Source organism: Micropterus salmoides, unplaced genomic scaffold, assembly GCF_014851395.1.
Source record: "Micropterus salmoides isolate LMB-PRFRI ecotype aquatic unplaced genomic scaffold, ASM1485139v1 Ms_hic_scaffold_16, whole genome shotgun sequence".
In the NCBI taxonomy this organism is placed as follows: Eukaryota; Metazoa; Chordata; class Actinopteri; order Centrarchiformes; family Centrarchidae; genus Micropterus; species Micropterus salmoides.
In genome coordinates this window covers 13,486,384-13,628,568 of record NW_024040707.1, presented here as the reverse complement: position 1 = coordinate 13,628,568, position 142,185 = coordinate 13,486,384, and the positions used below count along the sequence as shown (strand labels likewise).

Genomic DNA, 142,185 nt, shown 5'->3' with positions numbered 1-142,185 from the left:
CACTTTTGTATGAACGTGTGCTGAAAGTAAAAGCGTGTGTGTGGGTGTGTGTGTGCAAGTGCAAGTTAGGAAGAGAGAAAGTAACAATTGCAGCGCTGGTTTTGGGTCGGCAGCCGGGGGAGACTGTCTAACCGTGATGAAGTGCCTTGGATCTACATCGTCTTCCCAGGAAGTGTTTTCCAGGTCACAGCAAATAAATCTCACAGGCGGGCATTTATCTTAATGGACACCCCTGTTCTCCTTCTGTCAGGCTGCAAACCATACCATATGGCTGCAGTCCAGAGGGAAGACTTCATCACACTGCTGCTTAGTCGCACCCATAGATAGGCCATACTCATTAAGTCGACTCGGCACATTTAGAGACAATCACACACAGTCAAGGACCGGAGCGGGAGATACAGACACTGTTTAGTAACCAGAGAGGTGCCTGAAGAAGCAGAAGGAAGAGCTGTGGTAGAAAGATGAAGTGTTGACTAGATGGGTCACTCGAGACAAGAGGTGGTGGTGCAGATTAGGGAGGGCGCAGCGGGGCTGTAATGCAGTTCAGGTGAAACCCTGCAGAGAAATAACTGTTTCTCCCCTTCTGTCATCAGGCCACCAACACAACCAGGCCGAACATAGAGGAGGGGATCACTCTCTTTGCCACTCTTCTCAATAACAAACACTTCCTGATCACGTTTGTCCACGCCTTGGAACAGCAGAAGGACTTTGCTATACGAGACAGGTAAATGCATCAACTGAAATACGTTTGGCAGAAACAGCACAGATTTACAAGATTTAATTGCACTAAATCCTGAGTAACCATTGTCGGACGAATTCACTTAAGTGATAATTTTTTGAAGCAGCAGCTGTGGCATTGCATTGGATTGTGAGGTGTTTTTAAAGCAGCTTCATTTCTATATTTTTTATTAACAGCTCATGTAAAAGGTGTTGCTTGTAGAAACAAACGTTCAGAGAAATATCGCATGAATCTGCAATTCCCCTCACCGCTACAGAGAGTTTTACCATCTTTCAGCTCATTGCTTTGGTTTTACAGCCCACAACTTAGCAGTTTTGTGTCATGCAACAGACAGACAAAGTTAGCAACTAGTTGATGAACACAGTTAAGTAAATATCTGCTAAAAACTCAGATATATATCACAGGAATTGCTGGATATCAAAACAGAGAAGTGGCCAAAAACCAGCTCGTGCAGATTTAATGTTTTAAGTCCTCTATAATAATTGTTATAACAATAAGTGTAAATGAAGTGGACAAAATATTTGTAACACATTTCAAGACAACGGAAGCACAAACTACAGCGTCATCACTTATATAGTGGTTGTTCCAGCTCTGCAAATACTTGGTCATTTATCTATGTAGCTGTTTTGGTCCTGATGGGCTAAAACTAGCCAGTCATTGTGGAGAATTGTGAAGATTCCAGAGGCAAGACCACATCACTGTCTCAGCTCAGCGTCAGCACTTACTGACTAATGTGGCCCCTCTCTCCCGGATTAAAGGGGCTTTGTTAGGGAAATCCCCCGCTCCTCTGGACTTACTCACCCAGACACTCCCTGCATTAGATCAGGCCCCTTGGCTCTGTGGTCACAGGTACTACTGTGTGGTCAGGATGAAACCTTGTTGTTGTTTGTGTAATGAAGTTATTTTTAAATCTCCACTGACCACACACTGACGGGGCATGTTTGCATGCGCATGTTTTTGCTCATCTGTCTTCCCTGCTAATGTGTTTTCTCACCCTTCAGATGCAGCCTGGCGTCTCTGCTCACCATTGCCCTTCATGGTAAACTAGAGTACTACACCAGTATCATGAAAGATCTGCTGGTGGACCTAATTGATGCTTCGGCTTCCAAGAACCCCAAACTGATGCTGCGCCGCACTGAGTCTGTTGTGGAGAAAATGCTGACTAACTGGATGTCCATCTGCATGTACAGCTACCTCAAGGTGAGGACAGAAAAGAAAGAGGCTCAGTAAAGTTATAAGGCAGGCTTGATTATAAAGAATTGCAACACCTGTGATGTTTGACTCCACCTGTGTGCTACGTTCTGCAGGAAACAGTGGGTGAGCCCTTCTTCCTTCTGCTGTGTGCAATCAAGCAGCAGATCAACAAGGGCTCCATAGACGCCATCACAGGGAAGGCCCGCTACACGCTCAATGAGGAGTGGCTGCTCCGCGAGAATGTCGAGGCCAAGCCACAGGTCTGATACCTCACACACTCTCCTTTCATCTGTCACACCTTTTGTATTGCTTTTTAGAAATCAATATCAAATCAAGTTGTGAAAGTTTCAATCATGCTAAAATACCAAACGTACACATTTTGAAATGCATTTCTCTCTATTTGTTTTTTGCAGAACATCAACGTGTCCTTCCAGGGCTGTGGCATGGACTCACTGTCTGTCAGGGTCATGAATACAGACACAATTGGCCAGGTGAAGGAAAAAATCCTAGAGGTCTTTTATAAAAACCTGCCATTCTCCCAGTGGCCCCGAGCAGAGGATGTAGACCTGGGTAAGAGTACATTTTCTCTGATTATTTTCATCCTTTCCCCTTCCCAACCCTCCGAGATATAGTAATCTCCTTTGCAAAAGGTCAATTCTTCTCATGAAGCTCGACTAACCTGAGGCTGCAATATAATAAATGACAGAATGCATCGAGGACAGTGTACAGTCATAATCACAAAGAGTTATTGCTTTCAAAAGCTGCGGAGCCTGCAGAGCTGATTTGATTAATGGCCCAAGAATATTTCCACAGGTCGTGACACAGAGAGTTAGAGCACGGCAGCCCTCTGCCTCGCATATTCTTTGCCAAATTTACGATGAAATTGTCTAATATCACTTTATCCTTTCTCTTCCTATTGCCTCTCTTTCTCTCTCTCTCTCTCTCTCTCTTTCTCTCTCTCACTTTTCCCCTCCAGAATGGTTTGACTCTGGCAGCAACAGTAAGCTCCTGCAGGACTTGGATAACTCCTCAGTGATGGAAGATGGCAGGAAGAAACTCAACACAGTCTTCCATTACCAGGTGTGTGTGTGTGTGTGTGTGTGTGTGTGTGTGTGTGTGTGTGTGTGTCCGACCACTGTGGTAGGTGTTGTACCTGTATATCCATGATATTGTAACAGCAACAGCGGGGATGTTGAACGTGAGAAGTCCTTATAAATGGTGTCACTGGCTGTCCAGGTGCGTCCTTTATACTGTGGTTACTGACTTTAGACATAGAATATACAGTGTGTTTATGTTATTATTACAGTTATTAGGTAACGGTTTTAGATAAAAGTATCTAGATCCTTTACTTACGTAAAAATACAAATAACATACTGTAAAGTCCTGCATTGAAAATGTTACTAAAGTAAAATTATTAAAATTACAGTACAAAGCTCAAAATTATTACAAACAAATTAAAATAATTGAAAGGAAAAGCAGCAAATCTTCACATTTGTGAAGCTGGAACCATGAAATGTTTATACATGAAAAATGTCTTTAAAGTTGTTGCCACTTAATTTCAATATTAATCTAATAATCGTGTCAGCGGTACTTGGATAGAATGTTGGGTAGTTTAATCTGTAACAAAACATATATTAGTAAGTCTTCATATGTTTTGTGTGTAAAAAATTTAATTTGTAAACTTATTAGTAACTAAAGCTGTCAGATAAATGTAGTGAAGTAAAAAGCACAATATCTTCCTTTGAGATATAGTGGAGTAGAAGTAGAAAGTGGCATTAAAAGAAAATGCTCAAGTAAAGTACAACCTCAAATTTGTACTTAAGTACAGTACTTCAGTAAATGTACTTAATTACTGTCCGCCAGTGAGTAAATAGTAATGTCTAACAACTGTTAGTGAACAGAAAATTATGTTATTTCAAAGTAGTTACTGGTTAATCAGCAGTTAACTATGATAACGTACACAATTTAGCAGATTAATGTTAGAAACAAACTCCTGCACACACGTCATTCTGCACAGTGAAGGTCAAACATTCAACTGAACTAACAATAAGCGAAACAAATCTTTGAGTGGAGGTGGACTTTAATGACTTATAAGTTGTGTTAACTGTTAAAGACAAAGTCATTAATAATGGAAGTTTAAAGTTATTAGCCATGTTTGAGACCTAAATACTTGGCTGAGTTCTTGTAAACAATGAACTAATGACATGACAAGTTATTTTTAAAACTCCTGTGTGCCAGTGTTTAAATTATTTGTTGACTAAATGATTAAAGTCCCGCTCCGCATAGTAACGTGTTGTACATGTTGCTACGTCACTTAGTTTGACCTCCGCTGTGCAGAATGACGTATGTGAAGAGTTTGTTTCACACACTGTTCTGTTGAAGGGGGAAAGTTTCTCTGTCATTGCCTTAAAAACTGAGCTTTTATGGAGGCGTAAAACATGATGTCTAGATTGGAAGCCTTTCTTTACCCAGTGTGTAACACAACACAAGTGTGATGTGGAAACTTAAAACATTCAGTGCACATACGCTCACAATGAATTTCACATTAAAGTCTTGTATCCAGCACTATTTCCATATTCATTGAAGAAGTAGAGTTTAGATGTCATTGTAAGAATTTGTGAATGTTTTATCTTTTTTTTTTTATTGTAGTATTATGACGTGAGCCTTTAAGAAGTTGTATCTGATATGTATGGTGCTTAGTCATTCATTTAAGCACTCATGTGTTTTATAGATACTTTTAAAAAAATATATATATAAAATTACCAACACACAGGTGAAATGTCATGCCTGGTGTCCCGTTAAGAATTTTTCTTTAGGTGTATGTGTGTTTGCTTATGTCCGCGTTCATTTGTACGCAAGTAAACAGTCGTTCAGTGACCCCCAACCTTTGACCATTTACCTGTACTTGTTAAGTGCTCTGTTTAGTTTTTGCTGAGCCATGGGGACAGAGCTGTGAAAGCAGCGAGCTGCAGCTTGTACTAACAGTCTGGGTTCACTGGCCAGGCTGTTCAATCCATTTCACCACAGGTTGACTTTAATGAGCCCAGCCAGGCTCCCGCAGACTTGCCACCACTCTAGATGCACACAAGAATGACATGCACGCACACACACACACACACACACACAAACATATTCACCTCTCAACACCGCACTTCCCTCGAGGGCATGCTTAATGATGCTGTTCTGGTGCACCTCAGCTCACCCCTGACCCCGTGCCCTCTGTCCCCTCTCGTCTTTGCTCCCTCCCTCCTCCTTCGTCTTCTCTCCCTTCACAGATCCCAGAGGGTGCGTCGCTGGCTATGAGCATGAAAGACAAGAGAGACAACACCCTGGGGAGAGGTACGTCGCCTTCAAACGCACCCGCTCCCCGTCACACACACACTCACCCGCACATGGATAAATACACTCACTCACTCGATCACAGGCAGCAGCACATGCTTAGTTGATCACGAGAACACGATACGCTCATGTAAACACGCATGAAATCGCACACCCTCCCATCCCCATATGACACTGCGGACACCTAAACACACTCGCACCTAATAAATCCCAACACACACTCTCCTGCTTCGCACAGGAGTTGCGCTGCCGCTTCATTCTGAGCTATTTTTTCCTGTGTTATAAATGTATTCCATTAGCGAGTGTCAGCTTGTGGGGAAAAATGTGACACAAGTTGGCCCATTGTCAGCCCGGAATATATAATGACTGCTGCCTGTTGACAGATGAGTTTATATACAGCCTTTAATGGGCTTGTCCGATTTTTTGTCTTGGGCCTACCTTACATAATCAGTACCAGACCAGAGCTCAGTTCTGTTCAAGCTCTGTCCATCAAAGCCTCTCCTCTCATTCATACGGGGCCAAAAATAGGCTTATGTGGACCAAACCTGGCTCTGGCTTCAAAGCGTCAAGGGGGTGTTATGAGCCTGTAGTGCTCCCTGGCTAATAAAAAACACTGTCCTGCCTGCCTGTGATCAGTGTTGAGGGTCTGGACTGAGGCCCGCTGGGCAGGAGCATCCATGGCAGAGCTGTAATGAGAACACACTATACTGTGTATGTGTGTGTGTGTGTGTGTGTGTGTGTGTGTGTGTGTGTGTGTATCTGCACAAATGCCTGTCTTTGTTTTTGCTGGAGTGTTTGGAGAGTATTTATTTGTGTCTGCTTCGAGTTTTTACTTGGACATGCGTCTCTACATGTATTTGAGTATTCATACGTGTTCATGCATGCGGATGAGTGTGTTTGTGTTTAGGTCTATATATATAAACCAGCAAGGTTTAATTCTCTTTCCCAGCTTTGGCCCAGCATTACCATCTCATTACACCGGCTCCAGAGCCAATCACAGACTCTGTGTGTCTGTCTCCCCTAATCTCTCTTTCTTTTCTCTCTCCCTTCACTCGTAATCTTTCTCTTTCATTCTCTCAGACAGCTCCCCTCCCCTACCGGCCCACAGTCCACCTTAATCACTTTCTTCTCTCGCATGTACTTTATCTCGCTTGCTCTCCTGTCAATCTCGGGAGTGTTTTTTTTTTCCTCCCTTCTATCTGTCACACTCCTCTGTGCTCCCTCCCCCTGTCTCCTCTCATTCTCTCAGGTCTCCACCTTGCTGATTGCACATTGTTTCATGCCGTATGTTTCTTTTTCTCCTTAGTTAAAGATCTGGATACAGAGAAGTACGTCCACTTGGTGAGTATCTCCTCATAGGTAATCAGAATGTTTCTATAAGTGCACTCTGAGCTTGTTACTAGAGCTTTCTCCTGTGTGTGCCACTGTTAGTCAGCCCCGAGCAGGCCTGACGACAGAGAGAATGGGGGTGAATGGAGGTGAAAAGGAAAGCTGCTGAGAGGACATGACAGCACTAATGCTGCTTAAGCTCTTTTATAAACGTCAGCCAAGATATGGGCCCTTTGACTTTAGAATAATGAGTTCCTTGGAACACAATTTGCCGGGTGAATAGTTAGTTTTACAGGACAGTTCTATAGTCCTTTTTTGACACAAGTAGGTGGATTTTGACTGCTTCTTTCTTTCCCTTACCCCTATTTAGACCTGTATGAGCAAGTCAGAGATATGATCCTGTACACAGCAACCAGAGAAAACCATGAGAATTTCCCAACTGCCATCACCTCCTCACTTCTGCATATTATTTACTGCTTCAGAATACCCTCATGTGGTTTCTGGATCATGTGTCTAATGCAAGAAACAGAAAATTCCCCTCTGACAGCTGAGACAGTAAAGCATTCATTTAGCTACTTATGCGGGGGTTTATTACGTCAACTTGTGAGTGGTATGTTCATCTTTGGCCCCTGCTTTTCCAGGTCCTACCTCATGATGAGCTAAATGAGAACAAGAGGTCACACAGGCAGAGCCACCGGAAGAAGGTCCTGCCTGAAATCTACCTGACACGCCTGCTGTCCACCAAGGTGAACACAAGAAACTGTTTGTTGAAACTACAAAGAGACTTAAGTTACAGCTTGATATCTGAGTCATCTTTCTATTTCTTGTTTTCATGGCCCATATTAGCCTCAGGAGCCGCGTCAAAATACCCACATTCCATGAAACGTTGTCTCTGTGCATGTACGAGCCGCCTTTTTTCTTTTCCTATACAGGGAACTCTTCAGAAGTTCTTGGATGACCTCTTTCAAGCCATCCTCAGCATCCCTCCGGACCGCCCCCCACTGGCTGTCAAATACTTCTTTGACTTCCTGGAGGAGCAGGCTGACAAACGGGGCATCACAGATCCAGACACGCTGCACATCTGGAAAACCAACAGGTCTCACGACTAAACTCTGTTAATGAAAGTCCCCCTTTGGTCACCTCACTGTGCAAGTGCAAGGCTTTAAATGCTACTCTTTCATTGTCCGTGCAGTTTACCTCTGCGTTTCTGGGTGAACATCTTGAAGAATCCTCAGTTTGTGTTTGACATTGATAAGACGGATCACATGGACGCCTGTCTGTCTGTCATTGCCCAGGCCTTCATAGATGCCTGCTCCATTTCTGACCTGCAGCTTGGCAAGGTGAGACTATATGTATCTATCTATCTGTCTAAAAAGGGGATTATTTTCAAGCAAGTTCTGGAGTTTTAATGATTGTTGTTTTTTCCATGATTTCTAACTGATTCGTCTAATTTACACAATTTATGGATGTTTATTTGTGATGGATTTCGGAGGCTATGATGAATAATTATGATATTAAAGCGTAAGTCACACTGAAACGAAAAAAAATCTATATCACAAATGTACAAATTTCGATACACCTGTCCCTTGCCTTATGTCTCTCTCTCCACACCCCTCTCACAAACCTCTGATTTATCCTACCATACCTATGAATCTAATTAAATACCTGAATAAATAAAGGTGATCTATCTATTTATCAATCTATCTAACGCGCACACACTTACACACACATGTACACCTCCTGAGTCCCCTTGTGAAAACTTATCCCTAAGCCTTCAGACTGTCAGCTCCATCTACCTCTCCTCATGTTATTTCAGCCAAGTCGGCTGATCCAAGGTCATGAGCACCAGGGATCTCTTTTTGTTCTGTGCGGAAGTGCATGCGCGCGCGTGTGTGTGTCTGTGTTCAGGCGTGTTTGTCTGTTTGTCTGTCTGCCTTCTGTGTGTGTGTGTGTGTGTGTGTGTGTGTGTGTGTGTGTGCTTGCATGTCAATGTCCTCAGTGCTCACAAATCCGTCTCATCCCTCAGACACCGTGACCCTGAGCACGCTCTGCTTCCTGTCTCTCTCTGACTGGCTTCCTCCCTGGAGGGAGCCGAGGACTCATCAAATGATGCTCCTCTTTCACTGAGGAACAGTCTGATTTATATACTTCAGTTCATTGCCAAAGAGCCAGTGCACTCACGGCAGCAATATTCACATGTACATGCAAGTAGGTACATACCTAAGGATGCAAAGACACATGTAAAACTTCCAGCGATGAGACTTTCTGGACAGAGTTTGTCGCAGCCTCCTCATTAGCATCTCGCATCTGGCTTTGCACGTATTGTGGAGTCACCGAGTTCAAGGATGTGGCCACGTTTTCTCCCGTAGTTCAAGGAGACTGGCATGACACACCTCTACATTTTCCTGGAGTGAATACAGTTGCTTATTTGTGTGCTCGAGTGTGTGCGATGGCCTCGGGACAGAGCAGTGAAGGGTACGGGGTCTGGATTAGCAGGAACATAGCAGGGGTGAGAGAGAGATGGGTAGGAAACCAAGCAACGCTCACTGTTTCCACAGAAACCCTCTTATCTGGCGAGATGCAGAGATGGAGGGCCACAGGGTCACAGGGGGGTTACCAGGCAGATGGGCGAACAGCAGGAAGTGACCTTGTGGACAGGAAGAGAGAGGGTTCCCTATCAGAAGGAGCAGTGGCCTCTCCTCTCCCTCAGCACCTTTAAAATACACAAACAGGCACGCACATGCAAACAAACACATATATTAGGTGACACAAATAACTCATGACAAATATTAAGGTGCGCTGTAAGCACATTCACTGATGCTGAAAGCTGAGGCTGGCCGCCTCTTTTTCCCTGTCCTACTTTCTCTCTGTCCCTTTCTCTCTCCCGCGCGCGCGCACACACATGCACAGCTCATAAAGACCCACACACAGACTCGCTCGCAACAGTAGTCACCACTAAAACCAGAGGATGCCCACAACCTCTTAGCCCCGTTACTTTTCTTCCCGCTTGAATAAGCACCAGTGTGAGAGCCTGAAGTGACTGTGGAGAGAGTGGCAGAGGTATGAGGGAGTATTGTTTAGACTGGAATGTTCCTTCTCTGGCTCTGAGTTTTTGAGTCTGTTGTTGTGTGAAAAGGAAACGGTTCCCTCCCCCCATTGTCTCACATTAGGCTGGTTTAGATTGGGTCAACAGCAAATAACATCAAGTCCAACTGAACAGCTCCTTATTAGGACATGCGCTCCCAATTGCAGACATAACATACACATCTTTTTATGAAAGACTAAGGTCCAGTGCTAAATTATTAATTAACCCTCAGAAGGCCATTAAAAGTTGAAGTTATGCCATATATGGAGCCTTGCAGTGGTTTAGGCTGGCATGCGAGTTGTTTGCCAGTAGTTTTTTGGTATGCTCCATACCCGCTGAGCTCTGCATCCTCGCTACTACATTGTTTTCAGCCTCCTCCTGTTTTAGCATGTAGTTGTACATATATTTTGAACATGTGTGGTGAGTTCAGGGACAGTCTGTGTCAAGCTTGCTCCGATTTCTTCCATGAGCAGAGCCACACTGACAAACTAAAAAGCAAATTGCTGCAATAAATGGTTAAAACATTGTATCCTGATTGAAATGTGTGTTGTCGTTTTTTTCAGGACTCCCCTACCAACAAGCTGCTGTATGCCAAGGAGATCCCTGAGTACAAGAAGAGAGTGCAGGGCTACTACCAGCAGATACAGGAAATGGCACCTCTCAGCGAGCAGGAAATGAACGCTCACCTGGCTGAGGAGTCACGGGTGAGTAAAGTGTTCAGAAAGTCCGTGTGTGTTAGTCATCTGGCTCCAGAGAAGCCTGCCACGTACATGCAAGTTTTTATTGCGGAACTGAATCTAATGTAACGGTCTGTTGTCCATCCTGTAGAAATACAGAAATGAATTCAACACCAACCTGGCCTTGACAGAAATCTACAAATACGCCAAGAGATACAGAAATCAGGTAAGAGAGGAGAGATTCTTTCATTATTTCTCTTGTCTTTCTGATCTCAGATCAGGATTAGATATGTTAGTCATGTTTAAACTGGCCCCGTTTCTGCAGCCACAACACTTCAGACAACCACTTTTGCCTCTTTAAGTTTCAGATAGCAGACTGGTATCAGAGCGTGACGTATCAGCATGGAAGATCATGTGCATTTTGAGAGATATGCCACACTGTCCATAGTCTTGGATACTCAAATATTTGCACTAAGTAACTCTTCTTTCGGAGCAGAAATAATCAGATGTGAACTATCTTTACAGTAGCAGTCGACATTTAATGTGTCCAATCCTCCCTTCCAGCACACATATGCCTTTCACTTCGAGTAAACAACGTGCTGTTTACCTTCTCTTTATCCACCGCCCCTATCTGCTAAATGACACTGTTAAGTTGCTGCTTCGTATCTCCTGTTTCTCTTTGAACTAGCCCTCTTCGAGCCCCGCTGTCCTCCCCCATGTTTCCTTACTGCTGTGACTATTCTCAAGAAAGGCTTAGTCAGTGGTGACTGTGCCTTAATGGAGCACCCTCGTGATAATACCATTTAGCTGCTTTCCTCATGCTACTGTACTGACGTGGGCCAGGGGCTTATAGAGTCTGATTCACAGAGCTCTGTGAATGGCCCCTGATTGCCTATTCTCTCGCCCCAGCTCAGTTCACTCTGCCTGGTAGCACACTGCCGCTAAGAGCCCATAAATCCTACTGACACGGTGACGACTATTGGGCACGAATAACACAGCAGATGTGGGTTTTGTAAATATGTGAAGAGCAAAGGCTTTTGTGGTGTGGAGGCATGGAGGCTGGAGAAGAGGCAAAAGCACTTCAGTTGTTCCTCTGCTGCTCTCCCTCTCCCTCAACTTTCTATGTCCAGGCAGGTGGCTGCCCCCCCCCCCACACACACACACACACAGACAAGTGCATGAACGCTCGACAGCCGCTGAAAGTCATCTTTGTTGTGTTTTTCCTTTCTCCCTCGGTCAGGTGGTGAGCGCTCTGGAGTCTAACCCCACGGCACGTCGCACTCAGCTGCACCACAAATTCGAGCAGGTCATTGCCCTTGTGGAGGACAACATCTACGAGTGCTGCAGTGAAGCCTGATCCTGCCAGTGTCTTTTCTACTAGCCACCTCTTTCTCCTGCTGACAGCTGCCTTTCTCCTGCCTACATAGTTACTTGGGAATGTCGGCCCCTACGGAGTAAGCCTTCAGAAGTGTCATTATTAATACCACAGGAAGAAGCGTGAAATGTGGCAGAGCAAAGGACTTAAAGACTTAAACCTGCCTGTCAAGCGTCGTGCATTTGCAAGGTGTTCCTCCTCTGATCTGGGAATGTCAAGCACATTTCCCCAAATCTTTCCCCTATGACACGGACAGAATTCCAGTCTGGCTCAGCTATGCTTTTGAGGGAAGGTGTAGGAGCTTGGTGATGAGGCTTTTTTTTCTGGATGTCTTTACAGTTACTGGGACCTACAATAAGCCCTGGTGGCAATCTTAACGCACTGAACCCTTTTCTTAAGGGAACGAGCCAATGATGCACTGTACTGTATTATAATTGTCCATAGCAATATTTATAGATGTGTTATAATGCTTTCACGTGGCCTGTTCACCAGGATGAGTCGGAATGACTGCGATAAACTCCTCCCATCTCCTAAAAGCCTGCAATGTTCTCAGGTGTGATTGGTGAAGATGGCTGACACGCACCCATCGGTGCTTTGAACAATACGTCCCAGTGCTTTGCGGGTTGATGATGGGTTGAGGAGGAGTGGAGAGAGGAATATAAATGACAGAAATTTATGAAATCAGCTGTAATGTAGTTCACTGGGAAGAGCTGCATCATTATAGAAGTGTTGATCAGTGTGGTTGTAAATGAATGAATTTCATGGTGGATTCTGACCAATTTCAAAGAGGGAAATTTGCATTTATGAGAAAAAGTGAGCTCAATATAATCTGAAGAGAGACTGTATTTGTGATGCCAAATGACTTGTCAGAGTTTGTGAAATAAATTACAGTATTTAGGATTTGATGATGTGTCTAATGATGACAGTGTTTTTTGTACCAAGGCTCAAAGTTCTTCACTTCTAAATGCATGACAGCATAGCAAAATTATAACAACATTTGAGAGCCATTCACATCTGGTCTGCCACCCAAAAGCCCGCAAACTAGCATCTGGAACCTCTCAGAAAGCCTTGTAAAAGTTCTCATGAAAAAACGAGTCAGGGAAAAGTCGTGCAGACATTTAGCTTTGTTTTTATTGCAGGACACAGAACAACTTCCACAACATCCTAGCATTTACACAATGAACAAAATAATGTCTCTTCAGTACACACACTGACATTCATTCAAACACATAAACACCCCCCCCCACACACACACACACACACACACACACACCCTCCCCCCCACACACACACACACACTCTCTTGCAGGAGGCGCCTTCTCCCTGCAGAGGCTCTTTTCAGGTCCATCTGTTTACACTCATGTCTCGCTGGCCAAAAGCAAACCTACAACCTCAGCTTCACCATGAAGACGACAGCAGAAACAGAGAGACCAGAGGACATCCCTGTCCGATGCCTTATAAACTCATCTGAAATATCTAAACAAATTTAATAACTATTTTCACCTAAGAATTCATAAACTGGATTGTTTAAAGCGCATTTGGGGAACATGTAGCTGCAACAATTACTTAAACTAGAGCTGAGGAGGATGAAATTATGCGGTGTGGTGAATTAGATTTTCACCTATTATGTGTGTTTTGGGAAGTGGGGAGCTTGGAATGGGTTCAGTTGGATCGTCACACAGACAACACCCCCTTGGTGCCGGGTTAAACTCTGTGAGGCCAGCTGAACTCTTTCCATAATTAAAATGGATTGAAAATACACATGGTGGTTCTTGATGATGTCAGTCCCACCAAAAACGTGTGGTTGTGCCGCTGCAGTGGAGACACATGGAGAGGTAAGTCAAGAGGATTGGCCAATAGAACGTAGTGCTGCTTGGCAGTGTTGGGTCCCTAGGTGTGCAGGGACAGATGGGACATTGAGGGGAGAGGAGGGGGTACAGGTCAAGCGGGGGCCACCTGGCTGGAGGAGACAGATGAAGTCTGAGTTTTGGAGATGGCAGTGGCGGCCTCATCGTCCTCAAACGGGTTTTTTCCACAGCACACCGTGGTGATCATGCAGTTTCTGAACTGGAGGACATAAAGGAGGAGAACATCAGAATCACAGTAATGATAAAAACTTCACTAAATAAAAGGGACAATACATTAATGTAAAAATACTCCATTACAAGTAAACGTACAGCAGCATTATCAGCTAAATGTAAAATAAGATAAGCTATAAATAAAATAAAATAAGATATGGCTAAATAGAAAAAAGAATACATAATACAGAGTATATCAAATAAAAATAAGAACAGAAATAAAAATATAAACTACATAAGAGTAATTCAAGTTGAAACAACAAGGCATATATATATTGTTATATATGACATTAGACTGTTGATAATGCTGCAAGAATGCCATAAATAGCATTTAGCTGTTGTAGCTGGATGAGGTGGAGCTAGTTTATACAGTTTGATAGTTCAGGTAACTGGTTCCCAACCTAGAGGTTAGGTACTTTCCTATGGGTCACAAGATACACAAATTTGTGTGTGTGTGTATATATATATATATATATAAAATATATATAAATATATATATATTTATTTATTTATTTATTTAGATAAAGTGTGCCTTGAACAGTTAATTTATATTAAAGCAGTTTATTTCAGAGGCATTTGTGTTATGCGTTCTTCACTGAAATGTTCTTGAAATCCCCCCCCCAACAGCAATCATTTAATCAAATGCTCTGACAAAAAAATGAAAAAATAAAATAAAATAAAATCCGGTGTCTATGGCTGTCACAGGACCTGTAATAAGGAAGGGATAGGGAGGTATTTTTTCGCCGGATACTTTCAATATCTAGGAATAACTCATAGACATCTGAAATGTGACATGTGGCCCCAACACTGCTTTTATTATACTAGGTTACAACCCAAAAAGTTCAGGAGCCACTGATTAAATGTTTAACAAGGCATTTTGATTTATAAGCTTATTATACTTTTTTTTTCTCAAGTGACTGCAGCTGTCAGATAATATGTAGTTTAGTAAAAAGAACGTTTGCTTGTAAAATGTAGTGGATTGGAAGTATAAAGTAGCATAAAATGGAAATACTAAAGAAAAGTACCTCAAAATTGTACACAGTACAGTATTCAAGAAAATGCACTTTCCACCACTGCCTTGCCTACATCCACACAAAATAACCAAACCAGGATTTTTGCTTCACCTACCTGTCTGTTTAGCAGAATGTAGATGACTGGGTTGTACAGAGCGGCACTCTTGGCGAAGAAGGCCGGGGCAGTCATGAATACTGGCCCAAACTCAGCTCCCTGATTTGCAAAGATGTACCAAGCCACGGAGGCATAGGGCACCCAGCACACCAGGAAAGAGATCACCATGACAATAACCATACGTGTCACCTCTCTCTCTGCTCTCTGGGTGGATTCAGACTCCTGCTGCAGGGCCGCAGCCTGAGCACAGATAGACACACAGACAGATGCACATTGTTAATTTAATGAATATCCAAATGTAAAATTGAAAAACGCAGGATAAGACTACCAAACTGACTGACGGGTCTCTTGATAAATGGACTAACACTAGTAAACAGTTAAATCTACACTAAGTTACTCATGTTTTCTCTTGCTGTTGAATGTTTCTTTACACCTGTAATGGTTTCAAGTTTCAAGGTTTCAACTGAAACTTGTTTTTCAATATTAAGTCAAACTTTCCAATTATACAAGCAAATGTATCTGTGATGTATGTGTCTAATTACAGATTGAGCTTTTAAGAATAGAAAGGCAGGTGGATTATCAGATTTTAACCTGAGATAACATTGCCTTTTAAATTGATATTGCAAACTTGTCAGCAAATAGTTGCTCATTAACATATCCAACAGTTACAGAACAACATTATCATTCATTTGGACACATGTTTCTGGCAATTTGGTGAATGTAAGTCCAATATTCTATAATATACTATTTATATATTATTTTGGTCTCCTCTAGCCCCAGTTTGTGCCTTTCATGTATTAACATCAGCCGTTACCGCTGTATGCTAATACATGAGCGCCACAAACTGGGGCTAGGTTGCCACCAACTCCTGAGGGAAATAGTTTAGCTGCTAAATTCTCCACGTTCTCCATGTTCACTAACTTTGTCTACTGGTTGGTGCACGCAGATATGAGAGTGGTGAGAGTGAACCAAAAGAGTAAATTTGCAGCTCGGGTCAGACAGATAATGAGCTGAAACTCGCTACAAAGTTCCCTAAAGCTGATGGGAGCTGCAGATTCAGGGGATAATTCTCTGTAGGTTCATCACTACGAGCAACCTTTTCACATTGTCACATTTTTATATAAATATAAATTATAGCCGCTTTAATTAAGAATTAAAGCATTCTTTTTTAACTATTTATGACTGCTAATACATTATCAATGTTGCTAAACTATTATTAATGAGGGCATCAGAATGCAGGCAGACTGCCCTCCAGCTGGAAGACCTCGATATAAGCTGCTATGTTGGCAATGATCTGCCCTCCTGAAGTGTCCTTGAGCCATTAAATCTCTCACATCTCCAGAGATGGTGCTCTGTGATACTGCTAACCTCCCTGTGGAGGGGGGAAAGGTAAAAAAAAAAAAAAAAAATTGAGTTTCTCTACAGGGATAAACAAGGTATCACATCTGTGTTATTAATATTGCATCTGACAGTGGTTTTCTTACCGCTCGCACAGTGCAGAGCAGGCGACTGTAGCAGAAGAAAATGATGACGAGGGGGATAGAGAAATGGAGGACAAACATATAGATGACAAATGAGGTGTTGTTGATCTCAGGCTTGGGAGTGTAGTAGTCAATCCCACAGGAACACTGCATGCCCTCTGGGATGTACCTGCATCCAGACAAATAATAATAATCTAGAATAATAAGAATTTCCATCAACACCGTCACACACAGTATTTGATACTACATATGTGTCTTTGAGTAAGTGTGCTGCAAGTAAATAAAGATAATCTCTAAGGCGCTTTAATGTACAAATGATCAGTACAGTATTTGTATGGTTCTAAAGCCTGGCCAGCACAGTTTAGACACTGAAACATACAGTACCGTGACCATCCACACAAAGGGGGAGCAGCACAGGACAGGGCCATGATCCATGTGAATGCCAGCCCAGCAAGGGCATGTTTCTCCCCAAAGCGGAAGTTGGTCATTGGCTTGCAGACCACAATGTAACGCTCAACAGCCAAAACCACCAGAGACCAGAGAGCAATCTCTCCTGGGACATAGAATAAAGCAGGCATACATTTTAAAGCACACAGCACACTTTTACTTGATATCAAACACTTGTAATTGTGCAGACTGTTTTTTAGATTTCAAGTATTCACACTGTCTAAATTTTCTCAAAAATGTATGTGTTTTAAAATAATTTCCTTTACCAAAGTGACACACACAAGGGGACAATGTCTGTATTAATCAAAATATGAATGAAAGCACTGAACACACAAGATAAATGTATAAACAATTTCACACCCCCATCTCTTACCTCCTAAGGTGGCGAAGAATCCCTCAATGTTGCAGCCAGTGACCCCTAACATAAAGTATCCATGCAGGGCTGTGTAGAGGGTGACCGTGAAGCCCCCAACGACCATGAAGAGGTCGGCCACCGCCAGGTTGAGCAGGACGTAGTTCAGAGGGGTCCTCAGCTTTTTGTGTTTGACGGTGACATGGAGGGTGAGAAAGTTGATAGGGAAGGCAGTGATGATGAGGAACATCATGTACGCGGCCACAAGAGAGTACTTCCAGGGCTCAGCTAGGTAGTACTGGGGGTACTCAAACGGGCTGCGAACCAACCCAGTCTTGTTAGACATAGGGACATAAAAGTTGGGTCCTTCTGTGCCATTCATGGTTGCAGTCGTTGATGGGTTGTTTTTTTTTTATTCCTCCGAGACTTTGACACAGGATAACAGCCTGTGCCACTTGTCAGAATAAAATACTGTGAGGGAGTCTTGTCGTGCAGCTGCGGTACAAATGGGGGAGAAAGGACGACTGCAGGGATGGATCTTGTGGAAGGAAAATGTGCTCTGCAACCCCCCTGAAGTGATGCGGCACCTTTTAAAAGGCCGCCCGGATTAGGGATGTGCATGGTGCAAAGTGTTAGCAGAGATGGTATTAAGACACTCAATCTCAGTCCCCCTCTTTCACACACACACACACACACACACACACACACACACACACACACACACACACACACACACACACACACACACACACACACACACACACACACACACACACACACACACAATTACAGGAGAAATCTTCACAAGAAATAGCTATGCGGTATGTTGAGCATTTTCAAGGTGAGAGGTTACAGCCATGGCTAGCCAAACCCCATCATTACGGTCTTGTGCATCAATGCATCATTACAATGAGATGGGAGTCGAGAGTGGGAGGGAAGGCAGAGTGAGGGAACCAGTCTATTATGGACAAACTAAAAATGACATTTCCTGAGCAATCCAACTTATTTGCATCCGTGAACGCCTAATCCCTAACCACTGCATAATGCAGAAGTGTAATCAGAATCAGTGGGGCATACCATTCGTAGCATTCCCTCTCACTCCAGCACTCTTTTTCTCAGACACAAATCCTAAAGTTCAATCTGCAAGAGTATAAAGTTCATATTACTCAAGATGTCTTTGTAACAGCACTAGGAAAACCCACTGTCATAGAAAATACCAAACTATTTTATTGAAAGGCTTGTTTCTCTTCTGTGACAATATAAAAATACATTATAATGACTAAACAACAGATGACATGTCCCATACTGTTGCAAAACATACAGTCCATCTTCAGTATATAAGCAAGTGGAATGCACTTGTTGGCAATAATAATATTCTCTACATAACAAATAGATTTATACTATTAGATTAAAATAGTGTTTTTTTTTAAAATACATTTGTTATTCTAGGGATGTTTTTACACCCATGTTCCCTTTAACATGATAATGTAATCAGTGACAGATTAAGGTAATCTGATCCTAATAATCCAATTGGGTTGATTGGCTGATGGTGCACTTTCTTTACACAATAATGACCAACACACAAACACTACAGGTATTACTTCAGTCAGTCATCCTTGAAAGGATAAAGGGCTGCTCGCGAGGATTTTTTTAACAGATTCATTAAACTGACAGATTTAAACAAAAATCAACAAACACATTAGCTTGAGTACAAAAACTGAAATGTTTTAAATAGCTGCTCCATTTTGAAGTAGATCAGTTTGGTTCATCGATGGGCCTGCGACAGTAAGGACAGCAGTTGTGCTGAAGCACCAGGAGCTCATAATCCTCACTGTGAAACATCTACGAGGAAATACAAAGAAAGGAAGCCCAGAATAAACAGATCTGAAGAGAAATGTTATCTATAGAAGACGAGCAACGTGACAGAAAAAACAAATCATCTAAAACAGTGTTAGTTAAAGAGACAAGTGAAAGAAAGAAAGACAGATCAATTTTAGGTTATAGGAGCCATTTAGCTTTTAAATGCTGTACCTTGAAGCAGGTGGGGCACATGGTGATGCTCACGTCAGGCAGCAGGGAGCGGAAGTATTCCCAGTTGAGCGGCCTGGGCCAGCGTTTGATCAGGACGTCCCTCCTGCTCATTGAGCGCAGCACCAAGCGACTCACCTTGACTGGGACGAAGTTCGAGCCCCCCTGCTGTTTGGACACACACATGAACACATCCACATTCTATTATGGACCCCATCCTTTCACCCTCTCCAGCTGGTTTGCCCAGTTGGTGGAATATTAATTGCCCTCCTCTCCTCTGTCCTTTTTCCTACCTCGAAGCTCATTTTGGCTGTAAATGGATCTTCCTCTGCATCGTCCAAACCATCATCCATCCTCAAAGCCTGTATATCTGATTGTTTTTAATTAAGAACAAATAGCTGGAGCAATGCATACATTTCAACATCTTGTTTTAATTGTTATGCATGTTTTCTGTTAAATATTTTCACAACAAGGAAAAAATACCAGACGTTTCTAAAAATGAGAATCTTCAAAATGCCAATCAGTCATGCCTGTCAGACACATCGTGGGTCCCGAGGAACAGAACAGACGTCAGTGCCCTTGAGTGCCTTCCGGCTAATGCAGGTTAATCCCTGCAGTAGGGCTGTGGCTACAGCTCTCGGAGGGTTAGTGTCATTAAGATGAGACAGGGGAGCCTTGCTAACCCTATTAGCTCAAGAGCTAATATGACTTAGCTCTGACAGCTTACCCACCAGCACAAAATCGAGGCCAGTGCAGACTAAACAGCTTCTTAGCACTGTCACATGGCGGAGGGGAGTCACGTGCTTCATTTCGTGGAGAAGTGCAGCGTGTTAGGGCAGGGATGCAGACTCTCAGGTCGAGCAGAGTGAGGAGTTAATAATTCATACATAGCATGTGGATCATCTGTTATTCTATGTGTGTGTGTTTGTATATATGTGCAATTGCATAGTGTATATGACCATAGGATACCACCATTGTCCATATTGTGCCAGCGTGCATCCATCTGTTCCGTTTGAGGAACTTCTAGGTCAATCAGAGACACAGCCTCTTCATCACTGATGCCCTCTTCCAGGTAGAACTGCACCAGAGGCAACACCTCTGTACACAAGGCTACATTAAAAAAAAATGAAGTCCACACTGTGCAATTACTGCGCACAACATATTTGTGTGTCACTCACCATACGATGAAGCGGAGTAGATGAAAGGCTGCCTGCAGTTGATGCACACGCTCCCCTGGTTGTTCAGCAGGGGGTTGTTGGTGGAGCAGCGGTAGCACATCATGCCCTCAATCAAGTCCTGCAGTAATCACATGGAAGTTTAACCTACACATTTAAGAATACAGGGCAGGGACAACTGCTCTACTATTCAGAGAGTATTGATGGACAGTATTTAAGTTATAGATACCATCCAACACGTTAAAACACACCTCGCTGTCGTGGAAGGGCAAGGAGCGAATGGTGAGGCTGCCCAGTTCTATGGACTCCTGGAAGCGAGAGGGAATGTGCAGCTCCTGGAGCTTCTCGTAGGAATACCTCGCAAGTTTATAGGCACCCAGTTTTCGACTCTGCTTAGCCAATGAATACAAGGTGTTACTGATAAAGAGGTCAAGGAAAACTAATGTAAGAGGAACAGTTGAAAGTCTAAATATAGTTTCGCTGGGATACTGATTTCTAGATGTCTGTTTCAAAACTTGTTATTTTTTATGTGGAAAAAGATACACTTGCGTGCATTTATAAATAGGTATGATGGCACATTTCCTCATTTCTCTTAATGAGTGGAACAACAGCCGTGCTGAGCCAGTAGCTTTGGGTAAATGCCTCGAAGGTAAGGTACCTCAGTAAGTTTGTTAGTGGGCTTGTGTATGTGCTTATATCGGCCTGTGTGGCTGATTTTGTGTTTGACTTCAGGAAATTGTTGCTTATTTGTATTTATATGGAGACAGATTGTTAAGAGAGTAGCTCTGAGAGTGGCAATGACAGGTCAACGAGTTGCAGCTGCAAAAGCTCTACGCCGACACTCCTCCATCAACTAAAACTTAACACCACTCCCCCTCCTTTCCTCTCCACTTTTCTCCCCTCCCACTCACCCAGTTCTGCTCCACGGCTGGGACTGTTGATAAATGCGTGTCCTTCTATTGTGTAGGTTGTTTAGTGCAGCTTTTCTGTGACATTGTGCTCAATTGTTCAAACCAAGTCAGACGCAGCCCGGCTGAGTCTATAAATCTAAGTTCAAAGTTTCTGGAACACCTCGCTTTGGCCACAGAGGAGCCCAGCTGCTCAGCCTGATTTCCTCTTCAAAGGCTGGACTTTCCTTCCTCATCCTCTGCCTCCGTTGTGCATGACCACGTGGATTTGTCTGTGTTGCTGCGGATGTGGGTGGCTTTGTGTGTATTTTTTCAAATTAAAGCGCATTGTTTAATGCGTTTATGTATGTTCACGTACATACGTCAGTAATCAAAGCATTTGTTTAGATAACGGAGAATGCGCCTCTTGCTGGCATCGTCTCCTCCTCCCCATCATCACCCCTTTTCTCTCTCTCTCTTAGTAGCAGCATGGTTTCCGCAGTGGCGCCAACTCTTTCGTTTTCTCTCTCCTTCTATCTCTTTTCCACTACTTTATTATCACAGTCTCTGCCAGTCCTGATTTCAGATTGGCATGTTTGTTCTTGAGAGTTTTCCAGAGAGGAAGGGCCCCAAAATACTTTCTAAAAATCTATTCTAAAAATATTTGCTTGATACCTTAAAGTTAGGTCTATTTTTACAAATAGAAGGATACACTTTAGAAATGCCTGGTGGTATGTCCTTGGTGAGGTTGTTCAGGAGGAACCTGCAGATGTTGAAGAGCGTCTCTGGCATGTGGGAACTGAAGGGCTCATCCTGAAGATAAGTTGAAAATGAGACAGGTGAAGGGATTATAAAATTAGAGAAATCTCTGATAACATTTTGCAGATTTTACTTCTTTTTTTTTTTTTTAAAGCTCCATCTCTCCTACTCCATTCTTAATTTTTTTTATTTCATCTTCTAACCAGGTCTAAAATCAGCCTAAGCCTTCACAGTGTCTTATCCCACCTCACAATGCCTTGAAAGGGAGAGTTTGCTACAGCAATCATTACCAGCACTTTATCCCAAAAGTTGATAGTTCAAATCTATAGTGCCTGCCCATGAGAGTTAAAGTGAGATATAGAGCTTTTCCTGCTCTGCTCTGGATCACAGAGATGCCTCGCAATTGCAAAGGTGTGACCACAGCCAAGCAGAAAGCTGAAACAACAAACTGTGAACGCTGACACAAGCCAGGTCACCCATAGAGTGCTCATAACCAGGACTTGCTTGTTTTTAAGTAGGCTGGGGACTTGGAGAGGACCACGGATGGTAGTGTGTTACCATAGTGATGGGGGTCTTAGAGGTTGCAGGAAGTCAACCATTTTGACTGCTGCATAAAGGCCATATCTATCACTACTAGCCGTTACGTGTAGCATGTCCACCTGACATTTTCTGTCAGTCAACTTAGAACATTTGCAAAAAGAAATCTAATGATGGCGGTTCCTGAGTAGTTCAAGTTGATTAATTCCACTTCAGTGGTCTCCACCTGAAATCCTCAACTCTCTATTGTTCACTTTACCGAACAACCTCTGTGCGTATCTTAATTTCTCCTTCACCCCGAGTCTCTTGTTTTTGAATTGACATAATCTTGCAAAGCCAGACTTCCCTCTAGTCAAGCTCACAGAAGTCTGAAGAAATTTGATTACAAAGGTTGATTAGAAAGTGGGCAGAAATGCAGAGGGGCTGTCAGAATACTTCAAGTAAAAAAATAAGTGAATATGTTTGTACCCAAACAGAAATCTAACCATTTGGCAGGTTCTGTTTACAGGGCTTTCATAGGCCAATCATATGCCTGCCTTATGATTTCAAAGACCTGCTCCTGCTCTTGTCTGGTCCAGCTATGAAAGATTAGGGTTGACAAAGTAGTATGTTCTCACCGTGTAGCGCTGAATGGAGCGATAGACATGGTAGAGCTCAGCAAGATGCTGAAAACGCTCAAACTTCTTCAGCATTTCATCCCTCTGGTCTTCACTTTCTGATTCCGACAAACACAGACATAGCAGAAGGGATGATCAGAAACCAATAAATGCATCAACCTTCACAGCAAAAACAATCGTAGTTCTTTCCAGTGCAGAGAAGATGGGTCTCACCTCTGGCGATGTCTAGACACTGCATAGACAGCATCCAGTAATAGTACCCTGCGTCGTTGAACCTGTTCTCCACCACTGCATTGTGGGTAAGCTGCTCCAGGACCTTCACAGCCTCGTTCTGTCGCCCGGCCTTGTGAAATGCTAAATAGTGAAAGACACAAAATGGTGAAAACTATCCAGTCTTAAGACAATGCTGGATTCATAATTTCAATCCAAGACATCTTTCTTTTTTATTTATTTCTGGATGACATCCTTGGTGCGAAGTTGGCATTGTTGTGTACATTATTATTATTATTTAAACTAGTCAAATATTAAGACAACTTTTTTGTTCTTTTAATGAAGTTTCCATTTGAGCAGGAAGTGCTCTTTGTTTTGACTGTTCAGCAGTGGTGCGTCTAGTGTCCTGTTTGGCAAAGGGTTGTAACAGGAAAGTGCTAGCAGACACTGTTAGGAACAGCATAACTTTCATGAACTGGCTTTGGGTTGAATCTCTATTATTATATCAGTAAGAGAGAGTACAAAAGATGAAAATGGAAAATTAGATAAGATTAATTTTATACAAATGTTTAGATGTATAACTAACATAAGCTCTATTCTTCATGTTCCTATCAGAGGGTAATTAGAAGCAGCTTTAGAGTCGACCCCACCATTGACCCGGCCCCTGCAACCACAGCAGGGGTCAGGACATATTAGTGGCAAATATTCATGAGTCTACCTAACTGGATAGAAACCACATTCAGCTGCTTTTGGTTAATGTTAGAAAGCGCCCCCCCCACCCCCCCACCCCCCCACAGAAACACAAAACACAAAACACAAAACACAAAACACAAATTAACAAAGATGCAGAGTACAGCAGCCCTTTTAAAATTTTTCTGGTCAAAGCTCCCAAACAAACAAATACACTTTACTATGTGCTATAATGCTAAATAAAAATAACAAGGCCATCTTTAGGACAATTATATTCCCAGCACTCAATATTTTTTCAACGTTGTGTATAGTAGAACTCATGTCAGTCAAGTTTATAGCTTGATATTGATGCAACTTCACTGACTGCTTTACATTTACAGGAGCGAAGTACCTTTATCAATCAACTAGAAGAGTGATCCAGAGTTGCAAGGATTGGAATTAATGAAACTCGGAAACATAGCAACTGATATACATCGCAAAGATATCTTCAAACTAAAGACATGAGAAATGTGAAAAAAAAACAGAAAAGAAAAGGTTTTTGTGGATGGTAAAAATGCTGCAGACCCACTAGAAACTCTTGATAGACCCCTGCAGGCCCAGAAACCCATTTTGGAAACACCTGAGCTACACTTGAAGGCCTCAAAATATCTACCCAACCAATTCAGTCTTCAGTGTCTATTTCAAAAGCTGTCATTGATAAGCATTAGTACAGTGGACAGGGGACAAGCCTGAATCTCAGACTCAATTGCAATCACTAGTAACGCAATACCGCCACACGGCCTGACTAAAATACACACAATCAGCAAAATGCATGACCATAAGCAAGCTCCAATACAATCACGCCTGTTCAGTCATGTATACAAGCCTGTATGCCTGTCGAGACAGGCAGAGGAAGATTATGTAGGAGAGGAAATATGCCTGCTGAGATCATAATTATAAATCTATGAGCTGATTATAACTATGGTTACAGTTGGTAATCATCATCAGAGCCGCTTGTAGTACTGGTGATTAGAGGCATGCATGCATGTCGTTCAGTTAACAGGCAGCCTGGCTCTGTTCTGCTCTGCTCTGCTCCAGCAAAGAGGATCATGTTTTACAGTGGATACATAGAATCTTAAGGAAGTAGAGAAAAATGTCTGCATCCAGAGCTGGCCAGGCTTTATCACTTCCATTTGTAAACATTGGCTGTTGATGTAGACTTTAATGTTCACTGAAGTAACATACATTTAAAAAAAGAATGAATACATCAGGGCAACCTATACAGGCACACTCCAGGTGAAGGTGTAGCCCTGGTGGTGACGCAAACTCACCTTTTTGCGCCTCTTCAAAGCGATCGTTCTCAGCCAGCCACTGGGCATAAGGCACGTAGACATCATTTTTGAACTGGGGGTGCTTCTCCACCAGTGAGAAGGCCTGAGAAATGGACAGCAAATGGAGAGCACAGAAGAGAGACGTAATACAGTATATGTATTCCCAGTCCCACAGATTGTAACATTTAGGGGGGGGCGTCAGACTACGGCTGAGCTGCAGTTTCTGTCAAAACATTGCAACAGCATTATTAATTAGTTTAGAACAGAGAAAAGTGTACGAGCTAAGTTGATTTCACACTCAATTAGAACTACAACTGCAGATCTTCCACTGTTTGAATGACAGAATATAAAGATCTCATGTAGTGCCCTGTGGACACATATTTGCCTGTCACAGTGACTGATTAATCTAAATGTCCTGTGGCAAAACCTGAGCCAAGAAACACACACCAGTCATCCTATACAGTAAAAGAGAGACAGGGAATGTGTGTGTGTCCCAGGCCTGTGAGCCCAAAGTCATTTAAAGAAATACTTTGTTTTAGAAAAGAGCGGGTGCAGTGAATAGCATCCATATGGTCCGTGCTAACAGTTCTGCCGACCTCTGCTTCCCTTCCACTGCTCTTTCTTTTCTCCTCTCTGATGATTAAATGCATATCCAGGAAGACGTCCTCAGACACAACAGAACCATGTGATCATGATTTAATGGTCTGTTTTTTAGCATGCAAATCACCAATGTGCATCTCTGTAACACCTTTAACTCAATTAAAGAGTGGAGATGGATTAAAGAAATTCTATATTTTCTTCTTGTGTGAGCAGCACAAGCCACCCTGATGGAGGAATTTGATTGGAAGCAGAATAGAGCTTTAAGATGATACTCTTTCACTGCTGTTTGTGCTTCTCACTCTCTAATCACCATGTGGGCATGGATTCAGAGAAATCCAAAGCTGGGTGATTAGCTCTTGAGTGTGCGTGTGGTTTAAGTTTGTCAGTTTTTAGGGAAATTAGGCAGATGTATTGTATTATTGTTTGCATTCAGCTGTGGTAACTTTAACAAATACAATATACCATGAACAATAAGTGATTTATGGTATGGGTTTCTGAGTACTAAAGCAGCTTATTTAGTCCTACACAGTCCTATGTGGCTCACATTATATTTATGTGATTGTCTAAGGACACTATATATAAGCCATGATGAACAGAGCAGGTGTGCCTCCTGTGTGCATAAGTGTGTCAGACCTCTTCCCAGTGCCGGGTTTCCACATGCAGCTGCACTAGAGCCTGCAAGTCTCCCATCTTAGAATAAGTCTCTGAGGCATAGCCGTGGTGCTTCAACCTCTTGAAGTAGAGCGCACACTTTGCCAGCGGTTCGCGCTCAGCCTTATCCAACTTACGAGCAATGTCGATCAGCCTGAATGAGAGAAGAGAGGGATGAGCACACACAGAGAGGGCGGGCGCATATAAACCCTTACATGGGGATTCATCGTATCAAGCTATGCTCATGACCCCCAAAAAGAATATGAACCAGTCAGGATCATTAATTCAGGTTAAAGAGCCCTGACTCTGTTCAGCTGCAATGTTTGTAGTCCTGACCCACTGGTAGCAACATAGGAGGCTTACAGCATGCAGACAATAGGTCAAATAGAGTCAGTGGGGAGTTCTGATATGACCAGTAGACACTGGCTTATCAGTTTGCCTGGTTTTCAACAACACGCACTCACACCCCACATTCCCACTACACACGTATGAGCAAAAGCTAATGGAAAGGTAATCATTCTGTAAGCACTTTCTAAGCTCTCATAGCTTTATACATTTCAAATATACCATTTAATACTGAACCGAATGTGTTCTGAGTATTTATTATTTTATTGCTTCCTTGCATTAGCCCTCCAGACATGTTTTAAAACAATTTGGGTCTGCTATGGTTTTTGCAGAAAAATGTTTTGGTGACCTAGTTAAACATTCTTTAAATCTACTATTTCCCTCATTCTAAAATGTGGAAATCTCTGATTATATAAATATTTTTCTTGTCAAAACCTTAACTAGTGGACACAAAATGTGTTCTACATAACTTAAAAAGTCCAATCTCACTGCATGTGCGATGAAGGCTTAAAGTTTCCACATCCCACTTGTGTAAGTTGCATACTGGACAATGATTGCCATCCAAATTCGTTGTGATGTCACAAAATCCCTCTCGTCCGTATATGTCTTAAACTCAAGAACTTTGCCCCTTCAGCAGATGAATGTGAAAACAACCTTCTAGTGTTAAATTCTGCACATGCAGAGCACAGTGAGGGTCATTTATTTAAGTGATGCATATCTATGACTGGAGGGGGACTTAAAACTTCAAACGCATCTTGATGGCTTAGTTGGCTTAGTGTGTATCTGTATCATATTCAACACTGGGGTTCAGGGTTTTAATTTGGCCCTTTGTATGTTGCCCACTCACTGTCTGAAGATATCTTTACTCCCTAAACAAAATTATTGTGAGAGTATGGAGTTCCTACAATAACTGAGAGTGCATACTTCTAAACATATTAACTTGACGTTACTGTCTTTTGTTCACTTATGAACAAGAAAATGTACCTATATGTACTGTATATATTCAGAGAAGTATTTTGGATGACAAAGACAGACATAGATTTGGGAAAAACATGCACACATATCTAAAAAGGTGGTTTAAACTTGTTAAACAGGAATAACAGTGTAGACTGATCTAGAATTTTTCATACAGTGACTGACACCTACATGTCTGCCCAGCAGTGTTCGCCTATAATGTCTATGGCTTTGAGATGTTCTCCTGCTGACAGGTACATCTCCGCTGCTGCCCGGGGCTCCTTGCTGCTCTTAGCCCAGTCCGCCTGCTTGGTCATCAGGATCCGAGAGCTCTTAGGGTCTGTCGCTCCAACAAAGTCCTGCGAGAAAGACACACGGAGTGTTTTCACAATGCAAATCTGGATGGGGACCAAGAGGAGTCCGGTTCAGAGAGCCAGATCCATGTGGGTCAAGGCCGAGACAGGAGGAAGAGAGTCACACAAACAGCAGGCGGCTAGAAGGCCTTTCCCTCCGGTGTCCATCCTACCTAAAACAAACAGCCTCTAGGTCCAGATGGCTACACAGCCACATAAATATACATCAGCCACATCAAACACACATACAATCTGATACAGACGCACACACAAATATACATGAACAAGTCATGGCTGTGTCATCTACTCCAGCAATGTGAATGTAATGCTGATGATCAAAGTGTCCCCCCACTTGTAGGCATAATAAAGCATGAGTTTGTCTCAATTCCAACTGACCTTCTCATCAAAGTATTCACGTAAAAGCAGGCTCGCCTTATTTCTCTTCATTTGTGCTCCATTTCCAGCTATAACTATTTGTGCAAGTTACCCTTTTGTTGTACATTGATATGTGTGCAAAAGCACGGTGTGTGTGTGTATACTGATCAGATGATATATGTGGAGATTCCGGTGATGTATGAGGAGATGAAAGACAGACGGTAAAGGGTGGAGGGGGGGTGTTTGAACACAGTGCAGGCCCCAACTTGGCATTACTGCACATGATGAAGAAAAACATATGTTCTACACCCCTAAAACATGCAGTGCTTTTGCAGGTAAAGGTCCATTTCCATACAAAGTTATGTTGTACATGCGTATCGTCGATTAATTATTTAATCACCTTGGCGTACTCAAACATGCGCAGGTCAGTATACATGCTCAGGGCTCTGGATTCGTGGCCGGTGCGTTTGTAAAGCTTGGCTGCCTCATGGAATTTCCCCTGGTAGGCATAGACGTCTGCCAGGAACAGCTCATTGTCGTTCTCACCCCGCTTCTTCCTCTCCTGCAAATCAGTCAACACAAACACGGCATGTGTGCAGAGATTAACACTCACAGGCATGTACACACACACACACACACACACACACACACACACACACACACACACACACACACACACACACACACACACACACACACACACACACACACACACACACACACACACACACACACACACACACACACACACACACACACACACACACACTGCATATGTGTTCACGCATGCAATGAGTCAAACAACACAGAACATACTAAAAACATTTGGCTTCCTGGATGCATTCAGCCTCAATTTGAACCTACGCTAGAGTCTTAAGCCATCGGTAAACATTTTTTTCATTTCAATGAGAAAAGTACACTTCCAAAGTCGGTCATTTCCCCTTTTCAAAAGGCAGAAAAGCAGAAACTTTCTCCTGGCACTAGCCAAGTTGAAAAAGACATTCCTCTGCATGTATATTGTCAAGCAATGTGTGTGCTTTGCTTTGTGCATATATTTACTTGTATGTACATGTGGATTGGACGCAATAAGGTCACTGAGGATACAGGTTCCTCCCTTGTTCGACGGTTTTTAAGAGTAGCCATTAAAAGTATGATGACCATAACAGCTGTGATTGGCCCAGTCTCTCCTATGCTCCTATGTCTTAACTAACTTTGATGAATGACAATTTTGAACGGGGCAGAAATCAGCAAACTCAGAAGAATAGGTATTACCTCGATGCTGTTGATGAGCTCCAGGTAGCGCAGGTCTCTGATTCTAATGAAGGCCTGAAAATGGGAAAAGATGAGAAATCATTTAGTGGATGGCCTCTCTGAACGTGATGTTTTGTGTTTCCTTTTGCAATACCAGCTTCTTAAAAATCCTATCCTAAAGATATAATTTTAACATTGTTTGCGTTTGTATTTGGCTGCCTGGATTAAGTACATGATGTAAACTGGTGGTGATTGCAGATGATATGAAACCTAAGAGTAAGACAAAGCTACTGTCACCACATTTGGAGGAGTAACTGCGATTTGTACATTTTTATGAAATTAGCAAAATAATCAGACTGTTGTGTGTGTGTCTAACTGGCCTTCTTGGCTGTGTCAAAGTCAAGTCCCTCAAGGGCCTCTGTGGCTAAATCCCTCCAGTCACTGTCGGTCACACCAAGGCAGGCGATCTGGTAGGCCTCCTTAAACATCTTCCTCTCCAGGTACTGGTACATGGGCGCTGACTGGGCAGACCAACAAAATCAAAAAGCATTACAAACATTACATTGTGCAAACAGCTGCAAATAAAATCCATATATAAGAAGAGGACCACCAATTATATCTTTATTACATTCTTGTCTTAATAACTGATTTTAATAACTGATTTTTGTTTTTGTAGTACAAATACTGTGATATTTAAGTTGTACCGCCCATGGGCAATTTTGTGCTATCATTTCTACATTATGACCACGTGGGACACAGTCATTACCTCTAGGTAAATGACTAGGACCAGTTGACATGCTACACACCTGAGGCACCTCCACAGCAGACATGGAGTAGACGTGAAGACAGAAGATCTTAGAGCCATTGTAGCCGACCATAAAGCCTTGCATCTTCTGCTGGTGCACAGGAAAGTTGCTAGCCTTGATATTGAGGTAGCCGTTGCCAGAGAAGCACAGCATGTCCTCGCACTGGGTGTTCCAGGCCACACTGTTAGCATTTGGCTCCTACAGAGAGAGCATAAGATAGGGGGTACATAAAGGAGGGCAGCTGGAAAATAAGGTCTTGAGGTGACTGTGGAACACAGATGAGGCAGGAGTACAGGAGTAAAATGTCAGACATACAAAATATACATTCACTTAAGTATTATATTCCATCCCACTGCATCACTGAAATGTGTTTTAAAATCCGCTGAGTTAGGTTCTTCTACCATACCCTTAACCCTAACCCACTGCCTGCTGACCTGAAAAAGCAATTCTTTACTGTTGATGTCATAGACCAGGAGAGTGTTGTGCTCATCCACCACGGCCAGTTTATTGCGGGAAGCGCTCATGTCCAGGCAGCGCACCGACGTTGACAGCTTCAGCAGTGTGATGGGAAACGGATTGTCAACAAATATCTTCAGGATCTACATCACAGAAGTCCAGCATCACAACATCAGTACATTGCAATACAGCATCAACACGAATGCTAGTTAAATCCAGTTATATACATAAAAATGCATTTATCATATACAATAAATGTCGATGTCAACAGTAAACTCACAGCTCCATTCTTTAACCCTACTAGCAGGCCCTCTCTGCCTGGCGGACCACCAATCACTTTGATGTAGCGAATTAGAGACTCCATCACCCATTCCTTTTCCCTGACACTGGTGAAGGACATGCACTGCAGCCTCTTTTCCTGCACAAGAGCATCATGGGAAAGGTGAGACCACAGTTACATATAACACATGAAACAGCGACTGGTTCAGCTGGACCAAATGTTCCTGTTTTTTATTATTTCACACTATGTTAAAAACAGAGTAAAAGTTTTTTTAAAAAGTGATTAAAAAGATGAGAGAAAGTTTGCAGCCCTGATCTCCTCAGACAGTTCATTCCACAGTCTCTGAAGTACAAAGGCTCAATCACCTTTCAGTATAAATCAGGACCTAGGAACAACCGGGAGTGACGCATCTGAGGACCTCAGGGAGCTGGAATGGACATAAGGCACTAAAGGATCTGCTAAATAACTTGGGCCTAAGCCTCTCAGGGCTTTGTAGTTAATCAATAGTAACTTGAAGGCAAGTGGTAGCCAGTGTGGAGAAGCCAGGTTGCTTAGTCAGAGTCAAAGGTTTTGATGAGCTGGAGACAGGAGAGGGATTTTTTTTTTTTTTACTTTTTCCAAGAGAGCAGGGAATTAGAGTAATCTAACTGACTAGTTATAAAGGCATGATTCCAGATTTTTGGCAGAGAGAGATGGTCTGATCCTTGAAATGTTTCTGAGAGGATGAAAGCAGGATTGAAGCATTGATTTAACATGTTTGTCTAAGCTGAGGTTTTGATCAAAAATGACACCAAGATTTCTGCAATGCTGAGTTATTGAATGGGACAGTGAACCGAGACTGTTTGATACATGCGTATTTGATTTTTGACCTACGATAATTATCTCTGTCAACATTTAGCTGCAGGAAATTGTGACAAATTGTGACTTGTGGGTGAAGTAAGTTTAGTAGGTTGACAGTGCTCTGATTTGCAGGGTCACTGCACTCAGAGTTCTTAATCTCACCCTTTACATTATTTAAACATACTTATAGATGTCTAACAAATCTTAACACACTGTTCTTGTAAACACTGCAAAGTGTGGCTCAACGTCAGAAAGCAGTGCTATAAAGATAATCAATGATTTGATTTGATGTAGACATATACATATGCCCATATGTGCACAGCCCATTTATATGGTCTAAAAGCTGTCTGAGGCATGAAACATGAACATGCCTGTTAGAGAGATCTGAAGCACCTCTGTCACAGACAGATTTAAAGAGAAATAACCTCAGTGGCTGCTCCTCCTCCCTACCAGCCTCTGTCAAACACATACAACAGAGAGACAAGAGGCAGAAAGGAACCCCCGAGGGACACCCACTGGTTCAGCAGACTGTGGTCCTTCCCCTTCATTCAACTGTCTTACTTTATCCAGTTTGAAGAGGGTTGAGAAGAGGAGAGAGACAGAGCCTGCAGAGCACATGGACAGCTGGGGCCTTTTGCAAACAAGACAGAAACATCTGGGAAACCAGCAATTTCATGAAATTATTTTCTCTGGGCTGTTTGGGCTAGTGTTGAATGGAACACTGATTCACTCTGCTTCCATCATGTTAATAGTGCTCAAACGTCTATATGGCCTCTGTCAAGTGTGCATTAGTCTAATTTACAAAGAAGAAGAATGGCACTGCAGGTCATAAGAGTTTAGTCTGAGAAGCATGACTGAAGGAAAACTGTTTGTCTTATTATATGAGGAGTGTTTTGGATGCTTTTTTTTTATGAGCATTACGCGGCACAATAACTATGGAACTCTGTCTCTTCTGACCTGACACAGGATGATATGCTGGGAGCAGACCACCAGCAAGTTGCATTCAAACTTCCTGCAAATTTTCTCCTTGATGCGGTAGTGCATGTCTGAGGAGTCATCTGAATAGAGCTCATAGATGAGGATCTTCTCGGGCAGCTGGATAGCAAGGCGGTTTCTGTAGATGGCGATCTTCTTCACCAGTTCCCGACACTTGATCCTCACTAGGGAAAGAAGGAAATGAAGGGAGAGAGTGGGCATGTGAGAAGGGTGAGGAAAGATGAATTATCACGCATCCTGTTGAATGGGTCTTCTCAGGGCAGGTTGTTACAATCCCAGCTATTGCTGTCATGCCGCTCTTCTCTTTATGTGTTTTTGATAAAAATGGGCTGACACCTTTCCTTTATAAAAACAGATTCCAGACTGCCAACACATTACAAAATAGTAATCTTGTTGATTTAAAAAGTACAGTATATTCCTATTAATGTTTAAAGTTCAGTCATTTGGAGTGGCATCACAATAGGTCCTCTATGAAACTCAATATCCTGTTGCTAAAGCAGAAGTGCACCTTTTTGTTCAGTGATGAGGTGCTGGACAATGACATCAGTCATGCTGTCTCTATAAGCATAGCGATCCTTGTAGAGGCCGTGAACTGTGCTGAAGATAAGTTGGTAGCATGCAATGGTCCCATCCTGGCAGCCCAACACCTAGATAAGAGATAACAATGTAGCAGTGCATCCTATTAACACCTCTAAGAAAAGACTGTGAGAGTGGGAAAATGTTCCTGTTGTTAAAGCATCTACACAGTAGAACTGAGAGAATTTGCCAGCAACCAATTCTCTCTTGTATGCCTCATCACTTTCAGCTAAATATGGCAAAAGGAAAAGCTGCTAAGGTGTTAGTGTAAAATAAAATGACTTGTGTATCTGTGTAGTCGCTGTGCTATCAAATCAACAAAATGAATCAAATGGAGACTGGTACAGGAGTGACTTTTATCAGTGTTTTGCATTACATTTCCCTGCTTTTTCTCTCACACACTATTATTTAAGGGTAGGTCTAACTTCTCTAGATATATGGCTGCACAAGCTGTGCTGACCCACCACAAAGTTGGAGTCAGGCTTAACCCGGCACGTCCACACCCAGGCATTCTGCTCTCCAATGGCACCTAGCTGCACACCATCTTTAGTGTAGAGGGAGGCCTGTTTATCAGAGCCGCCCATGACAATATATTCGCCCTTGGTGAAGTAGCTGACGCAACAAGGGTCATAGGTAAGAGTCCTGTCTTTTCCAATCTGAGGGAGACAAAGAGAGAAATCGACATAAAAAAAAAAAGAATAAAACAAGTATTTCTGATATTTATTGCCCATGGGCCTGGGCCAACACTTTCTAATGTCTGGGCTGAAACACATCAAAGTTCATAGTACATTCAACCATCCCTCTGAGTGAAAAGATAGGCAAAAGCGTTTCTCCGGTTTAAAAAGCCTCTATTGTATTAGTGTTCAAAGTCCATTTGCACAACATCATATTAGTTTCCCGACTCTGTGCATCTGTTTCTCTTCACTCTGGAAAAAAGCTGCCCGACAATCCATAGTTATTTTCTTTTATTGCAAACAATTCCTGGTGCTGTAATCAAACCAGGGTGTTCACTTAAATAGATAAATAGGCTGACGACAATATATAAGCCCAAGGCCTAACGGCAGAGTAATGAACAGCGCATATTTGTCTATGATTACAGTACTGCCCACAGGGAATTTAGGAGGAAGGAGGGACAGCGAGGGGGCCATTAAGGCATAGCAGGATCACTTCCAATGTACTGTTATTGTTTCAATGGACCCTGACAGTCTGATTATAACAGGAAACACAGGTCTTAAACTCAGTATTTGCAATACCATATATTTTGGACAGATAAACAGACTCAAGTAATACCTTATTGCTATAGCAAGTGACAGCACATTCGGTGAGATTATAGTGTTTCGAAGTATTATTAGTCTTCTGGTATTTCCCACTGCCTACATTCAGTCACCTTTATGCCCTTTTAAACAGTTTGAGGTGGCAGAGGAGAAAGGTTTGATTTATTAGAACATACTGCATGAGAAAGACTCAGTAAATATGTATGTATGTATGTATGTATGTATGTATGTACATAACATGTAAACTGCAAAGTCACTGTTGGTTGTACTTGGGCATACTATATGGTAATTTGGGATTCAGTATTTTCGTTACATAGACCTGTGATATTGCTTACCTGCTTTCCACTGAGCTGATAGAAGGACAGCTTCTGACCCCAGTCTGCCACAGCCAGAATGTCATTGTGTTCATCCCTGTGAAAATACAAAAAAATACTTTCCTGTCAATATACTGTACTGACAGGACTTAGGTTGTTTAGGTGATGATAACAGTGATAATGAAAGCAGAGAGGCCACCTAGAGGACGTTTGTTAAAGCCCTTTCCTCCAACAATGAAACGCTTATAGCTTGACTATATTTTGGTGCTCAACAATTGTAATTGCAAGTCAGGACAGAGGATTGTATCTATTTTTGTTTTACTTTATTATTGTCATATACAGTAAACCTAATGCATTGCATCTATTCATCTAAGTGTGCAAGACACTGGATCCCTGCAGCTCAAGAGAAACTATTCCCTGGCAGACCTCCGTGTATTAACCAATCCTATTCAAGAAAGCAACTCAATGATAATAAATCTGGTGTGTCTTATCTTTGTCCCTCCTCTTGCAAATTTGTATCTTCCAGACTGCCCTTTTCTTTCCAATAACCTATTCTGTCATCCTGTGCAGTGGCTAGAGCTGACCTCCTGGCTTTGGCGGTAGGGGGCATCATAGAGCAGAGACAGCTGCTCCAGGGTATCAATCCTCTCCCTCAAAAAACAGTTCCACCACTGACTGGTTGACCACCGCCACCTGCTGGTCCCACATAAGCTATTCATTTTAAATGCAATGAACTCTCATTCGCACATCAGTGCTTGTGCCCACGTGTCTGGTGTGTGTGCAAGAGTGAGGTATTAAAATGTAATAAATTGGTGAAGATAAGATACCATTTTATTTTTTCTACAATCTTGTGCTGCAATAATTAATAAAGACTAACTTAGAGGGGTTCCAGGCTATGGACCAGATAGGAGATGAGGAGCCTCCTGGACGCTCTATCTTGACCTTCTCCTCTCCATTCTTGTTCCGAATGCTCACCACTCCATTCATCATGCCAAGGGCAAGGTACTGGCCATCGTTTGTCCACCTTCAATCAAAAAAACCCGTCAACATGTGTCACATTACAGTGTGTCAATGTTGTAGACAGTTATAACTACAGACATCACTTACCCACAACATGTTATTTTGCTGCTCACTTTGTGTTTGTTCACAGATTTTTGCTCTGGGGACCACAGACCTGAAAATGCAAAGGTTACAAAGATATCCAGTGCCGCATCTCTCCTTCTAAAGTATTTATAGGTTCATAGAATAGTAATAAAGTCCATAATAGACTCAAACTCATGGTGCACTCACCAAAGTCACCAGAAGAGCAGGAGGCAAGTTGGTGAGTGACAGGGTTGTAGGCAACACATTGGATAGAGTCATTGTGACTACAGAAAAAAACAGAAAAGTCGTGAAGATATACACACTGCAGAGGATGCCTTTATACTAAAGTAATGAGCAAAAGTCACACTTACGTATATTTTAAAATACCCTCCAGTTTTGACGTCCAGATTATGATGCTTTTGTCTGCTGACCCTGAGGCAAACCTTTTACCTGCAGAAGAATGCATTAGTTAGTAAGATAACAATGATGACTGATACAGGAAAATGTAGTTTACAAATGGAAAGACAGCTGAGTACCATCTTTAGCATAGGCCACACAGTATACTATGTCTTTGTGTCCTTTTAAAGGCTGGATAATAGATCCATCTGCTGTGTCATAAACCTACAAAAAAAACACAATAAATTAAATGTAAAAATAATGTACGTAAACTTTAAAGTGACTTGGTCAAAGAAAACAAGAATGCCTTACCAGGACACGAAGTCCTGCAGCAATGATGAGCTGGCTGCCATCTGGCTTGAAGGCAAGGTCATAAACACTGAAAAAGAGAATAGTGAAATGGTTACTGAATTAAATGACTGATTAATCAATAAACAACATTTTTTAATGATCCGTTCATTGTGAAAGTAATTTATTAAAGAAATATGCCAAACATTCATTGCTTCTCAAATTTGAGGATTTGCTGTTTTTGGTAGATGCTTTTATAACTGTAAAAGCAGCAGAGCAATAGAAAGCATGCTGACAGGAAACATCACCAACTGGCATGGGATGTGCATGGCCCAGGACAGGAGGGCTCTGCAGCGGGTGATTAAAACTGCTCAGAAGATCATTGATACACATCTACCGAGCATCGGTGATATTGGTGAAGTGCCTGCACAGAGCCCAAAGGATACTAAAGGACAGTATCCTATCCACCCAGCCAAAGCCTGTTCACCCTGTTGCCATCTGGCAAGAGATACAGAAGTATCTGCTGTTGCACTGCCAGACTGCAGAGCAGCTTCTTCCACCCAGGCTATGAGACTCTTAAAGTCAAGTTCATCCTCGGCACATGTAAAAAAAATTTATTTCTGTATATTATTTTATATTTTTTGTACAAAACGGTATCTGAATTTACAACCCTGTTGTAATATGACAAATAAATGTACTTTGTACCTTTTAGCATAAGAAAAATAAAATCCTAGTATTACATATCCACTTTCTTATTTTTTTCCCGAACATTCAGCCTAAAAGTAAAAGCAGAAAGTAAGTCTGAGAGCTCCGGAAAAACCCAACCAGTAAGATGACCATAATTACTGACATGATATTTTTTAACAATAAAAAATAAAATACGTCTACTATACGATAACGTTAGTTGTAGCTCTATCAATAACGTAACTTAAATACTTTGTCAAAACTATAAAACATTCACCGATAAAGCAAATAAAGTTATGTATTGATGTGTAATCTCGGATTGACGAGGAATAAATACATAACTTACTAGCTTCTTAAATGAAAATGTCAGTCACAACAAGCAATGATTTGTAACGTTAGCCATGACAGTTAGCTAGCTAAACATTAACGTTAGCTCCGACCTAACGTGCTACAACAGAAATGTGACATGCTTCACTGTTGACGGGACAAGCAGTTTAAATGGCATCTTAGATGCAAGAAATATACACCAGCTTTAGTATCGCTATCATTTATGAACGTTAATAGAATTACTGTGGAGCAAACGCTAGCTAAGGTAACTTAGCTGGCTAACACTAGTTTACATAGCAACCACCGTTGCTAACCCCCTAGCGTTACGTTCCAGTATCGGAACCAGGTTGACAACGGAAACCTAAACATCCAGACACTCACCATTGTTCACGAATTGTTTCTTTCCATGCTAGAACGGCTCTCATTTCCACCTGTTTTAAAAGCTAATCGGACAGATGGGTTTTTTATCAACAGGTTGTTGTTGCTTGTTCTGTCGTTTTTTCATACTAAGCTCTGTTTTCATGATTCTGTCGTACTGCGCAGACTCGGATCTGCTGGCTACTTCCTGCGTGCTTGGTGCTTCCACTCCGGTGTTGACATCAGAAAGTACTCGGGGGGGACGAGCACAGACATCAATCCCTACAATTGTCTTACGCGCCTGTAAGGAAGGAATGATTTAACCAGTCTTCGTGTATGTTATGCAAACCTTTGATTAAGTCTAGTTAAGTTATATTAACACGTTTGTGCTTTTCTGCTTATTACGTTACCGTCTGCTGTTCAATATCACCCATAATGTGACACTTGCCTACTTTATGCGATACTGTACAATGGAGAGATGTCATGTATGTATTGTAAATTGTAGATAAAGATGCCACAGACCAGGAATGGCTGCTGATGTGGGAGTAAAAGGTCAGCTGCTGGAAAATGATTTCAGGGCTGACACCACCACTTCAGATTCCACAACTGTCTTAACCGGGCTCAGGAATAACAACACCCATCTCAAAATGCACTCTGCTAGCTGTGATATCCAGCTGGAGACCAGTGGAGACATAAATAACCAAAGTCGCAAGGAGGATGTTTCCTGTCACACTTCCACAATGCCCCCTGGCTGGATCAGAGAGGTGAGGCAGAGGAAAGCGGGCAAGACAGCAGGCAAACTGGACATCTACATTACAAGGTGACTCAGTGTAATCATCTCTGTATGTAATCATACTATGTAATCATCATGACTAAAGTGCATTGCAGATTCAGTTAGATCAGTGTCTAATTGATCTTTCTGTTGTTTAAGTCCACAAGGGCGGAAGTTCCGGTCAAGAGCATCCCTGCACACATTCCTCCTAAAAGATGGAGAAGGGATCTTAGACATAAACCTTTTCGATTTCACTGCATCCAAAGGCGACGTCGTCACAGTTCCCTCCCAAGTGAAACAGAGCAGAAGAAAGAAAAAACATGCAGCTGGACAGCAGGAGCAAACAACAGAAACTGTACTGGATTCACCACTAACCAAGGGGATCACACGTGTATTAGAAGTGTGTAGTGACAAAATTGATGACAAACCTTCAACCACAGTGGATGGCGTCAAACTGCAGAAGAGCCCTCAGAGGGTGGGTCTGCTGAGAGAGAAGCTACTCAGACTGGCTCCTTCCAGTAACCAACAAAACTATTTTATTGTTCACAAGGAAGATCAGGCAGCAGACTCGCAGCCTTCTCACACGACTCTGAATGTTGAAGCTGCCACCGAGAGTGCGAACGAAAGTGAAGATGAACGAGGTGAAGATGAGATACAGATTCACGGCGAAGGTGACAACGAGCCTAATTCTGAACTGGATGCTAATGCTGACGGTCACTGGGATGTGGAAGAGGTGTTGTTACCTGACATCACTGGTGGGAGCTGCACACCAGTGAGCAATTCCCAGAATAGTAAGTATGACATATGCTGTCAGACAGCTTTGTTAGTCTACTGTTTTTTAAAAACTTTTTAATTTTGATTTTGGCATATTATACAGTGCAGTACAATTTCACAGTTGTCAGATTTTCTTCATCCAGTTTAAGCTAATCATATTTTTCAAGTTATAAATACATAACAAATCAAAGAAGCCAATTAGGCTATATTAAGTAACACAAAGAACCTAAAAAAATAGGCTTGATGAGCCTTAGTGCATATGTGATTTGTTCCATTAAATAGAGTTCCTATGGTTTTTGAATCCACACACTATATGCAGCAGGATCAGGTTTCAAGTAGTAACTTAAATAGTAACAAGCAGTGTATTTCTTTAAGGGCATCAAACACATAAATGATTATTTAGTGGTGGAGAGATATGGGGTTTTCAATTGCTGATGCCAATATCAAAGCAAAGAAAAGTCATGTATAATTCTCAGAATTTTTCCATTCAGAGACAATCTAATATATATGGTCATCTTAGCCAGCAACATGTTGTTTTAGGTGGAATTTTATTAATTAATGAAATAGAAGAATATATTAAACAAAAACAAAAAGTCTATGAAAAATCAAAAAACAAACGTGACTAGTGACTAGTTTAAGCAAGAGCTGGGACCAGTTTGTCAGAAGTGACATCATTCAACTGAATTATTTTCTACAGTATAACAATATATCCTTTATTTGTAAGGTGTTTGGGTTCATGCATAGAAATATTTGACATGTTTATAGTTTACTTATATACCCTGATTTCTAATTTGCAAATCTATATGTGTATTATGTGTCATAAGAAATGTGTTCTATGGTTTATATACATAAATGTTCCATGTCTGCCTAGAGTCCAAGAGCATGGAGGACAAACGAAAAACCAGCCCTTATTTCAGCAGGAAACCCCTCCAGGATGGTAAAGTTAAAATGGTTAATTTAATACAAGAAGCAGAGAAAGCCTGTGTGTGTGTATATTAAGTATACCTCAACATTTATGAAATTGAGTGTGGCTTAATGACACATATACACTGTCTGTACACAGGCCTTAGCCCACCCAGGAGGAAAGCCTTCAAGAAGTGGACACCCCCTCGCTCTCCCTACAACCTCGTACAGGAGACACTTTTCCACGACCCCTGGAAGCTCCTGGTGGCCACCATTTTTCTGAATAAAACCAGTGGTAAGATCTAACATACACATACACACATTGCATTGTAACAGTATTGTACCAATAAGTGCTTAAGACTAGCATTACTTTCTTTCTTTTTTCCCCCTTTTTTATACACTACTCCAGGCAAGATGGCCATACCAGTACTGTGGCAGTTCTTTGAGCGTTACCCATCTGCAGAGGTGACCCGTGAGGCTGACTGGAAGCCCATGTCCGAACTTATGAAGCCACTTGGCCTGTATGAGCTTAGAGCCAAAATACTCATCCGCTTCTCAGGTAAATGTGCTTGTCCACTGTACCTGATTATAGGACTATAGTATCCACTTTTGTGTACCTGCAGTATGTTTGTGCACAGCATTATTGCAGTGTTAATGTGTGGTCACTATAGATTTGTTTGGTTTTAGAATCAGTGGGCAGAAAAATTTCCCAATGTATTTTCTTCTGTGTAGATGAATATCTGACTAAACAGTGGCGTTACCCCATCGAGCTGCATGGTATTGGGAAGTATGGCAACGACTCCTACAGGATCTTCTGTGTGGGAGAATGGAGACAGGTGAGTGTAATCCCAACTCTTTTACTTTCAGTGGATTGCATCCATTTTGTAATGATAATTAATGCCAAATCTGATATTTTATTGGTATTTTTGATATCAAAGGTGACACCTGAAGATCACATGTTAAACAAATACCACGCCTGGCTGTGGGAGAATCATGAAACGCTCGTAATCTGAAACACAAAGTATGAGGAACTGAAAGGAAGGCCAGTTGTAGCACGGACGTAAAATCAGTCAAATCACAAAAACACTGCAGTTTCATCTAACAATGTTAGTATTTTAATGAACTTGCAATGTTAAACCTGAATTGTTTTAAAATTAAACAGTGACATTCTGAACATATCATTGTTAGCCTTTCTGTAAAATGTTTGACTGAATGTGTAATAAAATGTTTTAAGTGGTTTAAAAGTTTAAATGATTCATGAGTGCATCATTCAGTCAATCTTCTGGTGTGGAGTGGTTTTCTTGTGTCATTAGACCTCTGACTGTATCTGGTTAGTCCATTGTCACAGGCTAATAATCTTTCCTTTTGAGTGCACAGATGCATGACCCTACACTCCACGCAGCAGCTTTCTTTTGGTAAGGGGGCGTAACGTGATTCCCAAGGCAACTGTTGCCACCGCACAACACTGGGCGAATGCATAGGCATGTCATGGTTTAATCTCTAACTAGCACCAGGACATTAATTACCTATATTAACATTTGGAGTTGTGTTATGATTTTCTGTCAATAGAATAGCAACTTTAAGAATTAGATAAATAGTGCAGGATTTCAACACTTTGGAAAGTTTCATTCCACACAACGGCTGGACTTCTCTGGTGGGCATACAGAACTACAGAATGAAACTACGTAAGAAGACAGTTTTGTTATCTCTGTGTGTTTTATATTTTTGGTGTTACTAGCAAACATGTTAAACATGACCATCCACTTCAGAGCTGGTATGTACCCAAGTACATTTCCTCACACACTCATTAAGTGGTTGATGTCAGTAGTGTTGGTGATCCAGCAGCTGTCAAAGTCAGTCTTCCATGCCAAAGTAAAACAATAAAATAAATAAATACAGTGTAGTAACTTTTCATTTCAAATCCTATTTTCATGCATTATTACTAAAAAAGAATCATCCAATAAGTAAGGAGGTAAAAAGTAATTCTGTGAACATAAATAACCAGTGGTTCAAAAGGGAAATATCCCAGAGTTTCGCTGAGCTTTCTTTTTTGGGGTGATTATTCCTAAAATTCCCTTATCCGACCCATGCCCAACCTCACACAAACAAAACTTCCGTACCATTCAGAAAACCAAGTCAGTTCACACAACGGCTGGACTTCTCTGGTGGGCATACAGAACTACAGAATGAAACTACGTAAGAAGACAGTTTTGTTATCTCTGTGTGTTTTATATTTTTGGTGTTACTAGCAAACATGTTAAACATGTGCTGTGATTCTATTTATCTGTATTACCGCAGCAGCCATCTCTATACCTTCCACATCAGTGTGTATTGCTCAAGATACAACTCCTGTCCGGCAGAGTCGCAGCCTGGTGGTCACTCCCATGACATTTCCCATCATCTCAGACTCCGCTCGGCTGTGGACAAGCAATCAGGTGAGCAAAGATTACCTGACACTTCTTTTGCTGTCTGACTGTTCTCCTGTCTCTTAAGAAGATGCTTTGAGGTATAAAAAAACAAATACCTACATAAATTATTATTTTTTATTTATTTATTAATATTAATATTATTTTTTTTTGATATTTGTATTATTACCACTACCATTATTATTATTTTACATCTCTATGTGGAACTTGCATTGTGCTACTGTGTGTTCTCTTTCCTCCTGCTCTCTCTCAACCCAACCGGTTGAGGCAGTTGGCTCAGTCTAGTTTCTGCTTGAGTTTTTTTTTCCTGTTAAAGGGGAATTTCATTGAATAAATCTGCTCCCTAGAGTATTCCAAGACTGAACCCTTTGCATCCACCTTTGGTCCATAAACGCACCGTCAGTCTGGAGACGCCAGCTGTTCACCACCATAACCACCAGAGGACACTTATCTTGCAAAGGAGAGAGTATTACAGGTAAGAGCATTTGACCAATGCCTCGCTGTAACAGATTTTATTTATTGAGAATTACTGTTACATTGTCGTCTTTGGAGGTCAAAGTCTCTGACTTGTAGTTGGTTGACTTGTTAGGTATCATCAAGTGTGGCGAAAACCCTTTTATGGAACCAGCAGTGAGAGAGAAGAGTACAGGTAAAATTATGAATGCTTTCACTTCACCTCCTGTACTGATGAGTCTTTCCTCCTAAATGGGGCTTGCATTACATACATTGTATGTACACTTCTTAACGTTCATTGGTGTCAAAGAAAAGTTGTTCTCTTTCCTGTAGGAAAGAACTCCGAGAGCAGTTGAAGAGACAAATACAGGAGAAATGTGTAGCACTGAAGCTGCAGCTGGCCAGTAAAGTGAAGGAAGCAGATTATTTACGAGAAGTGGACCGCCTTGCCCTGTCCAGTGAAAGAGAGCAAAGGATCCAGCACAGCAAAGCAATGACATCTTACAGAGACGAGAACAAGAGGGTACAGTCCCACCTATACATTATGTATCCACTGCTAATGCTTTTGTGGTTAAGGCCCTTATGGTTGTGTCCTGAAAATGCTTAAACATGCTGGCTGCTCTCAGGTTACAACAATTTAGGGAGTGTTTGAGGTGTTTCACTTGTCTCTGCTGTGTGTGTGTGTGTGTGCAGCTAATGGAGCAGTCCTGGAGGGACAGAGCACTAACACGCTCTCAGGAGGCCCTGAAGGAGAGAGAGCTACTGTGCCTCAACCCCATTAACTGGAGTGGAACACTGAAATAGGTTGAACCTTAACACCCAGAGTAAAAACCTCAGACTCAGGCTGAAACTGAAAAGGGAACCAAATTAAGCTCTTTATCTTTCTTCTGAATACATATGAATGCTGATTTATTTTCAATCTTGGGGGGGGGGGGTTCCATGGAATCTCCTTCCTCATCAAAAGCTGGTGCCTGCTTTACCCACAATGTAACTCAACCACATTTGAGTATGTTAGGCTAGTAGCAGCTATTACAGCCACCCCCCCACCCCAGATTTGTTTATTTACAAACTTGAAGTCTTCAGCCCCAAACATTAAAAAATAAAAATCCGGTTTCATGCAGTTCCCTCTACAGCTTTATACAACTTTTTCCACATATGAAGTAGTACACCCCCAAGACCTGCAGAAAGATCAGAAAAATCAGTGGAGTTACCCTTTAAGGGTTTATCCAGGTCACCAGTAATTTATGATGCAACATTGTACACAATTGTAGAAACAAATTTTCCACATGTTGTTTATGTAAAGAGCAGAGGAAACTTGACAAAATGAAATTTAAAAGAATCTAATGAAAAACATGAAGAGTGACAGACTTTTTTTTATTGTAAACATCTATAATGAATGACTCTGGTTTTCCTAGAGTGGAAAGTTGTCCACAAAGATAAATGAGATGGACGGGTATGAAGTGATGCTACAGTGGCTTTCCTACATGATGCTACTATATCTGCTGCTAGAATTACAATTGAACAGAAACTGCACACAAAAATATGCAAAGGAAATTTCAAGAGCAAAATATGATAAACATCTTCCCAATAAATATTGCTTCAAAATAAATTAAAAGGCAACAAAAAATGGCTTTGACCATCCACTTCAGAGCTGGTATGTACCCAAGTACATTTCCTCACACACTCATTAAGTGGTTGATGTCAGTAGTGTTGGTGATCCAGCAGCTGTCAAAGTCAGTCTTCCATGCCAAAGTAAAACAATAAAATAAATAAATACAGTGTAGTAACTTTTCATTTCAAATCCTATTTTCATGCATTATTACTAAAAAAGAATCATCCAATAAGTAAGGAGGTAAAAAGTAATTCTGTGAACATAAATAACCAGTGGTTCAAAAGGGAAATATCCCAGAGTTTCGCTGAGCTTTCTTTTTTGGGGTGATTATTCCTAAAATTCCCTTATCCGACCCATGCCCAACCTCACACAAACAAAACTTCCGTACCATTCAGTCTATGGGAAAACCTCTGCTTTGTAGCACTGAAATAATGAAAAATATGGACACGGTAATTGGAGATTTTGATTGTGTGGAAGAAAATGACATCATTTCATGAGCGACATCAAAAAAAATGGAAATGAGACATCCAAATGCATAATAGATTTTAACAATCAGTAGTGGTCTTCATGTCACCCTTGTTCCCAACAAAGTTGAGGTAGGTGATTAAGTTCAGTTCCTTTATATCAGTGCAGTGTTGCTTTGTTATTCCTCTTCAAGATTCTTGGCTTCAAAGCCTTCAAGTTCTCTTTTCCTGCGCTATCCTATCCATATACATAAATGAACCCAAGCCCTTTAAAGTAACTCCCCCTATCCCAAATGAGTCCCTGAAAGGCTAGCATTGTAGGGATAGTTTCCTGCCCCCAGTTGAGTCTTATTCACCTTAACTGGCTGGTATTCCAAGGTCCTTTCTCAAATTGTGGCCCCAGTCTAGCGTCCCTTCAGAAATCCATCCAGCATGTAGTCTCCCTTTTCGGTCAGCCAGTATCCGGCCATAGCAGCCACACCTCCAATGAAAATAGCGGTGAAAACCATGTCACCCTTAGCAGCGAGTGTAGCTAGGGCACAGATTACAACGCCAAAAAACATCTGCTGCAGTACAAGGACCTCGTCGTCTGTCATGTCGTCGAACAGCCCCTTCTCTGGGCCAGCTGAGGAGGTAGAGGGAAAGAAACTTAGCCAACAGATCTGAGAAGCTTCCAACTCTATCTATGTCTGCATATTTACTGCTACGACTACTTACCAGGAGGCTTGTTCTCAACACAGATGCTATCTCTTCTAATGAATCCATCAGCACAGTCACAGTGGAAGGAGCCCTCTTCGTTGATACAGGCCTCATTGAGTCCGGGGCACGCTATGGCACGTTCACTACATTCATCTACATCTGTGTGAAGAAGCAAAGAAAAACAGTCTAACAAGAAATCAGGAAAAGGTACAGAGGCATAAAGATTCAGTAAATAAGATGTATGTCCTTACCGAGACACTTTGCTCCTTTCAATCTGTAGCCACGTGAGCATTTCTTACAGCGGGCAGGACCACTACCCATGCAGCCCACACATGCCTGGTCACAGCCTGGATACAACAAAAGCACAGTGGTCAGCATTACATAACTTAACTTGGCAGTAAGCATTATATATTGTCCAAATAACTATGAATTTGTCATAAATTAGAAAAATATTTTTGTTGCTACAAATGAAGTTTACAATAACCATCAAACTAGAGCTGTGACAACAAAAAATTAGCTGGAAACTATTTTGTTTATCATTTTTCAAGCAGAAATGCCAAATATTCCCTGGTTCTAGCTTCTTAAATGTGAAGATTTGCTCCTTTTCTTTGTCATACATGACTATAAACTGAATTTCTTTGGGTTTTGGATTGTTGATCAAATAAAACAAGCAAATTGAATACAAATTCCTTAAGCTATGGGAAATTTGAACAGCATTTTCACTATTTTATGCCATTTTATAGGCAATAATCTGTAGATGTTTTAATGATAAAAAAACTATTCAAATATAGTGATGAGAGAGTAGATTTTTTAATTACACCAATTTTGTAAATGAATATAAAAACCTGCCCCTTCTCACAAAAATAATAATAATAAAAAAGAAAAATTGCAGCTGCAAAAAATCTACAAATCCTACTGCAATCATACTTGTATGCTTTCATTAGGCACAATACAGTACACTGACACCAGTAACTTAAACAGTAACTACACAAGAGCGCATACCTCTGCATTCATATGATCCCTCTGTGTTGTGACAGTAGGTGTTAGATGGACAACGAGCCAGCTCTGTACCACACTCGTCAATGTCTAAGAGACATACAAGGGCAGTCAGTCAACACACATTCAGAAAACTGGCACAGCTTCAGTGAAATTTTAATACATGACTTCTAAAGCCAAACTCACCCACACACTTGTTGTCATGAAGGATCCAGCCGGGTTTGCAGTCAAGACATTTGTAGTCCTGTGGCCCTGAGCATTTCTTGCATGAGTGGTAGCAAGCTACAAAAAGATGAAAGACGAGGAGACAGTGGGTCCATTTTAGATGACCTCAAACAGAATGAAACACATGTAGAGGGTTGAAACCGTGTGATTCTGGGGCACCTGCACAGGCTCCTGTGCTGTCGTTAGCGCTTTTCTCTCTGTAGTAGCCATCAGCACAGCTCTGGCACAGACGGCCGGAGTATCCGGGATCACAGACACACTCTCCATCTCCCAGGCGAGTCCCCTCCCCTTCACAGCGGCCAAGACCTCCACATACACCACCAGGGCCAGAGGGACACTCTGTATTGGATAAATGCTATAAGTGGTACTCTGGAACTCTTAAAAACCAAGGCTCTGAATTAGCATGGTGATTTATACATCTTTATAAGGTCTAAATCATTCTTCACATTGTAAAACCAAGGATAAATAAGGTTTGGCATAGTAAGATTTTCTATACGGATCAAGAAGCTGTTTAATGCTTTATGGATTTTCACACCTTTGCAGTCAGGCCCGAAGCGTCCAGGTAGACAGCAGAGTCTCAGCTCCTCTATGCACAGCCACTCAAAAAGGTCTGGTGCCTCCTGCTGCCTATAAGGCACATACATCATATCAAATCATGGAGTTAAAACAAGGGTAGTGCTGTGGGTGTTTGTGTCCTCCTCTCCAGGTTACGCCTTTCCTTCTCATTGCCTGAGTTGTGGATCGTACCTGACTCCATTCATAATCAAGACTTAAAAGCCTGGGGGAGAGCTGCTGACAGCAGCATATGTACTGTGTGTTATCTACACTCAAGCTTACTGTTATATACACCATGACTGGTGGGTACTTCCTTCTTAGAATAAAGGGTGGGAACCTTTGATCTTAGTTTGATTTTAATTTAACTTTAGTTATTTAACTTAGTTTCTGTTACAGGTGCACTGGCCACAGGTGAGTATCCAGCTGGGTTGCTCTTCAATCAGGGACCCTTTGATCATTTTACCTTTTTTATTTTGGGGTAATTGTGGGGGGATAAAGTTTCCAGACAGGGGTAGGCATTTCTGGGCTTAATAGGCATGGTAATACATCGTAACAAAACACAACTAATCACACAGCTAGTAATAGCAATACTGTCTCAATTTAAAAGACAAATGATTAAAACTAATTTACTTACAGGGTATCCAAAGACTACTTAAGAGATTAGAACAATAAGGACACTCATAAATTAAATCCTGAATGAGGATATTCTTAATTTGTTTTCCCATGAATTTTTTTCACAGAGATCACATTTACCTGTGGAACCACCATGTCTCCACTTGGTCCTCTATCTGCTCCAGCAGCTGGTTACATTCAAAATCTGATTTCTCACAAGCAGCGTCTACTATCTCTAGGAGACGAGTCTCACTGAAACAAGATGCCAGCAATTAGAGATGCATAATAAAAATAGAATAACAGAACAGATGCTGCCCCCCCACCCACCAAAAAAAATAGTGAAGCCTTGCTCTGGTCCATTGAGAGGACTCACTCTTCACTGCCCTCAGTGGACTGTTACATTTAAAATAGACTGTCTTATGTAATCACTCACACATTACAAAGTCTGATTTTTGGCATTTGTGAAGTACTGACTGCCTGCACACTGAAGTAAATAAATGAGAAAATTGCAATTTCCAAGTGTAGGTGTGATTCCAGTTATCTTACCTGTGTGCATACTTAGCCAGCTTTTGTTCTTCCCAGGCAGTGTTGCCTCCCCCAAAGTTCTTGTTGGATGTTTTCTCTAAGCCCTAAAAAGAAGAAGTGGAAAGTTCAGGACTCAGGAATACTAAAAAAAAAAAAAAAAGTGGTCCAAAGGCGACAAGTACCTTAATGAAACTCTCTGCGAGTTTCCGGCAGGTCTGGCATGGCGAAGTCTGGACTCTCACCACAGAGAGCTCCGAGAGAAGCACCAGGGCAGGCAGGAACAGCCAAGCCCACAACATGATCCTTCAGAAAACACACACAAAACCCATAAATGTATGACAAATGTTCGGGTTCACATACTTCTCATGGATCATCAAATAAAGTTATACTTTCAGAAAAGATTTACTGATCATATTTCCCTAAAGACCCAGATATAACTTGTACCAACTGGATGCTATGTACTGTTATTGTTTGTAGAACATAGACTGTATAGAGGGTGGACAAAACAATGATAACATATGTACAACATAAAACAATGCCATACTACTAATGTTACTTTTGTGAAGCATAATGTCTGATATTTATTGGGACAGCATTACATTATACTGCTGTCCTGTTATTTAGTTCACCATCTGTGACATCAAAAGTTATTATTTTCATAGTTTGTAGTTATTTTCATAATTTGGGTGAAATTTAGATAGATTATTTTGTTTACATACAATACAATCCTCAAGTAGCTCAGGTCTCCAAATGTTATTACACTCATTCAGTCTTCTTAGAAATGCTTAGCCTGGATGCTCTTCTTCCTCTGTTAGCTTAGCTAGCACAGCATCAGCACCACACAAAATTAGCCAACTAGCAGCTGGCAAAAGGTTTAGCTGCTAGCCTAAGCAAACGTTGCCTATCAGTAACGTTAGTCTGCTAATCTGCCCGGTGTATCTTCAAAGCCTATCGGACTCGGCGAAAGCGTCCTCCTGGCAATATGTAACATTAGACACCTGCTAAGTAATCGTTATTGCAGTTACTCTGAAATCAGATAGCCGAACAGCTTTTATCAGTCATTCTGGTTTTACCTTATTGCAGAGCCACCGCGTCCGTTGCACCACTGATGACTGTCTGTTTTCCTGCTGGTTCACACAATGCAGGAAGGGCTTCACATTCTGGAGAGCCACTTTTAATGACTCGAGTGTGGCATTTTAGTTGGTAAGCCAATGCAATGGCCAGCTAGCTGAATGACTGAGTTAGCTAGCTAACGCTGGTAGCGCTCATATGGCACAGGTTCGTGTAGCTCAAGGCTGCGCTGGGATGAATCAATGAGCAGCTTCCAGTTGCTTCTCTGTTTTCCAGCTGAGCCACACAGGATATGGCACCGCCCAAACCCGCTGGGATTTAATTCATCAACCAATCCCTCAACAGCCAATATTACACAGACGGGCCCATATGTCGGTGATGTCATCATATCGAGATTACAGACGCATCATGCTTATCAACTAATTTAAATAATGTCGCAGCGCATGCTTGTCCATGATGACAGTTTATATAAATTTGCATGCATTTTAACGACCGACATTTAGAAACAATTCAAAATATCTGCAATCACTAATTAAAACTGATTTTAATGATGAGCCTAATTCAGAGTATGATAAAATGAATGTTTACCTACTTTTCAGTACCTATGACAGACACATTGTCCCGCACAGATGAACAAAACGTGAACTTGCTGAAATACCCCATAGCAGGATTTAGCATATGATTATTATTATACATTTTAACGACCTACTTTTAATTAATAGACATAAGGTATCCACAATCACTGATTAAACTGAATTCAGAATAGGTATGTGCTCAAATTCAGTTCTATTTTTCAAAACCAAGGCACATTGTCCAACACAGATCATTAAACAAAATATGTGGACTTGCTGAAATACCCCATAGCTGGTGGGATTCCCTGAAAGCAATCTACTACAACAACTCAGCCATTTTTGCTTCTTCTTTTTTTGCCTCCTGCTGCTGTATAGTGCCACAATTCATTTTGGGATCTCAGGAATTAATTTTATCTCAAACACTTTTCTGCATGTTAAACACATGTAAACAAATCTTTTGCTCTGCAAGCACACATTTTATGACATGTTTGCAATGGATACTGACACATACTGTTCAGATTCTTTATTCATCCCCACTTTGAGAAAAAAAAACACAGTATAAAACAATTCACCATGCCTGGAAAAAACAAGTGAGTATAGGCTACTTGTGCAAACATACAGAAGGGAAATTGCTTGTTTTTATATGGTATTTTTTTCATGTCCGTTAGGGATTTCACATGCAATATATGTACATGCAGAATGTCAAAGTCATAGTAAATACGTCTAATACACACTGTCTTGGTTTAAAACTGAGTAACGGCTTAAATAAACAATGTACTAGTGTCAGGACAAAACAATGGAAAAATATGCTTTATTGATATTCGTGTTTTGCATTGTAGTGTAATTTTACTAAAGGCATTTTGTTGCACCCTATTTGTGATCAAACTGTGTATCAATTGATGTATTTTTCTTCTTGAATTTACTTTTTAGAAGTAGTGTGAGGTATTAATGTGCACATTTATTTCTCTGGAGCAGCAAGGTCTGAAGCTGTAACAACCCAGTTTTTACATGAAAAAGAAACAACTGTTTTCGCTGCCAGAAACATAAAACACTTCACCCTCTTTAACAGCCACTTGAACTCATATGTTTTAGATGAGCAAATGCAAAAGCTGCAGACTGATTTTCATATATCTGAACATCTCCCAGAGAATCACTTCAACTTCTTATTGGCGGCTCATCCCAAAACCAAAGCATACACTCCTGCTCTCAGACCCAGTCCATTTCCTTGATCTTGGGGTTTGTGTCAGGGCTGCAGGGAGGCGTAAGAAGACATGGCTGCAAGGGCACTGTTTCTCCAGAGTCTTCGCCTCCCACCCCAACACAACTCTGGGTTACTCCTGCAAGGCGCAGTACAGAAGTCCCCGCTGTGAACCCTGACAGCCCTCGTGCCAGAGCTCGGGATGCCATTCTGAGCCCCCCTGCTCTTTTCCTTCTTGCTGACGCTGTAGCCATTTGCCGAGCCCCAGCCAGTTCAGTCAGAAAACCCAGGCTTTGGGAGGGGAGGCTGTAGACGTGAAGGCCGCGGAAAAGTTCTGGCAGAGGCCGGAAACCACCTGGAGGCTCAGGTGGAAGTGATTCAAACTGCACTAACAGAAACCGCTCACCAGCGCGGCCCTGTAAATAGTCTGCTAGAACACAGCTCAATGAAGCTGTAAACACATCTGCACAGGGAGAAGAGGCAATGTAGCTTCCTCCTGCCTCCTTTTTCGTCATGTCTCTAGGAGTGTTTTTCTCGCAACTTTGAGCTCCCCATTCTTCCGCCCTTATCCAGGCAGCCTGGGTTAGGACTAGTACCACTTTGCCGCCCTGCTTTTGCAGTCTGTTTAGTCTTGAGTGGAGCCAAGGCACAGGGCCCAGTATGCTGAGCTCAGCCTGGCTCCACAGGTCTAGAGACACGCTGAAGCCCAGGGCTTGGAGGGATGTGCCCAGGTGATTCATCAGCTCTGGCAAGGCCAGGTCGTCACCAGGTGGGTACAGCAACACCACATGACCACCACCCACAGCACCTGAAACAGAGGAAGATTAAAACCTTTTACAAAGTTTGAAGGAATAGTTTTACATTTTGAGAAATATGCCTGTTATATGCCTGAGAGTTGGACAAGAGGATTGATACCACACTCGTATCTGTCTATTAAATACAAAGCTACAGCTAGGAGAGAGCTTAGTTTAGTTGTATCTAGTTTGTTTAATATATGTAGAAACAAAATATAAAAATGACAATGCTCAGGGCGGTTATGTGCCAAATTATTTTTTGGCTGGGGGCAGTAACTTCAGTCTTTGCTGGTTTCTGTTCACTGTTCAGAGGCGGATTTTGCTTTTATTGGACCAGGTTAGAACCAGGTTAGCTGTTTCCTCCTGTATCCAGTCTTTGTTCAAAACAAAGCTAACTGGTTGCTGGTTGCAGATCATATTTCAACAGACAGATATGAGGGTTGTATCAACCTTCTCATATAACTCTCCACCAGAATTCGCCAAAATGTCAAACTGTTCAAACTATGAGATAGGATAAGAGGAGATACATTTTTCCTGCAGATAAGATGAAAAAAGATAGATAGACGAGAATTCAGAAAACAAAGGGTAATACGTTCAAGTGAAAATTTAAACACACAAACATGAATATTCATACATCATGCATGTACGAATAAAAGTATAAAAATGTAAACAGTGTAAAGGGCGATGTAGAAAATAGTGGTTGCCCAGTGATGGTGCAGTGGATAAGACGCATGCCTTTGGTGTGAGAGACCCAGATTCCATCCCCCACTGTGACACATCCACCAGTGTGTCCCTGAGTAAGACACTTAAACCCTCATTGCTCCAAAGTCGTGCAACCTCTGATATATATAGCAAATGTAAGTCGCTTTGGGTAAAAGCATCAGCTAAATGAATAAATGTAAATGTAGGAAACATATGGTCAGGCTTTCTTATACCTTTAACATCATCTTCTTTTAGCCATCTCCACACATGGCCTAAAAGGAAAACAGAAGTACATTAAAGTATTTTGCTAAAGCACTTTTAATATTCAATGACCATCAAATCGAAAACTGACCTTTTAGGACCCCTTGTACAAAATAGGCTCCCAGTACAGCCAAACACATCAGTAGGAGTCCGATGACAAGTGGCAGGCTCCATCTCAATCGAGATTCTGGAAAATAAATAGAGAGCAGAGCTGTCTTTAAAAAAGCATTTGAAAGAAGTTTAATAGACACTGCTAATGTTCCAAGTTTACAGTGAATTAACTTTATTAATTTCTAAATTTAGCTTTTTTCTGTTGCTAAGAGTTAAACATTAAACACACTTTATCTGGGTTTGGACAATAATTAATATTCTTACTTGCAAATGGACACAGGGGCTCCGAGTATGACTCCATCCCATGTATCTTTATCTAAGAAATGAATGAAAATATGTATAAATGAGTTAAGGCTAGTACAGTATGTACTATAGGAGGAAGTGAAACATGTTTACAATGTATAAGATTATATGTAACATATCAGGACAAAGACGAAAAATCACCTGAACACAAAGCAGAGGATGTGACGACACAGTGAACTCTCCTGTTTTCTGAAAAGTAACCTAAGAAATAAATTAATAAATTAAGTGAAGATTCAACATTAAACTTAGCGTGCCACAAATGATCTTGAGAGTTTACACTGAAACATTACATCTAAGGTCGTCTTATTATTCTGTCTGAATTCATGGATGTTTTTTCATAATTTTACTTTTTAAAGGAACATGTATAACTTAAGCTATACATTATTTTGCCGATTCAGATTAAAATTGCAAAATTTAATCAACAAAAAATTAAAGTGTATTGTTATAGGTTAAGATAAGACTTAATTGATCCCCTGAGGGATATTTACAAGGTAGCCAGCAGATGATGTTAATCTTTTGTGTTTTCAATAAAACACAGTATTTCTAGTTTACTTAAGTAACATCTGAGTCCGCCACTTCCTATAGGTTGTTTTCTCAGTTTGATGTTCTCACCCTGCAGCTCATGGTAGTAATGCTTTACAATGCTTTTTTCCTTAAATATGCATGTGAGCATAAAATGAATTTTTAAAAAAGCTTAAAAAAAAAAGAAGCACGACAGTGCTCGTCACTGTCACTTTTTACTCAGCTTTCCAATCACAGTAGAGGAGGGGCGGGACAAATACCACACTGTAGTAATGGTTACTTTCCTGGAACCGGGCTTCAACGAAACGCGAATTTAATCCATGCAACGCCCTCCTCGCGGGGGCCAGCGCAAGTACACTACTCTCTGTTGACATTTTTATATCCAGTAAAGTTAGGTAGAACTACTTGCATCAAATGTATTATAGCAACCAAAGCAGTCGGAAAAGACGCTGCCCCTCAAAACGCCCGCTGGCAAAAAACGCTTTGGTGGACACGGGCCCTTGAGGGTTAGGTCCATGGTTGCAGTTAATGCCACAATGTAAAATTACGCAACTGTAAGTAAGTCATGCATTCAAAATGTTATTTAGGTATTATATTATTGGATTATTGTTACTGATACATAAACGCATACACAGCATTTTAATATTGCCTCTAGTCGAGTTGGCGTTTAACTGATCAATATTCTGTAGGGTAGTTTAATCTATAGCTGTCAGATAAATGTAATGGGGGATACTAAAATCCAGTGGAGAACACAGTAATTTTTTAATACTTAAATAAATGTGAAGTACTTCAAAATTCTACTTAGGATGTGACAGCTTTCAAAAAAAGCAAAGTTGTATTTGATTTTTTTACCCAATGTCCGTTGCGTGTTGAACTCCAGCCAGAGTTGTGCAGTTTCTGCCTGGAGCCTGATACCTCTTCACACTCAGCTCCTATCAGGTCTTTCTTGCACAGCCACACCTCTGCCTCCAGGCTACAGGGGGCAGTCACATTCCAGCTCAGCCTTGTGCCACCCTCCCTCATCTGAGACTCCACCATAGACACAGAAACGTTGTGCTGCATTCTTTCCAATGCATCTGGGAAAAAAACAAACAAAAAACCCCATTGCTAAGCTGTGAAATAATTTACCATGCAAATGTATCTTACTTTCAGGTTGGCATCAGTAAACTCCCTTTACCTTTTTGGTTTTTGAAGGGGCATGATTCTCGTCGGATCTTCTTTTTCTGCCACCGCATCTGGAAAAACAAAAGATTATAACATTTTTCGAACTTCCAAAGAATGTTTGTAGCTGTCTTTTTCTTGTCAGTAACAATGAACAAGTGAGCTACCTGGAAGCACAGGCATGGTGCAACAAAGTTTGATGAAATTTCCATTTCTCTCTTGCCTTTGGGCTGCAAAGGTAAAAAAAAAAAAAAAAAAAGTTTAAAAGAAATATATAAACAGAAAATAGTGATTTTCGACTAAGAGTGCAGATTGATATGAATATTTTAGCCGTGACTGACCCATGTAAGTTGCCCTCCAGACGTTTCATTCCAAACCATCAAGCACATGGGTTCATCTTGTCTGACGTCAGTGTTTTCCAGTTGAAGGAGGACCACATTTTTCTCATAATCAGTCACAGCTCGGAGTCTGGGAGCTGAGACAGGGGACACATCAATCATCATCAGCTCTAATTCAGCTATGTCACACAAGTATGTGAAACAGTTTTAGCTGGCACTGCCTCTTGCATGCTCATCAGCATGTACACAAATACATGCTAGTCTAGACAAAGAACATTTGGAAGCAGAGCATGCTTAACTATTTTATTACATGTTATCATAGCACATTTGACAACAAATATTATTTTAAAACACCTCTTACCATCACAGTACTTTTCAGCCCCCATTGGGTTGATGTAGCAAACTGAAAGAAAGAGGGAGGAGTGGATGTTCAGTGTCATTAGTAGTTAGCATTGCAGCGTGTCTTGCTTACAATACACCACTTAAACTCACCTTCATTTAAAGATGGGATTGTGATATTTTGAAAGAGGTCTGTCGCATCTGAATGTCTGTAGACGCTGACCTTAACAAGACTGCCAAACGTCACTTTCTTCTCTGTCAACCGCAGCTGCATTTGTAAGGAAACATATGCATATTGTAAACTTTGTATAAACCACTCAGCAACAACGAACACACTAAAACAAACATCTTTTGGAAACTAGTTTTTGAGCAATTGAATAAGTAGGAGTGAAGGACAGCAAGAGACTGGCAGTGGCAGAAGAAGTATCCAGATGACAATGTAAAAATACTACCATTACAAGTAAACATCCCACAAGCACTATAATCAAAAAGTACTCGCTATATGTTAAAAAATCTGCCATGTGACTGACAATCTATCATATTAGTTTCTCTGTTGTAGCTTGTCAAGGGGGAGAGTTTATTTTAGATACAGTCAGAAGTAATTTTGTCCCAACCTCTGGGAGGGGCCCCTTTTAGGAGTCACAAGATAGATCTGGAAGGGTGCCACGGCCTTTTTTTTTGGAATCCCAAAAAGTAACCAGTAACTAGTTACTATGTCTTTCAAGTAAATGTAGGGGAGTACAATATTTTTGTTTGATGTTGTTCATTTTTAGAATGATCAGTGGAAGCTATATAAAGCCTGATTCACTTCAGATTGTTTGTTATTATTTTACATCTCTTTTTGGAACTTGCACTACTGTATGTAGTGTATGTAACAAAAATACCAACTGCATGAGGTAATCCTTTCACACCTGCCCAATATTAGCTACCTTGTGTGTGTGTGGTCGAGACGCTTGATCTAAACCGGAATAGCTTGGCTTAAAGAAGAGTGTCTTGCAAAATTCAACGGAGCCTGGGGAGCTGAAATACACTTTCACCTTCAAAACTGTAACACAGAGAGTAGAGAAAAAGACAAAGAAGAGTCAACTGTGTGATTAGAATGAAAAAGTACTCTATAGAGTAAAATGTATATGACTCTTTGTGTGCTTAGGGTTGAGCATATGGTTCTATACTGTACCTTCTGGCTCAGGACGCCCAAACTGACCACTTCCCTCTGCCATTTGATTTGTGACAAACAAGTCATCATTATCGTGTTCACCAGACTCCTCAGAAACATCCTCTGCCTTATCCACTTCTGCAATGACACATGCAATGTGATTACAGACAGTAAATACTAGAGCAGGGAACACAATGTTTTAAAACCACATGAGCCATCTGTAAGACAAGTCCGACAACTGAGAGAATGTAGCTACTTAAGAAATGATTTGATAATAATAACAGCGCCAACAAAAGATTCAGAAGCGCATGATGCGGTTAGGTGTGTCACCCTAGCTGGCAATATTAAAGACATAAGATTTATAACAATCTTTACCTTGGACTGTGATAATGATTTGCAGGCAGGGTTCACAGTCGTGTGCCGCTGAACAGCAGAGAATCGCTTTAAGCTGCAAATGTGTAACGTTCACTGTATCATCTATATCGGGCAGGGGACGACATTCTGTTGAAGAAAGAAGAGGGTTTCTGCTTTAGACAAACTTCAGGCTTATTCTAGCAGGAGGCTATAAACATGATATCAGATGCACCTGTGTTGATCGTGTTGCTCCCTGAGCTCACGAGGCAGTCCTTTAAACCCTGTCGAAAGAAAGGTTGTGGATGAGAATTAAATGTTGAATAATTCCATAATGAAACACACCTCTTGAGTACAGTAGGTGTCAACAGTGGGGAAAGAGGTATTCAGATCATTTACATGGACTACAACAAGTAAAAGGTCCTATAATATTAAAAGTAAAATGGCTTATTATCCAGGGCAAGGATTCATTCTTTAAAAATCATTCTATTTCAGTTAAAAGGAGGAGCTTTTAGAAGATATTCAAAATTGGCTAAATGAACAAATTTATAAAAATGCATGATCAAAATGGAAGTTTGACATAAGTATGGTAGGGGTGTGTCTGTTACTTAAGTTGCCAAATACTTTGTGTATTGTAAGATATGCGGTTGTAATCAGCTGTTGCTGATGGGTGGTTTCAAAGTCTTCATATAAAAGAATTGGAAACTACAGACAAGTGACAAATTAAAAGAAAAAAATGTATCTTGTATTAGTGGTCGACTGATATGTGTTTTTCAGTGGCTGATGCCGATGTGGATTTTAGAGAGAATGCTTATATCAAAACAAAGAAAAGTCATATATAATGCCATTATTCCATGCAGAGTATACAATCTGATATACGTGGTTATCATCTTAGCCAGTAACATGTTGTTTTAGGTGGATTTTTTATTAATTAATGAAATATAAAAATACATTGGGATATGCTGTAGATTTCAGGACATGACTGTTGTTTAAGTGAGAGTGGTACAATTAGTCAGAAGTGACGTCATTCAACTGCATTATTCTCTCAATATAACTTTTATACTTAACCCCTGTGTTGGGGTAGGATTACACATTAGGCTACTAGTTACTTTTTTTTAAAGTAATGCCTTACTTTACTAGATTACTCACTGCTGAAAGTAACTAGTTACACTACTAGTTACATTATATTTGGATTACTGCATAACACCACCTGCTATACACAATAACAATGTAAAGTTACACCTGATAAATGCTCAGATCAACACAAATCCTTATTGTAATGAGGAAATACACATGATCTCTCTTTTATACTCTTTAATACTACAAAGCTGACAACAAGTTGTGAACCTCAGCCCAACATTTGTCAAGAGAAGAACAAGGCTACAGTAGGCTACTATAATGCTTAAAACTTTATTTGGACATTTCATTGGAAACATTTATTTTTAAATGAAGACTGTGATTCTTACTGCTGAATCATAAATAGCTGCAAGCATGCAGGCCTGACTGTGAAAGTATCAGGCATAGGTCTTATAATAATAATAATAATAATAATTAGGCTACTATCATCATCATCATATATAGCCATTTTGCTACAGTTAAGCTTAACACAACAACTGTGGTTGTGTTTGCGACCTGAGAGGGAATCATTTAGAAAGTTGCGTGGCGCTGCGGGGAGCCCCCAGCTGCAGTAGTGCATGGATCATGCGTAATATTCATCCAGCCAGAGGGAATGATCGCGAACCGTTCACAGCGCGTCGGTCGTACTAGCGACACAACCCTACCAGAGAGGGAGCGGGGCGGTGGAGCGTACAGAGCCAGGAGATCGCGGAGCTACCGGTGTTATGCGGAGTTTTGCCTGCCTACCAAGAATTGCATGCACCTCCAAATAGGCTACTGCTTTTAAACGATATAGGCCTAATATTCTTTGTGGGGTCCATCAATGGTGTTAAATGATACGATGTAGGCCTATATATTTTATGAACGTTTAGAATGTTTAATATTTTAATACACTTAATAGAAGTAGCCTATCATTCCTTGACATTCAGTAAATAGGCTATAGGCTATGTGGATGAGCACAGCAAAGTGTCTGAAAAGGACCTAAAGAGGGAAAATCATCATTTATTTATTCAAAATGAAGAGGTGTGTCTGATTCGCCTAATGTAGTGGCCTACTACAATTCGGCATTGGTTTGGAGTCCATGAATCACATGACATGGAAGCTATTGAAATAAATGATGATTTTCACATAACACGGTTTTAACAATTGTAATTTATTGATGGTCCCTAAGCTGACCCCCGGTGGTTAAAAGCGAGCTATCGGAGGGGGCTAACCGCACTTATACTGCCGACACTGGGTGAACTGAGTAAGAAGCCGTCACCGGATCCTGGGTGAATGTCTGTGGAATATCCAACTTAAAACTTCACCGCGGTCGTTAGATTCGTCTAACCATATCTAGTAAAGTAATTCAGGGAGTAAAGTGACATCTGCATTCAGATCTACTGTAAGGGGGCAACATCTATTGCTCTCTTCCTCTTTCAAACTGTCAAAAAAAAAACTTCACACATAGATTTATGGTTCTTTGTAATGTTTAATCTTTCCTTTTCTAAAGTTTTGATTGTCGGTGTGTACATGAATTTGATTTGTATTCCATATTACACATACTGACCTTTCCTCTGAAACAAAATTCTGAGGAAATTCATGCCACAACAACCCTCTTTGAAAAAAGAGCAGTGGAGTAAGGTGTCATGCTCTGGCACAACAGTAAATAAGTAATGGACATTAAACTCTGATCTCTCTTTCTGTCTGTCCTGTCTGTCCTAATACAAAAACCTGAAGCCTGCAAACTGAATTGTGCCATGTATCAATTGGCTAGACAATAAAAAAGTTAACACACATCATTTAAGTCCAAACAAAATTTATAATGTAAAACCGGATCTAGAACTAAATTATATCCAGAACTAAATTATAAACAACTTATAACAGGTTTTTAATTTGGCTGTTGTTTTGTATCATAAATAAAATCTAATCTTTTTAGTTTAGTTTCCTAATTTATTTTTCATCTTTTTAAATTTTTCTTTTTTACTTTTCTTTATTCTATTTATTCATTCTTATTTCTTTTATTTTCTTAGTTTATCTTACCTAGTAATTTTGCAAAGCAGACTCTTTTATTACTGTATTTTCGTTACATGGTTATTCTGGTTGGCTATTTTAACAGTATGAACCACATTGAATTGTTATTTTGCAGGAAAGGTGCCATGCAAATAAAGTCTGATAGATAGATAGATAGATAGATAGATAGATAGATAGAGGACACCTTTAACAATATAAGAGAAGGTGTTTTTGTTAGCCTAGTACCAATAATTTCGTATGTTATTAAGAAACTAGAGGATTATCATGGTGACTTTCTTACCTCAGTACAGGTGATTTCAGGTGCGTCTTTCTCAATCATTTGTAGCGCTCTCGCGGACATTAACAGCCAGAAGCGCAGCAGTGACAACAGAGGACTACATGAAACCGGACGGTGAGTGAGGGCCATTTCTGTGAGAGCGTCTCTGCGCCTGTCACAGGGTGCCTCTCTCCGGCATACGTTTCCTGTTCTACGGCTAGACTCTCCTCACCCGTAAAACAAAGCTCGAAAGTCAGTTATCCCTCTCACCATGCACGGCATGACAGTGGTAAGGCAGTGACTACGTCTTGTCCCACACCGGCCAACTGTTGTGAGTTAAATTAAACCTCCTGTGCTTTTATTCCACAAGTCCTTCCCGATTATTGACAGTTCGGGCATTGGGCGTGTCGCAGCTCTCAGGAGGCGAAAACGTCATGTGCACAACAAGTATGTGCTTGCTATGATGCAGTTGGTAATAAACAACCAAAGGTAGGCATGCCTGCTTGGTAGCATGCTTGACGATTCAGATTGTTGTCAGATGTGACAACGTTAATCAAACCAGGTAAAATATCTACAGGTGCTGGTCATATAATTAGAATATCATCAAAAAGTTGATTTATTTCACTAATTCCATTAAAAAAGTGAAACTTGTATAATGTATACATTCATTCCACACAGACTGATATATTTCAAGTGTTCATTCCTTTTTATTGTGATGATTATAACTGACAACTAATGAAAACCCCAAAATCAGTATCTCAGAATATTAGAATATTGTGAAAAGGTTCAATATTGCAGACACCTGGTGCCACTCTAATCAGCTAATTAACTCAAAACACCTGCAAAGGCCTTTAAATGGTCTCTCAGTCTAGTTCTGTAGGCTACACAATCATGGGGAAGACTACTGACTTGACAGCTGTCCAAAAGATGACCACTGACACCTTGCACGAGGAGGGCAGGACACAAAAGGTCATTGCTAAAGAGGCTGGCTGTTCACAGAGCTCTGTGTCCAAACACATTCATAGAGAGGTGAAGGGAAGGAAAAGATGTGGTAGAAAAAAGTGTACAAGCAATAGAGATAACCGCACCCTGGAGAGGATTGTGAAACAAAACCCATTCAAAAATGTGGGGGAGATTCACAAAGAGTGGACTGCAGCTGGAGTCAGTGCTTCAAGAACCACCACGCACAGACGTATGCAAGACATGGGTTTCAGCTGTCGCATTCCTTATGTCAAGCCAGTCTTGAACAAGACACAGCGTCAGAAGTGTCTAGCCTGGGATAAAGACAAAAAGGTCTGGACTGCTGCTGAGTGGTCCAAAGTTATGTTCTTTGATGAAAGTAAATTTTGCATTTCCTTTGGAAATCAAGGTCCCAGAGTCTGGAGGAAGAGAGGAGAGGCACAGAATCCATGTTGCTTGAAATCCAGTGTATAGTTTCCACAGTCAGTGATGGTTTGGGGTGCCATGTCATCTGCTGGTGTTGGTCCACTGTGTTTTCTGAGGTCCAAGGTCAATGCAGCCGTCTACCAGGAAGTTTTAGTGCACTTCATGCTTCCTGCTGCTGACCAACTTTATGGATGCAGATTTCATTTTCCAACAGGACTTGGCACCTGCATACAGTGCCAAAGCTACCAGTACCTGGTTTAAGGACCATGGTATCCCTGTTCTTAATTGGCCAGCAAACTCACCTGACCTTAACCCTATAGAAAATCTATGGGGTATTGTGAAGAGGAAGATGTGATACGCCAGACCCAACAATGCTGAAGAACTGAAGGCCACTATCAGAGCAACCTGGGCTCTCATAACACCTGAGCAGTGCCACAGACTGATCAACTCCATTCCACGCCGCATTGCTGCAGTAATTCAGGCAAAAGGAGCCCCAACTAAGTATTGAGTGCTGTACATGCTCATACTTTTCATGTTCATACTTTTCAGTTGGCCAACATTTCTAAAAATCCTTTTTTTGTATTGGTCTTAAGTAATATTCTAATTTTCTGAGATACTGAATTTGGGATTTTCATTAGTTGTCAGTTTTAATCATCACAATTAAATGAAATAAACATTTGAAATATATCAGTGTGTGTAATGAATGAATATAATATCCAAGTTTCACTTTTTGAATGGAATTACTGAAATAAATTAACTTTTTGATGATATTCTAATTATATGACCAGCACCTGTAGGTCAAATTTTTGTTTCTCTCTGGCCAGTGCTGGCAACACTAAAAAGGCCAGGACTTCATGTCAGTAATCTGGACCAATAATGTGCAAACATTTGTTTATGGTCACTTCTTTTGAAGCATAACGCTGAAACTCTAAGTGGATGGGGGTTCAATGAATTGTTTTTAACAGTGTCAGTCAACATATTGGCTGTTGCAGGACTAGAACCTGTCATTATTTGGTCAAAGGGTTTGCTCCTTTAACTCTAAACTACCTTTGCACCCATTAGATGTTAATATAGAGGCAGTTGTTTGAATATTTTTAGTTTATTAAGTTTAATCATTAACCTTTATCCAAGTGATGCCAGTTAAATCCACTGTTGTAGATTATGTTAATGTTTGTAGTCTTGCTTATCTGCTGCACGTTATGGAGTCCTAACATCTGTGTTACCTGTGGTCTGAGGTACGGTTAGTGTGTAGCAATAAAAAAAAATGCATTGTGGCTCTAATCATATTTGGTTGTTTCCATGATAGCCATGTGCCCAAGGAACATGGCCTTTATGGTTCAGCTATTTATATCATGGCAAAACCCATTTGCATGTGACTGAACTGACCTACAGATATTTAGTCAATTAATACTATATTGGCTGAATATCCAATCCGTTTTATAACTATTCTTGTGTGAATTTGTATCTACAGGTTTAATATGTATCATGACAATTTATGAAACATCTAACATCTCCTGACACATTAAGCTTTACCTGTGGAACTTGATTGTTGTTTTGCAGTAATTGCAATAAAGGTATTTCCAGTGTTTTATCTACTGAAAGTGATTTACTTCCTCATCAGTCCTGTCAAGCAGAATACTTGTTGTGGTTGTTCAGTGTAACTACTTTGAATAAATACATGGTGCTTATGGCATTTGTTATCATCACAAGTTATTTTAGTAATTATACATGAATCTGTAAGCATTTCCTTTATTATTTTCTGTACAAAATTGCAGAACACCAACAGTGTTATGCTTATATCTCAACATTGTTCATTGAAGCAGGATAAAACTATGGAGTAAGTTGAGTTAAGACATTGAACAAATATTTCTTCAAGGGGCTGAAATAATGTGCAGTATGCCTGAGGGGGGAAAACAACAAGACATTGACTGATTAATAGGCTACTTTCTTTTTAGGAGGTAGTATGTGTGCAAATATTTAATTATAGTGCTGGAGATATACATATACACATACACACATACACACACACACACACACACACACTATGTAAAACACATGTCCACGTGAATTAACTGCCAAATAGTCAAGCACACAAGTTTCTTCACCTTTTGCACACCAAGACTGGAAATCATGTGGGCAGCTTTGGCACAAAGTCTCGGTTTAGAAAATCCTATGCAAATTTGTACGTCCCTGTTAACAGCGTCACCTGTACACGCAACACTAAATGCATTTGCAACCAGTTTTTCATAGCGGTTAGCCTTGAAGAGATAAAACAGGTGTTGACTATGGCTTTAGTCACGAAAGCACCATAAAGAGAATCTGTTAGCGACTAAATGCAGGCGACAGGACAGACTATTTTTCTTCTTAATATGCAAAACAAGTGGTGGCATTTTCTGACACGAAGGCGCAAAGTAATGAACAATTCTCACAGAGTAATTGGCTCCAATGTGGTCACAATGGAAGACCAGCTCCCGTGTCTTATGTACGTATAGTGTTTCCAGCAGAACAAAAGTCTGTCTCCATCAGACACATGAAACCCAAGGTTGAAGTGTCTCTGCTCTCCATAGTGACCCGTGGAGAGGCTCATGCTCTTGTACAGTTCCTGGCCTTGCCATATTGACTGCCAGTGGCAACTTGAGCCTGCTCTGGGTCTCATCTGACATCATTTTCAGTGGTGATGTGACACTGGGCATTCTCTGCATTCTCTGTCCTCATGTCTGAGGCAGCAGCGTTTTTAGTCTCTGGGCTAGTTGCCGTCCCAGCCATACTGACAGTACTTTAAACAGGAGTCTGGGGCAGCAGTGCCACATGAATTTACCAGTCTTTGTCGGTCTTCTCATCCCTCCCAGCTCCTGTATTAAACCCCTGAAATCCTGCGGTAAGCAGTACCGAGGGACACCTCTGAAGGACTTTGGGATGTCCCTGCTGTGGCAAAGGCCCTGGAAGTAAACAAGGACCACTCCCTGACCTTTGCAACCCTGCAGCGCCCCCTCTAAGCAGGCCAGAGCAGCTGTAAACACTGGTGCTATCACTGCAGAGGGCTCATTGGAGGGGTACCACTCTTCATCATGACATAATTCAACACAATATTTTTTCCCTTTTTTGCCATTTCCTGGGCTTCTTCCATTTAGTTTCAGATCCTCTGCCATCTCTACTCTTATTTCTTCATGTCTCATCTCTGCTTTACTGCAATCTTCCTTTTTTCTCACATTCTTATCCACGTTTGCCCTCTCTTCCCACCACTTCTCATAGGTCTTCTTGGCTTCAGCACTCCAAATTATCACTACTTTTCCTTGTGCCTTGCGCACGGATTCCCACTGCCCGTACAGCCAGGGAAGTGGACCCAGGTCTGCCACTCCAGTCCTAGCCTTTGTTTGAGAGCTTTGGGCCCACAAAGCCATGTGCACTGTGGCACTCAGCTCCCCCTGTAGGACTGAGGCTAATGCACACACAGCAGAGACATGGGCCGACTCCTCTGATGAGCACACCAGCAATACTGGCTTCTCGATACAGAGCCAACCTAAAAGCAAGAGGGGAAAAAAAGTATTCATTTCTTGTTGGCTAACTGTCAGTTGTTCCTTTGAGACTGTAAATTTAACAAAGTTGCCAACAGAGGCAATACAATGGTGAAATTAAAATGATTTCTAATCAGACATGCAACCACTCAAAGACAAAGTGATTATTCAAATGGAATGAACCAGTACCTTGAGCTAGTTTTTAAAGGAGGAAACAGAACTAACCTGCAGCTCCACTCTTGGTGAGACGGTGGATGAAAATTCCAAGTATCAAAACAATGACCACAAATATCAAAGATGCCACAGCATACATGCCACATCTGTTGTGCGTGTCTGTAAAACACAGAAGGGGTAGTGTGTGGAATTTACTTTGTAGGAGTTGTGTGTGCATACATGCATTGATCCATGGACTGACACACAAAAGCTCATATGTTTGTACACTGTGTGTGAGAGAATGTCTTGAATACACTTACAGTCTGGGCACAGAATTCTTCTGCCACGAAGAGCAGGATCTGACTGCCACACCTGCAGAAAAGCAGATTGAAAGAATTGAGAGGAGAGAAACTCTAACACTCCATGACCAAAAACACTTTTCTCAATCTTGCACAATGGCACCCCATGTACTTTACCTGCACACACGGCTTCTCAGCAAGAAAGTGAAGAGGTACATTTATCCTTGATATAGTATTACTGTCCTGTAAAATGGATGCGAGGAGTCAAATATTTGCTCACATGAAAATTAAAATGCCATTTCCCCCCCCCTCTCTTTAGCTCTTTCTTTCTCACAAACACATATGTACTGCACGTTTACCATTGTTACTGAGTGGACCTGGCCCACAGGTGTACATTCCCTCTCATTGAGGAGACAAAGTTGAGCGGAGAACTTTGCTCGAACAGAAGAGGTGAGATACAAAAACATGCTCTTCCTGCCCGGTCCAACATGCACCTCCCATGATGACATATCTGTGAAGGACAAGGAGGGAGGGAGTCAATAGAGGGAAACCGGCAGATAAATTCAGACTTATCACAGCTATAAGCAAAAGAAACAGTCTTTCCCCACTTGACTTACCAGCCTGGAAGGGACAAGATATATTATGGCTGTCTTGTAGAGAAAACTGCAAAAATTAAACAAATATGTGAATCTGTGATAAAAATAAATAAATAAATAAAAAGTAGGCAAATGGGATTTTGGCTTATTCTCACCTGCACACACATCTGAGGGTGTGTGTCCAGTTCAGATATGTTAAATATCTGTTGAGGAGACACAGTGGACAAGCAGCGTGAGAAAGTTTTATTCATTTAAAGTCAGGCATCTATCACCAGTACCACCAGCAGTCCTGCCAAACATACCAAGTTTGGTCCACCTTCCAGTGTAGAGTTGAGCACAGGTGTGCAGAGGAGTTCGTGTTGCCTCCAGCAGAGGGAGGCAGAGATCTTCAGGTCATTGGCAGGACACACTGGATGCAAAGAGAACTTTGAGCCATAAAGTGTGACACTGGAGGAGCGCCAAACATCTCTGACATCTGTAGAGGCAATGTAGATGCTGATGTTTACACTAGGACAACAACCTGTCAAGACTGTGGTTTATACACGGATGCAGTTGAGGTAAACCAGCCACATTATAATTTACCAATGTAAGTCATTATATATTGAGTCATAGTAAACAGTATCATGAAAGTACAAAATGGCAAAAAGTTGAAAACATTTTTTCTGACTGTTTCTGGTGTGAGGGTGTGCAGATAGTTTCTGTTTTATGTGCTAAGGTTTTGGATACTTGTCTGAAACTTCACCCGGTATACTCGAATAGTTTGGGAAATATCACTGAGACTTAGATTAGATTAATGCCACTCCAATATCTGTTCATAAAATATGAAGCTAATGCCCGGTGACCATTAGCTTAACTTAGCAAAAAAAAAGTAGAAACAGGGTGAAAAGTTACACTAAAACTTTTGTTTGGATTAAACAAACAAGATATGAAGCATTAACTCTTGAGCTTCAGAGGTGCTGGTGGGCAAAATTTCTTTCCAGTCTTTATGCTGTAGTTTTTTGTCCCTTTTGAGTGCTGTATGCGCCACAAAGTTTTTAAAACCTTGACACACTAGAACTATCTGCACGTCTAGATCCCATTTATATGTCTTTTTGTAATTTTGGTGAACTGACCCTTGAAAAAGAGTATCAATTTTAAAACTCAGAATCTTCTCATAATATAATTCTCTGATGGCGATGTCTTGGTGAAACATTTGGGCTCTAAACAAAATGTCACAAAACAGAAGCAAGTCTGTGTCTATAATTCCAATTTACCTAGTTTTAACACCTTTGCTTGGCTATGTTCTTGAGAGTGTGCACTTTTACAAAAGATGCTGATGTAGGCCTACAGGAATCCTGGTGATCAGCAGTATAGTTTTGAGGCATTAGAACATGCCACATGAAAGATTTTCAGGCAAATATCCCCCCAAAGCTGCAAAAATGGCTAATTGGGCCACATTTAAAATGCTCTTGATTCAAGGCTTAGGCCACTATGATAAAGGCTACTTTTCTGTATTTCCTGTAATGCCTCGGACGTGGAACCCCCTTGATAACAACATTGGAAGACGTGGCCAGTAAATTCATCATGCCTATTAACCAAAGATACGGCTAATCCAATGTAGGCCAATCCTACTTTAGATGAGCCATATATATATTTTTTTAAATATCTCTAAATTACAGTGGGATTGTGTGTGAAAAAAAACAGAAAGAAATGACACATACAATAAATGATAAGATTTAAAAACATAGGATTCTGGTAGGATTTTTGTTTTCTGGTTTTGTGAAAGACTGCAAGACACCCACTCAACAGATGTAACGAAACACCCCTGTTTTGTACTTTTGTATGAGACGGAGCATCTCAGTTGTCAGCTATAAAACAAAAACTCCCTACAAGAACGGTTTATTCTCAGTCAGACTCTGACATGAATCGTCCATCACACTCACCTGCAAGGCTTTTATTTTGAAATGGGCACTTTTTATGTCGACTGGCATCTTCATGGTTATAATATACCTGTCAACGCGGACAAGACAGACAGGCATGAAAAAAAAGACTGATTTCACAAAATAATAATATTGCCTGCATCAGACAAGTATTTGGAGCAGAAGGTACCTGCACGCACACACACGGCAGCAGGTAAGGGATGTTAAGAACTGCTGATCGAGACTGAGATGGATCAATCTGAAAAGAACACACAAATAAGTTACAGAGAAAGAAAATAATATTGTTTACATTATTTAGTGTGTACAAACAAAAGTTCACATATGCATTTAAAATGTGTCACTAACAATTTTGGGGGAATCTGCCCAGTTGCGGCAGTCCACTGCATTTTCTTGGTAACACCATCTGGCGTTGACTTTCTCTCCGGGCTCCACGGTGACAGTGATTGATTTAGACGACTGATTCACAGACACGTCAAAGTCTGGTATGGGATCTACATCACAACAAAAAATATTTACAGGATATGATCATGACCACGGGTGACACACTGAAGGAAAAACTTGAGGGGGCTGAGAAACATATACTATGATGACACAGATCTGAGTGGGTTTTTCCCCCCAGGGTAACAAGAGTGTTTTTAAGAGTATGAAAATGATGTGAATCATATGCTACAGCCGTTGCAGTCACCAGATCTGAACCTAAATGCGTACATATGCGTTATTTTGGACAGATTTGAGAGACCGTGCTCCCCACTGCCATTTTCCACACACCAAATGAGGGAACATTTTTTGGAAAAATTCTTTTTGATCCTTCCAGTGGAGTTCAGATACTTGTAGAAACTACACCAAGGAGTGTTGGAGCTGTTCTAGAGGCTCCAGGTGGCCCAACAGTTTTCTAAGACACTTTATGTAAGTTTTTTTCTTTAATTTGTCACCCATCTGAGGCAGGATATATCACACCAGACTCTTGCGTTGCCTTTGTGCTATACAGACATCTCTGATTGGGAAAGAATCAGGGAGAATGTTTGAACAAGGCAAAGGAAGATTAAACCAAAACATGACACCTGATGGCAGAAATCCCAAATACACTAGGGCTGAATGTTACGCAAATTAATGAATAAAACCATATTGTGATTATTTTGACAGATATTGCAGTTGCAATATCAGTGGCGAACGTAATTGGAATGGTAATTTTTGCATTTCATTTTCACTGAAAACTAAGAGTATTAATATGACTAAAAACACAGGCTGTAAGCTACCTCAATTTCTCTGTGCTGAGCATAATGTATCCCTTCAGGTTTATGGTATTCTTGCAAGTCATTTATTTACAGCCACGTCGCCTCCCTTCTGATAGCCTCACAGTAATGAAAGTGGGCCTAAATATCAACTCGTTTCTTTCTCCCAAGCCTTGCTGTCGTCAGTGTTAACTTACTTTCTGTAAAACAAAAACAGATATGCTCTCATTTTCATCTATGCAGCTTTCTGCTTGCACCGCTCTTTACAGGCTCGCACGCATAACCACGACCTGGAGTGTTTATTTGAATTGAACTGAATAAATATATTTATCTACATTATGCAACCTGGGCAGAGCAGGGTGTGCTGCTCTCTCCATAGCAAGCTGTTTGAAAGTTTATTGGGTCAGTTTGACTATCCAGAATTAACACAACAGATATCAAAAACACCATGTTTTTATTGTGAATAGTCAAACTTTAACGTCATTCTGCATAGTCAAAAAGACAGATATCTGTAATTTAGTTTTGACTAGTCTGTATTGAATTACAGATATCAGCAGTGATGTCACTGAAAACGACACTCATCTTGTCACATATCCAAAATGACAATTGCAGATATCTGTAATTCAATTTTGACTACTCCAATTAATAGTTGCAGGTATCTCAAACATCATTATGACTAGCCCGAATTGTTGTGCATGACTTCGCTCATACGAGGCTTCCCATTGGAAATTGGGCCAGCAAACAATTTGAACCTTAGCAGAAGCAATGGCGGTGGCTGTTGTGGATAAGATAGTTAGAAAATGAAATACAAAGAGCTTATCAAGGAATTTGTGGCGAAAAAGAGCTTTCACTAGAGATGAGGAGGAGGCAAGGCGGCTCACTCATTTGCTACTTCCACCATCAGCGCCAGAAAGCATCGTGTAGTTCACTCCTCCCACAACTGGCTGTAGTTTCTGATGTATCTACAGATATCTGCAATGTAATTTTGCCTAGTCAAAACTCTAATTCATGATATCTGTAATTACATTTTGACTAGGCAGAATGAAAGTTCAAGATATCTCCAACTTGAAATTAATCTTGAATATTGATATCTCAAGACATCTATAACTTGATTACACATATTTACAATGAAAGTCATCCAGTTTGAGATATCTATAACATAATTTTGACTCATCATAATTCCAGTTTAAGAAGTCATTCTGACCTGTTAAAACTAAATCCAAGATATCTTAAAAGGGCAATGGGGATATCTTGAATTGAGGGGAAATAATGATATCTTTCTCTGACATCTTAACTGGAATTATGGCGAGAAATCACACACACACACACACACACACACACACACACACACACACACACACGATTGGCAAAAGAAGTTTGAATCCTACTAGCCAAAATATATAACATATAAAGTGAAATATTTCAGGACCTTTTCGAATTAATCTTGATGATAATGGCTTACAGTTCATGAAGATAAAAAAAAATCCATATTTTCAAAATATTAGAATAAAGAACATATAACACATAAATGTCGATCTGAGAAGAGCCTTTAATCTCTCAGTCTGGTTCAATGCACACAACCACAATCATGGGGAAGACTTGACACCCTCCAAAAAGGAAGGTAAGCCACAGAAGGTCACTGCTGAAAGGGCTGGCTGTTCACAGAGTGCTGGATCAAAGCATATTCATGGAATATGGGCAGAAAGGTTAAAGTGTGGTAGAAAAAGGTGCATAAGAAACAGAGATGACCACAGCCTTGACAGGATTGTGTGAATCAAGAGCCTCCACGCACAGACAATACAAGGAAATGAGTATTTTCATTCATTTTCAAGCCAACCCTGAACCAGACATGACATCAGAATTGTCGTACCTGGGCGAAGGAGAAAAAGAACTGGACTGTTGCTCAGTGGACCATAGTCCTCTTTTCAGAGGAAAGTAAATTTTACATTTCATTCGGAAACAAAGGTCCCAAAGTCTGGAGGACGAGTAGAGAGGCACAGAATATAAGTTTCTTGAAGTCCAGTGTGAACTTTCCACAGGCAGTAATGATTTGGGGTGCTAAGTCATCTGCTGGTGTTGGTCCACTGTGTTTTATCAATGCAGCTGTCGAGATTTCAGATTACTTCAAGCTTCCATCTGCTGAAAGCTGTATGGAGATGCTGATTTCCTTTTCCAGCAGGACTTGGCACCTGCCCACAGTGCCAAAACAACTAGTACCTGATTGGCTGACCATGGTGTTTGGCCAGCCAACTTGCCTGACCCCATAGCGAATCTATGGTGATTGTCAAGAGGAAAATGAGAGACACCAGACGACCCAACAGTGTAGATGAGCAGAAGGCCACTATCAAAACAACCTTTCTTAACAGCTCAGCAGTGCCACAGGCTGACTGTCTCCATGTCATGCCGCATTGATGCAGTAATTTATGGAAAGGGAGCCCTGACCAAGTAATGAGCGGATAAATTAACCTTTTTCAGAATAGTTCAACTTTTCAGAAGGTCGACGTTTCTGTATTATTCATGCTTTATTCTAATATATTGAGATATGGACTTTTGATTTCCATAGGCTGTAAACTGTAATCATCAAGATTAAAACAAAAAAAATGCCTGAACTATTTCACTTTATAGGTTATGAATCTAGAATATATGAAGGTTTCACTTTGACTTAAATTGTGAAAAAAAAACAAAAAAACAAACCCATTTCATTAAAGAACGCTGTCACTATGCAAGTGCATCTCAGACAGTTAGAATATGAAGACCATTGTTCAGCTCTAAAATACACTACCTGGTACTGTATAACTGACGTTGCAGCTTGTTGATTTTGTGCTGTAGGAAACAGTAACAACACTATCTGCTCCAGCGTTGACACAACCATGCACCAGCTCCCACTAAATATAAGGGAAAAACAAAACACCATCAGAATTCTCTTTCATAAAACCATCTTCAATGTGTTAGAGCCTAATAAAAGGACAATTTATCTTACCACATCAAAACTGGTATTGCGTGAGACACCGTTTATACACTTCACTCTTATTTCGCGTCGGTTTCTTTCATTGTCACACTAAGAAAGAATAGAAAACGATAGATGTTATAGCGCCTTCTTGAACTACGATTAACTCAAGGCTCCACAACAACATTTTGTATACTGTAGAGTTTGGAGTAGTCCTACCTTTTGTTTGCATTTCCTTTTTTTCATAGGCCTAATTATCTCTCTATTTGTGGAGAGAATATCAATCACTGGGTCCTTACAGAAGTCTGCAAGAAAGCAGTGACATTTCAGGATTTTGTCAGACGCGCAACAATGGCCCCCTTAACACCTGGCATTAAAATGCATTTTGGGTGATCGAACTGCAATTGGATAGTACTAGACCTCATGAAAATACAGGTGTAAATGGACAAGATGCATTGAGGGCAGATTGTGATCAGATAAGCCCAGTGGTGGAACGTAACAAAGTACAAATACTTAATTATTGTACAAATACTTATTCTGCACAAGACATCATTACATTGCTATTTCCATGAAAAGAAAGAAAAGCATGCAGCGCACCTGAATGGATCAGCATTAAAAAGAGACAAATGTAAAAGTAATAAAAGCGACTCAACCCAGCTGATGCGAAGTCGGCATATTTATTTATGGTTTATTTTATTAGGGACCAACACATCTAACATAGAAAAATTGCAATCCAATGTGTGTACCATAGTGCTTTTAGCTAATTTGCAACACACGTCCCTAGAAGGGCTTTTACCAGTGATCAAGTAATCAAGTCACACTCGCGCACAGCCGGAGGGCCCTGCCTTACTCTCGTGTCAAAGGTGAAAGCAAGTGTGGCCTACAACTTTGATGAGAGGACGAAGAGGAAACTATCCTTCTAGCCACAAGAAGAGAAAAAAAAAAAAATTCAATTCACATTGACCATTGACTATTAAAATGCTGATTAGCTGGACAGAATGGGCAATATGGATGCACATCTCAGTAAATAATAAAATCACATAATCATATAAATAGTATTTTATATTTGAAAATGTATTGAAGAAAACCTGCCAGTTTGAATGGGCCTGATGCAGCTGAGAACATAATACATAGAAAATATCTACAATTTACAGGGGTTATGCTGAAGTTTGTCAGTAGAGTAGATGAGGGATCAGTCAGTACAAGCACAGACTCCAGCCAGTCACCCAATAGAAGCACAGTCAATACACATCCAGGCTCAGCCAGTATGAACAGAGCCAGTCGTCTTTAGCAGGTTACACAGACCCAGGTGAAATACAGGCAGCCCCAACCAGTACGAGCACAGCCAGGATGTACAGCCAGCATGTGATACAAGTAGCTCAGACCCTCATGGAACAGTTGCTGTGCCACCAAATGACCCAGCAGATTGGACCCCAGCGCAGAGGTCCATTCAAACCAGCACTTGATGTTTCTATGAGCTTTCCATTCAGGCTTATTAAAGGGGGAGGATTATATTGGGAGCATTGTGGTGTCAGGTGTGACTGTGCACCTCTGTTTTTGCGTTTGTGAGTCGCAGCCAGTTTGTGACTGAACAGAAAGGTAACTTGTTGAGTTTTGCAATATAAAGTGTATTGATGCTTGGATGCTGTTCGTCAAATGTAAGTCGCTTTGGATAAAAGTGTCTGCCAAATGAGTAAATGTAAACATCTAAAAACTGAAGCCAGTCCTGCTGTTTGGGAGCTGTACTTTATCGGCAGTGCTGAAGTTAACATCTCTGTAGATTTGTGGTGAGATTTCTGCCTGATCACAAGTCTTTTCAGTTAGTTTCAGTTTCCGCCTCCTTGTCTCATTCTTACATACCCAAGTCCCAAACAGGGGTTTTGGGTCTTTCAGACAGTCTGAAAGGGATGCTGACTGAACCATCAGCAGAATAGAAATATCCATTTGCCCTCTCGCAACTAAGTTTTCCTTATTTTGATTCACTATAACTTATAATGCTGTATTCAAACCGGTCTTGAGTGAATTTAAAAATATAGGTCACTTTTTGTAAGATCAATAGATTTGAATGCGTAGAACTTTTTACTCTAGAGTACTTAAGTATTTTTAAAATCAGGAACTTTTTACTTTAGATTTATACTGCATGACTTTTACTTTCACTTCAGTAACATTTTTCGTGTCGTACCTGTACTTTTACTTAAGCATGAAAATTGAGTACTTCTTCCACCACTGGATTGGACAAACCACGTCCGGAGGTGGGGAAGGCAACGTTGGATAAAATAGTGTGAGATAGCTAGATAAGTATCCCCCCTCACTTCAGGCCTCCCTTCAAAGCCACTCCACTACAGTGAGAGCAGAGTGCGCACATGTAGCTAGGCCCTGCTCATTACATTCCTGCAAAACAAACAGATTTTTTTTCTTAAATTCTTCTGTCAGAGCAGAAGGATCTGTCAGGATGGAAAGAGAATTTCAATAAATATAACAAAAGCAGTTTCTGAAATAAATTGCGTAGGCCTACCCTAGTTTCCCTTGCACTGAGTGATTACATCAGTGCTGAAGAGAGAGGAAAACATGGGTGTATAATCCATGGAGGAAAACAAGTCATGAAAGCCAGCTCAGAAAGTTATTATCCAGGCTACAGAGCACTTTTTGGCCCACGCAAATGAGAGGCAGATGTGAGGTTTAGTTGTTTGAGCTGGACAGAGCGATTAGATATCGATCAATGTGGACAGATGAGATGCAAATTGATTCCAGGTGTAAATGTAATCAGGTTAAAATCATCAAAATCTGGATTCAAGGTGCATTTTAAGGCCAGGTGTAAAGTGGGTCTTTGACAGCTTTAGAGATGAAGAGAAATGTATGATGAACAAAATAGACTTTGCAACTCTGGCTTGACTCCTACCATCAGCCTTTATCCCAACACGGACAGTGACACATTCAGAGTAAGTCCCCCTAAGTTCCTTGGACAGGACTGAGGTCACTTTCACAGGGCAGTGTCCCTCAACATAATCTGTCCAGACAAAGAGGAGCATTAGTACATCACATGTGGCTTTCACATGTAGTCACTGAAACGATGCCTTCAATGTGATGACAACACTCACATCCATTTGAAAACTTACCATTTTTATTTCCCCTCTAAAAGTAAGGACAAGCAAAAGACAACATAAGTTAAATAATTAATATCAAGCATTCACAGAACAGCAGATGGATTTGCCCATTTACCCGACATGCATTTATCACATTACTCTGTGTTTTAGACATGGAATCTAACCTATTTACAGTGAGCCATCCCGCCCCGTTACTGTACGGTCCAAAGTGTACGTTAATCTTAAACTCACCTGACATGTTATGGTGCATTCCAGCAGCAGCGGAGACAACAGGCCGGAAATAAATGCCACCGCGGTGTTGACACGCATTTTAAACATCTAACAAACACTTTAATTGTGAGCTGTCTGCACAATTAAAAGCCAGAATTTTGTGCCCTCGGGGAGGCACAGTTCTTCTCCTAGTCCATGTCCCTGGTTTCTGCTGGCAAGAGACAAAACCTGTGCAATATATCCTACGTGTTAAGCTGCTATACCGAGACGCTCTACATGAAAGATACCCCAAAGCAACGTGCTTTTCACAAAACACACACACTCACAGACACGTTGCTGGGAAAATCGTTGCGACCTTAGCTCCGCCTCACATCATCAGTCCCAGGCAGCAGGAGGAAACGCTTAAGTAAAGACCTGGTCAAAACCCTTTTGTACCTTCCTGAGGCCACTTGTGCGTTCACGCCCATCCTCGCAGTAAAAGACCCCTCCCACAGGAACGAGCAGTAAACCAAGTGGTCCATATCTTCTCACCCACGACACTTTCTGCTGCCAGGAAGTGATGGTGAAGGGCCCTAAAGTTTTTGCCCGTGTCTCTTTGAGTCACTCACTCACACACACACACGGTCATGTTTCAGGACGTTATGTTTACTTACATTCAGACCAAACCTTAAACCAAATTCTTTCCCCTAATAAGTAATGATTTATGTTATGGGGACTTGCATTTTGCCCCCATAAGGAACCAGTCCCCACAATGTGACTGTTTAAACAGATTAATGTCCCCACAGCATGAGTAATACTCACACACAAACGCATAGACACACACATAACAATAATCAATACAATCCCCCTGTAGTCCCAAGAATACTAAAATGTCACCCAGACACCTTTCCCACCTTCATATATAGAGTGCCTATAAAAATGATTAATTCCTCTTGTAAGATTTCATGTGGCTTTTTATTTTTTTATTTTATTTTAGTTAGAATAAATATTCATCCCCTTTAATATGACACATAAATCATCACTGGTGCAGCCACTAGGTTTGTCATACTTAAATGGAGATCATCTGTCTGTAGTCAAGAAGTTTCCATAAGTAACCCAGTACCCAAATTGAACTAAGTACCTGTTGTTTGCATCTCTTTCGCAATTCACTACAGATGCTTCCTCTTTTCCTCTTTGCATAACTGAGGTGTCAAAATTTTACCAACAAGATGATACACAACTTATCTGATCATGTAAATGGCCTGATGTTCTTAAAAAACAACACCACTAACATTAAAGGCTATTGTCAGGAGACTGAGGCAGCGCGTTTACCTGTAGGCTAGTTTCACTTGCTATAAATGTTTTTGTCTCATATAGTCTACATGAACAGGGTAATTAACTTGAGTATCGTACTACATTTTTGAGTGGGTGGACTTTACTGAAGTAGGCTAAACACAATACTATTAGTAGGGAAGGGTACTATAACCAGGTATTAAACAGCCAGGCGAGCAGTGGAAACTGGAAGATACATTTAAAAAAAATCATGAGCACATAAAAAGATGTGGTTTAGATTAAGTAGCCGCTGTGTAGTACCTAAATTATCTGATTTGTGGTTTAGTTCATCCACTAGATAAAAACATTAGAACCACACCAAACACATACAGATATCCCATGCATTATTGTGTGCAGAGATAAGGTACAGTAAATGTAGTTAAAGTTAAAACAAAAATATATAACTTTGGCTTTGGTTTAAAATAACAGGTCTCCACATAACCATAAGGTCACCTCCTGTTCTGATACTTATCAGTTGTTTCCACTCACATTCTGAGCACTGCTAAGGGCAGGAAACAAGGCGTCTTCACTCACAGGGGTGTTGTTTTGTTTGCAAATCTGAAGACATAGACGTTGTGGCTAGTGGGTGTTCCAGTCGGGTGGGGGATCTTTATCGTGCGCGGAAAAAATTATCAAAAAACTCTGCTCTGTGGAGAGGAAATTCACACTGGTTGTTAAGAGATATTTGTCATCACAGGCAACTTAGCTCACAAAGCAACTGATTATGTAAACAGCCAGTCAACTTATGGGAAATGTAATTAAAGTGTCAGCAAAATGTACCGCCATGAGGTGTTGAACCTGAAAATGCAGCGACATGGCTGGTGTACTTTTCTGACATCCTGTATCTTTTAAGGCCCGTGGCCCTGTTTAAATAAAAAAAGTGAGTTTTTTTGAGAGGTCATTACATTATATGGGATCATTATTGGCCCCAAAAAATCAGGCATAACTCTCAGGCAACCAGAGCACCACCTTAACATCTTAGCATTTAAAACATTCATACAGTTCACAAGACTTATCTGGCACACTCTGTACAAAAACAAACAAGAAAACAACACAGGACATGGGTGTTTTTATAAGGGCTATCCTTCCAGTGCAGCCTGTGTACAGCAAGTCTGTGCTTTATATACCGTAATACCACAGGGCAAGAAACCTGCAGAACCAGTGTGATGCCCTGTTTGTAGCTCTATATCAAGGTGTCAGATGTTAGGACACATACAGTGACCTTATAAAAGAGGAAGTTAACTTGAGAACATGTAAATAGGGCCCCTAAAGAAAAGATAATCCTTCCAAAGAAATGTAAAAACCTGTCCAGTCAAATCTTGAACTTCAACAGTGTGTGCTTCAAGTCTGAGTGAATCATTATCAGAAAAATACAATGTAGCAAGTCTTAAGAAGCATTTATGAGTCACAATTTCATTGGAAAGAGGTAATGGGTGGGTGAGAATTCAGAAGAACTTAAGGTGAACAAACACAGTAGACTCACAGTGACCACAACATGACCCACGAAGTTTAAAAAACTCAATTATTTTTATTAAATTTCTATCTTTATGCAATCTGTATATATAAAAGTTCTAAAGCCATCAGCCTGAGACTAAGACAGACAGTGAGGGCGATCGTGTGTTTCAGTTTAGTCCTCATTATTCAGAAACCTGCGGACTGTCTGAAATTTAATAACAAAATTGTAAAAACAGGAAACATGATGAACACAGAGTGACACACGAAAAGGACCACACAATGTTGTCTTGTGTAGCCGGAGTGATTAGAAGTAGTCCATGATAAAAACAAGTTTGTGGACCTTGTTAAGAAGGAGTGAGCAGAATAAATAACAACGTTGGTTTGCCCACAGTTCAGGCTGCAACAGTCTCTCTTTGTGCTCCACTGACAAATGACACTAGCACCAGGCCTGTTTTTTTTGTTTTGTTTTGGAGAGGTGGGCCGATGGATGTGCAGATGATGTGCTGAGATGACGTCATTCGCGGCCATACCCACAGTGTGTGTGCATTTAATGTACACTACATGCATTTTCCCTTCAAATGTAAAATTACATGTGTGAATGTAAGAACGACAGGGAGAGGGAGAGTTGTGTATAGATCATAGTGTAACACTATGTTCATCTTTTGAGTCTGTAAACCATCATCTCATTGGTTATTAAACATATCGACCACACACAAGGAATATTTTGATTGGTGATTCTCAACATAGCATCCTCCATCATTATTAGTAATACCATTTTTTCAGTTCTCTTAAATACAAAATTTTACATGTCAGATTAAATACGGCTTAGTGTGCATGAGTGTGTGAGTCCTGGTGGCCAATGTAGTGGATGTTTTATCCCACTTTGTGCTAGAGGCACTGTGTCTTGTGTTCTGTGATTGAGGGCTGGGCTCTCGATAGAGAAACGTTTACTCTACGACACCTGCGAGGACCAACACATAAAAAGTGTGTGGGTGTGTGTTTTCAGTCACTGTCACTGGTCTCGCTGCTGGGGTCTCCCTGCACCTTACTGCGGTGCTGCATGGCACGGTGGTAGGCCACCTGCACTGACTTGCGGATGTTGGACTTCCTGCCCTCCAGCATCTTCTCTTTGTCCAGCTCCTGGTCCACCCCGAGTGGCACCAGCTTAGAGCGCGGCAGCCACTGCCTGGATACACACATAAATACACGACATAAATATACAAGAGTGTTAAATCATTTTTAATCAAAAACAGGGAAAGTACACTTAATCTAAAGTAAAACACGCATCAAATGCAAAAACCAAAGGCAGTTTATACTGACACCAACTGCTGTCATCATTCTTTGTCACAGATTATTTTTTACTTCAACCTTAGAGGTAAACTTTTTACAGAAATCACTGCGCAGCACCCAATGACCTAAAATACAACACGTTTCTTACCTCCTCTTCGATTCTCAAAAACCACGTTTGCCCTATTTCAGCTAAAAGTCGTCTTGCACTTCCGTACAAGGAGTGCTGTTTCCTTTGATCTACTGCCATAGAGTTGCTTCTGTGCACACATCCAGTAACATCAGAAGCAAATTTAGCTAGCGTCTTTTTTTTCAAACTGTATTTTAACATTGGGGGGGCATGACAGAATGTTAGTGAGAGCAAACAAAAAGGAGACAAACTTTAAGAGTGATTAGTGAAAATACAATTAGTGAATACAAAAAGATGAGACAAGAGGACCCAGATCACTGACCAAGTTCTTTTGTTGTCAAAGAAGAGGACCAGAAACAGGTGCTCCCTCGCCTCCTGGGTCATTTGCTCCCCTAGTTTCAGCACATCCAAAGGGGGAACAGGGATTGGGACACCCCGGTGGAACACCCCCTCCCTGGGCATCTTTGGGTCAATGATCTGCAGGCCAGCAGCAAGAGGAGGATTAGACGTACAGCCATTAACCTGCAGAACAGTTTTCTTGACTTTGATCTATGCTATTTGCCAGTCCGCCAGTGTCTCACCAGAGCAGGATATGAAGGATAACCTCTGCACTTGGCCCACACCAGGTCCAGAGCTTCCAGAGAAGAATAGTCATCCGAGGTCATCCAGCATCCTGATCTGGCCCGACCACGCACCACTGATGACAGTGGAAGGAGCAGGAAGACAGTCATCATTGTGCAACCTCACTTCTGGCTAAACAATGGTCATGTACACAATCACCCTGTTCTACATAGGTATTAAAATACACATCCCCTTTCACTGTAATGTGTGAGGAAAACATTGTTATGTTTTGTTGTTTCATTTCCCCTCCATATCACTAACTAGAGCAGCTATGTTTATGTTTAGTGTTGAAAATGTTTCGTTTTCTGTGCACCTATGCTGCTCTCAGCTTTTTCATTGGCGTTTTTAGTTGTCACAGCAAACTATTGCAGCCACAGACAAAAAAGAAATATGCGGCTGTGTCATGAAATGCAAGGGGCACTGCGTGTTTCATTTTTTAAACAGGGCTCGAGGCAAAAGTACCCGAAATATAAGTCGCAGAGCAAACTGTAAGAAGTATCAGTTATTTAGATTTAGATCAGTATGAGATACTGGGAAATATTGATGTTACTTAATGTGTATAGCATTAATATTAGTGTCAACATTATGATAACATCGTGTCACAGCAGTTTTCAAAATAAAAGCGCTGGTGAACATAATGTCATATTGAATAGGTGTGGCAGAAATGAAAGTAGATTAAATCCAATAGCGTAATCACTGTGCACTTTTTAGTGTAGGTCAGCGATTACTGATAGCCTAACTACAGTTAATGCACAGGGTGCAGATGTTGGTTTATGTTGTTTGATAGGCTGTGTCATTAACAAGCCTACAAGCGGCTCACCTGCTGCAGTGATAATGGATCGCAGGTGGAAAAATATGGAAAAAACACAAGTTCTGTGTCTTTTGGGCGACTTTATAAAATGTACTGCTAATGGAGAAAGTGGAGTAGACGGGCAGGGGGGGGGGGGGGGGCAGAGAGAGGCGGGGCAAGCCCGTGTGTGTCTGAGTGTGGGGGGAAGAGAATTCCGAAGAAGGTGCAAAGCATATTTAATATTTATAATGTTTGTGGTGATTAAAGCCTGCCAAGGCAGTATTATGTGAAAAATTTAGATTTTTTTTTTGCTGGGGGGCGGGGTTTTACAATCACAATGCCTGCTCAACCATCAACAATCTGTCAGCCATCGCCAATAGACGATGGCATTGCCTATCGGCCCAACCCTAGTTTTGACACACATTACTTGATCATGTCGTGTGATATGCTCTGCTGCTTCAGTACACTCTTAACAAATACTTCTGGCACCACTATAGAAAATTCACATGAACATTTAACTGATGCAAAACAAGGACAAATTGCACTCAGCTGCAAAACCTCATGGGAGTGTTTACACTGTAATGTCATTAGCGCAATGTCTTTTGCAATGTCCCTCACTGTCTACGTAAACAGAAAATTAAGTGTGTGTGTGTGTGTGTGTGTGTGTGTGTGTGTGTATATAAACATGCTCACAATGTGAAACGCTCCGGGATCCTCCGACAGAGTATGAATCGTTTTCAGTGCCCGACGTCTCCTCACTGCTGTCCTCCTGGAAGGCAGAGCGAGAAAATGACGCCTTCCCTCTGCCCTGCTTAGAGGGGGTCGTACTGCGACAGAGAAGAGAGACCGGGTTATAAAGATGCATATAACTTAAGTATATGCACTATCACAAGTGTAATCTATCAGATAGGTTTATTGGTTGCTAAACTAACTTGTGGTAAACACAAGGGTGCTGATGATCTTTTCCTATAGTTTTATACTTGCAGCTGTTTACTAAAAACAATTACTACATGTTATTATCCACTGCATAAAAGCCATAATACCTTTGAGACTACCTGGTTGGTTGACACTACTTTAACATCACATCGGTAAGCACTGTAAAGGAATAGTTAGACATTTTGGGAAATACAGTAATTTTACTTTTCTTGGCGAGAGTGAGATGAGTGGATCAATGCCACTCTCATAACTGTGGAACTATCAATGGATCACTTCAATGTTCATAAACATTGCCACCGGCACTCAAAAGCTCAGTAATCAACACACTGCACCTCGGTGTTGACAAGTTGCAGTTGTACAGGGAGTTACATGCTGGAACTGTATCTTGGTGATACATGCCGGATGTAGTGACTTTCTGGAGTGTATTTCACAAAATGTCAGACTGTTCATTTAAAGCTGCATTAATTGTTTTTTTTTCATACAATTAGAGGCAGAAGAACTACACAACAAGGTTACAGACGCACCACACTGATATAATATCACCATACGAAGTTGCTGTGGGTCATCTGTTACTAGTTAACTTTGTCTGTCTGTAAAAGGCTAAATCTCTGTGGGTTTGTCACTGCAAATGTTTTCTTTATCTGCAGTCATTTGATCAAACGGTAACAGAAAAACTAAGGGTTAGAGGAGTGTTTAAGAACAACAGGCGTCCTGCTCTGTATCTAATGAACATTTGGTAAGTTTGTGCACCAATCACCTGGTTCTGTCAGAAGCTGCGCTGCTGCTGCTGCTGGTGGTGGACTCCGAGTCTGAGCTGGAACGAGGGAGGCGAGGCTCGTTTCTGTACACACGGAAGCTCTCTGTTACTGGCTGGTTTCCTCCATCAAAACCGTTACTTGGCAAACCTGAGGAAAAGAGACAGCGAGAGAGTGAAGTGTTTGCGACTCAAAAGATGTAGGTTAATGTTTATTGTGCATCTGTCCTACTGTACCTGGGAGCAGGTCATCATTGTCACTATCGCTGTCAGAGCTGGAGCTGGTGCGGGGGCTACGGGGCCTCTTCCTCTGCCTGGATGATGACAGCAGGGGCAGCTGAGGGGGGGCCGATAGGGCTTTGGCTCACCCCCGCCCCAGCGTAGCCCACATCCCGGTTCTTGGGGGGGCGCCCTGGCCTTTTTGGGGGTCCAGCCATTTTCTGGTTCTTCTTGGAGAAGAGGACAGATGTCCGACGGCCAACCTCTGGAGCCAGGGCAGACGAGGAAACACTCAGATCTGGAGAGAGAGAGAGAGAGAGAGGTTAATAGGTGGAAGCAATTTTTATTATGTTATTTTATTTTAGTAGTTATTTTTTTCATGTCGCACATTAATGATATTTTGCATCTTCCTAAACACACCTTTTCCACCAATCTCCGGGCTGCTGCTTTCTCCCCCTTCATCGTGGTGTCCTGCAGAGGATGGGTGATGAGGGAGGGAAGAACGGTCTCCACCTCCCACGGACTCCCGGCCCCCCAAACCGGACCCTCCCTCCCGCTGGTGTGCGAGCTTCCTCTTGATGACGCTGATCTCCTTTCTCAGGGCTTTGGCCCTACGAGACTGACCGATGCTATGCTTTCCTGAGCTGACCTCGTCGAGACGCACCTGCAAGTAATGCAGCTGCTCTTCCAGCGGCAGCCGTCGCCTGTTCTCCGGCAGGAGCAGGTCTGTGAGAGGCAGGGAGGGAAAGGCTGTTAAACACCTTCACAAAAAAGAATGTTTGGAAGAATTACTACGCTACCATACAGATGACAACATTGTGCTAATTTGTGTAATACTGCTATATGTTGTACCAAATTCAGCAGGTCAAACTTAATCTGTGCAAAAATAGTTAAAATGAAATATGTGAGAGGGCCCAACATGTCACATCATCTAGTAGTAAAGATGGATGCTGGGTATTAAAGGTTCAGTGTGTAATATTTCTGAGGATCTATTGACAGAAATGCAATATAAGATCCATAACTATGTTTTCAGTGGTGTGTAAAGACCTTACATAATGAACCATTATGTTTTTATTACCTTAGAATGAGACATTTTTTATCTACATAACCGCGGGCACCCCCTTCTATGGAGGTCACTGTATTTGGTCATCATGTTTCTACAATAGCTGACAGCTGACAACGGACAAAGAGCGCTACAGAGCGCGTTTCGTCATCATGGCATTCTTCTTCTCCTTGTTTAATTCCGGCAGTGTACACGCCCATCTACATTAAATGCGTCCGCAGAAGAACAAGAGGAAATAATAATAACAATAATATACAGTATACACTTCTGGTTTATTAGAAGTAAGAAGAGAAGTGATATTTGGACAAATGAACAAGCACACGTGTTATTTAGCACGAGAGCCGACAGCCTGTGGATCTTTATACCATGAAGCCAAACCGGGACAGATGCAACCAGCTTACGGCAAAAATCACAGATGTGGATTTTCCCAGACGGAAGGCTATAATGTGGGACAGATGTTTTCAAAGCGGTGCTGAAGTTGTCTGTTTTCTGCTGGACAGGTAATTAACTTAAGTTTGTCAGACTTTAGCGATGCAAATGAAAGCTGTTGTTTGAGAGCTTTAGCTTGAAGCTGGCCATAATCAGAGAGAGAGGTGAGGTGGTTCTCCTGCCAATATATAGTTGCATTAATTTCATGGCGTCTACTTATTCTCCAGCCTGTTGGCTTTGCCAGTTATATTAGCGAGATAATCAGCTGATCAGTAACGTTAATTGGCAATAAAATACCGTAACGTTAACCATAACGTTAGCTGAGAGCATGGAAGCATCAGCCAGCTAAAGTTTTACTGCCCTGGTAGAAAAATCATGTAAGGTTAGTTGGATTGGTTTATTCTCCAGCGCTGGCTTTGGCTTGTGGTGTAAAATATGTAGTTGGATTAATTTCATGTAGTTACTCTCTCTCCAGCGCTCTGTTTTGTTTATGTTACATTTGTGAGACAATCAGCTGATCACTAATTGGCCATAGCAACTTCCAGCATCAAAGCTCAGATCAGACAGCCAAACTTTTACTGCGCTGGTAGAAAAAACATGTAGTTGGATTGTTATTTCATGTAGTTATTCTCCAGCCTCTGTTATGGCTTTGTTACGTGGACAGAAATGTGCCGTTACCTTCCTGAGACAAACAGCTGATGAATATTATTGGTAATGAAACGGTAACAGCAGGGAAGCTCAGATCAGCAGCTAAACACATTTTACTGGAAAACATGTATTTCTTTTTACTGCTAATGGTGATATGTAACAAGACCGTGTGCCTATCAAGTGACCAATAATAAATACTAAATACTAATAAAATTTGCATTAAAAAAATGTGGGGTTTTTTGGTTATTGCTTCCCCACTGTGCACACAAATGTGTAACTTGTACTTTCACATGCTAAATGCCCATTAAAACGTTGCACCGTTTTACCACAAGCTGAAATTATGGCAATCAGTACTACTTTGTGTTTCTGTTGCATTTTAAAAAAATAAAAAAGATATTTTGGTAAGATTTGCAAATTGTTTATCTAATTAAGCAAAGTGAGAGGAGCCTTGATCCTTACCTGACAATGCATTTGTAAACTTCATGTATTATGAGGTTTATAATGGACTGTGGTGCTATACAACTCGCTTGGAAAAGGGAGGGGGGGTGCAATTCGCAACCCTCATCACTAGATGTCACTAAAACTAACACACTGAACCTTTAAAGCAACTTAGTAAAGTCAGAAACCCAGTGAATTGAATGAATCCCTGGCTCCACCTACAGGTCATGAGGATTTACTGTCAAAACATCTTACTCATAACTTAATCCAATACTGTTCTAGTGATGGCCGCTTGTAACAAAGAAACTAACGTGATTGACAATTACCTCCCACCCTTATCTCCTCCAGTATTTCACTCACATTTATGTGATACACAGAAATGAAGCACAAGTGTTCATTTTCATCTAGCTTCTACCCTTGCAAATATTCGTCTCCAAACACGAGGTATTAATGGGCCACCAAATTGTGGTCGGACGACCAAGTTCTCTTTGTGATAAATCATTTGAAATATTTTGCGTCTCACCAATTTAATTTGTTCATTGTGGTGCTTGACAAAAAATGCTTTGGCTGCCACTAACCTCCTAACCAAAGTGAAGAGGTTCACTTACCCTCTTCATTAGAAGACAATAGGCGGTCTCTTTCTCTTTCCCTGTCTCGCTCCCGTTCTCGTTCTCTTTCCCTCTCTCTTTCCCGCTCCCTGTCTCGGTCTCGGTCTTGCTCACGCTGACTGTCTGGGCTCAGCTCTCGTGGGAGGTGCAAGCCAGCCTCGTAGTCAAAACCTATCCGTTCTGCGTGGCGCCTCGCGGTTCTTATGACGGCCCCGCCCATCTCTCTGAGCCGCAAGGCAGCGCGGTAGAAGACCGTGTCCTTGGCGTTGTACTTGAGACAGTTGTTGACAATGAGGCCAAAGTCTGCCTCGAAGGCCTCAAAAGTGAGGTAGCGATGGGACTCCAGCAGGTTCCACATGGTCTGGAAGTCCATTGGAGTGTCGATATGGTCCAGGTAGTCTGGCACCTGGATAGCAGAGGATAAGGATCAGGCATGACCTGCATGGTCCAAGATGTTTTTGTATGTGTATAGTGAATTTTCAGTGCAGATGTGAGTGTGTTTAAGTCAGCGTGAATAAGTAAATGACAATGGGACTGTATGCCAAACATTAAATATATAAATATATCATAAAATATATATTAAAGTCAACATTAAAGCTTGACCAACACAGACTTTTTAAGCCTGCTAACAATATGAGAAAATGGATAATATAAGAGACAGTATTTTTTTTCTATATAAACAGGAAAACATGTTTGGCAGGGATCACTCAGATCTATTTATTATATTCATAATAACAACGTTATAACTATAGTGAGGAATAAAATGAAGGAGGAAAGGGGAAATATGTAATTTAAAATCCATTATATACTCATTTAAATAAACAGGGTTGGAAAAATATGCCAATGTGATTGGATTTCAAACATTACATTGATATGAAAAGAGGACAAGTGAATATGCACTCCTTCGGAGTGTGTGTGAGTGTGAGAATGCATGTATTTACCTCTGCCAGCGGTACAGGCTCAGTGAAAAAGTTGTTAGTGTCTCTTTCCTGTAACTGTTCCAACGTACTCCTCAACAGCACCAGGAAGGGAGTCAGCTGCATCTCCAGCGCCATCTGCTGCACTTTAATCTGAACACAGACACATGGTTTTTAACATCATACACCTATAGATAAACAGAAAGAAATCTGTGTGGTAAGAACTGTGTACACAAGTAATAGTAATATACTTTTATTTGGACCTAATTATTGAGATGGTGTTACACTGCCTGCATGGAAGCAAGTCTAATCCAAAGAGAATACTTGCATACTAACCACTGTCCTTTACAGCTCACTGGGAAAAACTGTAGTGTAATATTGCTCGTGTTACGGTTCGGATATTTGTTAGTGACAGGAATAAAGCTAATTTGTGTCTCACCGTCTCCCTCTTAAGTTTTTCCCTCTTGCGGATGAGCTCCACCAATAGCCTTGCTCTCTCCAGGTCGTGTCTCAGTCTCTGCCATGCCTTCAGCTGCTCCTTCAAAGCACCTTGTTTCTCCTCACTGTCCCTCTGCAACGCCAACATACACAAACACAAAAACATGTTAGACAAGTGAATGAGGCAGGTACAGAATTACAGGAACATACATTAAAAGGAGTTGCTGCATTATTTTATTTTTTAAACAATTACTCTGGTTACCAAAGGGAGTTGTGATGGTGGTTGCGGTGGGAGTGGCTCAATGTGTCGTTGTGACTGCAGGTGGGTTTGGAGCCGCCGCAGCAGAGGTACACCATTACGACTTTGCCTCTTCAGGGTCCAGTAGCTGTGGAGTCGCTGCATGAACTGGCTCTTCCTGGGTACCGTCAAGTTGCTGGTGATTTTGCTCAGCCTGGAGAGAAACAAACACATCTTGAACTCTGTGTATGTCATAAACAGAGCTTTCCATGGAGGGCCAGCAGCCTGTCAAACAGCTGACTACTCATTTCCAGCGGGCTACTTTATGACAGTATATACATTTTTTATTCTAATTAAACTGTTCTGGTTAACAAATTCCAATTTGCTATGAGTGTACATTTTACGATCTCTAGCCAACTTTGGAAAATACCAGTGGCAGCAACTGCGAAGTTAGCATTAAAAAGTCAGCTGAAGCGCTGCATTTTTCATATATGCCACACAGACATTTATGGGCTTGTGAATAAATTAATGAATTATCTTTATTTACATGGCTCTTTTTATAGTAGAGCCATTTCTAACACGCATTGTTGTTGTCAAAGTGACAGGCCGATTTCATATCAGCAAAATCCTCACTGTAATTTTTCAGTTTAAAATGTCTTAGCCATGGTTATAAATGTAAAACTGTCTTTATTGTTATACCTCCCCTGTTCCAGGAGATAAGGGTGTTTTACATAACTGTGCTTCTACAGCTGGCAGAGATTGGTAAGTAATGAAAAAACAAAGAGACCAAAGTCATCCTACTAAGTGATCATTTTGGCTCTGGCAAAGTTGCAAACCTGCTGTTCCACATACAGTTTTGTATAAAAAGGTAAAGAGGTATATGTGTTGCGGAGATGTGAAGCACATTAAGTACACATAAAACATGTAGTGTGTACGACGCACCTGTGAGGAGGTATGCAGGGCACAGACACCACTGGTGCAGCAGCTCTCCTCTCAGCTAAGATCTTCCTTGCTCTCTTCATCTTCAGCCTGGACTTGGCCTTCGCCCTCTTGGCTCGCTCGGAGCTCCAGCCCTTGGAGTCATCGTCGTGGCCGATGCTGGGCTCGTCATCCTCCTCCAGCTCTCCTTCGCTGTGGGACGAACCCATGCTGGCCCCGCCTACTCCTCCCAAAGGTCGGGCTGACCCCGGGGGCGTGTGGATGTCACAGTAAGCCGTCTTGCGGACGCTGAACGAGGTGCCGTTGGCTCCAGTCTCTCTGACGGGCTCCATTTTCATATAGAGGCCCGCCTGCTGGGCGCAGGTGACGTGGAAGGCTGTGTAACAGTTGGCTTTGTGACACTGGATACAGGCGCCTGAACCACGCTGCTTACAGATGTAGCAGGTGAGCTTCCAGCGTGCAGGAGGAATGTGCTCAATACTATCGATCGGCTCCAGAAAGACTGTGTTAGCAAAGCAGACCTGAGGAAAGGCAGGCAAAATTCACTTTACTGCAATACTCTAATCAAAGTGTTAGGGCAGTAACAAGATAACAGACGGATTCCTGCTAAACTCTACACTGATGTGAGTAATTTGGTAGAATTTTTGTTGTGTTTTGCATTGTATAATTCATGAATCTAGTGCTATTTATAAAAACACAACCATCTAATATATCTATATCTATATATAGATATAGATATAGAGAGAGAGAGAGAGAGAGAGAGAGAGAGAGAGAGAGAGAGAGAGAGAGAGAGAGAGAGAGAGAGAGAGAGAGAGAGAGAGAGACACAGACAGTATCTCACAAAAAGTGAATACACCTCTCATATTTTAAATTTTTTTTATAAATATTTGATTATATCTTTTCATGTAACAACACTGAAGAAATGACCCTGATGAGATGAAGATAAACTTATTTGGTTCGGGTGGTGTCAAGCGTGTGTGGTGGCAACCAGGTGAGGAATACAAAGACAAGTTTGTCTTGCCTACAGTGAAGCATGGTGGTGTGAGTGTCATGGTCTGAGGCTGCATGAGTGCTGCTGGCACTGGGGAGCTACAGTTCACTGAGGGAACCATAAATGCCAACATGTACTGTGACATACTGAAGCAGAGCATGATCCCCTCCCTCCGGAGACAGGGCCGCAGGGCAGTATTCCAACATGATAACGACCCCAAGCACACCTCCAAGACAACTACTGCCTTTCTAAAGAAGCTGAGGGTAAAGGTGATGGACTGGCCAAGCAAGTCTCCAGACCTAAACCCTATTGAGCATCTGTGGGGCATCCTCAAACGGAAGGTGGAGGAGCGCAAGGTCTCTAACATCCACTAGCTCCGTGATGTCGTCTTGGAGGAGTGGAAGAGGGCTCCAGTGGCAACCTGTGAAGCTCTGGCAAACTCCATACCCAAAAGGGGTTAAGGCAGTGCTGGAAAATAATGGTGGCCACACAAAACATTGACACTCTGGGATCAAATTTGACATTTTCACTCAGGGGTGTACTCACTTTTGTTGCCAGCAGTTTAGACATTAATGACTGAGTAATGTGTTATTTTGAGGGGAAAGCAAACTGACACTGTTATACAAGCTGTAAACTCACTACTTTACATTGTAGCGAAGTGTCCTCTCTTCAGTGTTAAAGATATGAAATGATATAATCAAATATTTACAAAAATATGAGGGTGTCCTCACTTTTGTGAGATACTGCATGTGTGGCGTTCTGATATCATCCTGAGTCTTGGACAGTGTAAGCATCAATTAGTAAGGTTAAGTCCTTCTTGATCCACTGTGGAAAGAAACTTTGATTCTGAAGGAAAAAACACGAATACTGAAAGCTTTGTGCACCACCGATGACCATGGCACAATCCAGAGCACTTTAAAATCTGCATGATTGTGTAGTTCTGATGAAGAACGCATGTAGTGGCGTATGGATTTACCTCTGGAATCCAGAGGGCACACACTACGTGCGCCCAGCGTGCATCGTCTGTCTGTTTGAAAGCGCCTCCCTTGTTGGGACAGAGAGCACAGTCCACAGCCCTACTTGGCGACTGCAGACAGCGGCGACATAACCACTGGCCCTCTGGGATGTAGGGCACACCGTAGCACTCTTGGTGTACCGCCAGGTTACACATGTCGCAGAACAGGATCACATTGCTGCTCTGACACTCTCCATCGTTACAGATGCAACAGACAGCATCTTCATCGATTAGGGTATTGGGGTCTGCCTGGGAGAAAAGAGGATCAGGAAAGATCAGAGTTGGACGTATTCCATATTTTTCAGCGTTAAAATATTATTTTCCTCTCACTTTCAGAGTTCAAGTACCTTGTTATGGCTTTCGAAGTAGGACTCCTTCTCCAAGCGGTCCATGAGGTACTCAAAGACCTCCTGAGGGATGGGTGTCACACCGTCACGCCGCCGCTTGTCGTTCATAATGTCAAGCCAGATGTAGTCCTCCTCATCAATGTCATACTCAACCTCCTCATCCAGCTCCTCCACAGACTTATCAATGTACCTGAACACCAGAGTTGTAAAGAAGAGGAAAAATGTTTATCACATTATAGTACATGTGTAGAAAAGAGGTGTACGTTAACTTTCTAAAATAATACAAATAACAACAGAGGAATCTGAAGTCAAATCAATTTCATGATACATGCATGACAATGAGCTGTACAGCTGCAAACAAACTGGTGATTGACTGTTAAAATGTGTGCTTTTAATATTTATGTCTCACTATATCTATTTTCTGTGTAAACAAGATGCATCCTGTACACATGCACCCCATTTCAAATTGCCTGTCATGTACTAAACAATGATCCTGCTACTAATTCTCATACCCTGTAATTATTAATGAACCAGATTATAATTCTGAACGCAGACCTGTAGTAAGACAATGGCCGAGGAGGGGCATCAGGTCTCTCCTGGTCCAGTTCTCTGAAGACCGCCTCAGGGAGCTTGACTGCAGGCCCGGACTGAGTACTGTGATGATGAGATGAGCCATCCTTCTTCTTTTCTTTGCTCTTATGCTTCCCGGACTTTGGGGTGGATTTGCCCCCATTAGAAGATGCGATATCTGGGCGGTCCTTGCCGCTACCTCCTAACTCGCTACCTCCACCTCCACCATCACTGCCGTTACACACCCCTCCACCACTACCACCAGTACCAGATGGAGGAGCATCCTCTCCATCGCTGTCTTCCTCTGACACCACATCAATGTTCTCAAAGATGCTAATGCGGTGGATCCGTCCCTGGATCTCCAGCTCCACCATGCGCTGTGCCTGGGCGTAAGTCATAGTCTCTCTGCCCGGGGAGTGAGAGCGATCTGACCGGTTGGGGCTGCCAGGTGTGTTTCCCCCGTGCCCCAGTCCTCCACCTCCGTTACCTCCACCATCGTCCGTGTCCCCTGACCCAGCCAATGAGGCGCGAGGAGGCCGCCCCTTTCTCCTCTTCTGGGGCACAGCCTGTGCAGGAGTTGGGTTGTCGTGGTCATAGTGGTAAAGGTGATACTCAATGCCACTGTAGCTCTTGTAGACCTTACGGCAAGTCTCCACAGGGCACTCATAAGGGGGCTTGGTGGCCCGCAGATTGTGACAGAATGTCTTTACATCAAAGTCCAGCCCCATTGTGCCAACAGCCACTGCTGGGACAGATGCTGTTCAAGTTTACATCTGAAAGAAAGGAAAACAATGGAGGACCATGGGATCAGTATGGAGGATTACATACAGATTTCTATCTAATGTTACAAAATACAATACATTAGTTAACATAAATACTAAATTAACTACTATCTCTATAGCCGTCAGACAGCAGTCTAGACAAGTCGTGCCTGCACACTGTGCACCTGTTATGGTGCAGTCACGTGACCGTGTCCCCTACTCCCAGTAGCAAACATATTATGTTGTTAGGTCACACAATAACAGGTGCAGTTTATGTTAATATTTTTGCTTCTGTTCCTTGCTAACTTACAGCTGTGTCAAGTTAATGTGCAGATAAACACACAACAGTGAGTCTAGTTGACAGTAGTGTCATGCCGATCAGAGCCAATGAGTTAAAGCAATATCTGGGTAATTTAAGACAACAGTTCACAGGACGAAAGTCAGTTAAAATCCCAAAGCTAACCACAGGATTTGAGGCACTCTTATGCAGCTAACGTTAGCCATAGCACTGATGCTTCCTCCTCAAACAATGACACATTGCAGCCTGACGCTACTAGCCAGCAAGCTAACAGCAGCTAGCAAACAACAACACCAATTCACTCTCGAAACAACATAGCTACAGAGAATATAGATTATACTCACGAGTTAATGCTGCAAAGTTGCTACTGCTAGCTTCTGTTCATTTTTCATTTTAAATGACGGCGTTTCATTCATCTCGGCAACGTTAACCACGTTTGTCAAATTCGCGTGCTAAATTGTAACGTTAGCTGTATACACAGGGCAGACGTTAGCTACACAAAGATGAGTCACTTCAATGTTACAGAGCTTTTTTATCATTCATAATAAATACTAACCAATGAGTGTTTAAAGTTACACACATTGTAGCCTGTCTGTAACTTAAATGACCATTCAGCCCTCTAACGTTACAGTGTTTCCCTCCACAATGACCTCACCCTGTGAATCCCAGATACTGAGTAGGAAAATGACAGCATAACCTTTAATTTCATGTTACCACACCAATACAGCATGTGTGACCATTAGTATTACTTCATTAAATAGCCACGGTCAACCAACCAATTACTTGTCCTTCAGTGTTGCGAAATATCCCTGAAATGTTGTGCGATACGAGGTGAATTGCCAGGTTTGGTTGTTTTGCAGTCCGTGTCTCCGGGGTACAGTGGGTTAACATGGAAAACTGAAATTAGCTAAAAGTACAACTACAATTTAGTTTTCAATTGTACAAATGTGACCCAATTTTCCACAAAACAAGCCTTCAATCGCAAACGCTGCAGATCTGGACTAACGTTACAAACACTTACTACTCCACGTTCCTCAAGACTGCGTGCTTCGGAAACCTCACACCAGGTCGGAAGGGTCGCAGATCGATTTTAATTAATTAGATAATCCAAAAATGAGACCATAGCAGGCGTAGGTACAGTGAAATGTTTTTAATTAAACAATATCCCGATCATTTCATTGTGTTGTTGGGAATAATTCAGGAACTCGGTTGAACAAAAGGGGCAACCGTTGCTGTAACGTTACGCCGCAGACGCGGGTTGACACATTCGCCACACAAAGCAGGGTCTATTTCTCGGCATTTGGTATTTAAATATAGCCTATGTGCACATTTGACCAATATTTTATAATATCATAAATCATATTCTGTACGACACGCCTTTTGAATAATTTATTTTTAATTTCTACTCGACCGATCATTTCCCACAGGGTATTTTCATTTTGCGTTGAATGTTGCGAATCTGTCGCTTTGTTTCAAAGATGTCCGCAAGAGTGAAAACATTAACGCACGTCACACTTTCAAATAAGTCTACAAACACATCCTTTATAGCAATGCTATATCTATATGTATAAAAATAATACCACGCCTGATGCATCATTTATTGACGCAACGTATCCTTATTGTTTATCATAATTCCATGCAACATAACCTTGTAACTAATCAGAAATATACTTTAATTAGATAGCCTAGAGAAATAAAAACAATGAAACACACCATCAAGCACAAAATAATATTTATTTCTCTCTCAACATACAGTCTGTGATTCGAGTGCAGCAGGGTAGGGTGGGGTAATGCAGTGGGACTTCATGGCAGGCAAAAGCAATCCCACACAGTTAAACCAGGTGGCAATGTTGTCCAGAGAGAAGCGAGATGGGCAGAGCAGGAAGTATCTGCTCCTTCTCTGTGCATTTCAGCTCTCCCCTTTTGATCACTGCATCCAAAAGAGTTAGCCAGCAATAGTTACTCCATCTTCTGCTCCCCATGAGTTAGCAGAGGGAGGTGGAACAAAATATACCAGATACAAGTGACAGAGAACAGAAATCTCTTACTACTGGAAGTATTTCACCAAAGCAGAAGACTCTGCATAGTATCCTATAAAAGTCCAATTCAAACCGAATTGATGGAATAATATACATCAAAGCAACCCCTCCACCACCACCACTAAACAGTCAAACAAAACAAAACGTACAAATATAGACTACAAGAAAACTGTACAGTTCACAGCTTGGCAGGATTGGGGTGCTGAAACGTTTCAAATGTGTTGTGGAGATGTGACATCTCTAACCACAGTAGCTGTATTGTTTATCTTTGCGTTGTGCAACATGAAAAGTCAGCCATGCTTGTCAGTGATAAAAAATTACAGGCGGTGAAACTTACTATATACACAGTGTAGGAAACTCTTTAAACATTGGTTAGACATTAGGGAGACTATATCTTGTGCAAATCTCCCACATCAAGTATCGTTTGAATTTTTCAATATATTATTGAAAAGAAAATGACCAAAAAAAGCTGCCATCACAAGCAACCTTGGAAATAAACAACAACAAAATTTCAACAAGGCAATAACACTGCTTTGTCTTGTTTGTTAATTTGAGGACTTTAATTTAAGTACCATCTTATGTGAATTGAATCCATTACTGTACAGTGGAATCACCTCAGACAATAGCAGCAGCATTAAAAAAAAAAAAAAAAAAAAAAATCAAGCTTTAAACATCAGATCATTTAAAAACGTCAGATTTCACTGGTGTTTGCACAAAACATTTTACAGTGTATGCTGAGTAATAGGACAGCCAAGTTGAAAGTACATTTAGCAGTAGTGACGACTTCAGAGTATTAGCTTGGTGGTTTGTAATGTTTACACTTTGCCTGGTAAATTAACGTCTGTTGTTTTGTGATTTTGTAACTTAGTTCAACTTTTCACTTGCTCCTGTTGCACACATCTGTGATAAGGCTTGTGGCAAGGCCACTATCAAAGCTTTGTGGAGGGGTTAAATTGCACTTTTAAGCCTCAAAAATTCACATATTAATTGCTACATTCTGATCAGAACACTACCAGAGGCATATACTGTAGAAAGAACTACATACAGTAAATATGGCTCTGAACCCTTTCCTCTGAGCACAAGGCTACAACACTGCCAACTCATGTGCTGTCCAATGCATCAGTTGTCCTATCAAAAAAAAAAAAAGAGGCCGCATCCAACTGAACCATTTGACCTGAAAGAGTGGATTTTGGCTGCTGGCTTAATATTTATTTTCCCTTCTCTCATCAGTCTTACATTAACCATTTGTTTCTGCAAGGCAACGGTACATCTCACCACTATGGCATTCCATCTGTCACAGGGGTGGAAAGTAAACAAGGGTTAAAACATAATTTTATTATTTAAATAAGAGCATATACTGTGTTTATAGTGCAGTACTACAAGGGCATTCATATGTAAACCAAAAAAAGTGTCCGCAACGCATTAAAAAAAATAAAAAAGGAGACTGCACTAAAGCTACCATCAAATAAAATAACTTAGATGCAGAAATGCTTTGATGCAGAGATGCTTTGCTTCACAGAAGAAAAAACTAAACATAAATCAATGTTCAAGGCACTACATTCCTTCTTTGTCATAAATACTGTCCCGTTATTGTATCTCAAACCACTGGTATTAGGATTCAAATGTAGTGTTTAACATCTACGTAACACAGAAAGGCTAAATCCTTGTGACAGCTGAAGTGATAAAAGAATAAAGTGAAATATGTTTTCGTGACCGCAGACAAAATGTCTCGTATGGCTGAGTTTAGTCAAGACCGAAGCCAAAAAGCATTAGGTATTCAGGCATACATACTTAACATGTACTGTATAGTATACACACACACACACACACACACACACACACACACTCTCACTCACTCACTCAACTGACTACAGATATATGTGTTGTATAAAGAATACCAACACTTGCGTCATGTTATTTACAAGATCAGATTATGTACATGTGTGGCTCTGGTGAAACAGAGCGGAGTTGGACTGTCCTGCCTATACACACTTACACATTTTTGTTAACAATTTAAGTAGTCCTTGTGGTTTTTGGACAGGGGCCATTCTCAGGGTCATGCATTACCAGAGGGTAGGCTTTGATGCCTGGGTTTGCCATTGTGGCATAGGGCATCATACTTGCAGCACCAAGCAGGCCTACTGGACCCATGGAGCCTACGGGACTAGGCATGCCAGGCCACGGCTGAGGGTAAAGAGGACCAGGAACCATCCCACCGTAGGAGCCTGCTGGCAAAAGGAACCCAGGAGAGAGCTTTGTTGAGGAGTTGGGACTAGGAGTTAGGGTTGTTGGCACACCAGGGCCTAAAGCAGCAGTCAGGGGGCAGGTAAGAGGCAGCTTGAAGTTGCTGGGACCAACATGGCATTTCATCTGAAACAGAAGGGAGTTGTTGTACAAAGTAGTGCATAGACCGCCTCATAAGTACCTCAAATGTCATAGATTAAAGTGCCACTCAAAATCTGATCCCAGAGTGCACGTCCATTTCGAATACCTCATGTGTAGCTGCTCCCATGGGTGGCGCCCTGCCCTCCAGGTCCTGCTGGCGTCTCTGCTGTTTGATCTGATTCAGGGAGGGGCGCGGCTGATTGGCTGCCGCAACAGTCTCCCTTGTCCAGTCATCGACCAGTTTGTGAAGGTCGTCGGTGAACGTGCCTCTCTTGTTGTTGCTGTTGTTGGTCTGGACCTGAGCAAGCCGTGGGATTGGCTGAGGAGACAGCGAGGGTGTGGCTGCTGTGAATGACGGCTGTGGCTGGCTGGAGGCCATCTGCGCTGTAGCGGTGCTCAGAGAAGACCCTGAAAAGACACAAAGGTCTTAAAGATCTGGCCAGTTCAAAAAAAATTTGACCGTCAAATCAATTGGCTGCTGTATGGCGTAATTTCAGGCACTTCTGACACAATGAACCTATGATATCACTTGAAGAATAGTCCCAATGGTTTTGTTGAGGCCAGATACAACTTATTTACTGACACATTTTGCCAACATAGCAGCCAAAGGATTGCAACATACAAGACTTGATAAGTAGTTGTAGACAAATGAAATGTTTGATATGCAAGCAATGACAAAATTCAGCAATCAAGAAACTAACACCGCCATGCATAACAACAAACACAAATTAATGCAAAAATCTGCAGAGTACCAACATATTCAACAATAACTGCCACATTTTCAAAGTGCCGAAACAAAGAAAAAAAAAAAGAAAATAAAGTGCACACACAAACATAAGGAGGACTAAGAAAGACAGAGAGTAAGAAAGTAAATGAGATAGTTACTACTACTGCGCTCTTTGCCTAGACATAGTCGTTTCAGAGTGGACCCTATAAAAAGGTAAAACAGCACAAGACAGAAACAGTTAGGCTAGGACACACTGCACACCACAAGTATGTGGACAAGCTGCTTCAAAAGCACATTGAGCTATCAAAACAATTTTGGGAGAGAGATAGAGGAAGAGGAGGACAAGGGGTTTAAAAATCAGTGAGGGCGATTGGAAGAAAGACCCTAGGTGTTCTCTTTAAAATGGGCAGTCATTGTAGAAGTGTCCCTGACAAGCCTAAGAGATCACACCTAGTCTCAGTTTGTGATGTTGCATGTTAATTCGTTCCTGCATTTCTAGCAACCTTGTCAGGATGAAGACCATCATATTTTATGCTGCCTTGTAAATTAACCTTTTGAAAACAAATCAAAAGGTTTTCTTTTTTTTAACAATGTTGTGTGGGGACAGAACTATCATCTTAAATGCATTTACAATAAAGAATGATCTTTCTTTATTTATTTGTTTGTAACATTTAGTATGACTAATTGGTCAATAAGTTAGGAAAGGAGAGACCATAACAAGATTATAGTGATTTCTAAGAACGGAAGACTGGAGCCTGGATTAAAAAGAGATCCCTTTGTCGATGTGAGAATGCCTGTGAAACAAAAATGTGAAACCAAAATAAATCAAACTTAAAAGAGCACACAGATACTAGCTGGAAATCAGAGTTAGCACTTGTCGGAAACATGCAGGTAACTCAGGAGAGGTGGAAGGAGAGAGAAAAAAAAAAAGTAGTAATATTGATGATACAGCCCTTCGTATGGCGGAGCAAGTCTCCCATCAGTGCCCTGCTTGGCGCCTGCACCATGCACGTCGTCTCCGTCCAAACATGAGGGACAGAGAGAGCTCTCCTCTACCACAGTAAAAGAGCCATGCCTATCAGGGAAGGGCTGGATGGGGGGCGAGGGGGGTCCTCTGTGTTAGTATACAGAGGATTGCTGACTTGGGCAAAGTGCCTTGACTTGGGATGTTCTACAATCAAAATTAACAGTGGATGGAAACACACAACAAATATATAGGGTATAAAGGCTTTGGCATTCTCTCACAGATGTACACACACACACACACACACACACACAGTCTTGTTTTAGATCTGACCTCAGGCCCATGTTTGGAGAGAACTAGCACCAGTGTGCTTGTGGGGTCTATTTTTTAAAGCCAAAAGCACTGCACAAAGCATTTGTATGAAGGGGGGGGGTTAATACCCACAAATGAATAGTTATGAATGTAACTGTGGTTGATTGCCAGAGGAAAGACTGTGTACAGATAAATACCTATGACATCAAAGTTACTTGCAGCCTGGGTACTGGAGGCCACACACAAAGATTTATAAGAGGCTTGCACACCCTGGATATGTTTCCTTTTCATCACGCCAACAAATGGAATGGTGGCCAGACACTCTGGGGATATTCTGAATTCATAGAACCATAGTCACCATTTTTGTTCTGCTTCATTCTTTGACCACCACAGACACTGCTTCCCACCTGGAGGACTAATAGCAAAATCTTTATCAAGATGTATTATTCACAGAACACTGTGGGGGTGTCTGTAAGATGACTGTTGCTACAGCAATACGTGCCGATATTTATACCATGCAAGTGCACACATTTGCAAAAAACCATACAGTTGGTGCACAAATAACTCAAGACTACCCAGTGATGCAGACCAGGAGGTGGAAACCTTCTGAACCTGTATTCATCAACAATATTTTCAACAATCAATTTAGAAACCAACTGCTTTGATAAGGCATAGCCTCTTATTTCAGTGTAACATACAAAACAAATCAGACCACTGAAATCCACCTCAATCTAAATACCGATCAACAATCTAAGTCGTCCTGCAAGCTGTCAGTATACATTTTTAAAAATGTATTTTCAAGTGTGTGCCATTCCATTTGAATTGGTGTTGAATTCTGTTAAACATGCGTAGACTGCTGTCTGCCAGTGTCTTTCTTGATACCACCACTGGGCGGCACCAACATCACAAAAAAAATCTAATTCTAAACGTAGTGCCTTCAATCAAACTGAAATAATGGCACATATACAAATAATATACGGATAACTGTACACAAACACATTTACACCAGTTGCAATGTTCAACAGCAGTAACTGGTGAAGGGAATTCCAGCAAAGTCATAAGCCAAAACACAAGCTACACATAAATATGACCTACTTTACTGATCACTTGAAGGTGAAAAGGAAACGCATCCTGGCTGCTTAAGTCTCTGATTCTGGTGGTGTGTGACTATGTAAGCTAGATTCAGTTGACTTTGTAGATATGAGATTTGAATACCAACATCATGTGTGCATGTGATGGATATCCTCTGGCGGTCAGGAAAAATAAATAAAACATAAAAAAAAATACCATACAGAATACAAGCTTTGAGGTTGTTAAGGGAGGGTGGGAAAAGAAAATGGTGATGTATGTCAGGTGAGGAGGCCTGTGAGGAGGATGAAATAGAAGATCCACTATATCACATATTTAAAAACAGAAAATTGGTTGATAGAATAAATAGGCAGGTTAAATAAAGAGAAGATGGAAATGAGTGAGGAGGAAATAGAAAAGAACAAATACAAACAGATGGACAGAGACACAGGTCCACTGAGGAATCTAGTGCGTGGTTTGCTACTAGATTTATAGGTGACTCTCTCTGACGTTTGGTGGTAAACCGTCCAGCCTGTAAAAATGAATATAAGAGGGAAGAAGAGAAGAAACAAGAGAAATACTTTGTAATAGTGCACGGAGACTGGGATGAGAAACCCCCACCATCAAAAGCACCAGCAAAAGGATATTAAGAAGGAGTGCACGATATGTAGGATCCCACTAAATTGTCTGGTAATTAATGGGAATTTTCAGCCAATTATTACAACTGGTAAAAGACTCTCTTATTAGGGGGGGACAACAACTATAGAGTAAGGGTATTGTGGCTGTGTCCTTGGGTTTTGACGCTCATATTATTTGTTTGTTTTTACCAATAAAGTGTTTATAGCTTGGGTTATTTTCAACACCTGTTCATAGAAGAGGTTTTATGTCATGGCATAAAATCAGAAAATACACATCTCAGAATAAAATGTAGTTAAAAAACAAAAGTGAAATTATATTAAAAAATTCATCAAATAATGAGTAAATCAATAAATTGAGAAATCAGCCAGTTAGGTTTCACAAAGATAGACTACAAAGTAGACTATAGTACAGTGTCCAACCTTTTAGCCTTTAAATGCGTCAGTCTCCATTTTTGTGCAACTGTCTAACTTGCAGTAGACTAATACCTGGCTTGGTTAATCATTTGGTTATATAATGGCTACTGAGAAAACACTGAGTAGTATTTATTAATAAGTATTATTTATTATCAAATCCATATCCTCTATACTGTGCATGAAACTATGGATCACTTTCCATGTTTTCCATTATTTTATTTTTTATGTTTAGTATCTGTGTACAGAAGTTCTTGGATGTTTTATTTCCCTTAATGCTACATAAACAAAGTATGACTTTTATTTAATGTGAACTTGTTTAAAAACGCTTAAATTATTGGAAAGAGTGCCAACCTCAGCCTTTACACAATTATTTCACATCAGTGATCCGTATTACTTGCAACGCAGATGGTATATACCCGGGCCCAACGCACATATGCATTAGTAACAGATGCTAGCCATCTGATAAGTAAATATAAAAATGTGTATGTTTAACATATGGCTTTAATTTTAAATACATAGTATTTTAAGTGGTCCTACATACAGTATGAAATTAACAGTTCAGTTAAAATGAGGTGGTCCTGTTTGTGTCTATAATCCTTCAGGATGAGACTCTTGATCTGTCTACTTGCAAAATGTTGTCCATGGACAGAATGGACAACATCAACACATTTACCTTAGCCCTAGTGGCTGTTGTAGATAGCATGTCCCATTCACACACACACACACACACACACGCACATGAACCTATAATGTGTACCTTGACCAGTGCCAGCTTGGTTGGCCGTTCCATCACCATGTAGTCCAGCGTAGATGTTGTCTGAGGAGAAAGAGCCTTTCAAGGAACAGGGTTGCTGGGTGTGGACCTGCTCTGGGGCGGTGCTGGGCTGATTGCTAGAGCTGGAGCTGCCACTGGAGTGGGCAGAGCCATCTGACAGAACTGAACTTTTAGCAGGGGAGCCAGATGAACTGGCAGCACTTTCACCTTGGTGCAAAAAAAGGGGGAAAAATGAAAAAAGGGTGAGTCAGAGTGAATCACTTGGTGAATCACACACTCCTGCTATTTTCTGTACACAACGCCATTCCTGTGTTTTTCACTTGTGTTTCAGACTGAAGCTGCTCTCCCATGCACACAAATCATCACATAAACCACTTATCACCCCACCATCCCAACCCACACACCTTTCCTCTCTGTGGAAGTGTTAAGATTGTTTTTGAGCTGCTGCACCATCGGATTGAGTAGTTTTCCAGCCTTCAGCTTGTGTTTGCTGGCCCTGCGCCTTCGACCACTTGGGGGTGCAGCGTGAAGTAGTCCGACATTGGGGGGCAATGTTTTTCCCAGCTCCTTGTACAGTCGCTCAATCTCATTCCTCTGGAACGCCTGCAGCTCAGAGATCTCCTTCATGTGTCTAGTGAGAAGGTACAGGGAGAGAACAGAGAGAAATTAACTTAAAATATTTCTGACAGACCGCTAGTCAATTTCATTGTCTTTTTTCCAAGCATTCCCTGAATATTTTACTCCCTATATAGTCCAATAAAGCCTCTGCGTCAAAGGACATCTTCTAACCTGTGTGCCGGATTAATGAGTCATTCAAATACCTCTCCATACATACAGAAACAGGTTGTGTCATCACAACTTACAAACCTCACCTCAGTGGCAACTGATAATTTTTTTACTTACTTTACTTTTGGATTTCTCTGCTACTAGCACAGAAAAACACAGCTACTGGCAGCCTTGCGGAGACATAATGTTACAAAAAGAAATATACATAATTGCAGATTTGTTCTGTCCTGGAATTTGTGAAAAGTGAATGCTTGGAAGTTCATGTAACATTATCTCACCAATTCAGTTTTTTTTTTTTTTTTTTGTTTGAGATATTTTGTGAGCATTTTTGCCTTTATGGTGGATAGGATAGAGAGAGGAAACGAGGGAGAGAGGGGGGATGACATGCAGCAGTGTTTTTTAATGACAAGATTAAGCACACTTATCTTTAAGAACTTGGTAATGTGCCATCTTCTTAATGATCAATAATATTGGGAGAGGATGAGCAGGACACTAATTGTTAAATTTCAATTAACGCTATATCCACCAGAACTCCTAATAACCTTAACATTTAACCCAATAGTGCTAAAATAAATGCTTGGTTGCAGCAATAGTTCTGGCTACTACTGTTGCTGATAAACATTTGAAAACTGGATGAATGTGAGGCATCTTCTATGAATTACATTTGTTTTGCAAATAATGAATTTAGAGCAGTCAGACTGAAAAGTAAGCTCTTACTACTGTAGAAAACAATCACATCTTCTCTCTTAAATAAAAGCCAGTAAAACCAAAGTACTGTTAAGTAACATGCAGAGTTTAGATTCAAAATTGAATAATGTTTCAGGAACACGCTGCTGACAGACTATGCAACACATTTTTGTAGCTGTGGGTGAGTGCGTGTGTGTGTGTACACGTTAGTTTACTTTTCTCTCAGTTTCTGTAGTTCTTTCCTCATATCTGCATCCTCAAACTCGGAGTCATTGTCACTGCTGATGTAGGATGACTGGGCATGTCCTGCAGAAGCTGAAGGAGCGTGACCATTCATTGCCACGGGCTGTCTGCTTGGTGAATCAGAACTCTGCTCACTTTTGCTCCGACCGGAGCGCCGCAGGAAGGCCACTGCCCTCTTCATGAGGTCGCTTCCACTGTGCTCAGACAGGGCATGAGCTGGGGGAGCTGGGTGGGCTGGGGGAAGGGCCACACTACTGCTGTCCTCATCTCCCGAGTCAGAGTAGAGGTGAAAGGAGTGGTGGTAGTGGTGATGGGTTGGAGTGTCGATGGTCTGGGCCCGGGGGATGTGGCGGGGGGTGAGATCCGGGCTGGAAGTGGGGGTGGCCTGGTAGAAGTCCGGTGGGGCAGAGTAACGGTTACTACTTTGGGGTTTGGATGTTCCTGCATTGTCATTATCAGCCGCAGTGGTCACAGAGGACCTGTCCACAGCCACTCCACCCTTCTCTTTCCTGCCTGGGCCCTGGGTCTGGCTGTGTGACCCTCCAGAACCACTAGAGGGAGCTGGAGAACTGCAGGTGCTGCAGCTTGTCTTGCTTTTCTCTAATCGAAAGATTACATCTGGTGGAGTTGGAATGATCTGGAAAGAAGAGAGGCCCATGTTTTTAACAAAATTAGGGCACATAAATATCATCAACCCAAGACAAACAATGGAGTTGTGGCCTTTTGTAAAATTCAATTTGGTCATTTGACACTTATATTGAGCAGATTTGCTCAGAATTTTGAAAGTGGGTTATTACTTGAAAACGGCCTTTGGAGCTGCTGTATGAACTGGAGCTGGTGGTCACATCTCTTCTGTTCAAAACCCTGCTTGTGGCTAAAAGACCAGGAAGAAGACAACAAATGATTCTCAAACCATCATTTGTAATAATGTGATATGGGAATTACATAAATAATGTTACCTACCTGCCACTGCAGAGTCACTTAATGCACCCACACTATCTGTGCGCTCAGGAATCTGAGGCTAACAGAGAAAAAGAGAAGGGTGAGTGAGTGGGAGGAACACTAGATATGCTAAATCAGTGTGGTAAGGGCCAGTCATTATCCTCTCCTGACCTCAGTTTTGTCTGAATGAGTCAGACCCTGATTTGCTTTTGGTAGCCATGCATGCACACAAAGAAACACACAACCTGAAGCTTCCACAGGAAGAGATCATGATGAAGTATCGTGCTGTCAGCAGTAATTTTATTACCCTCCTCTCTTTCTAAACACAGTATTAGTCTTGCCAATAGTCAAATCAATAACACAGTGAAGGGAAACGATTCAATGATGCCGTCATTAACTTAGCTCCTCTCCAATGTCTAAATGCGCAGATCTCTCTCTCATGCACACACAGACACTTATTTTATCATTTATTTTACCAGTAGCTCCACTTTCTTCTTTGAAAGTGCTCCCTCAGTGCTCTGGACGTCTGAGACTGGAGGTGAGCTGACTCCCTCTGTACTGGAGGCCTGGGCGTCAGACGCAGTGCTGGAGGGCTGGCAGGGAGAATGCTCCTGGTACAACAGGTTTCGCAGCTTCTCATCCAAAGTCTTAATGGTGCGGTCAACAAACTCCACCCTGCGTGGCCCCTCGCTGTCCGACTCTCCTGGCCCACCACTCACTGGCTGCTGATGGCTTGAAGGCTGGGAGTTCTGAGAGGGCTGATGTGCTGGACTCTGGGGCTGGGAGGTGACTGTACCAGGCTGAATGGGTGTGGCATAGGGTTGCTGCAGGACCACCGACTGATGGGAGGCAAGCTGAGGGGGTTGTTCTCCAGTTGGACTGAGCTTCTGATTCTGCTGATTAGTTTGAGAGGAGGCCAAACCACCACCAGCTCCTTTATCAATAGCATTCACATCCAGAGAGACAGGTGGCACAATAGGGCAGCATGGCATGTCCGTTACCATAGAGACAGCAGAGATGCATGGCTCTTCCACAGGAAGGGAGTTGCGATGGCTGACACAAGCAGCAGCAAGGGCATGTTTAGTTAGACACGGCTGGGGCTGCTGGATTCGGGCTTTGTCAATATTTTGGTCTTGTTGTTGCACTGAGGTCTGAGCTGCAGGGGGCAGAGAGGAGGAGGATGGACTGTGGGAGGATAAAGATGCGACTGGGGTAGTCACTGCAGTTGTATTGCTGTCGGACCTGACTGATGATGAGGCAGATTTTTCAGGTTCTAGGGAAATAAAAAGGGGAAATTAGGAGGAGAACAGATTTCGAGTTCAACACCAAGACCATGAAGAATAGGAGCTGGGTCCTGTGGGTCCGGGAGTGTTACGTCACTGGTCGTCTTCCCCCATCAGGCTCTGTCAGCTGGAGTATAAAGGCTACCTTTCATTTCTGCCTAGAACTACTGCAGAAGCAGTCTTATATAACTGACCCCAACTGATGAACACACACATGCGTTTACACTATCAACAGAAGCAAGTAAGACACAAACTGTTTAGACTATTCTAGGCACTCCCGGCAGAGCAAGCAAAACCTCACATTAAAAGAATTTCGTTTAGTAAGTAATAAACATGAAGACATGAAGGAAGCGTGAATGAAGTGCATTTCTGAGTGTGAAGCATACCCTGTGCTGTCGAGGTGTGAGATGTAGTCTTCTCTTTGTCTAACATTGGTGTCTCAGCTACAGGGCAGATGATAAACCAACGCTTGCCAGTGTGTAGGACTGTCAAGGACAAAGGGAAAGCAAAAACTCATAAATCTACTTCTACTATAAAATCAATTCAATGGAAAAGCTAAAATTACTGGCTGGCTGCTTTAAAAAGAGGAATGGGAGAATACAGATTTAACTTATTTTGGTATTCTTTAAACCTGGGCCCTATTTTAACATATTTTGTTGTCATAATGACTAGTACAAACAAGATGGTTTGGAATCCACGCTGTAGATGGTTTCAGCCGGCCGCAAACCGGCTGCATTGTTGCAAGAAATGCAACATGGAAACGAGGGAGAGAAGTTTGTTGTGTACATAGAGGAACTGCTAGCAAGACTTTATTTCCTAACATTACTCCAACAAAACAGTCTCCTCTCGCCAACTCATGACTCACTCTGGGTTTACTGTTTGCTGTACTATTATAGGTCTATATTTCACTGTGTGGTGTTTGATGCTTTAATAGGTGAAGACTGTTCCCATGGGAAAGCAGATTGTTAGAGCGTTTCTTATCTGATTGTCCCTGGTAGGTCTTCATCTCAGAACAGTTGGTTTTGACTCCCTTTCTCCATAAGACAGCTGCGTAATACCCTTAGAGTATAAATTCACCTGTTTCTTCACTGGCTCTTTGTCTCTGCAGGCTGGTTGCATTCTCTATTTTTGTCTGACTCTTTGCAAATAATAAAACCCTTAAAGACGTCCAGTCTGAATTCTTTATTACAGAAGACTCACTATAGGAAAATTTCTATTACACCCCGAAGTGATACGTTACAGCCACTGCAAGTGGTTCGCGGCTGGAACCATCTACTGCACAAATTCCAAAACCTTCTGTACTTAATATTCATTTAGACACCAAAATATGTGAAAATATATATAAATAGAGCTTAAATAGAAATAAAAAGTGAGTGGATATTGCTTAAGTGAAGTTCCAGGTGGTTGTAAGTACCATTTTGCTGGTACACCAGCTGTGGGGTGCTGGGTGTGGAAGCTTTCCATCCCTACAGAAAAGACAGGATTAGACACAGATTTGATACATCAATTTAAAAAGCTTCCCCAACCAGTCAAAGAGCTGAACCTCAAAGATTCAGTTAGATCAAAATGTCACATCAGCAAGAGTGGTATTTTTGGCAGCTCTTTCTTCCAGCGTTACATGCAAAGTCATCTCGAGAATGCTATCAGGATTATGTATCTGAGGCACAAGCGCACAGAGACAGATTGCGCCATCTCAACTATTAACTATCAACAGTTCTTTTCTCACCTCAGTTCCCAGTATGCCAGCTCCTTCACTCTGTTTGGGACTGCCTCCCTGGTCAGAGTTTCTCTCACCCTCTGTGTCCTCACTCAGCATGTCCTCAGCCTTGTCCACAATGTCCTTCAGTTGCTCGATGAACACTTCCTTTTCTAAAGGCAGAATGAAATCATTCTCCACCTGAGTGGCACAAGAGAGAAAAAGGTAACAGAAAATGAATGGTTTTAGCTTAACAAGCAATGATTAAAATACAAGCTTAACAAGCAATGATTACAATAACAAGGAGGATAAAAACATTGTTAAGAGTAAATAAAATGACTGCAATTCCATGTATATTCTCTAAATGTAGTTTGCCATCAAGATAAAGCAAATGCTGTCTATTCAATTTAAGGCCTAAGGAAAGCCAAGGACTTCTTTTGCATCATTTGTTTAAGTTTTTATTTACTACTACTTTTTCTAAGCATTTCACATGATAAAAAGGCCAAAGCTTTAAGTAGGTATTTGTCTTAGACCACCTATTTTATACACGATAAGTTGATGGAGCAGTTATGCCATAAATATTCATCTATCTATAAATATAAGCCCAATATGAATTGGTTGAGATTGGAGGAGAGAGAAAGAGCAAGAGCGAGACAGACACAGATTTTTTGCTGCATTGCAGCTAAGAACAGCAACACAGGGAGTTTCAGACTTCTGAGCCATAAGAAAAGATCTCAGGCAATGCACAGCTTACAGCATGCTACAAAAACCTTTGCATCAACTGAAGTAGCAGTGACTTTATTGCCTACATACCATGTATGTAGCAATCTCTTCCGGTGCATCTCCATCCAGGTCAAACTTGAAAGTGACCATTTTATGGTTATGAGTTTCCAACTGACACTCTACCATCTTATCACCAGTGTTACACACCTGCAACAAGAGCAGACACACTTAATACATTTGTCTACTTTAGTTTTCTACATTAGTTTTTAACATGAGCTTAAAGAAGTATGCTCGTTGTTGAAATATATTTTGGTTACCCACATTGAGCATACTAAGCTTTGGCCTGTTGATCTTCTCTTGCCGAGAACGAGTGCGTGTGGACCTGCGATGTTTGCGGACTTTTCCTTCGCCTTTACCTCCATGTGTCCCCTCGTAACCATCACTCATCTCTTTCCCTGACGTGGCATCAGAGTTGACACTGGTTTTGGTGAGGAAAAAAGCAGGTACGTAGGTGTAAGTTTTTACTGAACACACAGCTCTGCATTTAGGTGGGCTTCTGTGGTTTCAAGATTAAAATGTGCCTGCAGTTTTACTCAGTGCCTAACAGAAACTAACAAACGACAAACATGTCCAAAACTGTTATGCCTTAAAAAGATGACAGTTTGACAAAGTGAGAAATCGTAAACAAGACATAATAAATAAAAAGGCAACAATCTCTAACCTGGCAATCTTCTGGGTTCAATAGAAAGTAATCTTGGACTGGCAATGGAAAGAAGCCAATGATCTTTACCTCTCCTGCTTGATATGGAGCTTAGTGAAAACGTTAGGGAAAAGTTTATCGCTGCTCTGGAATGCCTGCAGAATTTGGCAAGCTCCGATATATCAGCCATGGGTGACGCTAAACTCTACATGACCTTAAAGGGAATATAGATTTGTGGGGGATTAGCTACCTGCTATCCATTACCAAGAAACAACTGAACCATCTGAAATTAAAAAGAAGTCTTAGCTGCTGCTGGTCACAATGATACAAAAGACAAACAGATGCCATCATAGTGTTCAGAGTGTGCTCTGGTTTTACACATATGTTTGTGTCTGGCTGGAGAACAGTCAATTGGTCAACACTCTGGCAGAGAAAGTTAGCATAGCCAGATGTCAGCAAGGTCCAAAACAACACAACTAACAGAGTGATAACTTGTTAGTTTTTAGCTTTAGCAACATGGCACTTTTCAGTACATTTGTGTGGTTACTTTAACAGTGTAAACAGTGCTTCTAACTCTTTAAGTCAGTTAGTAAGTAAGAGAGGATGGAAAACTGTTAAAGACCAAATGCGTTGTGTTTACATTCATGTCACTGTTTCTCAGGCAGAATGTTGCTCTGGGGATTAATGTCCATTTGACGGCACCTAAGAGCTGGCTGAGATGACTCATCCAAGATGCATTTCTTAGATTTACAATCACTGACTTGTCACCTGCAAACATGTATAAAGGGAAACAGGCTAGCAAGTACCTGTCACAGCTCTGTCCTCCAGTGTGTTTCTCTGTGGCTTGATCCTACAGACAGAAAAAAAATACAGAAACAAATAACCAGAGAGAAAAAGAGATAAAAAAAAGATAAAAAGAGTGTAACATGTGTCAGACAATGACTTGAGAGTGTGCTGGTATCTTTGCAAATTAAGGTGGGCAGAGGAAGAAATAAGCAGTGACAGTGGGGGACTACCGATGAAAATTAGCACTTTTTAGCTAACGTGGGTACATTTACATTGTTTTAATGTTGATTAATGTACACTGTCCTCTTTCAAAAAAACAACAACAACAACAACTAAAAAGTGTGGGAGTGAGTCATGTCTTCATACCTCCGTGTTGGTGTCTGTTAGACCCTGACCTGCAGCTCCTGTGAGAGTACTGAGCTGTTTCTGCTGAGTCAGACTAGAACTGGTAGACCCAGATGATGCTCTCTGAGAGTCAAAGGGCTGCAGCACAGGAATCTGGCTCTGAAGCTGACTCTGGGACTGGATCTGCAGCTGGCATGGATTCCTGTTGTCTAGCTGGGCAGCAGTGGGGTCTGTGCCCAAGTCTAAACCATTCTGCACAGGTGAGGAGAATACTACAGGTTGGGTGAGCTGAGCAGAGGAGACAAGCTCAGGATGGCTGACCTGGGCCTGCTATAAAAGATAAACAAGATAACACATTATAATTTGTAGTATTAGTACTACTACTACACTGAATTACGTTATCTTGGAAGACTTTAAATCCTTAGTAGACATTTTGAGATATTTAAACATGTGGCTTTTATGCCTTTTCTTGATAAGAATCTCTCAGGATAGGGGTATTTCACAGGATTTTTAATCTATGAAGCACAGAATGCATAACAAAAACATTTTCATCCACATTATTTAATTAATCTGACTTCAATTCATATATGTTCATTATCCTTTAGCCCCATTATCCTTTAGCCCCAGTGCAGTGAAAAGAAGGCTTTCTTTGGGATGCAAAAACTATCTAACAGAGATTATCATAATCAAAAGTTTCAGTTCACACCTTCTTGGTAAACATCTGCTCTCCATTGCAACCATCATAATTACCTGTCTGAGAGGCTGAGTGCTGCCATTTGTGGGAGGGTGTGTGTTCTGGGACAGGGCAGTGTGTGTGTGTATGGGGTGGGTGCTGGTTAGTGCAGATATAAATGCAGGCTGTAAATGAGAAGCTTCAGATCTAACACTTTGCTGCAGAGCAGCAGTGGGCTGGTGCTGTGGGGATGTGGGTCCCACCTTACCCAGTACGGGTGAGGGGGACGGTAGGAGAGACACTGGAATGGGGGAAAGTAACGCGTTTTCAATGTGCAGAGGAGAAGGGGGGGACACAGAGGGGGTCACAGGGAGAGTCTGTCCAGGAGAAAGGAAGATGGGATTAAGAGAAGAAGAGGTTGAAGGGTGAGGGGCAGTGCAGGAGTGAGGGTATGAGGATTCACAGTCAGTCACAGCTGTCATCACCTGGACTGTGGGATACTGTGAAGAAAATGGAAGGGAAAAAGGAAAGAAAAGAAGAAACAGGGGAAAATCAAATAATCTAGACAACAACATCCAAATATAAGAGGAGGATGGCTTCTTTACTTTTATTGGTCTGTATAATCCAAGCAAGAAGACATCCAATTACTGACAATACCTGGGATGGATGTGTTGGTGGTAGAGAGTATGACATCTGCCGAGGTTGGAGTTGTTGCTGGACAGCAGCCGGAGCCATTGACTGTTGAGGAGGAAGTGCCTGGACTGGCACACCAGAAGCTGACTGGCTGAGATTCTGCCCATGGCCCTGTCCATCTTGTCCAAGCAGTGAAATGCTCTGACCGGCAGGAATATTCTACCGAAGAACAAGAAGGAGAGAGAGAAAAAAAGGGAGGAAGTTCAATAATGGCAGGGATTCCAGTTTCATCTTTCAGCTTGGAAATCTGCATTTCCTGTCATTGACCCAGATCACACTAGCTCATAATTTTCCATCCTGTCCCTAAGCCTAGAATCAGTCTGAAGCTGCTGCGCATACTGGAGCACTGTCTACCACAGACTCAGAGCGAGGCTGGGAGGGCTGGCGGATGCAGTGGCTAAAACCACTGTTATTGTTTTCATTACTGTCTCCATTATCTCCCTTATTGGCGGTTGTCCGGGGAAACTCCTGTTTACTGGGCTGTTCCTTTTTTCATTCACCTTCTGTCCACCACCAACACAGCTGCTTCCAATTCAGCTGCGCTAAATCAAAACCGGACATAATAAAATGAGTAGTTCCAAAACAGCACTGTCTGCCATAAATAAAATGTTTAAATGCATTATTTTCTGTCCCTCCCACATTGAGTTCCACAGTGACAGAGTGTTGAGACAAAGGCGTTCTACCTGATTCGGGAAAGCAGCGACGCAAAGATAGGGTTGAAACTGATGAAAAATGAAAATAGGGCAAGGTCAGGAGGAGGAAAAAACAAACATAAAATTCAAACCTGGGGCACTGTGTATGCCACCTGGCTACAATGTACTGTATAATTATCAACATTGTACTCTCACCTGTTGGGTAAGATGTGTAGCCTGACTATGCTGGGTAGAGGCTTGAAGGCTCTGAGGAGTCACTATCTGGTTACCTCCATAGCTCTGTGGAATAGCAGAAGTAGACTGTGCAGGCAGGTAATGGCTCTGAGCTGAAGCAGTCTGTTGCTGTAGTGCATTGAGGGCAGAACGTGCATAGCTTTCAGCATCAGGTAGACCTGCAGCAGGGTAACTCTGGTGTGTGGCTGCAACTTGCTCAAGTGGGGTTGGTGTGGGATGAGGTTGAGGAGCTGGGGTCTGAACTGGTTGGACTGTAGACTGGTATACATCCTGGCTCTGTTGTGGAACTGCTGTCTGCATGGTTTTTTGACTGTGCTTCTGTAGTGTTGGGGTATGTACTTGCTGCTGACCAGGAGACTGGTGGGTAGGCTGTTGTGCCATTTGTTGTTGTATGGCATGCTGAATGTCTTGGCTATGTTGGAGTTGAGGCTGAATATAAGCCTGCCCAGCATGTTGTATTAGTTGTATATTGGACTGAGTGTTTTGCAGTAAGGGCTGTTGGTGCTCTTGCTGAACAGGTATCTGTTGGCTGTAAAGTGCTGGTGTAGAGGAGCTCTGACCAGGCTGCTGACTTGGAGGTCTGACTGCGCCTTGGACCTGTTGCAGCGCGCTGGGAGCTTGTGCAGGATGACACTGGGTTGTGGCTGCCATAGTTGGGGCTACAGATGCTAGAGGGTAGTTTTGTGCTGACTGCTGTGCTGGCAGGGTGGTTGCTGCTGCTGCAATGTGTTGGTGAACTGGAGTAGGATATCCTGATGCAGCTTGGGTCTGTTGCACACTTGGATGTGTGAAGCTAGCAGCACTGACTGTATGCTGGATGTTTACTGAACATAGAGTGGCTGGAGCTGGTGTTCCAGCATTGTGTTGGCCAGCATATGGAGTAGCAGGGTAGCTGTGTCCAGGCTGGAGGTACTGCAGGGGTGTGTGGACTGCTGTGCTGGAAGAAGGCAGGCCCTGGACAGATGGCTGATTCTGGTGTCCTGCCGAACTGGCCTAAGGACAAGGAGGAAAATTCAAATTAGACTATGTTTTGAGTGAATTTTACTGGTCAAGGATAGAATCCACAAAAGGCTGATAAGAGTGCCAATTACATTAAGTCATATTGGATGCAAGTATAATGAGAAGATGAGGAATACAAATAAGTAAATTAAACATCTGTTTCAACAATGAGCAAGTGGTGACAGGTGTGCGCTAAAATAAGGACAAAAGGGAGAAATGGTAGGAGAGACCAAGAGGAGAAAGATCAGACAGGCCACCGCTTTTCCATTTAACCAGAGGCCATCTATCCCAGACGAGCTATGGCGCAAGACAGCTGTAGCATCGGGCCAGTAAAGCAGAAAGGGAAAATGTTAAAAATCTAGGTCAGTTCTGGAAGGCATTGATTAAGGTTAATCAGCAGGGAAACGTGGCCCATTAAAGAATGCTGGTTTGTCCTCCAACAGGCGCAAGCTTATGATTTGTACAAGGGCGGTCAGCTGTGTAGGCCTACGCAGGCAGCAAGACAGTAGACAGGAGATCAGACCACCTCCATGCAGAATAATGCTGCATCTCCTGCAGGCTGGGAGAAATCAGTTAAGCACCTGTTGGCCCCATATGGGAAACTAAAGCGACTAGTTTGCTATTGTGACCTACCACTCCCACAGCCCTGGTAACTTGCTGTTCTTCAGTACATAGTCTATCCACATAGTCCTGGAAGGGTTCCTGGTCCCCAACCAAACTGACACTCAGGAGATGACTCTTCACACTGCTGTCTTCATCACTGCAGGTAGGCCTGCGGTTAGCTGAGGAGTGCAGCAGGGAGGCTTGGGTGGGTGTGGTGTGACAAGGGGCTGCTTTGCGGCTGATTATATTGAACAAGGACTGCTGAAACAGTGAGAAATCGGAACAATCACTTGAACCTTTCAGCCGTCCATAACCAGGGGTAGTCATTGTTCCACCAGAGCATGGGTGGTGTCTCAAGTCACATGGACAGTTGTGTGTTGGCATGACAACAGGAGGACAGCAGAGGCTTGCTTCCCGTGACCTTAGAAGAAGCATAGAGAGGCAAGCCTGGCACACGTGGCTTCTATGCATTAAATGGTGGTTATGATGAGAGGTCAGACTCAGAAGACTACTAAGGTCAGAGTGTCTGCGTCCACTTGGCGCAGGCAGTGTTAAGTTTTCACTGGTGGCTTCTGATGACTGTGTGATGCCGGTGTCACTAAAGCGGCGGTACTCAGAAGGTGAAGATGCAGGGGTGACCAGCAGCATTGGCAAAGCCCTGTGCAGGGGGGCCCCATCCTTAGCCTCTGAGTAAAGCTCAGAGGGGCTGAGTTCCGTCTGATTCTCTGGCACTGTGGGGTTGGGACTGACTGATCTCTGAGACTGAAGGAGGGCACGGCGTTGAGCAATGTGGTTTGCCCTGTGAGTGTCAATAACAGGGGCACTTCCTCTCCGGTCTGCAGCTCCCAATCGAGTCATGAGATCTGGGCTCAGTGTTGCTCCCCATACTTCACCCTTTTCACAGGAGTGAGGTCGATCTGTCAGAGAAGGGCTACTGCTCTGGCACTGATCAAGGAGCAACCCAAAAGTAAAGCACAAGTTACTCAAAATTAAGAGATCATAACCCAAAGATAAATACAAATATGATGAGAACAAACAAGCTTGCTTGCAATGACATAAGAATGTATGAAAAATGCATTTGCATGTAATGTAATGTTAATGAAGACTACAATGTTAAAAACATGTTAATGTTAAATATGTTATTTAGTGTGTATTTTAGTATGTCTGAATGTACATGGTCCGCTCGGGTGTGTTTGCTACTGATACGGACCTGCTGTGTTGCCATAGTAATAGGCTCCAACAGGGACTGGTAGAGGACACTCTGCTGGCTGCTGTGGGAGTCTGAGTACACAGTGGACCCCATGCCACTGTCAAGTGTGCCGTCTGCTGCAGAGACACACAAATCATGCACTCATAAATCTGTCAAAGATTAAGCTCATTTGTTTCTAGTGAAGAACAGATTCTCTTACATGTCACTGAAGTGGCACTTGCTGGTAGGTTACGCAGCCTGTTGTGCTGGTCTGCCTCTGGCTCTTCTGGTTCCAGCAAAGGCTGTCCTGCACGCACCACACCAGCAGAGATGCCCTGAGATGGTGTCATCTGGACCCGGTGTCCCCCTTCACCATGATCCTCTGCAAGTGCAGCAGACACTGTTCTCTCTCTTCTCCATTTGATCAGTGCCACACGGTCCCTGATCGACTTTCCCACAGTCTTAGCATCACTCTCATGGAAGAAGCCAGACTCAACCTGACAAAGAAAAGGAAGAGCATGACTTCCAGGATATTTTTAGCATTGAGCATGTGAGAGAAAGAAAGGGTGCACTAAGAAGGGGAGCATGAAAAGGAAGAAAAGGAAAATCTATTTTAAGGGGATAAGAGCAGTAGGGAACTATTCCTTTTGTCAGGAGCTTGGTTCACTGTTCACAACAGAACTGTCTTGACTGTTACATCTGCAAATAACGATGGAGACACTATGCATAGAACACATGTTGTTCATGGTATAAAACGTAATTTAAAAACATAGTATTTAGGTATTATTTAGCACAAAAGCCAGATTGAATTAACCAAAAAAAGGGAGATATTGGCCCATCAACAGAGACAAATCACATCTCTCATGTTGCCTGTTTAGAGAAATTACTCAGAGTGGAGGAGGAGTGACTTGGCACGGGAGCATGCTGGCCATACAATCTCATTGTACTGTTGGTCCACATGTCCATTCTCATTCCCAAGGCGATTAAAGAGAGGCCTTCAGTTTTTTTTTTTCGCCCAGCTTCACAGCCTGGTCAAGGCCAAAACAGCACAGGAAAATGAGAGGGAGAGAGAGCAGACAGGAAAGAGGGAAAGAGATGCATGGGAAAAAAGAGAGAGCACCAAGGAAAAGAAAGACATTTGTTAAAACAAGAGACTGTAAATCCACCTTACAAAAGTGATTAATATGCAGACCTCTCAGATGACTAAACTTCTGTCTTTCATGTCTTTACTTACACATGATGTGCAAGCACACTGTGATAGCCCCATATCTTGTGTACTGTGTGTGTGTCAGTTTATTATTGTTAAGTTTGGTGTGCATCTCCCTTCTTTGTTGTCACTCACACATTGGAGACTTCTTTGTGCAATATCTGATAACACATTGCAGATGCTGCTCAGTCCTGAAGCAATACATAGGCTTAGTTTAAATCTGTTTCAAAGTTTGTTTGTTTGAGGCCATTTTGAATAGCCCCACCAAAAGGACAATGCTGAAAGAACTTATCCTCCATGTACATGTCTCACTGACAATTTGGTCCATCTAGTATTCCTGATAATGTGTACCAGTTTTAGTTTTCCAACAACAAAAACTGTTTAAGGCTGTTAAAGAACAAAGCATTCTTCAGTTAAGTCGAGCTGTGTGTTAGCTCAGTCTCTCCTAATCATACCCCAATAAATACTTGGTGCATGGTGCTGCAGAATGTTAGATGAGTGAAAGAAATGCTCAAGGTCGTTATTATGATGACTCCCACAATGAGAGAAATCTTCACTAAACGGCATCAGATAAGATACTCACAGGCCCTGTAATAAAAACCTGGCCCAGAAAAACTGGAGAAAACCATGTAAACAAAAGGGAAAAAAATAAAACCGCAATCACTGTATTCCTGGAACAGCAGAGTAAGTTATCACTAGCAATCTGCATTTGAGTGCATTCCCCGATGATGAGATAGGAGTACTCCCAGCAGCTAGAACACACCAAGCCACAAAGACATGCAAAGCATGGCAAACTGCATAACTAGCATGGGTTAAAACTAATTTATTACTGAAACTAAAATTATTCAAAGGATTTTGAAAAGGTGAAAACATCTAGATGACAAGTCAATATTTTTAAAAGATAGACAGCACAGTGTAAAACAGACATACATAAAACAAGTCACAGGATTCCAATTTATCTTCAAATATTTCAATTTTTTTTTAAGCATTTGAGTTAGTTAGCATAGTTCTTCTGACTATGCCTTCAATTATTTACTCACCATCTCTTGTGCCACATTCTCTGGGATCTCCTTTTCCAGGTCAAACGTGAACTCGATGGCTCCACTCTCCTTATACTTCCCTTTTAACTTCTTGTGGTCCTCCACCCACAGTTTCAGGGCTATTGAGGGCTTCTTCCCATCATCCTCCTCAGCTAGTTCAACCCTTACACCTGTGTCCTCAGCAAAGAAAGCATGGTTCAACAGGTCCTTGATGGTGTACCTGGGAGAAGGAACACCAAAGCTCAAGAAATGTGTACTACACCCACAGATGTTACTTTTCTGTAATGTACAGTCTTTGCAGACAGCGTGGACACCAATACATTTAGCTGTGTTACATGAAATCTGATTTGCTGTCTGCAGCAAATATAATCCATGTCAATGCAAGATGTAATTGCTTTGTTAGAGACAAAGTCACTCACTGAACCTAATCTTGCTTCAATTTTAAAAAAGCCACTGGAAGCTAATTAAGGGTTATTTCCCACCCCTCTGTACACAAACTCATTATGTAACAGAAATGAAAGACACCCTGCAGATATGGTGGAGACTGCAGTGCTGCTGACAGCCCAACTGTCAGCGCCACAGCAATGAAGCGGGGGAGGTGAGGCAAGGCATGAAAGACGAGAGGGCACCTTGTGGGCCCTTTTGGCTGGACGCTGGACAACGATGGGGACAGTCACTCACCGCTCCTCTTTCTTTTGGCAGATGCACTCCCCAATAATCTCCTTGATTTCAGGATCCACGACCTTGTTGTAGCTGGCTGGCTTCACTCCCTGAGGAAAGGCAAATATAAACAAAATGCTGAGGACACGCTATGAAGGGATACTGGGTTGATGAAAAATAAAGACTTAGTATCACACACTTGCACCATGTAGGCTTATCGACCTTGACAGTGCACAGCAGCTGCGGTCAGCTTGAATCCATGTCAGCTGCAATGGATTCTAAAAAGCGTGAAAAGCATCCATAGGAACCTCTCAAATCACTCCCGTAGCATAGTCAGCATCGCTTCATTTGAACACTGGACAATGACAGCAGGAGTAGTTTGAGAAGTTTCTATAGACACATTCATACTTCTCAACTGCGAGTGTTTGATGCTCAATAGATTTTGGAGCACTACTTTTAATATGGTGGTATATTCTTAGCTCAGCACTCTGACCTTCCTTACTAATCTATTTTGCTGGACGTACATCTTGCCCAGTTATTCTCTCCATTGTCCAGTATTATCTGTGGTGTTGAAATAACTTGCAAGATCATTCATTCGCAAAAGAGACGTTTAAGATATAAAGTATATGCATCCTCTGGATTAACATTCCTACCAATTATGCAGCTCCATGCTGTATGCGCTCAGGGAGTAGTATAAAGCTATCAGGGTTTCTCTTTGATCAGTCTCCTATTAATATCCTGCAGTGGTCCCTGCAGGGCACTCTAATATGCATATGGTAACAATGCAGAGAACAGTATCTAGAGACAACTGCACTGATGCTGCCCGACCATTAATATGGGCATAGAGGCCTCCTCTTCTTTAAGAGCTGGTGAAAGAGTCATCTCTCAGATTCCAACTCTGCCAAGTCTCAAGAGTGGAAAATCAATACTCTTCATTAAATCAGGAAGTCTATCATGACTTTAGACAGCCCCTAATCTAAAAACAGTTTGCAGTATGCTTTCCTAGCAGAGACACACTCACTGAAATGGAATGGAATACAGCCTTTAGGCTTTCTATAAAAAACAAAGAAGATTTGGACCCCTCCGTGACTCCATATGGCTCATTAGACTCTTCACCCAAGAAATTCAAGGCTGAGGATCCATCTAGCAGAAAACAACAGAGCAGCTCTTGACTCTAAAAAGCTGCATTTCTGTAATTAAAAAGTCCCTGGACTTATTATATTAATAAGGAGCTAAAAAGCATTCCTGACATTACTAGGCCCTATTTTACATGTTCAGTAAGCATGACCTTGGCTTATTGCAAAATGCACACTTGCAAAATGCACAAGCATAGGCTCTTTTAGCAGACTGTAGCATAAACTCTAAATGATAGTTACACAGAATGGCTAGGAGATTATTTACAAAAGTTTTGTTGTTTAATATATAAATATTTCTTGATATTTACTTTCAAAAATGATTAATACATGTATCGCTAAAAGTTGTTGTGACAGCTTAAGCACAACTGTTTTGTCTCAACAATAACAGAACAATGTAAATATTGGTATACTGTCACAGATATTACAAGGTTATTATGGTTGTCTTATTTTGATCATTTTGGGATTATGAATTTACCTATGTGAAATTGTAAGTTAAATATTTACCCCAAATATCTTGCTTCTGAAACAAAATGGAAAAATGTACAGTACAGTACGTGACTTACACTAGTGACTTTGCGGTATATCTGAGCAGCATTCTGACACTCTGAGTAGGGGTATTCTGAGGTGGCCATCTCTAGCATACACATGCCAAAGGCGTAGACATCCACAGCCTCATCATAGTGTTCCTCATACATCTCTGGAGCCATGAACTCTGGAGTGCCTGATGAGAGAAGAGTTCCCAATGGATATATGTCATTTACTTCTTTACTCTAAGAACCATTCATCCACCAAATTACATTACAAAGCTCCTACCTATAACGCTCTTAGCAAAAGAAGCCGCCTTGAGCGTTGCCAGTCCTAAATCCCCTATCTTGACCGAGCCAGTAGGTCCAGTGATAAATATGTTATCACATTTGAGGTCCCTATGGATGATGGGAGGGGTCCTGGTGTGGAGGAAGTGAAGACCTTTCAGGATCTGTCTGCACCAGCTCCTCAGCACTTTTGGCTTCATTACCTTGAAACGCTTTAGGTAACTGTAGGAGAGGGAAACACATTACCTGACAATCATACGAGTTCAGTTTCATTTCTTGAACACACAATAGAAAAGTAAAAAAAAAGAGTGGGTAAGTTCATTTGAACCTGTGTAAAAATCTGTCTATGGCACAATTTGTTATTTTAACATGTGATGTTTTCTTTCCACTTATTTGTCAGAGGAGTTGTCTGTACAATATGTGCCATCAGCACTCACGTTTTTAGTGTTCCTGACGTCATGAGCTCTGTTACTAAAACAATGCACTTCTTCCCTTTAAGGGGTGACTCCCAAAAGTCATAGAAACGGACAATGTTGGGATGTTGAAGACCCTTCAACATCTCTGCCTCCTCCTTAAAGCGCTGACGTTCCACTTTTGACAGCTTGCGATCCTAGAGGAAAGACAACAGATGCAACGGAAAGAAATAATGAATATGCAGCCCTAATGATAAGATCTTTTTATCATATTTGCTTCACAGGAACTAGCAGATGGAAGAGGGTCTCACCTTGGAGGCACTTCCCTGCACATTTCAAATTCATGCATCCAGTATGTTTTTAGCAAATGAGAAATGAGAGTGAGCTAGAGGGAGGTTAGTGGCAGTTGTTGCCCCATATACACATCTCTAATTGGACCATATGTATATCAAAGCTAATGACACTCTACAGTTTGTGTGTGGGGTAAAGAATTAAAATCAGTAGCTTTCTCAACAGTAACAAGATTCAGCCTAAAGGTCGTGCGTGTTTCAAGTATACCAGTCACATTTGACCTCTCATTTTTAATTTATCCAGAAACACAGAAGCTGCATAAAGAGACATTAAAAGGGTGACAAACCACAGTGACTGTAGGAGGAGAATGATCCCACACATTAAAAACATGGTCACACCCACTACACACCACAGCTAAAAAGGTTCATCGATCACTTGCTTGTTCACTCTCCATCCACTATCTATTGCCCCCCCCTTCATATCTGCAATCCGTCTCCTACTCTGCACCCCAACACTAACCACTCCCTCTTCCACAACCAAACATCCCCCGCACACACAGAAACACATCTTCAGTAACTGCTCCTTCTCAATCCCTTTCCTCGCAGACTCTCTGACCTCGCTTTGAGAGCACCTTGCTCAAGGTAGTGGCAAGGGTTTCTTTACTGCGATTCCAATTCCCTTTCTTTTTTTTTTAAACCACCACAGCGACAACTTACATAACAAACACACACGTACACTCAGCACGGACTAGAAACATGACCCCACCCCTCACAGAGACCGACGACACTGACGGTGGAACACAACCTAGCGAGATCTAATCTATTTAATTATTCAACCACAGTGAACTCCCTGTGAGATGAAAAAGCAGAACAAATACAAAATCAGCCTGAATAATCTACAAATTAACAATGAAGCAAGGTGTGCTGTGATACAATGTGTTGAGAAGAGGAGTGATATGATGATAGAGCATGGCATGTGTGTGGGCGCATGTGACTGTGGGATATCAGGTTTGTGTGCAAGTGTGCGGGGGGTGGGGATTTTCACTGCACTCTTCCAAAGTCTTATGAATAATTCAGCTCTGCAGAAAGCCCTTTCTACTGAGGCGAGCTGAGCAATGTGGGGCTGGGTTATACCCATGTGCTCTTTGAGCAGCACATGGACCGAAGTTTACCTGAACCACAGGTCGAAAAGGAGAGACATTGAGGAATGAGACAGTTTAAAGCACATTTTTACCCTTGAACGCTACAGCTTTGCTGCCTTTATTACTGCTTTATCTTTCTTGCTCATCATTTCTGTTGTCATCTTTCAGCACTCCTGCTGCTTTTCCTAAATAATCTCCTTACCCCCATCATATAGTGTTCCCCAAGTCCCAATCACACACTTCCATTTGCTCTCCCACTTCTGTTTTCCCTCTCAGCAGACATTGGGGCTTCTGCATAATTCAGAAGCCACATGTAGGCACAGAGGCGGTGTGCACAGCATGGTGACATACTCAGACAGATACATATGCACACTAAGAAGCTAGAAGAATGTCATTCCCAAGGCGCGCGCACACACACACACACACACACACACACACACACACACGACAATGGATATTACAGAAGCATCAATATACGAGTCTCGTTAACTGCTTCATCGTTACTTTGAGGGACTGAGCTTTTGACAAGTGTGACTCATTATTACATTATAAATTAAGCGCTGCTGCAAACAGATCATCTACTGTGTGTTGATGTATGTTTTCAGAACCTTATGAAGCCTGCGCTGTACATGTGGGTAAAGAAAAGGCTCAGCTGGCCATAGCAAGGTGTGGAGCCATCCAGCCGAGGTTAAACACACATAGAAAACCATACTGTGCAGCAGGGACAGAAAAATAGATTGTGGCATTAGCAGGACACAATCCATAAAGCTGTGTTCCACTCTGCTGCCACCCACTACATCCGTAATGCTGAACTCTATTAGTTCCACAGCCTTGGTAGCTCATACAGCAACACAGACATATCAGAAAGAAGATACCAAAACAGTGAGGCCTCTTGGCGCTATGGGGACCAGGTAAAAGATTAGAATATTAGTCCTGGGAACTTTGCAGGCTAATATGCCATGTAATTGCAAATCTATGTGTTGAAATCAAGTTCTGGCCTAATGTCACATGCCGACGCATGCTGCCCATTTAGGAAGAAAGCGCCTTTATTGTGGCGATGTGGCTGAAATCTGCTGAGCTACCTGAGATTTTAAGGGTAGATCAACAAAGCAGTAAAATAGTTCCCAGTTAGATGAGCAGAGTGTTTTTTAATATGAAAGGCTTTAGCTGTTTTCCAGCCAGACTGTGGGTAAAGCATGGCTCAAGCACCGGCTTTGTTTAGAGTTTGAATTCCAATGAGACATCTATGTTACAGAATGTACAGTATGCTCTGGTAGATGGTATCACTTCAGGTGCCTTATCAAAGTGGAAATGTTGTTTAATACAATTCCTAGCCAAGTACACTTTTAAGTACCTACATTTATTTGAACATTTTTAAGTGTGCCATAGAATGGTAAACTCGATTTCCCTTGGCATAGTTGAATAAAATAATAATAAACGTTTCCTCCTTCAAATGTAAACCTTGTGCATCCAAAATGCCCCCTGAAAAAGGGGCAAATGCCAGTTAGCGCTAGATGTTATGTAACATCCGGGATGTTTACGTTCACAAAGTTACATAGCCTATGTTACAGAAAAGCGGTCATATGAGCTCACAGAGCTAGAGCTGTAGGTTGTGCAGTGCAGTGCGTCTCACAGAAAGTGCTTTTACAGTTATGAAGGAAAGGTAAATATTTTCTGGTTTTCCCTCTGATGTTCTCTGGCTACTCTGCCTCTACTCTGGGATTTATGAAGTTTCCTGATGGACAGATGGCTTTACTTTTTGCTAACTCTACAGGTCGCTAACCCCTAGCTTTTGCTAACAGTAGCTTCTCTTATCAGCTGGCTCTGATCCAGCAGTCCAAAGCTTCTCTAGCTTCTGTTAGAGGTGTAAACACCAACACAGCATCAAGCTTCCAGTCTGGGCAAAATCAACAATAGGATGGCTAGCTGCATGGCTAACTGAGTAGCTAACTTAGCTGTTAGCAATAGTTAGCTGCTAAAGTAACCAGTAACATATAAACTCTGTAAATTGGCAAAAGTTGAGGCAGAGCAGCTGGACGACATCAGAGGGAAAACCAGACAATATTTCTCCATCAACTTCGATCCAGTTTCAGTATTTGTACAGTAATCAATGAGGCCTGGGGCAGGTTCAATCTCAAAATGTTTTGCACTAGTTTGCAACATTTTTGTATTGAACGACATGTTTCCTTGAAACAAGTATTGAACAACTTGTTTCCTTGTCACTGCCCAATCTACAGTGACAAGTTTGTAAAAGGCATCGTGCTTGCGTACACAATAGGGTGTTCAGGGCACCACCGTTTCCAGTGAAATAAACGTTTTACTATGTTTTTTTTTTTTTGGGGGGGGGGGGTTAAGAGACAGGAGCTAAAAGAGTGTTCAGACAGGGTGAAAAGAGTAGAAGAAGAAAGTAGAGTGTATGAGAAATACTATGCGTTTGGTTTTTTTAACCTGTCCTTCCCCGCAGCCTGGCATACAGTGTGATATATAATACCATGTGTTTTTTGAACATTGCATCATATAAGCACCTTTAAAAAATACTTTCTAAGTGCAACATACTGGATAAGGAAACAGCCAAGACAATGGTGAACCTTAGATTCTTGAAGTGTGTGATGCAGGCCTGGAAGCTACTCTGTGTACTGTAGTCAGCATCGATGATCAACCTTGATTATTGGCATATCAAACCATGCAGAGATCAGAGAAAACACTCAACATAAATCTGTCAAAGAAGGAGCATCCTTCATGTGAAAACGTCTCTGGAATATTCAGCTCTCCAACAAACAAAAGTACTAAACAGTCGAGAGCTCTGCAAGAATGTCAAAGGATTTACCATTACATGGGAACTTCTGCCACGAACAGAAGCGTAAAAAACAAAAACATGCTCAAACAACATCACAAACCCAAATGAAAGTGCAAGTATGTGAATATAGGTGACAACAGAAAGATGCAGCAAAATGTCCTTGAAGGGGCCACGTTTTGTTCGATAGAAAAATGTCAAAGTCCCACAGGGATTGAGGGGTCTATAGGATGAATGTCTGCAATTGATTATCCACTAATAGAATCAGATGGCCCCGGAGGGGGGGGGGGGGGGGGGGGGGGTGACAGGCTCACACAAGCACACAACACACAACACACAAGTGAGTGAGAGATGCTGATGGTGTTTTCAAGCAGAGAAACCTTCAAATTATAAAGCTGGAAACCAGTCAGTCAGTCAGTCAGTCAGTCAGTCTCTCTCTCTCTCGATGACATTTATCAAGATGGATTCTTCATAACATAAATTAAATATATGAATCAGAGATTATAAATGATCACGATATTTTGGAATACGGAAAAAACTAAAAACTACTTGTATTAATGGGCCTTTATGAGGGGGTGTTAGGTACCCACTTTTCAACAATCTGCCTTTCTGGACACTCATACAAAAATTGTACAGGACTGGATCATTATTTTAAACCTCACAAAAGTCCCCCTATGAAATGAACAGTTTTTTACTTTTGGCTTATTGTTTACAGTGCACACAAACTAAAAAGAGAAAAGGCCAAAAGCAAACACACAGAGGCAAATAGAACAGGCTTCATTCTCGAGTAAGAAATCTTAAGACCATTATGTTTTCAAACACTGGCCCAGATGGGCCTCATTTATTAAAGTCACCAAACATCTGACCCAAGCGACCATCTAGACACCAACCAGTCTTTCCTAGTGCTATTTATTCTCACAGTAACCCAGATGAGGCCAGAACAGTTCACAGGTTCTTACCCAATATTCATCTCTCTAATATGGAGGACCAGTGAGATCCACAACCAGAGGAGGAAACTTATTAGTAGAGTAAGTTTCAGCAGTAGAGAGCCAAATTAAGCAGTCTAAAAAATAAAAAAAAATTCCACAGCTTTGGGTTCCTAATTACAATTTCCTCTTTCCCCCCATTAACCTGGCCTCAACTTGAACCTTGGTTAAGGAGCAGATTAGCATCATATGGGTTTAGTAACAATAGTGTAACAGGGATTTATATTCAAACAGCTCTACTGTAAAACCTAAAGATCTAAACCGAGTGTGCACGATGTATGTCCAAGAGGCCAAGGAGATGAAAAAAGAAAATTTTTTACTCCAAGATTTATAGTCTAAAATCGGATGCAGATAGATAGCTAGATAGCAGGCTAGAACAGCTCACACTCGCAGCTGGCCACACTGAAACCACAGAGCAAAAAGGCTTTTTCAATGCAATGATAAGCTTAGGTTGAGTCACAATGATATGATTTGATGCTTTGTTGATGCATGCAGGACATTTCTCTTTAGAATGATACAGAACACCACCCCTTACGCTGTGTCGTACGCACAGCTTATTTAGACATTTCGACAATTATGGTCATGACCGATCACGGCATGAACACTGATCTCAAAGTTGAAGAAGCTATGCTAAATTACTTGGCCACCCTGCCACCCTCTGTACCCATTTTCAATAACAGGTGACTATTGCAGTACTTCTGCTGCCATAACAAAAGCTGGTGCAGGGCAAGCCATGAGCCAGCAGACTGCCTGCAGCTGAATGGTGTCCCATCAGTCATGTCTGCAGGAGAATTCACTCTGTTATCTCTATTTCAGTGTTACCCTGACATGCAGCCTCTCTCCACCCAAGCTGTGCTGAATTGCACCACTGGCACTCAGGGTGGTACAGTATAGTATTTTAAACAAGGAGTAGAGTGTTGAGACTGCTTAAAGACTACTAAGAGAGCAAAAATGTGCAGGTATTACACAGCCTTGTCAAGGAGTTGCCTGAAAGACAGGAACACTGTCGCAGATGACAAGCCACTGTGATAATAAGACAGCAGTACTGTTAAAAATCAGCCTATGACCATATTACTACGCTGCAGTTTGGGTGTGAAGAGAGCTAAGAAAAATGAGAGGGATTGTGATAAGGAGAAGATATGAGGAGGAGATGTATGACACCACCACACCCCCAGCACCCTTAGTTAATGACAAAGCATTATGTCACATTTGCGTTTATTATGACTAGAATGAACTCCAAGTGGACCTTAGTGAAAGGCACTTATGTTTGTTGCATGGGTGTTTAAGTGTATGAGAGTAAGCCAATGTGGATTAGGGCAGGCAAACCTCCTATAAACCTCTTTCCTGTCACAGACCAAATGCGTAGGCTGACAAACAATCATTTCTTTGACAGACAGACAAAGAAACAAATCGTTCTGATTACACACTTGCCTACTCACAAAACTAATGCTGCTTATGCAATGGCCATGACAACTGCCAACTGATCACATTTTTGTTTAGAGCCTGACTTGAGCTGGATTTCTGAGGCCAACGCTGACATCAATTGGGGCTGGACGATATGGCCAAAAATGTTATCACGATAAAAAATAAATAAATTGTATCTCTCGATATTGATAATTATCACAAGTATCAAATCGTTATTTCTTTCGAGTTTAAAGGCTGATTTTTGCTACCGAGTGAAAGTTGAAGAAACCTGATGGTTAATTGTGGTTTAAACTCTTCTTTATGGTAAACACTTGATGCCAAACAATGAATAACTTCACAAATCAAAAAAAAAAGAATTATGCAAAAATCTTTGCCAACAAATATTCATGAATAAAAAAGTAAGTTTTTCAGTCCTCAACAAAATAAACATATTAACATTTTATTATCTTAATTAAGTCCTAATTCGTGTATGATTCAAGTGAATAAAATCTAACATTTATTGAATATGTTATTATTATTGGAAAAAAATTGTATCGTGATAATTATTGTTATTTTGTCCAGACCCAATATCAATATTTGAGTATTTAAGTATCTGGAAATATATATTTTCTTTGTCAAATACACACAAATATTCACAACAAGGATCCCTCAAATTTGCTGAAAGGTAAGACATATGAAATATGTAATGAGGTAAAGGCTATTAACAGTTGAAGACAATTATTAAAGCTGACAACAGAAAATATAAGATAACAGCGCATTTCTGAATTGTAAACTTTACTGGAGATCAGTCTTCTACAAATAAATGTTAACAAAAGGCTTGTAAAATTAAAGATAAGTCAAAGATAGATAAAAATGCAGCATAAAAATCTTTGCACACTGCAATGTTTTTTTTGCATTTCTACTAAATTACATATGTATACTGGATACATAGGTGATACGCCAGTCTGCCAGGCTATAACTAATGAAAATACTGCCGATAATACAGGCCTGCCAATGTACTGGCAGGGCTCCAATCTTCTAAAACTGACCTAAGGACGAATCAAAGTGAAACAGAGAAAGGGACCGTATGGTGTTCTAAGGATTTTACATATAATAGCAGAGAAAAGCCCCCTCCATTAACATATATACAATGCATACACTTTTATGAAATAAGACATTAACCTCCAGGGCAAACAGGAGCACAACCTCACACAGCAAAAGCCACATATGCAATGAATCTTATTTTTTAGGCCGTCATCTACTGACTAACTTAATTACAAGACAAGATGGCCAAACCCTAACCCCAAATCAGAGTGGCTAAAAAAAAAAAAAAAAATCTTCAATCAGATGCACAGTGAACAGACCTGTTTAACCTCCCTCTAGTAATACACGGGCATGAGAACAGGGTAAGTCACTGCGATTCAAAATACCCTCTTTAACACTGGTCTCCTTGATGCTCCTCTTCAGTAGTGCTGAAATTAGCGGCTTAATCAGACGGTCAGCTGACTTTTAACACTAATGTATAATGATCACTGACATCATTTATCCATTGTGATTCTGCAGTCGAGCAGCAAAGATCAAAATAGACCATGTTTCCTTTGCTTTTTCATTTCTAATTAACGAGGCTTCAAAGTGGACAAGAGGCAGCGTTAACCAGTGTGTTTAGCAAAACCTGAGGCACGACAGCTGGCAGTGAGATCTTCATCACACACTCCAGCACGGATACCAAACATCCCTGCTTAATGGTAACACACAGATACTCAGACCCATTGTAAAAACCTTACAGTACCTAATACAGCTAGCTACACATAACTGTGGTGCTATGATACCCAGGGTGGCAGTACCAGCCAGCTGCTCCAGCTCGACACTAATATTCACAAATGTGATCAATGCCCATGTAAGTGACAAAAGCCTAATGAAGCCAGTGTGGACTGGTGCAAGCCATAAGGCGTGGACAGTGGAACTTTTGTGCCTCTTTTCCCACATCACTGATGATGAGGGGTGGAGCTTAGACAAGGCAGAGAAGAGCGGTGTACTGGGTAAAATTGTCCTGAGCTGAACTGGGCGGCCTGGCAAACCCGCCTCCCTTGACCATTTTATCAGCCGCTGCAGTGTGGGGGCACGGAGCCAGAGAGACGGCCTTGATTCGGCATAATACGCTGACCCAGACTAAACACCACACAGGCAAAAGACAAGCAAGGGTTTGTTTCCTGCATGGAGAATTTAAAAGCAGCCACTTTCTAAATGTCTGAGGCACCTTTACCAAAACTCAAAGTCTGGGTAATCAACAACAAAAACCAATTTAAAGAATGCCATGTTAAATGCATCACTGACAACTGTAACTGCCGACCAATGCTCCAAAGTTGCTGTTGGTAAAACGACGGCATACATTTGTCAGGTTTGAGAGTAGACAGAATATAGGACAACTGCTGCAGGAGGAAGGAATCAATGATGAAGGGGAAAGTCAAGAGTGTTACAGAACAACTGGTTTTCCTGTTAAACAGAAAGATAACATCTACAGAAGCTGCTTTTTTTTTAATAAGTGATAAAATGTCAAAACTGCAGAACAAAACTGCTAGATCAAGAGATCCTTTTGCCTCTCTCTCTCTCTCTCTCTCACATTTTTCTAATATTTTGCCAATGATGAACATAATATGATGAACACCTTTTAATATAAGTCAACCTACAAATTATAGCCTCTAAAGTTACCACAGATTTAAATCAGCAACTCTGATGCAGTACATATCTTAATCTTAAATAAAGTATTTTAAGTATACAATTCATGTGACATACCAACAGCATGTGCTTGCTATATATTGTGCCTTGGGCATTATTTTGCATAAAATCTAAATTAAGGCTCAGTAGGTCACACCTTAGGTACCATATTTGCCTCATTATAAGCCAAGGAAAAAAATAATCTGCAATCACTGAAAATTCCTAGATGGAAGCACAACATGTACAAAATGTACATATATCACAACCATACAAACATTTCAATAGTGATTACTAAAGGTAAAACAGAAAAAAAAAAAAACGCAGTGCAAAACTAGATTAATCTATCCAACAGTGAACATGAGGGGCTTTACATTTTAAAAAACAAGCTGTCAAAATAAATGTTAACAGTTTATGGTCAGATGAGAGTACTACTGTGTGGTCATTTGTTTTTCCACTCATTACGTAAATAGGTTAGTGACACAGAGGTCAACTAAACTGTGTATTAAAAGTAACCTTTGTCTTCATATCATAGAGCCCTTAACAGGAAACAGAGTTGCTCCAGAGTAGTTTATACAAATAACCATCGTAAATTCCAAAAGGGATTACTAGTTCTAATGACACTTTCTATTGTTGGGGGAGGGTCGAGGCAGGTCAAATGCCATTTACTTTAAATCTTCATCAGTTCAAAGTGTGTTAAAAGGTGCGTCTCTGGAGGTTTCTCACGGACGCCTGGTGACATCAATAAAGAAGACAATTTAACAGTTAGTCTCATGTGCAGGCGCAGAAAGCCCAAATTCATATTCTGACTTGGTACATGATATTGATATAACTGTAAGCAATGTGTGTCAGCTTTAATAAGAGTCTGTCCATCACTGTTGTTATTTTTAAGTCAAAACAAGAGGGGGGGCACACAGGGATACAAGGGGTCAGATTGCTGGTGCATATGTGGCAAAACAATTATTCAAGAAAATAATCGGAAGATTAATCAATCACTAAAACAACCGCAGTACTCTGTAATGTACACTGTAATGTAATGTAGCAATCTCAATTTGAAAACACATGCCAGATACTTGCCAAAACTGACTGAAATACAACTGGAATTTTTTTAATACTACAAAACTGTGGCCTTAAAAAGTGACAAAACACCACATCTGACAAGCATTATGAGCGTCTACAAATGGATACTAGGCTACTGCAATATGGTGTAAGGTGTTTCTATAATTTTATCCACTTCAGTATAATGAAGCTCTTTCGGCCAAACATAACACTTAAATAAGCCTTCTGAATGCTGTTATTTTTTACAAATACTTTTAACTGTCTCAATAAGCAAAACCTTGTTTGTGGGCTCTTCGGCTGTAGCAAATGAAGGGAAGACCTTTACCCATTTAACCACACTAATTCTCAAACCACATTAACTAAAAGTGGTGTGTGTGCATGCATGTGTTCCTAATGGCCATTGCCAAATATGAAGATATACAGAAACTGGTCGCACAAAGCATAAAGTGGTTTCAGATGAAGCTTGGAACATTTCCTGGCATCCTTCCCCTTTAGACAATGTAGGACTAAAGCCATGGTGTCAGACTACACCAACATACCAGGTTTTACAACTCTGAGCTATATGCCTTTGATTGCATTGTTTTACTATATACAGCCAAATAGGAAGGAGAGGGTTAGGAAGAGAAGGCAGAAAAATTCCCACTTGTACTTCTATACGATACACACACTTCTTAGAAATTTTGAGATTGTGTTGTCGAGCTTGTCATTCAAATTAGTGTCATCGCTTACCAAGAAGCAAAACTGACAACATGACACTTACAAGTAAGCTTTTAATCGTTAATCATTCTGACAGAATCATTAATTCGTCTGACAGAGCAAAAGGTTTTTAATAATTCGAGCCAACAACTGTCTATGTATTAGATCTAGATTCCATTAACAAGCCTCTTTCCAACAAGCCTGTTGGAGCTATACCACAGGCCACATTACTGTGGCTCAAACAGGCTCGTGCTCCCTCCCTCAGGGTCTTCAGTTGGCCGAGTGGCACGGGAGCTCAGGCATGCATGAAGATGAGGCCACTGATAAAGCACTGTTAACTACAGGCACTGGGTCTGGCTCCCCTTGCTTCCCTGGGCATCTTAATGCCAAATGGGCTGCAACAAGTGACCCACTTGGGCATATCCAACTTTTCCTTTTGCCATCTGAGGAGCCGAGAAGTTGCTGTCGTTAGCGCTATACATGCTAAATCAAAGAGACAGACATCAACTATGCTCAGAAACAGATTACCATCCTATTACATAGCTCAATCCAGTGTCTGGAACGAAGATTTTGACCTTGTGAGTCATGGTGTCATTTGTGGGGATTTGTTTGGTTCAAGAATGCCCAATTCTCCTGCACTTACTCAGAGATAGGCAGCATCATTTCACTGCAATGGTATCATTGCCAGCTCTGCATTCACAAGCTGGGAAACATCTTAATCTACAGAACAAGCTCACTGCCAAATACAACACAGAACTCTGCACAAAGTCAGAAGTTAACTGTCTGCGAGTCTGCGCACAGCGTTCAACACAGAGATAAAAATCTAAACACAGGGCCACAATTGGCAGAAGTTTCCACAAATAATTTCCAGTGAGCAATGATAGAGCGAGTGTTTCTCCTTGACAATGAAAAACTCACAACAGGCACCTTTCTTACAGATTAACATCTCTGCCTGAGCCAAGGCCATCTGTGTTATGCCAGCAGCCTGGCACAGGAACAGCAATGTGGGGGAGATGGGCATGGGAGGATACAGAGAGAAAACTAAACACAGGGCCAGATTAAAATTAGGCAATCTAGGCAAGAAATCCATGTGACCACTGGAAAGAGGAAAAACAGTGGAAAATCACAGTCATATCACTTTCTCTCCCTCTTCCACAGAAAGCTACTCCGTCTTTCGCCGCAATTCTCTGAGCACATGAGTGAACATGCATAACATAGGCAAACAACTTCAATATTTTCGGTGCACTCTTAAGGCTAAATGATAACGGTATTTACAACAGTCTTTATAGTGATTCCTCACATGACAAAACGACCACATTAAGCATGCTGATAAAGTCAGCTAATGTCTCTAGTATGAAAACACATGCCAAACGTAGTCACAAACGCACTGGTTAGTTGAAGTTTTGCATTTACTGGTCTGCCACACTTTATTTGTCTAATCTAATTCAGCACCACTGTAACAGTTTAATATTGAACTTCTTGTCTTAAAGTACTTTGATGGTTCAACTCACTGGACGGTCGATTTTATAAAGGATTAATCAACTTGACATCACAAGCAGTTCTGATCAACTGAAGGAGGCACCACGTGAGACCGCACTGACACAAAGTCGCTGGGCTCACTAATGACCCAAGGAGAGCTCTGATTTAAAAAAAAAAAAAAACATCCTTCAGGTCAGCATAGTATTTTGTTTATCCCATTGTTAGTGTTTTTACATACAACCATCAGCTCAAAGCTACAATATATGCAAGAGCAACTAGGATAGATCTGACCATGACTGTGAGAGAGGACCATTTGTATTGTGATTAACATTCATTATTGACTGCCCACTAGAGGGGGTTTTAATATGTGTCAATAGGGGAAAATAAAATACATTAAATTGGTTCCATATCCCATCATCCACCAAGTCCAATTGCAGCTCACTCTTGTCAAACTGAGGGTCTGTATGACATCCTCGTCCAAATGCAGACCTCACAACACCCAGCGCCGCAATAGCTTTACTCATTCCTAGCCAATGGCATGTTATCTTCAGTCCAATGATGAGATGCGTCACTGCATTGTGATGCTACAGTCATACAAAACCGGTTTAGTTCTTTCAATGCGTCGAACACTCAGCATTCTTTAGTCTCTCAGGTTACTGACGCAGCACGTTTTGAGTACCCTGGGCATTAGTATTCACTGAAGCCACGGGACCGCCACACGGTTCCCAGCAGGCTACAGCTGACTTTAGCTGCTTCCTGTCTGCCTACCTCCTGTTGCACAGAGGGAGGGAGGTAGGCAGTAGCACAGTTCATAACATGCACACACTGCTGGGACAGAGCACGCACAAGCGTCTTCTGCGCTGTCCGATCTAATAAATGTGCTCAGTGTCATTACCTTACAGCAGGGCAAATGATGAGAGAAAAAATTATGGATGGCTGAGCGTAAACTGTTGAAAACAAATCCTTAACATTTTTAATCTGAATTGCAAAAGACAGAAACAAAACACAGTACAGGTTTTCTTCCTTTGAGGGGGCCAGTCATGCTTCCTGTAGTTCCCCCTAAGCCTCCTGGGAGAGAGAGGGAGAGAGAGATAATCCCTGCTGCAGTCTCCAAAGGACGTAAATAATTAGTTAATACCTTTGCAGAGTCTAAGCTGGTGATTTTCCTGTGTGTCTGTGTAATGCAAGACAAGGTAGACTCTCCTTGGGCATTTGCAAAACTGCTGATCACTATACTTCAGTGGTGGTATGCATCGCCACATCAGCAGATAATGCTTGTCGATTGGTCTGTATAAATTATTAAAAATGTTGTGGTAACTTATTTACAATTAGTCCTAAATGGACTCCCTCATGAGACTCTGGCTGATTGACACTATACTATCATGCGTGAACCTTCACTGACAGAGAGGGGAGTAAAGAGAGGCTGCTTCCTGTGAGTCAGGCATTCCTCTGCTAATATTAATCACTGACTAAAAAGAACCAAAAAACAACTTACGTATTTGTTGTAGAGAACGTGTGAAGATAGCTATAACTAAATGACATTTTTTGGTTGAAAGTGTCTCTCACACTCATCTGCAAGTACAAGGTTTGTTTTTTAAAAGTGTTGGGTGGTATAGGTAGCTGTTGCGTGTGCATCGTCTATTCTTAAGTGACACTATGCTTGGATTTCACAGAGAGCAACGGTAAATCTGATGGACAGCTTTAGCATTTTACCTGAAGCTCACACCAGGCAACTTCCACCCAGGTCTCAGTGTCCAGGCCTTTGTAGACCGTCTTGAAGGACCCTCTGCCCAGCTCTATGTCAAATTTGAGGAATCTTCCTCCTGGAGATGTGGAGACTGCTTTCATCTCTGCCTCCTCCTCGTTCTCCTCACTGGCTGCCTTGATAGCGGTTTTACCAGCATCACTGTATGCAAGATTCAACGCATCTCCACCTTTCTCCTTCTCCTCATCGGCACTGGCGTCTTTTTGCCCACCTTGACTTTCTGTGCTGGAACCTTCCTGTATCCCGCAACTGGTCCCCCGCGTCCTGTCCACTATAGTTCGCAGGTTTATATTTAGGATCTTACTCCTGTTATCGCACTCAGGTGCTTCAAACGCCTGTTCATCTGTGTCAGAGAACCACAGACTTCTCCTGATGAATCGCTGATGCACAATCTTCTGATAACTGGATGAAGGATACGTACTGGGGTCACTCCCACCCCTCACTACTGAGTCAACAACATTGACATTTCCATCACCTATGGCCTCATACATATTTAGGCCCAGTTCACACTTAGAGTTGGGTAAAGATGGATATTTCAGTTCTTGGTGGGCCTCGGAGCTTGAATTGGCCTCCGGCTCCATGGTGATCTAAAAGTTCAGTCACTTGGGTTTCCAGGTCATTCGTGCCATGGCTAGACTTTCAACCTGCAGATGTAGAGATGAATACCTGCAGCGCCCACTCGGTGACGCAGTTTGCCAGCAGAGGCCTCTAGCGACACTGGGATAGATGGCATAGATGAGATTTCAACCGATTTCAAGAGCTGCAAAAGAAATGTTTGTTTGTGAAACAAAATCCAAGAATTCCTGGTGTGTAAAGCAATGCTTAAGGATATACACTGGTTTTATGAGTGTCAGCCATTACGGAGGTTGAGTTAGTGGTTTTCACTAAAAGCAGGTGGATGAAAAGACAAGCCCACGAGTTAAAAACGTATTGTTGGCAGAAGCCATCAGCTTCCAGGTGAACGAAAAACTAACGTTAGCAAGCTGGCTTTGGCGACACAAGTTAATTTTAACTTTGGCTAGCGTGTGAGATGGGGTTACCTTAACGTCACTGTTCAGATGACAATAGGTTAGCTAGTCTTCAAACATTTTATTACAGCATTTAACCAAGGTGGGACACAACTTACCTTAGTTCAGAAAGCGAGGAAAAACGAGAAAAATAACCTCGGCTACAGACAGGCTAGCTGTACACGACACAGACAGACCCGCCAGGTCCAGTATCGGAAAGCCTTCGCTAACGTTAGCCGATTGTCCACGGCAAAAGGTGGACTTTAAAACGCCCTATCTGCCCATTATCCCCATTTCCACGTATAAAAGCCACCCGAACGACCGCAAACAAATTCAGGTTCAACTCTGCCTTTGCTAACTGAACACTGACTCCATATTAACGAGTGAAAAATAAAGAATACGTTGTATTTGTCTCCTCTTTCAAGTCCTTGCATCCATCTCTTCGGCTGCAGTGAACGATGCCGAGTCTCTCCCGTGGTTGCTGTATGCACGGCGTGTAGTTAAAGACCAGTCGGGCCGCTTTAAGACACAGGGAATTTTACTTTGCCTGTCGTCCCCTCGGCAATTAATTTACGCCGAGAACTGTTTTCGCTTGTCATCGCCTCTCCACAGGTTAATAAAACGGAGAGGAGCACAAATGTGTTTCCCATTCAGCTCGCTTGGTCCCACGCCCCTAGTAACGACTGGAGGGACCGTCCAATAAAACACAGCACGCTGGGGAACCACAGAGAGCCCACTCATGCTGCTGTACTGTTCAACATCTCACGTGAAAACACTGTCTAGAATCAATGCAAGTAAACTACAAAGCGGTTAAATGATTATTTCTTGCAAAAGCTTGTTATCGTCTGTGAAAATTTCTTTCACGCCCTTCACCAACTCATCCAATCACGTGCCCCTCTGCCTCTCACTCAGAGCTCAACAGCTTGCAGTACAATTTTCTAAATAAATAAATACATGTTACTGTTATTGGCACATCATATAATAACTGCATGTGCATCTGGTATTCTGTCAAGTAGGCCTAGGCTATGTGGTTGCAAGTCCCGTCATCTCATCCCCTATAACAGGACACTTTGCAGCTCAATTTCTCAGAGCTGCAGTCTGCAGCTGCGGTGCAGTAGCATACGCATGGAAAAGTGATGAACATCAGCATCACCAACAGGGGAAGTGGGGCTGAGGTAAGATATTTGAAACCATTTTTACAAGACAGGTTCATCCTGCGCTTTTCCGTAATTATGCTGTATATAAGACCGATTTTTGAAGTAGAATAGATTGGTATGATAAGTTGTGGGTTGCACAACTTGCAACTGCTAGAAATGAGAGAAGCCTGGTTGCATTATTTATCTGACCACCAAGGTTTATTTTCATTCTTGCTTTCTTGCAAACAACTGTATGCAAATCCCAACCCAGCCAAAGGGAAATCCAACAAGTGACAAAGTGCTTAGAGATGGATGCATTGAATAGTCTATTAGGGGAAATGAATGGAATTAAATGCAGCAGTAATCCAAAATACTTTTTATAGTTGTAAAGCATATATTGTTACATTTCTGTTTATCTGTGGTTCTCAAAGGAGGGTCTGGGACCCCCAGGGGTCCTTGAGGGAGTTACAGGGGTCCCCAGCAAAAAGGGGAATACTTTATTTTCACTAAAGTAACACAGTGACAGGATGTATGACTATTTTGGTCATGGATTTCATACACCTTCTGTAAAACATCTAAAAGCCAAAATCCTATCAGATGGGCGATCCTGGGACAAAATCTTATCCGTAGTCTGATTTGTGTCTTTGGTGTTGTTGTGTTTCTATGTAAGGTGATGGTGTTAACGGATCCACCCCCTGTGGTTATGGCATTTTCATGCCACTTTGGGCCTCTTGTCTTATTACATGTAACCAGTGAGGGGGGAAATATATAAACACAAACTTTGTAGAACAGAAATGATGCCAAATAGGATTATAGATGTCCACACAGAAACAAGTCAGTAAAAGATAACATTTAAACAAGAGATCTACACTTCTGTTTCAGGCATGCTGGGTCAGATGAGGAGGGAAGCAATGTTGGCACCTGGGTGACCTTATAAATAACGAATGCACTCCTTTGTTTCCACTTCACTGGCCAAAATGCACAAGTTTAATTTTATATAAAAAATTTAATTAAAAAAAGTGTACAGTTTTAATTTTATATAATGTCATCCTACTTAATGCCACAACTAGATTGTTGAAGGACAACGTGTGTTTAGTGTATTTTATGTGGCAATTGAAGTTCCCATTGGACAAGTAATTACAGTATATGTAGTTCAGAGCTGCATCCAGTTTTACAGGGCAAGGAAATTAGCTTTACTGTGTCATCTCTATAGTCAATGTCTTAATAGCGCCATTTAATTTCAGATAGATTTACAAATGTGTGTGAGAGAAGGGAGGAGGAAGAGAGAGCGAGAAACCCAGGCAGCCAGAGATACTTCCCTGTGACTGTCAGAGCTCAGCCAACAGAAGCAGAATGTAATACCCTCACGCTCAATAAAATTAGCAATTGGTCTCATTTACAATGTGTCTCCCAACTGTGTGAGTCAATAAGAATGGAATCAATCTATGGTTGTTTTGTGAAATGAAGATCTTATATTCAGACTTTCCACATGCTTTTAATATCTGTGCTTGTGTTACACTGAAATCTAAGACCGATCAGATTCTGTATCAGATTTCTGTACAGCACTTGCACATTCCAGAGAATGTCCTTTTGTCTGTTTCGATCATCAGTGGGTTTTACATTGCACCTTTCTCCAGAATGAGAACATGTTTAATTCTCTGAGTGCCATAGCGGGATGGAGCACACTCTGAAACAGCCGTGTTTGCTTTGCACTTTGTAAGGCTGTGAAAACTAAAAGCCCTACAGAGAATCATGGGAATTAGATTTATAGATCGGTCGATCCTCATCTGGAGGGGGGCCAGAGTGTGAGGTGAGTGAGAGAGGGAGGCCGCTGACAGGACATGATGGATGTAAAGCAAAGAAGTGCTGATGTCTAAGGGGGGAAAAAAACAAAAGGAAGGGAAAAACACACACATGCAGGTACCGATTCAAATTCATTTTCATTTTTCATCATGTTGCTGAGTAGCAGGAAGGTCAGTTAACTAAATAATAAATGCAGGGTCTTACCATGTCTTAAGTGGTACTACGTTGTTGCTGCAAAGAGCTTTCTACATGTCTGATACAAAACATAGTGGTAAAAGCAATAATCATTACATACTGTCACAGTTACTGACATGCAGATATTTAGCTATAATCAGTTAGTGTGACGGTGTGGGAAAAGGGGAAATGTTTAGGATATGGTATGCAAGTTAATTTCCTTTGCTTGGAAGTAAGCCAGCACTAGTTGGCCTTTGAATACACAATGAAAAACTATTCTATGCTTCAATTAGGTTCAAGGTTTAGGTTCAGTCTCAGGAATTTAGAAATTGCAGCCTTTCCCATTTCAAAGCAGGTGCCCTATTGCACTGCATCTAGCTATGAGGCGGACATAAAGATAGTTATTTATGATGAGACACATTTGTTCAGTCGTGAGTAAAAGGGTAATGGCTAGGTGTCAATGTAAAGATGCAGTATTTTATTTGTTTTTTTAAAACATTGCATTAAATCTCGCTTTACTTGATCTCTCCCAAAATGACCTCCATGCCTGTTAGTATTTCAGCCCAATTACTCCTCTCTCCTCTTTTCATTCCACTGTTCAGATAAATCTAAGAGGGATCATCACTCTGGAGGAGTTAGCGACCCACTATGATATTTACCTCTTCAATTTACTGTCTAGAATATCTGTTTTATTGTTTCTGTTTTAAGTGACTATAATTGTCCCTTGTCTATCTGTGTTATTTGATATGTGCTGTGCTTTCTAATTTTCTGTATATATTAAAAAACATTATATTCAAACATAGTTTTACATTTGGAAAATGTTTCATATTTCCTAATTATGGGAGAGGCAGTTCAGGTTGTTTGGGTGGTACGTTTTTATTTATCTATTCATCAAGTCATTGAAGACTTATGAATGTATTTGAACTTCTCATTGTAGCACTTTGGTCAACATTAATAATTTTAAGAGGTCCTCTATAAAAAAAGTACATGACCATGTGATTTCCTTTGCACCACTTTCTCTTACACCGACATACTGTAATATTAGGGACACCTGATTCTGCAGAAATCTGCATGTGTTAAATACCATTCTGTTAAGCTATTTGCTGTTCCACAGTGACGCATAACTGAGAGTTAATACAGATTCAAACAACTTTTCTGTCTTACTCTGTCTTCCCTCCCCCCCACATCCTCCTCCCTTTCTCTCTCTCTGCGGTGTGTCCCGAGGGTCTATTTCAGACAAGGAATGCAGTGTGAATAATTCATCACAAAAATAAGCATTGGACCAATACAGAGCGATTGACTTAATGAGAACCTTCCGTTTTAGATTGTGCCAAGTAACAATACATCTGTAATGGCTGGGAGACTGACAAGTCTCTTCTGAAATGGGAAAACAAAAGTCAGTGCAAATGCAAATGTGGGTTCTCTT

General features: G+C 41.5%; 9 protein-coding genes across 20 annotated transcripts in view; 2 read left to right on the top strand and 7 right to left on the bottom strand.

Moving 5' to 3' along the window:
* Window positions 1-12,643, top strand: part of plxnd1 (plexin D1) — a gene marked incomplete in the record, with an annotated part of 34,836 nt that extends 22,193 nt beyond the window's left edge. The window contains 13 exon segments of the mRNA XM_038722245.1: window positions 594-724; window positions 1,741-1,939; window positions 2,047-2,193; window positions 2,347-2,503; window positions 2,910-3,013; window positions 5,209-5,272; window positions 6,579-6,613; window positions 7,243-7,347; window positions 7,534-7,697; window positions 7,794-7,941; window positions 10,250-10,390; window positions 10,515-10,589; window positions 11,604-12,643. Coding sequence (XP_038578173.1) covers window positions 594-724; window positions 1,741-1,939; window positions 2,047-2,193; window positions 2,347-2,503; window positions 2,910-3,013; window positions 5,209-5,272; window positions 6,579-6,613; window positions 7,243-7,347; window positions 7,534-7,697; window positions 7,794-7,941; window positions 10,250-10,390; window positions 10,515-10,589; window positions 11,604-11,720 — 1,587 coding nt within the window.
* A 208-nt stretch (window positions 12,644-12,851) lies between these two features.
* Window positions 12,852-18,328, bottom strand: LOC119905333 (rhodopsin-like). Its single transcript, XM_038722243.1, has 5 exons — window positions 17,246-18,328; window positions 16,810-16,978; window positions 16,429-16,594; window positions 14,945-15,184; window positions 12,852-13,805 (listed from the first exon to the last, which is right to left on the bottom strand). The coding sequence occupies exons 1-5, from the start codon at window positions 17,604-17,606 to the stop codon at window positions 13,680-13,682; spliced, it is 1,062 nt and encodes a 353-aa protein (XP_038578171.1). The 5' UTR covers window positions 17,607-18,328; the 3' UTR covers window positions 12,852-13,679.
* Window positions 18,329-18,431: 103 nt separating this feature from the next.
* ift122 (intraflagellar transport 122 homolog (Chlamydomonas)) lies at window positions 18,432-38,806 on the bottom strand. Of its 2 annotated transcripts, none has more exons than XM_038722235.1 (29): window positions 38,668-38,806; window positions 37,300-37,366; window positions 37,128-37,212; window positions 36,963-37,041; window positions 36,799-36,875; window positions 36,616-36,682; window positions 36,386-36,532; window positions 35,530-35,605; window positions 34,385-34,576; window positions 33,853-33,991; window positions 33,306-33,508; window positions 31,509-31,646; window positions 31,207-31,371; window positions 30,773-30,970; window positions 30,347-30,487; window positions 29,988-30,041; window positions 29,116-29,277; window positions 28,180-28,346; window positions 26,671-26,842; window positions 25,438-25,540; window positions 23,441-23,581; window positions 23,228-23,325; window positions 22,027-22,127; window positions 20,679-20,844; window positions 20,431-20,548; window positions 20,222-20,362; window positions 19,546-19,622; window positions 19,256-19,420; window positions 18,432-19,066 (listed from the first exon to the last, which is right to left on the bottom strand). In XM_038722235.1, the coding sequence occupies exons 1-29, from the start codon at window positions 38,709-38,711 to the stop codon at window positions 18,980-18,982; spliced, it is 3,570 nt and encodes a 1,189-aa protein (XP_038578163.1). In that variant the 5' UTR covers window positions 38,712-38,806; the 3' UTR covers window positions 18,432-18,979. The 2 variants fall into 2 exon arrangements, with proteins under 2 accessions (XP_038578163.1, XP_038578164.1); XM_038722236.1 differs by having other exon boundaries at window positions 20,222-20,350; window positions 38,668-38,711.
* Window positions 38,807-38,815: 9 nt separating this feature from the next.
* mbd4 (methyl-CpG binding domain protein 4) lies at window positions 38,816-42,343 on the top strand. 3 transcript variants are annotated; one of them, XM_038722239.1, is made up of 8 exons: window positions 38,816-38,946; window positions 39,149-39,463; window positions 39,575-40,206; window positions 41,061-41,126; window positions 41,253-41,387; window positions 41,502-41,651; window positions 41,825-41,928; window positions 42,031-42,343. In XM_038722239.1, the coding sequence occupies exons 2-8, from the start codon at window positions 39,171-39,173 to the stop codon at window positions 42,103-42,105; spliced, it is 1,455 nt and encodes a 484-aa protein (XP_038578167.1). In that variant the 5' UTR covers window positions 38,816-38,946; window positions 39,149-39,170; the 3' UTR covers window positions 42,106-42,343. The 3 variants fall into 3 exon arrangements, with proteins under 3 accessions (XP_038578167.1, XP_038578165.1, XP_038578166.1); XM_038722237.1 differs by having other exon boundaries at window positions 38,841-38,977; XM_038722238.1 differs by lacking the exon at window positions 38,816-38,946 and having other exon boundaries at window positions 38,997-39,463.
* A 2,893-nt stretch (window positions 42,344-45,236) lies between these two features.
* LOC119905332 (protein disulfide isomerase Creld1) lies at window positions 45,237-51,043 on the bottom strand. Of its 2 annotated transcripts, XM_038722242.1 has the most exons (12): window positions 50,733-51,043; window positions 49,842-49,962; window positions 49,681-49,763; window positions 49,276-49,386; window positions 48,503-48,594; window positions 48,127-48,306; window positions 47,929-48,024; window positions 47,749-47,832; window positions 46,998-47,093; window positions 46,765-46,905; window positions 46,404-46,672; window positions 45,237-45,710 (listed from the first exon to the last, which is right to left on the bottom strand). In XM_038722242.1, exons 2-11 carry the CDS (start codon window positions 49,956-49,958, stop codon window positions 46,452-46,454), a joined length of 1,221 nt encoding a protein of 406 aa, XP_038578170.1. In that variant the 5' UTR covers window positions 49,959-49,962; window positions 50,733-51,043; the 3' UTR covers window positions 45,237-45,710; window positions 46,404-46,451. The 2 variants fall into 2 exon arrangements, with proteins under 2 accessions (XP_038578170.1, XP_038578169.1); XM_038722241.1 differs by having other exon boundaries at window positions 45,237-46,672; window positions 50,733-51,042.
* Window positions 51,044-51,810: 767 nt separating this feature from the next.
* On the bottom strand, window positions 51,811-62,346 carry wu:fl23c11. Its single transcript, XM_038723682.1, has 16 exons — window positions 61,948-62,346; window positions 58,774-58,822; window positions 58,563-58,688; window positions 58,209-58,325; window positions 57,961-58,076; window positions 57,185-57,299; window positions 57,054-57,095; window positions 56,696-56,829; window positions 56,522-56,584; window positions 56,371-56,428; window positions 56,046-56,269; window positions 54,813-54,872; window positions 54,633-54,684; window positions 54,349-54,444; window positions 54,230-54,268; window positions 51,811-53,308 (listed from the first exon to the last, which is right to left on the bottom strand). The coding sequence occupies exons 1-16, from the start codon at window positions 62,071-62,073 to the stop codon at window positions 52,509-52,511; spliced, it is 2,217 nt and encodes a 738-aa protein (XP_038579610.1). The 5' UTR covers window positions 62,074-62,346; the 3' UTR covers window positions 51,811-52,508.
* A 2,696-nt stretch (window positions 62,347-65,042) lies between these two features.
* LOC119906075 (interleukin-17 receptor E) lies at window positions 65,043-77,732 on the bottom strand. Its single transcript, XM_038723588.1, has 17 exons — window positions 77,306-77,732; window positions 77,087-77,102; window positions 76,870-76,977; window positions 74,190-74,275; window positions 74,004-74,081; window positions 73,806-73,908; window positions 70,137-70,282; window positions 69,961-70,029; window positions 69,795-69,861; window positions 68,175-68,347; window positions 68,028-68,075; window positions 67,894-67,939; window positions 67,636-67,787; window positions 67,454-67,519; window positions 67,298-67,349; window positions 67,050-67,157; window positions 65,043-66,829 (listed from the first exon to the last, which is right to left on the bottom strand). The coding sequence occupies exons 1-17, from the start codon at window positions 77,390-77,392 to the stop codon at window positions 66,021-66,023; spliced, it is 2,214 nt and encodes a 737-aa protein (XP_038579516.1). The 5' UTR covers window positions 77,393-77,732; the 3' UTR covers window positions 65,043-66,020.
* A 2,371-nt stretch (window positions 77,733-80,103) lies between these two features.
* brpf1 (bromodomain and PHD finger containing, 1) lies at window positions 80,104-95,728 on the bottom strand. Its single transcript, XM_038722228.1, is given in 17 exon segments — window positions 80,104-81,236; window positions 81,790-81,944; window positions 82,049-82,164; window positions 83,572-83,705; window positions 84,572-84,719; window positions 84,806-84,914; window positions 84,916-85,085; window positions 85,208-85,513; window positions 87,974-88,379; window positions 88,915-89,043; window positions 89,330-89,461; window positions 89,591-89,780; window positions 90,509-91,026; window positions 92,473-92,760; window positions 92,859-93,048; window positions 93,414-94,201; window positions 95,509-95,728. Coding segments are annotated over 16 exon segments (3,918 nt in total). The 5' UTR covers window positions 94,157-94,201; window positions 95,509-95,728; the 3' UTR covers window positions 80,104-81,052.
* A 474-nt stretch (window positions 95,729-96,202) lies between these two features.
* Window positions 96,203-138,497, bottom strand: LOC119905323 (serine/threonine-protein kinase WNK2-like). 8 transcript variants are annotated; one of them, XM_038722219.1, is made up of 31 exons: window positions 137,766-138,496; window positions 136,588-137,399; window positions 122,337-122,509; window positions 121,901-122,121; window positions 121,651-121,808; window positions 119,973-120,061; window positions 119,292-119,511; window positions 117,265-117,541; window positions 117,066-117,181; window positions 115,886-116,800; window positions 114,215-115,246; window positions 114,050-114,088; window positions 113,331-113,525; window positions 112,751-113,173; window positions 112,022-112,330; window positions 111,676-111,719; window positions 110,491-110,647; window positions 110,260-110,376; window positions 109,477-109,647; window positions 109,165-109,216; window positions 108,137-108,235; window positions 106,944-107,740; window positions 106,489-106,546; window positions 106,323-106,399; window positions 105,498-106,162; window positions 104,214-104,440; window positions 103,792-104,016; window positions 102,416-102,514; window positions 99,797-99,841; window positions 99,018-99,319; window positions 96,203-98,896 (listed from the first exon to the last, which is right to left on the bottom strand). In XM_038722219.1, exons 2-31 carry the CDS (start codon window positions 137,218-137,220, stop codon window positions 98,540-98,542), a joined length of 8,292 nt encoding a protein of 2,763 aa, XP_038578147.1. In that variant the 5' UTR covers window positions 137,221-137,399; window positions 137,766-138,496; the 3' UTR covers window positions 96,203-98,539. The 8 variants fall into 8 exon arrangements, with proteins under 8 accessions (XP_038578147.1, XP_038578150.1, XP_038578151.1 ...); XM_038722220.1 differs by having other exon boundaries at window positions 98,540-98,896; window positions 117,066-117,178; window positions 137,766-138,497; XM_038722222.1 differs by lacking the exon at window positions 102,416-102,514.
* Window positions 138,498-142,185: the final 3,688 nt, after the last annotated feature.

Excerpts from the sequence above, each read along its gene's own strand:
- ift122 (XM_038722235.1), bottom strand. The coding sequence starts at position 38,711 with ATGAGAGCCGTTCTAGCATGGAAAGAAACAATTCGTGAACAATG. Across the intron at positions 33,509-33,852 it reads CCTCATCACTGAACAAAAAG|TGAGGATCAAGTGTCGGGAA; the intron begins GTGCACTTCTGC and ends TTCTTTCCCTAG. Across the intron at positions 26,843-28,179 it reads GAACACTGCTGGGCAGACAT|GCTGATCGACATTGCTCGTA; the intron begins GTAGGTGTCAGT and ends TCTCTCATTCAG.
- LOC119906075 (XM_038723588.1), bottom strand. The coding sequence starts at position 77,392 with ATGTTTAAAATGCGTGTCAACACCGCGGTGGCATTTATTTCCGGCCTG. Across the intron at positions 74,276-76,869 it reads TGTTGGGATAAAGGCTGATG|ACTTCTGTAAGGACCCAGTG; the intron begins GTAGGAGTCAAG and ends GCTTTCTTGCAG. Across the intron at positions 67,520-67,635 it reads AGGTCCACTCAGTAACAATG|GACAGTAATACTATATCAAG; the intron begins GTAAACGTGCAG and ends TCCATTTTACAG.
- LOC119905332 (XM_038722242.1), bottom strand. The coding sequence starts at position 49,958 with ATGTTGTGGGCTTGGCTGTTCCTGCCTGCCCTGGTGCTTCTCTCGGAG. Across the intron at positions 47,833-47,928 it reads TCATGACAACAAGTGTGTGG|ACATTGACGAGTGTGGTACA; the intron begins GTGAGTTTGGCT and ends TATGTCTCTTAG. Across the intron at positions 46,673-46,764 it reads TGTTGAGAACAAGCCTCCTG|CTGGCCCAGAGAAGGGGCTG; the intron begins GTAAGTAGTCGT and ends CTACCTCCTCAG.
- LOC119905323 (XM_038722219.1), bottom strand. The coding sequence starts at position 137,220 with ATGGAGCCGGAGGCCAATTCAAGCTCCGAGGCCCACCAAGAACTGAAA. Across the intron at positions 122,122-122,336 it reads ACGTCAGGAACACTAAAAAC|TTACCTAAAGCGTTTCAAGG; the intron begins GTGAGTGCTGAT and ends CCTCTCCTACAG. Across the intron at positions 109,648-110,259 it reads AAGAGATTGCTACATACATG|GTGGAGAATGATTTCATTCT; the intron begins GTATGTAGGCAA and ends TGTGCCACTCAG.
- mbd4 (XM_038722239.1), top strand. The coding sequence starts at position 39,171 with ATGGCTGCTGATGTGGGAGTAAAAGGTCAGCTGCTGGAAAATGATTTC. Across the intron at positions 39,464-39,574 it reads CTGGACATCTACATTACAAG|TCCACAAGGGCGGAAGTTCC; the intron begins GTGACTCAGTGT and ends CTGTTGTTTAAG. Across the intron at positions 41,388-41,501 it reads TTTTCTGAATAAAACCAGTG|GCAAGATGGCCATACCAGTA; the intron begins GTAAGATCTAAC and ends ACACTACTCCAG.
- wu:fl23c11 (XM_038723682.1), bottom strand. The coding sequence starts at position 62,073 with ATGGCCCTCACTCACCGTCCGGTTTCATGTAGTCCTCTGTTGTCACTG. Across the intron at positions 58,326-58,562 it reads AATCATTATCACAGTCCAAG|AAGTGGATAAGGCAGAGGAT; the intron begins GTAAAGATTGTT and ends GTGTCATTGCAG. Across the intron at positions 56,429-56,521 it reads CACCATGCCTGTGCTTCCAG|ATGCGGTGGCAGAAAAAGAA; the intron begins GTAGCTCACTTG and ends TTGTTTTTCCAG.
- LOC119905333 (XM_038722243.1), bottom strand. The coding sequence starts at position 17,606 with ATGAATGGCACAGAAGGACCCAACTTTTATGTCCCTATGTCTAACAAG. Across the intron at positions 16,979-17,245 it reads ATTCTTCGCCACCTTAGGAG|GAGAGATTGCTCTCTGGTCT; the intron begins GTAAGAGATGGG and ends TCTATGTCCCAG. Across the intron at positions 16,595-16,809 it reads CCTTTGTGTGGATGGTCACG|GTACATCCCAGAGGGCATGC; the intron begins GTACTGTATGTT and ends GTCTGGATGCAG.